At 46.2% G+C, this 144,179-nt stretch overlaps 1 pseudogene; it reads left to right on the top strand.

The window, feature by feature from the left end:
* Positions 1-51,229: 51,229 nt before the first annotated feature.
* On the top strand, positions 51,230-130,291 carry LOC115099483 (annotated as a pseudogene).
* Positions 130,292-144,179: the final 13,888 nt, after the last annotated feature.

Genomic DNA, 144,179 nt, shown 5'->3' with positions numbered 1-144,179 from the left:
AGAGAGTGGTGGATGCCTGGAATGCCCTTCTGGAGGAAGTGGTGAAGACTAAAACTGTGAAGTATTTCAAAGGGGCATGGGATAAACACTGTGGATCCCTAAAAGGCAAGAGGATGGGAATAAATAAAAAAGCTTAACCGGCACGGAGCAGCAGTTATTACCCTTAAGAGAAACATGGGGGTAACCTGCACAGACTGAGCAGCAGTTACTACCTTGGGAAGCTTGCTGGGCAGACTAGATGGACCATTTTGGTCTTTTTCTTCCATCATTACTATGTTACTATGTTATAGAAAGTCCAACATGGCCAATGTTTCGCAAAACATGCTTCATCAGGGGCATAGTGAAGAATATGGAAAGAGACTGTTATCTGTAAGCATAAGCAAAAACCTCAAAATAACTTCTCTCCAACCAGAACAAACAAGCCTCCTCCCACTTAATGATACTTTCTGGACTTGAAATGTTTAACCTCTGTTTAATATGCACATTGTTATACTTTTGCACAATTGTTAAAAGAGTTACAATTTAAATTTTGTAAACCATTATGATGGCTTTACCGAATGACAGTATATAAAACTCAACAAACAAACAAACGAATACATAAATAAATGGAAACATTAAGAAAAGGCTACTGTTCAAAGCATCCAACTTAGCATCTCAAAGTTGTCAAATAGTGGAAGTACTGAAAAAGACATAAATGATTTTTAAACATCAAATTATAACAGTACTCATGACATAATCAGGGATGCCACTATAGAAAAAAGAGAAACAAGAAAAATAAAATCAATAACAAAGTTAAAAATGATTAACCAAGGAAAATGCTTAAAACTAACTATGCATTAAGTCCATAAGGGGTCACAGTCTTTAATCTATATATCCACCGTTGTTTGAGATGAAAAAATGTAAATCCAGATTGCCACTATGCCAGTTATTAAATAGTTGATTTATCACACAAAAACAGAGTTCATCAAAGGAGTGATTGTACAGGTGAACCTAGAAGATGTGGTAGACCTGATTGACAAACTGAAGAATAGTAAATCACCTGGACCAGATGGTATACACCCCAGAGTTCTGAAGGAACTAAAAAATGAAATTTCAGACCTATTAGTAAAAATTTGTAACCTATCATTAAAATCATCCATTGTACCTGAAGACTGGAGGATAGCAAATGTAACTCCAATATTTAAAAAGGGCTCCAGGGGCGATCCGGGAAACTACAGACCGGTTAGCCTGACTTCAGTGCCAGAAAAAATAATGGAAAATGTTCTAAACATCAAAATCACAGAACATATAGAAAGACGTGGTTTAATGGAACAAAGTCAGCATGGCTTTACGCAAGGCAAGTCTTGCCTCACAAATCTGCTTCACTTTTTTAAGGAGTTAATAAACATGTGGATAAAGGTGAACCGGTAGATGTAGTATACTTGGATTTTCAGAAGGCGTTTGACAAAGTTCCTCATGAGAGGCTTCTAGGAAAAGTAAAAAGTCATGGGATAGATGGCGATGTCCTTTCGTGGATTGCAAACTGGCTAAAAGACAGGAAACAGAGAGTAGGATTAAATGGACAATTTTCTCAGTGGAAGGGAGTGGTCAGTGGAGTGCCTCAGTTAGTATTAAATACAAACACTCAGCTCTTTAAAAGTCTGGAGAACACTCAGTTCTGCAGACTTTTAAAAATAAACACACTACCTTATTGACTGACTAAAAATACAAACAGTCTAACTTGTTTATTCACTGCCTACCAACTGCTACCTTATTGACTGACTATTTAAAAATGCAAACAGTCTAACTTGTTTATTCACTGCCTTTCTGACTATTAAAGGCACAAACACACTAAATAATATTCCCAAATAGTTAACTTTGCCCCAATACTTTTAAAAAAGACAATGTCCCAAGCAAAACTTACTATTCCTTTCAGCCACCAGCAAGGTGATCCTCTCCTCTCAGTGTTCCCCCCTCATTTCTCAACACCTACCCCCCAAACCCGCCCTTGCAAACGACCCAGCATATAGCGCCTTTACCGCACAACATTGTGTTCGAAACCTTGGAGTTCAGATGACCAGCAATTGAACCTGAAAAAACACATCAACACAATCCTCAAGGAAGGTTTCTATAAGCTCAATGTGATGAAAAAATTAAAACCATTACTCCATGTCAGTGATTTCCGCTCCGTCATCCAGGTCACCCTCTCATCTAAAATGGACTATTGTAACTCCCTCTTCCTAGGCCTCCCCACTCCACTATAAAATCACTTCAAATGCTGCAGAATGCGGTAGTTAGGACCATATCCAACGCCCGAAAATATGACCATATCACTCCCATCCTTAAAGACCTTCACTGGCTCCCGATCCCCTCTCATATCCTCTATAAAACTTTCACTATGATCCACAAAGCCATTTACACTCACAATTCGAACTGGCTTGATGAGACACTCCGTCACACACCAGAGCTTCTAATAAAGGGACCCGCCATGTGCCTTCCCTAAAGAAGGCACACTTTGCATCCATGAGGGGCCGAGCCCTTTCTATTGCTGGGCCTACACACTGGAATTCACTACCTTCGAACCTCGGCTTGAGCCGTGCGCTATTAAATTCAGAACTAACTTAAAGAGCTGGCTCTTCAAACAAGCATACTCTCCATAGCTCCTCTACACTCCCGCACCCCTTGCTGCGCCAGCATGCAACCTGAACCTATGTATAAAGTTATGTTACATTGTTTCACTGTTTTCTGGTTTTGCGTATTCCTGCAACCAGCCTGTTGCGCTTGTATCTCCAATTCCTTGCTGCATCTCTGTTCCTATGTAATCCCTTCCCTGATACCTGTTTATTGTAACTTCCAACCTGTAGTTCTGCTGTAAACCGATATGATGTCGCTACTAATATCGGTATAAAAAAAGGTCTTAAATAAATAAATAAATAAATAAATAATTTTTTGTTTTACTACTTGCATGTTCTCCATAGAAGAAGTAAAGTCACACTGAGGGGACCTCAGCACACACTTGTGCACCTAAGTATTTCCGTGCCTATTTCAAGTTAAAATTCAGGAACGCCCATGCCCATGGCCTGCCCTAAACATGTCCACACCCACCGCCATTTTTGGAAACTTTTCATTTGTGCATGTAGCAGGAGATATGTACATAGGTGGCTTTTAAAATCTACTTGGCGCGTACTGGACCATTATATTTGTGTATATCCTGATTTTGGCACGTGTTGGGCTTTAAAAATTCACCATACTAGTTGGAAATAGTGTGCACTATTTTACAAAACAAATTAAAATGAAAAAAGTTAACAAAATAAATTAAACAAAAATTGATCCAAATTAAAAAAAAAAAGAACCAAAACAAAAAATATTTCCCTGCACATTCCTTTGTATATTTACCTCAAAATGAACAGTGTAGTATCTCAAGTCTCAGGGCTAGAATGTTTTCCAATATTACAAATGGAATGAGAGAGAAATATGCTAGCTTGCACATCACTCAAAAACCTGAAATAGTGGGAAGAAAAAAAACAAAACGCAACTTGAAAAAGAAAATGTTCTTGTTCTCCCTCCCTCCTGATGCTCTAAATTTGAAAAAGTTTGTTGAGCTTACCACTGCCTTCATTCCTTATTGCTAGAGGCCATACTTTCTAGATACCTTGTATAGTATAATGAATTTCTCCAGTTTTTGATTGCTTTCTCTGGGTTGCCCTGTCTGAATAATTGTAAAGTTAGAAGCTGGGACACTTTTTCTTCTTTAATTTTGTCGGAAGGGCTGGGAATTTGGATGCTTTTATTTATGAGTCATACTTTATTATCTGGTGCTGGTGATGTGTATAATGCATTTAAAGTAGTTATCACTGTGGGCCAAATTTTAAAAACCTTCGCGTGTAAAAACCCGGGGTTTACGCGCTTGGCCATGTATTAAGCCCGCCAGGCCAATTTTCAAAGGGCCCGGCTACGCACATAAATCCCCAGGACACGTGTAAGTCCCGGGGATACCCAAAGGGGTGGTCCGGGGGCGGGGCTAGAGGTGCCCAGCACAGCGGCCATTTTCTGCTGTGCCGAGGGATCGCACATCGGAAGGATACCAGCACGCGCAACTTGCTCCTGCTCAGAAGCAGGAACAAAAGGTAAGATAAATTTGGGGGTATTTAGGATAAGGATAGGGGGAGGACAGGATAGGGGAAGGGGAAGGGGAAGGGGAAGGGAGGTTAGGCTAGGGGGTTGGGAAATTTTCTCCCAGTCTGCTCCTTAATTAGAGCGGACTGGGAGGGAACTGGGGAAGGCCTCGATATGTCACCGTGCATAATTGTAATAGTCTAACCCCCTTGCATGCGCTGATCTGAAATTTTATAACATGCACGTGCCAGTGCGTGCATGTTATACAATTGCGCGTCCAAGTGTTTGTGCCGGGTAGGGCACGCACCTTTTGAAAATCTACCCCTGTGTATAGTTAAATTCTTTTATCCTATGTTTTGTAGGGTGACCAAGGAGGCAAGCCAATCCAGTCCTGGTTTTACCCCATTTTATTCAGAGAAATGTAGTTCTGATTTCTCTATTGATTTCCATAAGAAAAGCAGAACTATATCTCATTGCATGCATTGGGGGTAAACCAGGCACTGGTTCAGTTTTTTTTTCCCTTGACAAGGAGCTTTGCATGTAGAGTGACCAAGTAGCTGCTTGTCAAGGTCACCCTATATGTTTTGTGATAACAATGATGTTGGTTTATTTTTTAAAGAGAGATGGCTCTGATATTTTGTTGTCACAATGGTGATGGCCTTGGTTTATTTTTAGGAATGATTGGGTTTAATGGATTCCTGAATATGTTACTTCAGGTTGGAAAAAGAAAAGATCTTTCTGGAGCATTGTGTAGTATGAGGTATAAAACCAGCCTTTGAGGAACAAAAGATTTAAATTTAAAAGATGGAAGAATTATTAAAGGTTTATAAACTTTTCTTACGTGCAAAATAAGTGTAAAATTATGCACTGGGGCATAAAAATCCATAAACCACTTTGTTATGAGGATAAAAACTGGAAACTGCCAAACAGGAAAGAGACCTATGAATAATCTTCTTAGATCACCTGAAGGTTACCATTCATTGTAATACAACAGTAGGAAAGGGCTAAAAGTGCACATAGATGTAGCAGGAAATTCATAATCAGTAGGAAAAATAAATAATATGTCCTTCGTACAGGTCAGTAGTGAGACCACAATTCAATTGCTATATTTATTTATTTATTTATTTATTTATTTAAAGTTTTTCTATACCGGCATTCGCGATGAGTATCGCATCATGTCGGTTTACAATTAACAAGTGAAGAGGTAACAAGAGGTCATAAATAACAATAAATAACATAAATTAAAAAGGTAGTAGTAATAGTAACAATATACAAGTGAAAGTTAAGGGTTGCAGTTACAATAAAACAAGGTAGTAATATAACTTGGAACAGAGAAAGAAGCTGGGGTTTTTAACTAGATACATATGATACATATATGCCTATATATGGAGTTAATTGCTATGTTAAGGTAAAGTCAGAGTGATTAGTCAAAGACTGATTAAGGTTCAGTTTAGGTCAGGAAATGCTTTCATAAAAAGCCATGTTTTGAGTCTTTTCCTGAAAGTGGGGAGGCAGGGTTCTTGTCGCAAATCTGGTGGGATGGAGTTCCACAGTGATGGTCCTGCGGTGGAGAAAGCCCTGTCTCTGGCTGTTATGTGTCGCATGGTTTTGGAATGTGGTATTTGTAAGGATTCTTTGTAGGACTCTCTGATTGGTCTATTGGAAGTAAATTTTTTGAGAGGAATTTGAAGGTTGAGCTGAGAGTGTTGATGTATAGCTTTGTAAATAATGGTTATGGACTTATAAATAATTCTGTAGTGAATTGGCAGCCAATGTAAGTCTTTCAGAATTGGTGATATGTGATCTCTTCTCCGGGTGTTTGTTAGTATTCTTGCAGCCGTATTTTGAACCATCTGAAGGGGTTTAGTGTGAGAAGAGGGAAGACCTAATAGTAAGGAGTTGCAGTAATCTAGTTTAGCGAATATTATTGATTGAAGAATTGATCTGTAGTCTTGAAAGTGAAACAGTGGTCTTATTCTTTTTAAGACTTGGAGTTTATAGAAACAGTCCTTAGTAGTTTGATTTATGAATGATTTAAGGTTTAGCTTATTATCAAAGATAGCTCCTAGGTTTCTTACTTGTGGGGTGTATATTTAGTAGAAGTATTGTAGAATGAAATTTACTGTATTTGTTTTTTTACTTGATTTATATCCTTCCTTTTAACCCCTTCAAAGTGGATTACATTCAGATACTGTAGATATTTCCCTGTCCCCAGAAAGCTCACAATCTAAGGCTTAGATTTACTAAGCCGTGACAATGCTATAACATGTGTTAAACATTTTCCAAAATGTTGTCAACCAGACTGGAGGAAGGGGGTGCTCCAGGCTGCCACTGAACCACCAATGATTCTTCTATGATTCTTCAATGATGGAGTGGAGGGGCCTTTTTGAAATTAAGAGGGAGGGGGGGTACCATCATTTAACTCTAAGGACAATTTTTTTTTAAATTTTGGATCTGCTCCTCTTCGAGAGGCACTGGGGAGTAGACGGGGTTCTCAAAAGACCTTTGGGTCTTGCCTTCCCAGACATAAAGTGCCATCCTGCCACCAAGTTGCTCCTCTTTATTATTGCAATATAATTTGAACATGGGATCCACCTCTGTGTCAGACCCCAGCATTGGTCCTGGGTCTGGGCGAAGTCCACTTGTCAAGACTCAATCTCTGTGGCCTGGCATTGTGCCTCTGCACAGGTCTTGGCCGAGGTCAAGGCCCAAGTGTCAGGACCTGGCCTCCAGGTGGGGCCTCAGCATCGGGCCTGTGTCTGGGTTGAGGTTCAGGCATCGGGACCTGGTCTCTGGACCAAGCCCTGGCATCGGGCCTGGATCCAGGCCTTAGCCTAGGCCAATACACAGCCATTAGGACCTGGCCTCCAGATTTAGTCCTGGTGTTGGCCTCCAGTCTAGCCCAGGATATTGGATCAGGTAAGTGGGGTCCGAGAAATTTCACAGCCCTGACAAAATTTTTGGGGTTTGGGTCTTTGCTCAAGTCTCAGCCTAGGCCTCTGAATTGGTCCTGGGCCTAGGCTGAGAGCCCAAAATTGCAGTCATGTGTAGGCTGTAGCCACTTCATTGGACCATGTGCTATGTCTAAGCGAGGACCCAGCTTCAGACCTAGGCCTATGTAGAGGCACATCATCATGCTCAGGCATAGGCCAAAACCCTTGCTTTGGGCCTCAGCCTTTTTCCTAGGCAAGGCCCTGGCCTTGGACTTGAGCTTAGGCCTGACGGCTGACTTTTTTTTTTTTTTTTGCAGTTCTCAAAACGAAACTTGAAAAGCAATGAAATTTTGTTGGATTTTGAAGTCTTTCATTTTGAGAACAAAATGAAACAAAGTAGGAAATTTCATTATATCCTATTTTGTTTCTCTCCAATCCACATCTCTAATGCCTAGTGAACATGTTTTCTCAATTGCATGAACATTGTAAACCCTCATCATTTAATGCTGGTAGTAGCGTGATATAAAATCTGACCTTTTTGAAAATCAATCTACCTTTGCAGGACTTTCCATAATTTCCATGCTAGTGGCAAGAGAACTGAAACACCTTGGGTGTCTTGCTGCCACTCAGAAGGGCTGACATGCCTTAGATTTGAAAACATAACCACTCATCTTACAGGAGTTGTAATACTTATAATGCATCAGCAAGCCTGTTGGCGTGCCCTCTCAAACAATGGGACTGCCTGTACTACTACATCATTTGTAAAAAATTGTCTTTTTTCAATATTTTTTCTTTTTCTGCAGTTAAAATTTCACATCAGTAACTTATTAAATTTCAATAGTTGGTTTCTTCAGGAGCCTTGTGACCACTTGGAAACAGTAATTTCTTACAACTCAGTTCACCTCAAACAAATTCACATCCCTTAGCAAAATTTAAAATAGTTATCTTTTCTTCGACGAGTTACCCTTTAAATAGGACTGCTTCAGTCTCAACATCTTCTACATTATTGGAACAGAGGGAGCTATTTTGTCAACCCTTTATATAAGATGCTGAGCTGCACTCCGCACCTCGACGCCATCTTACATAACCAACTTAGGAACTCTCCATATTCCATCCCTCAAGAAGGCACACCTCACCTCCACGAGGGACCGAGCCCTCTCCATTGCCAATCCCACCCGCTGAAACTCACTACCCACAAACCTCCGACTTGAGCCTTGCACCATCAAATTCAAAAATAAATTAAAGACCTGGCTTTTCAAACAGGCTTACCCAGATTAGATATCTTGTGTCTTAACCCCCTGGTGCATCAATACGCTACTTGAACCTAGCCGATAAATTATGTTTCTTTGTTTAACATGTTATAGTTATAGTTCTGATCTCTTGTTTGCCATCTCCTGGCTAACTTTCTCTTTGTTCCTGTAGTCCCTTCCCCTGTCCCTATTTGATGTATTTTCTACCTCAGTTCGGATGTAAACCGGCATGATGTAACCACTAATACCGGTATAAAAAAAGAATTAAGTAAAAAAATAAATAAACAAATAAAGAAAGAAATATAACAGTAGAATAACCCGTACTTACTCCAGGCCTTCAAATGAGTTATACAGGTGCTTGAGGCAAGAATAAGGCAGGCATTAACTGGCACTGCACTGTTGTGAGTGTTGAAAGAAGCATTTAATACCAGCCAGCAAAGAGAAAAACCTTTATTAGGAAGATTTCTTATCAGAAATGCAGGAGATCACCATAGCAAAATAAGGCAAATGCAGAACTAGGAGATCTTGAGATTTAACAATGGGTTATAAACGTCACTTCCCCTAAACTCCACTAAGTTAGTTATTCTGTTTACATAAAAAATGTTTAGCTGGTGAGTACTATGTCTTATCTAAAATATAGTAAATCTATATTCTTGTAAGCTGATCCCTACAGCAGGGATAGCTATAGTTCTGATCAGTTCCAGTTTTTGTTACGCTGCTATTATCCTTCTGCCTCTTCACCGCCACAACAGGCCTGCCTCTACACAGATCCCTCAAGGTACTTTCACAGCATGGTACCAGCACTGGGAAAGGCAAATGGTGAATGGGCATGTGAATGAACACTTTGGGAAGCTGACTCTGAATCCTTAGTGGTTATGGAATTTCATATTCAGAACATGAAGAGTGGAAAAAAAGTATTTAAAAGCAGAGTATGTGGAAAGTGCAATAGAAAAGGGAAAACACGTAACAGCTAATAGAGTGCATATAGGTGCTGGAGTGCATTATTTGGACCCAAACCACTGACATCTATTTAAATCTATGCCTTATATTAGGATTGTGAATGGAAAAAACTTCTGATTTGGTTCTTTAATTCATTTTGTATCCTCAGTTGTTGTAGTTGTGGCTGAGGGGGAGTCCCACAGTTTCCCATCATCGGCAGGCAGAGCTGGCAGAAGCAGAGCTCTGCCAATACCAGCCTACACTCCCCTTAGTAGTGCCCTTGGGTGCTGGGGCCAGCTGGTCTTAGATGTGGGCCTCTGTCCAGATGAAGTAGTTTAAAGCCAGCAAGGAGAAGGAAGTGGCATCAGGGCATGCAGCAGTTTGGACAGGCAGCAGTCAAAATGATCAGGTTTAGGCTGTGGTCAAAGGCAGGCAGTGTTCTCATAGAGTCATGGTTCAGATAGTGGTCTAGGCAGCCACTGTTTGGTCAGAAGAGGAAGCAGGCAGTGATTAGGGGCAGGTGGAGGTCAACCAACATCAAGGTCCAATCTGAGGTCAAGCAAGAAGTCCAATCTGAAGAGATGAGGAATGAGGAGAGGAAAGGAGAATGAGGGATCACCGGGGCAAGATGAGACATTGAAGACAGATAAAGGAAGACTGACCATAAGAACACAAACTCAGGAGATAATCAGACTGCCAAGGAACCAAGAAGAGGAAACAGGAGAACAGGAACAAAACCCAGCGGAAACCAGGAAGCAGGAACCAGGAACGTAGGCAAAGTACTCTTACAGGAGGAGTCGACTTGTTGCCGAGGCAAGGAAGGCTTCTTATAGGCCTCTGTCAATTACATCATTTTTGTGCACCTTTGGTGTTCTCCCACAATGGGCCCTTTAAGAGAGAAATGGTGTCGGCACACATACACTTCTAGGAGGATCCTAAGGCAGGAACAGCATCGGTGGCAAGGCTGGTGCAGGGGCCTGCTGCACAACCAGTGTTACTAAGCCTGGCAGCGAGGAAAGCAGCAGAGAAGGCAGGCTGAGTGCTGCGATGTGCCATATACCCACGAAGAGGCCTTCCCCTGCAGCGGAGGTGGTATCTAACATCCAGGGCTGGAGGTAAGAGCAGTGGTCCACAGGACGGGCCCACAGACTGCCAATTGCAACTGCAAAAATTCATTTAATTTGTTTCAAACACAAATTTTGTCTGTTTATTCATGTCATTTATTCATTCATTTCCCTTTAAAATCAATGATGGATGCAGTGCATCCTATTTTGGACTCCCAAATTGAGGTTTTCTAATAAAGATTAGTGAAACCTGCAGGCATGCTTCAGTAGCAAAGGAAAGAGCTTTTCAACACAATATCAAAGTAGCACTATGAATAGCCCAAGGCACTGTGACAGGGCAAAGTATGGAATCAACATCCCATGGCACCATGAGTTGATCAAACACCCCAAGGTTCTAAAAGAGGGAGGAAATGCGCCAACCACAGTGATATAAAACCTCAATGCACCAAAAGAGGAGCAAATCAGCACTAAAAGTGAAATAAACATTCTGGTCAAGACTAGTTATATTATGTCCCTGCTCGACGGAAGCCCTTGATCTTGGGAGAGAAGGGACCCGGTGTTTGGAAATCTGGACCAGTTTCTGTCTGCCTTTCGACAGATTTTTGATGAGCCTGTCCGTAAACCTACTGCTGTTTCTGAATTACTCCGGTTGCGACAGGGTACTTGGACAGTGGCCGAGTACGCGACAGAATTCCATACCTTGGCCGCAGGGCTAAACTGTAGGGAGGATTGCCTCCATGGAATCTTCCTGGAGGGGCTAGCCCCACGCCTTCAGGATGGACTAGCAGCGAGGGAACTCCTGGACAATCTTGATGGCATGATAGACTTGGCCAATTGAGTGGATCGTCGCATGCGGTTTAGTCTTCCCGAAGGGGAGGCAGGAAGGAGGTCCTCACTGTCTCCCAAGAAGGAATCGGGAGCCCCCCAAACACCGGCCAAAGAACCCATGCAATTGGGCCGTGGGAAAATTTCCACACAAGAGCACCGGCCGGCAAATTAAGGAAGGACTTTGTTTGTACTGCGACGCGGCGGGCCATGAAATAGCTGCATGCCCGCCGTGGCCTAGGACCTGAAGGAGGGCTCTTCCTGGGCCTAACTTCACCTGCACCTCCACTAACCCTTCCAGTGGCGCTAATTCCACATGTTAGCTCTGGTAGACTCTGGCGCCGGCAGCAATTTCATTATGAAGAGCCTGGTGGAGCACTTGAAGATTCCACAGGCCCATGTTCCAGCTCCATTGGTCATCTCATCGATGTAAGGTAAACCCCTCCTGAGACATGTGACACACATCACGGAACTCGTCCAGTTGAGGGTTGGACTCCTCCACCGTGAGCAGATGCCCTTCCATATCTTGGAGCATTGCATGGGGAGTTGCGTGGGGATTACCTGCCCAAGATCACCCACGGTGACCTGCACTGGGCCCTGACGAGTAGAGCGGCCCCCCCAGAGCCACAGGCAGGGGTGGCAGAGTGGGATTCATGGGCCCTGTCATCTTGGGTCTCCCCTGGCTCCAGGAACACGGTCCCCAGTTTGACTGGAAAACCTTGCAGCTATCCCACTGGGGGCCGAATTGTCACGGCAATTGCCTCCAATCGGTGATTCCAGTCTCATGCTCCACCGCCCTCACCAGCCTTCAGGGCCTGCTGGCCTCCTATGCTTCGTACGTAGATGTCTTCTCCAAGCGAAAGGCTGAGATACTTCCGCCTCATCGGTCATTCGACTGTGCCATCAACCTCCTCCCTGGCACTGAGCCTCCTCGGGGATGCACCTATGCTCTTTCGCCTGCGGAGACGCAAGCCATGACTCAGTATATCAAAGAGAATCTGGAAAGGGGCTTCATTCGTAAGTCAACATCCCCAGCGGGGTCTGGGTTCTTCTTCGTTGGGAAGAAGGACGGAACCCTTCGCCCTTGCATCGACTACCGGGGCCTGAATGTAATAATGGTCAAGGACCGGTACCCCTTGCCCCTCATCTAAAAACTAAAAACGGCCTCTCTCAAACCCCTCCTAAAGAAACCTAACCTGGACACGAGAGATCCCGCCAATTTCCGCCCCATATCTAACCTTCCTTTTCTGGCCAAAATCATGGAGAAATTGGTAAATACGCAACTCTCAGAGTATCTGGAAGAACACAATATCCTCTATCCATCCCAATATGGTTTTCGTAAATCATTAAGCACAGAATCCCTCCTTATCTCACTCTCGGACCACATCATCATGGGCCTTGACAAAGGACTGTCATTCATCCTGATCCTTCTAGATATCTCCGCAGCCTTTGACACCGTGAACCACACCATCCTACTAAATTGGCTTTCAGAAATCGGATTATCAGGATCCGCACACAAATGGTTCTCCTCCTTCCTCAGCAACAGGAGTTTTAAGGTAAACATTAATAATAAAGAATCTTCAGACATCAAATCAACTTTAGGCGTACCGCAAGGATCTTCCCTGTCCCCCACTCTCTTCAATATCTACCTCCTCCCCCTCTGCCAGCTGCTTACAAAATTAAAATTAATCCACTACCTCTATGCAGACGACGTACAGATTCTGATCCCCATAACAGAATCACTCCCTTAAACGCTCTCATACTGGGAAAGCTGCTTTCAAGCTATTAACTGCCTACTCTCCAGTCTAAACCTAGTCCTCAATGCATCCAAGACAGAACTCCTTCTCATTTCCACAGACCACTCAACCCTAACCCATCTGACATCATCCAACACCCAGACCTCACAAGTAAGGGACCTAGGAGTCATCCTCGATAACCACCTGAATCTAAAGAAATCCATCAACAACACCTCCAAGGATGGTTTTTATAGACTCCAAGTTATGAAAAGGCTCAAACCTCTCCTCCATTTCCAGGATTTCAGAACCGTGCTCCAAACCACGCTCTTTTCCAAAACAGATTACTGCAACGCTCTCCTTCTCGGACTCCCTTTCTCCTCTATCAAACCATTACAGATGCTCCAGAATTCGGCAGCCAGAATCCTAACCAACACCAACAGAGGTTCGCACATCACTCCCATACTTCGGAACCTTCACTGGCTGCCAATAAAATATAGAATAATGCACAAGGCCCTCACCACAATTCATAAATCCATATACAATCAGCAACAACTAGACCTCCAGATTCCTCTCAAATTATATTCATCCTCAAGACCTACAAGAGAAGCGTACAAAGGTACCCTGCAAGTTCCCCCAACAAAAGCCACGCGACTATCATCCACCAAGGAACGAGCATTCTCTACAGCGGGTCCAACCCTCTGGAACAATATGCCTACGGACCTCAGACTAGAGCCTTGCCCTTGAACTTTCCGAAAGAAACTTAAGACCTGGCTCTTCCTCCAGGCCTTCCCCTAACTTTTTAATCTATTAATTGTCAACCGGACAGGACTCTGCTTTACCGGATAATGCCCCGCCATTTTTAGACATTATAATTAAGCCGCCGTTTCTTTTGTTTCACGGCCTTTTCTAGTTCTCTTCAGTTACACTGTCCTTTACCTCTGACTAGCCTAGCCCCAAGTTATCCACCCCTGTTATATGTAACTTCCGCTTCCAGTGAATTGTTTAAGTTACACCCTTTGTTACATGTAAACCGATCTGATATGAAATTTTTTCATGAAGGTCGGTATAGAAAAATGTTAAATAAATAAATAAATAAATACATCTCTGAGCTCTTTGATCGTCTGCAAGGTGCGAGGGTCTTCACCAAGTTGGATCTGCGAGGGACCTATAATCTGATTCGCATCAAGGAGGGTGACGAATGGAAGACGGCCTTCAACACCCGAGATGGCCACTATGAGTATCTAGTGATGCCGTTCGGGCTCTGTAATGCTCCATCGGTGTTTCAGAACACCATGAATGAGATACTCCGCAACGTTGTATCGGTGTGTGGTCATGTACCTGGACGACATTTTGATTTTCTCGGATTCCCTGACCACGCACCATCAGCACATCGTCCAGGTACTACAACGTTTAAGGGAAAAAAGACTGTATGCAAAACTAGAAGAGTGCCTTTTTGAGTGGGAATCCCCGCCCTTCCTGGGGTATATTGTCTCCAGTGAGGGATTCCGTATGGACCCCCAGAAGCTAAAAGCCATTCGGGAATGGCCACAACCATCCAGACTGAAGGTACTCCAAAGGTTTTTGGGTTTCACCAATTATTACCGATCCTTTATTCCCCACTATGCATCCATTGTTGCCCCAATGACAGCCTTCACCCGGAAAGGAGCGGACCCCAAGAATTGGCCTCTGGGAGCAGAGGCCGCCTTCCTCTGACTCAAAGAGGCGTTCCTGCAACAGCCGTGCCTTCGCCATCTGGATCCGCAATGGCCGTTCGTCATTGAAGTGGACGCATCCTCAGAAGGCATAGGGGCCATTCTGAACCAGACTTCGAAAAACCACAAGCTCAGTCCGTGTGCCTTCCTCTCTCACCAGTTCTCTCCAGGAGAGCAGAACTATGCCATTGGCGATAAGGAGCTCCTAGCCATTAAAGTGGCCCTAGAAGAATGGTGTCCATGGCTAGAGGGGGCACAACACCAGTTTACGGTATACATAGACCATAAAAATCTTGAGTACCTGCATCGGGCACAGTGACTCAATCCTCGACAGACACGTTGGGCATTATTCTTTACCCGCTTCAACTTCGTCTTACGTTATAGACCGGCCGGGAAGAATCTCAAGGCCAACGCCTTGTCCCGTGTCTTTGAGACTACAGAAACTTCTGATGATCCCCAGTTCATCATTGAGCCATCACGTGTCCTGCTGTCCACACCACAACCATCCCTCCTGGGAAAACTCTGGTTCTGCCGCACCTGCGGAAACAAGTCCTGGCGTGGGCTCATGACTCCCATTGCTCCAGCCATCCTGGACAATATCGAACCTTACAGACCCTTCGTTGATATTATTGGTGGCCTAAGGTCAAAAAGGAAGTCCAGTCCTTTGTAGAGTCCTTCCAGTCATGTGCCCATCATAAAAGGATCCCAGGTTTGACCCCAGGCTTGCTTCAGCCACTACCAGCTCCCTCGGAACCATTGACCCAACTTGCGATGGACTTTGTGGTCGATCTGCCGTCATCCAGTGGGAACACTGTCATATGAGTGGTCATCGACCGATTTAGTAAAATGGCACACTTCGTGCCACTCCCAAGGTTGCCATCCGCACCACAGCTGGCCCAGCTGTTCGTCCAGCACATTTTTAGACTACATGGTCTACCAAGAAGTATCCTCTCGGACCGAGGCCCCCAATTTACTGCCAGATTCTGGAAGGCCCTCTGCCAGAAGTTCGACATCACCCTGGACTATACTTCTGCTTACCACCTGCAGACCAACGGTCTAGCAGAGAGAACGAACCAAACTTTAAAGCAGTTCCTCCTCATCTACGTAAATGAGAAACAGGACGACTGGGCAAGTCTACTGCATTGGGCAGAATTTGAACTTAATTCACACCTTTCCACGGCTACCGGGTCCTCTCCATTCCAGATAGTCTATGGGAAGCAGCCACGCTCGCCGCTGCCGGTTCCCATTTCTGTCACGTCCCCGGTAGCCCAACTCTCAGTGGATGAACTGCACCGCCTGTGGATCTCCACACGGTGCGCACTGATTAAAGCTAGTCAGGTGGCAAAAAGGTATGCCGATCAGCGACGGAGACCGTACTCACCTCTGAGACCTGGTCAAAAGGTATGGATGAGCACTCAGTTTATTCACCTGAAGCTGCCATCAGCACGACTGGCTCCTTGATTTATTGGGCCATTTCCCATCCTTCGACGGATTGGTGCAGTATTGTATCACCTTCGACAACCGCCTTCACTCAAGATACACAACACGTTCCACGCCTCCCTTTTGAAGCCCCTGGTGTTATCTTGGCCTTTCAGTATGCCTCCGACTCCCCAACCCATTGCCTCCGAAGACGACCTCACCTATCAGGTCCGAGAGGTGTTGGACATGCAGAAGCATAAAAAGAAATGGGAGTATCTGCTAGCCTGGGAGGGGTTCAGCCCCGAAGAAAACACCTAGGAACCATTGGCCAACATACTAGACCGGGGTTTGCTTGAGCAGTTCCATAAAGACCATCCGTCTAAGCCCAGGCCTCCGGGGAGGCACCCTAAAGAGGGGGGTACTGTTGTGTTCCGCGGCTGCGGACGGCCACGTCCCCCTACCTGATCCGGACTGGCAGGCCACCGCAGCAGTGTCAGGTAAGTCGCGGGAAGCTGAGGCCAGTAGTTCCCGCTCGCTGGCGTGGGTGTCTGCAATGGTCGTCAGGCTTGGGAGTTGACCCTGCTCCCTCCTCGCGGCGTCGGGTGGCTTCCCCCATGGGCCGGGAATCCAAGATGGCCACCGCCATCCTTAGGTGCGAGGCCGTGCCTCCTTTCTGAATTTAAAGGGACCTCGTCCCTTTAAGTGCCTGCACCTGTTTCCAATGAGCCAGAGCAGAGGTCTGACCCAGCATGGCAATTTCTTATGTTCTTATGTTCTTAAGTATATAAGGAGACTTCCTCTGCTCATTCCTTGACTTGGCAACTTCCGTGGTTGGTCAGGTCTGCTTGCTTCGGTGAGTCTTCTTGTGCTTCAGATCCTTGCATCCTGGTTCCTGTCTCGTCTCATTGATTCCTTGGTTCCTGACTTCGGATTGACAAGTGGTGATTCCTGGTGTGTGACTTCGGACTGGCAAGCAGTGATTCCTGGTGTGTGACTTTGGACTGGCAAACAGTGATTCCTGGTGTGTGACTTCAGACTGGCAAGCGGCGATCCCTTGGTGTGTGATCTCGGACTGGTAAGCGACGACCCTCTGGCACTTGACCTTGGACTTCTCCTGGACCATCGTCTCTAAGGGCCCACCTAAGTCCCAGCGGCCCAGGTCCCTATGGGCTCCTCCCAGGGGGACCGCGGGCTTCCAGGGATGACGCTCCAGTTAGCCCTTGCACCATCCTCACGACTCCTTGACCTCTCTAAGGTCCACCTAAGTCCCAGCAGCTCGGGTCCCTACGGGCTCCTCCCGTGGGGACTGCGGGCTTCCAGTGGTGAAGACACAGTTGGCTTCTCCGACATCTCGACGCTTCGCCTTCACCACAGTTGCCTCAATCTCCAGTGCCGAGGGTCAGCCGGTCACTCTTCTGTCTTGCCTCACCATCCGAAGGGAGACCCTAAGGATCCTCCTAAGGTATACCATCCTCCCGTCGGCCCAAGGGTTCACAAGCCTGAGCATAAAAACCACTCCGCCTCCCAGGTACTCCTCTCTGTCATTGCGGTATAATTTGTTGCCCGGTATAGTGCTGTCCCATTGGTTGTCCTCCTTCCACCATGTCTCTGAGATGCCAATTAAGTCTATGTCATCATTCACTGCTAAAATACTAACAATGAGCAAATTGATTTGAGAAGGATTTCTACAACTCTATTGAAAAACCACCAATTAAATCCTTCGTGATCAATTTATCACATAAATGAGTGAATTCCAAATCTCAAAATGAGTAAAATGATTCAAACAATTATTAACTGATATATGTTGTAAAAAAAATGTTTAGGAAAGAGAGGAACGTTTCATATATAATTATCACAAATCCCCACCGGGGTGATATGATTGTAGTTATAATCATAAACGAACCTCCTCCATCCAGTGTTGAAACATAAACGTGTGGTAATACCAAGTGACAAAATTTTTCAAAAAAATTTTTTTGTGTGTATGTAAAAAATATCTTGTTGATAGTGGTGAATCAAATCACTCTAGCAATAATAAATTATAATGTAACAATCCCGGCAAACTTATAATAATCCCAACAAAGGGGTATAGATGGATATCTGGAGCGCTTGTAAAACAACCTAGGTAGGCATGATGGACTTTTTTCTGAAGGCTTGGAAACTAAGCTCATTCAACAACCCGACTTATCTGATGGTCATTTTGTCACTTGGTATTACCACACGTTCATCATTCACTGCTATACAATCTAATTCTCCCATCTTAGACTTCTGGCATTAGCATACAAACATTTCAAAGTTTGTTTTTTGTTTGTATTTTCATTCTGCTTTTTAATTGATAGGGATAAGTTAGAATTTTTTAGCTCAACTGAGTTTTTAGTTACAGGCACTTGAACTACTTTTTTTATAATTGAAACCTCACTGTCGGCATGCCCTAATTCTAATACATCATTAGTATCCTTTGAAGACACCTCTCTCTGAACCATGTGCTGCTGAGCGACTGTTGGCTTTCCCCTTTGTTCTAGTTTAAAAGCTGCTCTATCTCCTTTCTAAAAGTTAGTGCCAGCAGTCTGGTTCCACCCTGGTTAAGGTGGAGCCCATCCCTTTGGAAGAGACTCCCCCTCATCACTATACGCTTACCCAACACATATGGGATTTCAACCCATATAGATTCTACTGAACATTTAGTCTCTTGTATGATCTTTATCCTGTTGGACTCTATACCCTCCCGGACATAAAGTGCCACACCCCCACCAAGTTGATCCGCCATATCATTGCGATATAATTTGTACCCTGATATAGTACTGTCCCATTGGTTATCCTCCTTCCACCAAGTCTCTGTGATGCCAATTATGTCAATCTCATCATTTGCTGTTATACACGCTAACGCTCCCATCTTACTTCTTGGACTTCTGGCATTGGCATACAGACATTTCAAAGTGTGTTTTTTGTTTGTATTAACAACTTGATTTTCAGTTGTTAGGGATAATTTGGAAATCATTAGCTTCGGTGATTTTACATATAGGCACCTGGACTACGTTTGCTTTTATTGGAACCTCTCTGTTGGGTTGCCTTAACTCTTCTATTTCAATAATATCCTTCAAGGATACATTTCTACGAACCATGCACTGCTGAGTGACTGTCGGCTTTCCCCCTTATTCTAGTTTAAAGGCTGCTCTATCTCCTTTTTGAAAGTTATTGTCAGCAGCCTGGTTCCACTCTGGTTAAGGTGAAGCCCATTCTTTTGGAAAAGTATCCCCCTTTCCCAAAAGTTCCCCCAGTTCCTTACAAAACTGAATCCCTCTTCCCTGCACCATCGTCTCATCCACGCATTGAAACTCTGGAACTCTGCCTGCCTCTGGGGACCTACACATGGAACAGGAAGCATTTCAGAGAATGACACCCTGGAGGTTCTGGATTTCAGCTTCCTACCTAAAATCCTAAATTTGGCTTCCAGAACCTCTCGCCCACATTTTCCTATGTCGTTGGTGCCCACATGTACCACGACAGCCGGCTCCTCCCCAGGACTGTCTATAATCCAATCTGGGTGATGCGTGAGGTCTGCCACCTTCGCAGGCAGGCAAGTTACCAGGCGGTCCTCACGTCCATCAGCCACCCTGCTATTTACATTTCTAATAATTGAATCACCAGCTATAATGGCTGGCCTAACCCTTACCTCAGTGCGAGAGGACAATACATCACCTGGAGAGCAGGTCCTTGCTACAGAATCACTTCCTGCTACACCAGCTTGATGTTCTCCTACTGGGAGACCTTTCAGATCCAAGGCAGCACTGGGCCTGCCAGACTGGATTTGGGACTTGGCTGCAATGTCCCTGAAGGTCTCATCAATGTACCTCTCTGTCTGCCTCAGCCCCTCCGAGTCTGCTACTGTAGCCTCCAGAGATCGGACGCGTTCCCTGAGAGCCAGTAGCTCTTTGCACTGAGTGCACATGTACAGTCTCTCACCGGTGGGTAAAAAATCATACATGTGACACTCAATGCAAAAGACTAGAAAGCCCCCCACACTGGAAATATTTTTTGATGGTAATGACTCTGAGAGCTAGATAGTATTACTGTGAAAATGGAGGAAGTAATAACTCAGATTGACAGACTCAAGATTAACAAATCACCAGGACCAGATAGTATTCACCCCAGAGTTCTGAAGGAACTAAAACATGGAAATACAGACCTGTTTCTTGTGAATTACACTCTATCATTTAAATTAGCCACTGTATCAGAAGATTGGAGAGTAGCAGAATACTGGACAATTTTAAAAATGGTTTTCAGAGGTGGTCTGGGAAACTATAGACAGGTGAACCTTACTTTCATGCTGAGCAAAATGAATGAAACTATTCTTTAAAAAAATAACTGACCACATATTTTGACATGGTGTTATGACCCTCGGTCGCAGACTGCTGCGACCGATTCAGCTCATGTCATGTGCTGCCCTGTTAAGAACATAAGAACATAAGAAATTGCCATGCTGGGTCAGACCAAGGGTCCATCAAGCCCAGCATCCTGTTTCCAACAGAGGCCAAAACCAGGCCAAAAGAACCTGGCAATTACCCAAACACTAAGAAGAACCCATGCTACTGATGCAATTAATAGCAGTGGCTATTCCCTAAGTATAATTGATTAATAGCCATTAATGGACTTCTCCTCCAAGAACTTATCCAAACCTTTTTTGAACCCAGCTACACTAACTGCACTAACCACCTCCTCTGGCAACAAATTCCAGAGCTTTATTGTGCGTTGAGTGAAAAATAATTTTCTCTGATTAGTCTTAAATGTGTTACTTGCTAACTTCTTGGAATGCCCCCTAGTCCTTCTATTATTCGAAAGTGTAAATAACCGAGTCACATCTACTCGTTCAAGACCTCTCATGATCTTAAAGACCTCTATCATATCCCCCCTCAGCCGTCTCTTCTCCAAGCTGAACAGCCCTAACCTCTTTAGCCTTTCCTCATAGGGGAGCTGTTCCATCCCCTTTATCATTTTGGTTGCCCTTCTCTGTACCTTCTTCATCGCAACTATATCTTTTTTGAGATGCGGCGACCAGAATTGTACACAGTATTCAAGGTCCGTTCTTACCATGGAACGATACAGAGGCATTATGACATTTTCTGTTCTATTAACCATTCCCTTCCTAATAATTCCTAACATTCTATTTGCTTTTTTGACTGCTGCAGCACACTGAGCCGACGATTTTAAAGTATTATCCACTATGATGCCTAGATCTTTTTCCTGGGTGGTAGGTCCTAATATGGAACCTAACATCGTGTAACTACAGCAAGGGTTATTTTTCCCTATATGCAACACCTTGCACTTGTCCACATTAAATTTCATCTGCCATTTGGATGCCCAATCTTCCAGTCTTCTCCTCTCCGGGCCTACTCGCGGCTGGGGCCAGCCGCTACTGTCAAATTCCTCCGGGTTCTCAGGGCTTCTCATGGCGGCCGGGACGCCACTATCATCCATGCTGACTTCGGGCCTTCCTAGGTGCACATGAGCGCCACCAGGCCTCCGTTTGAAGGCCCAATGGCGGGTACCTCAGAGGTGTCCCCGACTGATGATATCACAAGGTTGGGATTATTAAGCACCACCTTCGCCCCTTGCTTGCTAACTTGGCAACGAGTTCCATCACTACTGGTGCTTGTTCCTATCTCCTCAGACCCGTGGTTCTTGTATCGGATCTACCAGCGACTTTGGACTCTGGCTTGGGTACCCAGTCCTCGGGGTCCTGCTTGAACTCCAGTTGGAGACCTTGTCTCCAGGCTTCCCCTGCTCTCCGGCTATCCCTGCACCTTCCAGAGGTTCTGCCTGCTGGCTACCCGCTCCTCGTGGTTGACCCTCGGAACTGCCTTACTGCTTTGGAGACTCGACTCTGTGCTTCCTCGCTCCTTGGGGCAGTGCCTACGTTCTATACCAATGACTGTGCCTGCGATTCCCCGCTCCTTGGTGCAGTCCCTACGTTCTACACCAAGTGACTGTATTCGGCACCTCCCCGCTTCTCTGGATAGTGTCTCTGTGCCTCTACCGGAGATTCCAACGTGTGCACCCCACTCCTCAGGGTTGCTTACGTCATTACTTGAGAGATTCGACTCGGGCTTCCCCGCTCCATGGGACAGCCTACGTCATCACACCAGAGCCTCTTTCGCTTCGCAGCTCCGTCCCTCGGGCAGTCTCATCTGCGTACCTCCAGAAGTTGCTGACTCGTGCTCCCCACTCCTCAGGGTCTGCCTAGCACCTCTCTCTCAGAGGATCCTGCTCTGGCACTTGCATCTCCAGTTCTGTCGGTAATCTGTAGGTTCCCTCCGAACTGTGTCTCTTACCCCGCTTCTCGGGATCCCCCACAGTACTCTCTCTACTAGCTCCTGTGATCATGTGCCTGTGACAGAGGACACTCTGTTCCTCTACTCAATACTGTATCTCCTACTACAGCTGACCCTCGCCTTCCAACGGTGAGGACCTGTGGGGCTCCTTCCCACAAATGGTATCGACCCTCACCTAAAGCCAAGGTTCCATGAAACCCACGAAGCCTAACAGATTGCAAAGTCTATGGACCCGGCAGAGGTCTCAGCTATCCAAGCCATCTCTGGCCTGGGACAAAGAATCAGTGAGCAGCAAAAGTTCCTGGAGACACTGCCAGCATCCATTGATAACTTGAGCACTCGTTTAGATGCTACCATGACTGCCGCCACGACATCTACCAAGCTCAATTCTTCCACCTCTATGCTGGCCCTTGGCCTACCATGCCCTTGCAGGCACCCCTAAGCTTTTCTGGGATCCCTCTTATGTGCAGTGGTTTCTTGAATCAGTTTAATATGCACTTCTGCTTGCAACCGGCTTACTTCCCAGATGTGATCACCAAGAAATCCTACATACTTTCCCTTCTGGATGGAAAGGCCTTGGTTTGGGTGTCCCCTCTCTGGGAGTGTGCTGACCCAGTTCTCTGAGACCTGCCCAGATTCCTCACCCTATTTCATTCTGACTTCAACGATCCAGGCCTAAGTTCCATTTCTGTGTCATCTCCATTTTCAACAAGGCTCTCAACCATTAACTGATTATGTCATAGAATTCATGACCCTTTCCTCGGAGCTTCACTGGGACTCAGACTGCTTACAATCCATCTTCCTTGACAGACTGAGTTCCCGGATTAAAGATGAGTTGGTGACTCGTGAACTTCCTGCATCCCTGAACACAGCCCAGAGCAAAGCTGAGGATGAGCCAATGCAGATGGGCCAGAGCAGACTTTCTCCCAAGGAACAACGCTGTCGCCAGCAATCCAGCCTCTGCCTGTACTGCGGCAAATCCGGACATGCCATTGCCTCGTGTCCAGTCTGTCCAGGAAACTCCCAGGCCTAGGTTCAACAGGATGACTGCTCCTAGGCCTGACTTTTAATTCCTTCAGTACCCTAGGTTGCATACAATCTGGTCCAGGTGATTTGCTACTCTTTAGTTTGTCAATCTGTCCTACTACATCTTCCAGGTTCACAGTGATTTGGTTCAGTTCGTCTGACTCATCACCCTTGAAAACCATCTCCAGAACTTGTAGCTCCCCAACATCATCATTAGTAAAACACGGAAGCAAAGAATTCATTTAGTCTTTCTGCAATTGCCTTATCTTCCAAAAGAGCCCCTTTAACCCTTCCGTCATCTAACAGTCCAACCAACTCCCTCATAGGTTTCTTGCTTCTGATATATTTTTAAAACTTTTTATTATGAGTTTTTGCTTCTATGGCCAACTTCATTTCAAATTCTCTCTTCGCCTGTCTTATCAATGTTTTACACTTAACTTGATAATGCTTATGCTTTATCCTATTTTCTTCAGATGGATCCTTCTAATTTTTGAAGGATGATTTTTTGGCTAAAATAGCTTCTTTCACCTCACCTTTTAACCATGCTGGTAATCATTTTGCCTTCCTTCCACCTTTCTTAATGTGTGGAATACATCTGGACTGCGTGTCTAAGATTGTATTTTTAAACAATGTCCATGCCTGTTGAACATTTTTAACCTTTGCAGCTGCATCTTTCAGTTTTTTCTATTTTCCTCATTTTATCAAAGTTTCCCTTTTGAAAATTTAGTGTAGAGTTGTAGATTGACTTATTGTCCCCCTTCCAGTTATTAGTTTAAAATTGATCATGTTATGATGATCACTATTGCCAAAGTGGCCCCACCACCACTACCTCTCTCACCAAATCCTGCATTCCACTAAGAATTAAATCTAAAATAGCTCCCTCTCTTGTTGGTTCCTGAACCAATTTCTCCATGAAGCAGTCATTTATTACATCCAGGAACTTTATGTCTCTAGCAAGTCCTGATGTTAAATTACCAAGTCAATATTGGGGAAATTGAAATCTAATACAAAAAATATCTCTTAATCTATAGACCCACGATTAATCTAACATTGAAGTAAATAACATGGTTCAATGTATTTTAAATTTGCAATGCTGTGTTGCGGTCCTGCCCACGCTCCTCGCGAGCAGGCTCCTTACCTCGTGCGGCCAGTCGGGCCGCTGACGCTGCCGCCGTTGCGGCGGTCCTGCCGCGGACTCCGGGCTCCTCCCCGGCCGCCTCCTGCTCCGTGCAGCAGGGCCGACCCGCCGCGAGCTCTCCCTCGCGGTCGGGACCCCCGCTGTCTTTCCTGGTACCCCCAACGTGTCTCTGCCTTCCCGGGGTCCTCAGCCGGCAGGGAGGGCGCCCTGCCGGTGCCCGTGCTGTAGTCCGGGTCCTCCCCGGTCAGGGAGGCCGTCCCTGCCGGTGTCTGCAGCTCTCTACACTGCCTGCAGCTCTCTACTCTGCCTGCAGCCAGCCCTTCGTTTCTCTTGCCTCTCTGCCTCTTATCTGTTGCTTCGTGGCTGGGAGCCGCTCCTTCAGCCTGCCATCGCTCCTTACCTTCAGCCCTGGATTTTCTTCGCCAAAGGAATTTTTTTTTAAGGAAAAAAAGACCTTCAGTCCCAGTTTTTTTTCGCTGTGCTTTACCGACCTGCTGGAGACGCCAGCTTACTTGAACTTTTGTTTTCCATACCGCTAGAGGCCTAGCACCCGATTTCACCAAGTGCCTTCTTGAGACTTTTTGCTTAGCCTGGGTACACTTGCTGTACAACCTGCAGGAGGCGCCTGCACCCAGGTACACCACCATCTTCCATGCAGCAGCATCTGGTTCCTGTGCTGCATGACTATCTAGTCCAGAATTTTTACTTTTTCCCTCCGAGAATGCTTGTTCACCAGCAAGAGGTACCTGCTCAGAAGAGCTTAATCTGCTGGAATTACTGCGCATCTCGCTCACTGTGTCCACCATCCTACAAGAGATGCCTACTACATGCCAGCTTGTGGTATACCTCTCCGGATGACCTGCAGGAGGCGCCTGCACCCCATCTGTGGTCATCTGTCCAATGGGGCCTGGAGTGTCAGTCATCTCTTCCAGCTGAACCAGCAGATGTCTTTGCTCTTCCCGCTCAGCCTCTACAGTACTTCTGTTACCACATGCTTGTCTCGCTCACCACCCCGAGCGCGAGTCCAGCAGTCTCTTCGGGGATCCGCTGCAAGCGTCACCATCCAAGCAAAGGTACTGGTCCAAGTGTGCCTTTCCAAATAACCTACTGCCAGCTTGCTCTCAAGCCATCCTAAGGATGTTCATCTCTACCACCAGCTTAGGGTCACTCGAGTGTGAGTGTCAGTTAACCAAGCAACATCAAGATTCTGCCCAGTCTTAGGGTTCGCTCCTAGATAGGAGTTACTGAACTTTTGTGCCTTTGATCCTCTGCACTACTCTACCCTGATCCTCACCACCGGTCACTCGAGCTGCCAGTTTTACTAACCTGAACATCAGCAGTATGTCTTCACTAAGGAGTCTATTACCAATCAAGAACCTCTGCTTCCTTGCTCTGCCAAACGTAATTCCAGCCATGACCGCCAGCAGGGAATAGCAGTTTACCTGCCATAGTGTTGAGACTTCTACACCTCTACTCGCCGCAGCTCAAACAGCTACCTTGACTCCTTGCATCTATCGTGAGTCACTAAACTACCAAGTTCCTGGAACCATTAACTCAACGGCTAGCCTTCACCTAGTACTCCAGCCTGCACCACAGCTTCATCCTTAAGAAGTATTAAGGACTTCCGTTCAAAGCCAAGTCTTGGATGGACCCTTACCTCTGCCTTGATCCTAGAACCAAGATGCCATCTTGTGGTTCTGTACTCTACGCCCTGCCTGACCTACGCCTTCAGCACTCCGTGTTCTATGTTTGTCTTGCCTGGACCTTGACCACTTCTGCCTTGTCTTCTGCTCCAGTATTCTTCTCGCTACAGTTACTCGCCAAGAAGTTCCAGCCTTGACCTTGGATCCTTGATTGCCCCTGACGGTATTGGAGTACTGCCTTCTTCTCAAGCTGTTGCAAGAAGCTTGAGAGGGGGCTTTGAGGAGGGGGTACTGTTGCGGTCCTGCCCGCGCTCCTCGCGGGCAGGCTCCTTACCTCATGCGGCCAGTCGGGCCGCTGACGCTGCCATCGTTGCGGCGGTCCTGCCGCGGACTCTGGGTTCCTCCCCGGCCGCCTCCTGCTCCGTGCAGCAGGGCCGACCTGCCGCGAGCTCTCCCTCACGGTTGGGACCCCCACTGTCTTTCCTGGTCCCCCCGACGTGTCTCTGCATTCCCGCGGTCCTCAGCCGGCAGGGAGGGTGTCCCTGCCGGTTCCCGTGCTGCAGTCCGGGTCCTCCCCCGGCAGGGAGGAATGTCCCTGCCGTTGCCTGCAGCTCTCTACACTGCCTGCAGCTCTCTACTCTGCCTGCATCCAGCCCTTCGTTTCTCCTGCCTCTCTGCCTCTTACCTGTTGCTTCGCGGCTGGAGCCGCTCCTGCAGCCTGCCATCGCTCCTTACCTTCAGCCCATGGCAGGGCTGCTCCCGCTGCCTGCCTGCTTTTCCTTGGGCCTTCCATGTGGCTGGGAATGCCACCAACGACCCAGCTCTCTTCGCTCCAGCTCCCTAGGGCGCGGGCGCGCGCCTCTCTACTCCTCTTCAAGGGCTAGCCAGGTGTGGCCCCCTGCTGACCCCTCCTTGGGCGTTGTCCACCTCAGCTCTACAAAAGGACTCAACGTCCAGTCCGTCTTTGCCTTCGCAAGAAGTTGGTCACTCCTGAGATCCTTCGCTCCAGGAGTCGTCTGTGTTCCAGCACTTCTGCAAGGTCCTGTGTTCTTTGTTCTCTGTCGGAGCTCCTCATCCAGTCCTGATGTCTGCCCGCTGTTCCAGTCCTGATGTCTGCCTGCTGTACCAGCCCTGATGTTTGCCTGTTCATGTTCCTGCCCTAAGGTCTGTCTTCCAATCCGGTATCCGTGTTGCAGTCCAGATGATGCAAGCCTTGTACCTTGTTCCTGAATTCGCCTGAAAGCTAATACCTTGTTCCTGTGTCGGTTAATGTCCTGGTACCTCGCGGCAAACCATGTCGTGGTCCGTGACCAGCCCAACGGGCGGGCTGAGTAGGGCGCTTCGTGATGCAAGCCATGTACCTCATTTTTGAGTCTCCAAGAAGTCCTTACCTTGTTCCTGAACCTTCTGAAAGCCTGGTATCCTGCGGCAACCCATGTCATGGTCCGTGACCAGCCCCACGGGCGGGCTGAGTAGGGCGCTTCATGTTGCCCGTCTTGTACCTCGCCCTTGAGTCTCCTGTATGCCTTATACCTTGTTCCTAGACCTTCTGAAAGCCTGGTATCCTGTGGCAACCCATGTCGAGGTCCGCGACCAGCCCCACGGGTGGGCTGAGTAGGGCGCTTCATGTTGCCAGTCTCGTACCTCTCCCTTGAGTCTCCTGCATGTCCTTTGCCTCGTTCCCGAGTCCTCGTCTGTGCCTGAGTCCACGTCTACGATTCCAGTACCTCGTTCCCGAGTCCATGTCTGTGCCTGAGTCTACGTCTGTGCTTCCAGTACCTCGTTCCTGAGTCCACGTCTCTACTTCCAGTACCTCGTTCCTGAGTCTATGCCTGCACACCCAGTACCTCATTCCTGAGTCTACGTCTGTACTTCCAGTACCTCGTTCCTGAGTCCACGTCTGTGCCTGAGTCTACCTCGTTTCTGAGTCTCGTTTGCATCCATGTTCCAGTCTTCGCTGCCCTGGCCTCCATCCGGCTTGCCGCTTCGTGCCGTACCCTGCGGCAGGTCCGAAAGGGCTTGGAATGGTCGGAGGACTGTTCACAAGACCAATATTGCGTTGTTGGTTCTTCCGAAGCGTGCAGGTCCGAAGGAGGGCCTGTCTTCCCAGTCATCACCCCAGCCTTGCTCCCGTCCAACCCATGCTCGGGCATGCCACGCCTCCCGCAGCACCTCTTCAGAGTTCCTCTGGGGTCGAGCCGTGGCCCAAGGACACACATCTCTCAGGGAGTGGTATCACTCTCCTAGCGCTCCACAACATAATGTATGTTATTTCTAGTAAATTTAAAGAGATACACAATTATATGAAATTAGGGACCATCATACCACCCACTGTGCTTGGAAGTTAAAACTTGTGTTTTAAACAAAGTGCATAAAACACAAGTTTTAACTTGCAAGCACAGTGGGTAATTGAAATATCCCATTATTATTGCACTGCCAAATTGATTAGCTTCCCTGATTTCTCTTAGCATTTCATCATCGGTCTGATCATTTTTTCCAGGTGGACGGTAGTATACTCCTATCACTATACTTTTACCCAACATACATGGGATTTCTACTCATATAGATTCTACTGAGCATTTAGTCTCTTGTATGATCTTTATCCTGTTGGACTCTATACCCTCCTTCACATAAAGAGCCACACCCTCACCAAGTTGATCCTCCTTATCATTGCGATATAATTTGTACCCTGATATAGCACTGTCCCATTGGTTATCCTCCTTCCACCAGGTCTCTGTGATGCCAATTATGTCAATCTCATCATTTGCTGTTATACACGCTAACGCTCCCATCTTACTTCTTGGACTTCTGGCATTGGCATACAGACATTTCAAAGTGTGTTTTTTGTTTGTATTAACAACTTGATTTTCAGTTGTTAGGGATAATTTGGAAATCATTAGCTTCGGTGATTTTACATATAGGCACCTGGACTACGTTTGCTTTTATTGGAACCTCTCTGTTGGGTTGCCTTAACTCTTCTATTTCAATAATATCCTTCAAGGATACATTTCTACGAACCATGCACTGCTGAGTGACTGTCGGCTTTCCCCCTTATTCTAGTTTAAAGGCTGCTCTATCTCCTTTTTGAAAGTTAGTGTCAGCAGCCTGGTTCCATTCTGGTTAAGGTGGAGCCCATCCTTTTGGAAAAGTCTCCCCCTTTCCCAAACGTTTCCCCAGTTCCTTACAAAACTGAATCCCTCTTCCCTGCACCATCGTCTCATCCACACATTGAAACTCTGGAGCTCTACCTGCCTCTGGGGACCTGCATGTGGAACAGGAAGCATTTCAGAGAATGCCACCCTGGAGGTTCTGGATTTCAGCTTCCTACCTAAAATCCTAAATTTGGCTTCCAAATCCTCTCTCCCACATTTTCCTATGTAGTTGGTGCCCACATGTACCATGACAGCCGGCTCCTCCCCAGCACTATAATCCTATCTAGGTGACGTGTGAGGTCTGCCACCTTCACACCAGACAGGCAAGTTACCAGGTGGTCCTCACTTCTACCAGCCACTCTGCTATCTACATTTCTAATAATTGAATCACCAACTATGATGGCTGGCCTAACCCTTCCCTCCTTGTCCTCAGTGCAAGGACAATACATCACCTGGAGAGCAGGTCCTTGCAACAGGATCATGTCCTGCTACACCAGGGTGATGTTCTCCTACTGGGAGACCTTTCTGATCCAAGGCAGCACTGGGGCTGCCGACTGGATTTGGGACTTGGCTACTATGTCCCTGAAGGTCTCATCAATGTATCTCTGTGTCTGCCTCAGCTCCTCCAAATCTGCTACTCTTGCCTCCAGAGATCGGACTCATTCCCTGAGAGCCAGGAGCTCTTTGCACTGGGTGCACACTTTCAATCTCTAACTGGCGGCTAAAAAATCATACATGTAACACTCAGTGCAAAAATCTGGAATGCCCCCCCCTCTTGCTGCTGGACTGCTGCCTTCATCTTAATTTTATTGAGTTCCTAGTTAAGTTTAGGATACTAAAGGAGTTGGAATTAGAGTATAAATACTTTAAAAAATCAACACCTTAGATATTTCTTCAAGCCTATGTTTTCTCTGAACCATAGAATTCTTAATGGCGGAAATAAAATATGTACTTTTTCTTCAAGAACCAACTAGTCCAATAAGTTTCCTGCCTTATTACCAAATCTGTAGAATTACATTTTTTTTTAAAATAGAATGGTTATTTTCTCTCTGAGACAAAAAAGTATTAAAATATTTATTCGCTTCTTGCAACTTTGTATGTGAGTCTTGTAGGGAAAGTGCATCCTGCTGTTTAAGTTTCTGAATATCTTTTGTCAATTTAAGGTATACTCATCACGTTTCCTTTGCTTACCCATTACATATCATATGAACAGCTTTTCCGGCTTCCCAGAAAATGAGTCTAGGACTCTTGAGTCTAAATTATCCTTATAATAATTAGACCAACCCATAAACAAAAATTCCATAAACTCCTCATTATATAACAGATTTGCTTCATTCTCCAGGAATGTAGTGGACCACTCGTTCCCCTATTCAACAAAGAGATATGAAAGAACATTATCAAGAATAGATGTTTCTTAGATCTTCCCAAAGAGGTCAGTAGAAACAAGAAAGGAGTCTAAATGTTAATAAACCCTATCTGGAGCCAAATAAAACATAAAGCCCCTCTTGTCAGGATTCAGTATGTCAAAAACTAACAAAGCCCAAATGGTCCTCTCTTAATAATATCACAGAAGCCAACAGTCAGAGGACACTAAATTTTGTCATGAACACAAATGTTCGGTATAGCTAAATAGGTTATTCCATGGATTATTTCATGGAAAATTAAAAACGGTATCAATAAACATAAGGTTATCACCAACAAATGGAATAACCTTTTTAGCTATACCGGACATTTGTATACATGACAAAATTTAGTGTCCTCTGACTGTTGGCATTAGGGTTCAGTATGTGTCAAATATGCAACAAATGAAGCTCAAAGGCTTAAAATTAATACTTACATGTTCCTAATTTCTGCAAAGTGGCTTAAGCTGTTTACAATTGCTACACCCTGCCAAAATTGTAGCCTAGACTGAGTACTGAGTCAGCTTAATGAGCACATTTGAAAAAAATTGATCATTTCAAGTATTGAGTGTATAGAAATTGCACAACACATACTTATGATTAGCTATAGGGCCTCATTTTCTAAAGTATCGCTAGCTATCGCAGGCTTGAGCTAACAGCGCAAGCCTGCGATAGCTTTGGAAAATGAGGCCCATAGTGTCCAAGAAAATGAGATATCGTTCCTGAGGGTTTTCAATCCATTTTTGTAGCTGAAAAGGAAGACATGCCTTAATCAAATTAGCTACACCATAATGTCTAGAACAGAAGAAAGCTGCATAGCAGTGATCCATCCAGTCTTTATATAGATTAGTATGATCTTCTTTATCTAAATGTGATTCCTATAATAAACAATGTCTGTATTTAATCTTTCAAACATACAGTACTCAGTATATTTTACTTTTGATAGTAGAATGAATTCCATGTAAGATGTAAGAGAGATACCCATGCCAGAAATATTAAAAGGTGATCATTCAGAGGAAATGAAACAAATCTCACTGGTGAATTTCCAAAGGATTTATATATGTAAAAGTAACTAATATCATAGCATTTTTTAAAGCCCTTTACTTGCATAAAGTGCACTTATATCAGTAAATCCTATTGACGATTCAATGGCATATATAATAACAATTTTCAAAAGCTGACTTTACTCAAGTAAAGTGGAGATACATTTGTAAAACCCAATTTTAAGCTAGCAAATGACTTTTAAAATCAGGCCCTCAGTGAATCTCAAAGATGTATTAAGGCAAATTGACAAACTAAAGAGTAGCAAATCACCTTGTTATCAATCTGTTAGCATTTCTGATAGGAGTAGCAATCTGTTAGTGATCTGATGCCTGATGGGAGGAGATCTGTTACTAGTTAGACTGTAGGGTAGCAATCTGTAATATTGGCTCCTAAAGAAGGAGGAGTCAGCAATCTTGTAGTGTCTCAGATATGGTCTTGCTACGTAGTTAGCAATCTGTTCAGGATCCGATATAGTTGTGGGTGGATCCCTGGGCCGATGGCAGATGACCACGCCCCTGGGAGGATATCCTGAGAGGGACCACTGGCTAGGCTTGAGTATGGAGACAGACACACATAGTTCTTTTATTAAACAGGTTTTTGAAACCACCAGATGTGGCAGTAGTGAGCTGATATGCCTGTCAGGGCTGTAGTCCCTCAGGTACTGGAACAGTGATCCAGGATGGCTGAGCTGTTGAGAAACTGTATAAAGTGAATAGGCAGAGTAGACAGAGTTCATGAACCGAACTAGATGACAAAACTCACATAAGGTCTCAAGGAAGCTCAGGAGCTGGAAAGGTTTAGGCTCTCGAGGATCGAGTACCTGGTTCAAGGGAAAGCTCTGAGAGAGCGATGGTAACTCACAATTGTTTGTAGCAGCGATAGCTTCCAGGCAGTAGAGAATCTTCAGAGTGTCCAGGAACATGGGTCATCGAGGAGCGAGTACCGGTTCCTATCTGTAATCTGAAAATAAAGAAAAGAGCGAGGCACCCAAGGAGCAGGTACCTCTGGTAAGTCCGAGGAGGCAGAGTAGCTTAGGAAAGCGAAACCCTTCCCTTGCTAACTCAATTAGATAGCAAAATAGAGACCTTTAAATATTGGAAGCGGATGTCGTCATCTCAGGGGGACGCTCCTGAGGTTCGCGCCCTTGCTGGTACTTCAATCAGAGCACGCGCGCACGCCCTAGGTCTTCAGGCAACATGGCGGATCTGCAATGTCAAGCCGGTCTGGAGACGCCGGAGGGAGATGGCAAGGAGACACTGCAGCAGCCAGCCGTCCATCAGACCCGGAGGAAGTCGCCACAGAGGTAAAGAGGGCGGAGTGAGGGCATCGAGCAGCGACGGTCGCAACACACCTTGACCAGATGGTATACATCCCAGAGAGCTGAAAGAACTGAGAAATGAAATTTCGGACCTGCTATTGGAAATTTGTAAACTATCATTAACATCATTTATAGTACTTGAAGACTGGAGGGTTGCCAATGTTAACAACAAAATAGGTATCAAGGGGTGATCCAGTAAACTACAGACCCAATAAGACTGATGTATGTCCGGACAGGCAAAATGGTGGAATCTATCATAAAGAACAAAATTGCTGAACATATAGATAAACACCAAGGAGTTTATTAATATGTCGTAGTAAAAAGCTCTCCTTGGTGTTTCCCGATCTTCTTCTTCATGTGGTCGCTACTTGCAATATTGGATCGGTTTCCGGTTTGTTTCTTTGAACATATAGATAGGCATAGTTTAATGGGACAAAGCCAACATGGATTTAGCCAAGGAAAATCTTGCCTCATCAATTTGCTACATTTTTTGAGAGCATAAATAAACATGTTGTAATGCCTGTCATTCGCAGACAGCTGCGACCGCGAGTACTCACGTCCTGCACTACTCTCCTGCCCTCCCCAGGGCTGCACGGGCTTGTCTGCATCACCACGTTTCGGGAGACTCTCCTTACCTGCTCCAATGCTGGGCCTTCCTAGGCATGCACGCACGTGACAGGCCCCACCTTTGAAGCCTCTTCGGCGTGAACCTCGGGGGCATCCCGCTGTGATAACGTCATTGGTCTCTCATTCATAAGCTCCACCATCTCCACCAGCAAACTGCCTTGGCAACAAGTTCCATCCTGCACTGAGCTCCTGCAGATCCCTGAGACATTGTCTGCTGCCGCTCCTTGAACCCTGTCTGGCACCTGCTCCTCAGGGGTCAGTGTGCGCTTCCTTGGAGGTCTTGCTCCCCTGGCCGCTCCTCGGGCTGGCTCTGTGCCTCTTGGGTCCAACCCTGCCATGGATCCAGCTACTTGTGTCTCTTCTGGATCATTGCAGTATCAGTGTGTTCTTTGCCTGGCCTCCTCACTCCTTGGGGCTGTGCCTGTATCCTTGTCTGAGACTAACAGCGCTTGTCCGCTCCTAGGGTCGCACCTTTGCTTCAGAGATCTACCTTGTCCTGCCCTGCTCCTTGGGGCCGGACCCCAGCTTGTCCTTGTCTGGCAACTGTCCCGCTCCTCGGGTCAGCTACTGCTTCATCTCTGGCATCACCTCCGCTCTCTAGGTTCCTATCTACACCAAGCAGCTGAGGCTGAGACTGGACTCTCCACCTGTGGGTGGTCTACGTTCCCTCCTATGTCCATCACGTTGCAGCTGTGCCGCTTTGGGGTTGACCTCCCTGAAAACCTCCTTCGGTCTACCATCCTGTGGGGGTTAGCTACTCGTCCCTGGGGCCTCTCCATCACTGTGCCTACAGCACCCCGCTGTGCTGATAACCCGCCTCCTGATGGCGCGGATCTGTGGGGCTTCTCCCCACTGGCTGTAACAACTCGCGCCTCGGGCCAAAGGTTCACAAACCCACAAATCATAACAGATTGCCAAGTCCAAGGAGCCGGCAGAGGTATCGGCTCTCCAGGCCATTCCTGGCCTGGTGTTATGCTCTACTCCTCAAGAAGGGAGGAGTTAGCAATCTGTTGTCTTTTCTGCTAGGAATTAGCAATCTGTAGATGGAGCCGCTAGGAATTAGCAGTCTGTTAGCGTTTGCTCCTCCCAAGGGGAAGAGTCAGCAATCCTGTAGAGCTTTGCTCCCCCAGAGGGGAGGAGTTAGCAATCTGTTAGCGACTCTGCTAGGGTTATCAATCTGTTGGCAAACTGTTATGGAGTTGCTCCCCAGAGGGGAGAGGTCAACAACCATATATGATCTGTTCTTCCAGAGAGGAGGAGTTAGTATCTGTTATGGATCTCCGCACAGAGTGGCAACCTGATATACGAGAGTTCTCCTGAAGGGAGATGTTGGCCATCTGTATGGTACCTTCTAAGAAGTAGCAATTGGTTATGACACAGTTCCTGAGGAAGGTGATGTTAGCAACAGTTGAGTGTAGACTGCAAGGTAGAAGTTTGTTGTACTCAGCTCTTGAAGTGTGAGAGATGAGCACTCTAATGTGGAATGGTGAATCCTTGGGCCGATGGCACATGACTGCGCCCTCAGGAGGATATCATGAGAGGGACCACCGACTAGGCTGGAGTATGGAGACAAACACAGATAGTTCTTTATTAGACAGGTAGTAGAACCACCAGAGGTGGCAGTAGTGAGCTGATGTGCCCGGCAGGGCTGAAGTCCCTCAGATCCTGGAACTGCTATCTCCAGGTTTGCTGAGCTGTAGAGAGAGGCTCATAGATAGTGAGTAGACAGGGTATGCTGGATACATAACCAGAAGTAGATGATACACTCACATAGATGAATAAGAAGGCTCAGTAGCTGGAGAGATTTAGGCTCTCGAGGAGCGAGTACCGGTTCCAGGGACAGCTCTGAGAGAACGATGGTAACTCACAGTTATCTATCTCTGTAATGGTTTCTAAGCAATAGATAATAGTATATTCAGAAACAGGAGCCTCTAGGTGAGTACTGGTGGCTATATGCAAACTGAAATAAGAACTCACAATATCTGTATATGAAATAACTTCTAAAATAGAAGAGAGTCTTCGGAGGGTTCTAGGAACATGGGCCCTCGAGGAGCAAGTACTGGTTCCTATCGCAATCTGTAATAATAACTCACGATCTCCGTGACTGTGATAGCGTCTTAGACAGAAGAGAATCTTCAGAATTCTAGGAACATGGGCCCTCAAGGAGCGAGTACCAGTTCCTATATACAACTGGAATAGAAACTCACAATGTTCACGTCTGCGATCGCTTCCAGGCAATAGGGAGTCTTCTGAGTGTTCAGGGACATACGCCCTCGAGGAGCGAGTACCGGATCCCATCTTAGCAATCTGAAAACAAGAGGAGAGAGCGGGGCCCCCGAGGAGCGGGTACCCCTAATAAGTTCAAAGAGGCAGAGCAGCGGAGAATGAAGCGGGTCGAGATGATCCCCGCAATCAATCCCTTGCAACTCGATTCGCAAGCATAAGCAAAGACCCTTTATGTTGGAAGCGGATGACGTCACTACGGGGGAAAGCACCCAAGATTCGCGCCCTTGCTGGTACATCAATCGGAGCACGCGCGCGCACCATACGTCATCAGGAAGATGGTGGATCCGCAGCGTCAGGCCAGCCAGGGGACTCCGGGAAGAAATGGCAAGGAGAAGCAGCGGCAGCAACTGTCCATCAGACCCGAAGGGAGTCGCCTCAGAGGTAGAGAGGGTGGAGCGAGGGCAAGAGCAGGCACGAATGCAACACCTGGCACAATGGATCAGTGAACAACAGAAATTCTTGGAGTCCCTGGCCACCACCATAGACTACCTGAGCTCTTGTATAGATGCCACTGTGAACGCCACATCCACGTCTATCAAGCTCAATGCCTCTTCCTCTTCACCGGCTCCTTGGCTGACTGTGCCATTGCCGGCACATCCATGCTTCTCAGGAAACCCTCTCATGTGTCGGGGCTTCCTAAATCTCACATGCATTTCTGCTTGCAGCCCACATACTTCCCAGATGTGACCACCAACACCACGTACATTCTGGACCTCCTGGATAGCAAGGCTCTGGCATGGGCTTCCTGTCCTTCAGGATCTCCCAGGGTTCCTCGCCCTGTTTCTATCCATCTTTGAAGACCCCGGCCAGCATGCCATCTCTGGGTCAACGCTGCTCCACCTTCAACAGGGCTCCAGCCCTTTAATAGACTGTGTCATAGAGTTTCGAACTCTCGTGTCAGAGTTGCATTGGGACTCCGTCTGTGCTCCATCTTCTTGGAGGGGTTGAGTCCTCACATAAAGGACGAATTAGCTGCTCGTGAGCTACCCACCTCCTTGGACTTCCTCATTGACCTTACTGGGTGCATCGACCGTCGAATACAAGAACACTCTCAGGAGTCCAAAGCATCCCATAAACTGGCTTCCGGACCACCTCAAGCTCGTTGTTCCTCCTCCCCGAGACCGACCAGTCCACCTATCTCCACAGAGGAAGAGCCCATGCAAATGGGTAAAAGTAGACTCTCTCCCAAGGAACATCATCATTGACAGCAGTCTGGCCTTTGCTTGTACTGTGGCCAGTCCGGGCATGCCATTGCCTCGTGTCCCATCTGTCCAGGAAACTGCTAGGCCTAGGTTCTGCTGGAGGAATCCTCCTAGGTCTGACTTCACCATCTTCTCCGCTGACTGTTCCCGTGTCTATCCGGATGAACAATCAGGAATTCCACACCTTAGCCCTGGTGGATTCTGGGGCTGGAGAGAACTTCATCCTGAAACAATGGTTCCTCTATTACTCTCGTCCATCCACGGGGAACCTCTGCCTGGTGAGGTCACCCATACTACTGCACCCATTCAGTTACGCACTGGAGCCCTACATGTGGAGAACATCTCATTCCACATCTTGGATAAGGCCATCCACCCGGTTGTTCTGGGGTTACCCTAGCTTCAGCAGCACACCCCACAGTTTGACTGGACTACCCTACAGCTTTCCCAGTAGGGCCCAGCCTGTCACCAGAACTGTTTGGAGCTTGTTACACCTTTGCCCTGCAGAACAACCATACCCAGTCTGCCCGGTCTATCATGCAGTACGCATCCTTTGCCGACGTTTTCTCAAATAAAGTTGCAGACACCTTCCCACCTCATCGCTCCTACGATTGTGCGATTAACCTACTGTCCAAAACTGAGCCTCCATGGGGTAGGACCTACCCTCTCTCTCAGCCAAAGACCCAAGCCATGACAGAATACATTCAGGAAAATCTGGCTAAAGGGTTCATCTGGCCCTCCAAGTCTCCGGTTGGGGCAGGCTTCTTCTTCGTAGGAAAGAAAGATGGCTCATTGCACCCCTGATATACTACCAAGGTCTAAATGAGATTACTGTCAAGGATAGCTACCCTCTGCTACTTATCTCTGAGCTTTTTGATCGTCTTCAAGGAGCCAAGATCTTTTCTAAATTGGACCTTCATGGTGCGTATAATTTGGTCTGGATCGGGGAGGGCGATGAGTGGAAAACTGCTTTTAACACACGTGACAGCCACTTTGAATATCTAGTAATGCAGTTCGGCTTGTGCAACGCACCCGCAATGTTTCAAAACCTGATGAATGAAGTGTTCAGAGATACGTTGTACCAGTGTGTAGTCATATATCTTGATGACATCTTAGTCTTCTCTCAAGACATTCAAAGTGATCGCCAAGATGTCTCCCAAGTTCCACAATGCCTACGAGACCATCAACTCTTCGCCAAGCTCAAGAAGTGCTCTTTTGAGCAAGATTCTGTTCCTTTTTTGGGATACGTGGTGTCCAGTCAGGGATTTAGGATGGATCCCCAGAAACTAAAGTGCATCCGTGATTGGCCACATCCCACGGGCTTCAAAGACCTCCAGAGATTACTTAGCTTTGCCAATTACTACCACTCATTTATTCACCATTATTCCACTCTGACTGCTCCACTCATGGCCATGACCCGCAAGGGTGCCAACCATTCTCAATGGTCACCAGAAGTCATGACCGCCTTCCAGGATCTCAGGTCAGCCTTCTTAAAGGAACTATGTCTCAGACACCTGGACCCCACAAATTTGTTCATGGTAGAACTCAACATCTCCAGCGTCAAAGTTGGGGTGGTGCTGAGTCAGTTCTCCACTACCTATAAGCTCCAACCCTGCTCATTCTTTTATCGACGCTTTACACCGGCCGAACAAAACTACGGCATTGGTGATAAAGAAGTATTGGCGATCAAATTGGCATTTGAAGAATGAAGGGCTTGGCTTGAGGGGGCACAACACCAGATTACGATATACACGGACCATAAGAATCTCCAATACCTGCACCAGGCCCAGTGTCTGAACAGCTGCCAGGCTCGCTGGTCTCTCTTCTTTACGAGGTTCAACTTTGTTCTACGATACCGCCCTGGTGATAAGAATGGTCGCGCTGATGCCCTCTCTCGATTGTTTGTAACTGAGGATTTGCTGGATACCCTGTGACACATTATTGACCCCGCAAGGGTCATTCTGTCTGCCACCTTTCCTGTGCCTCCGGGTAAGACAGTGGTTCCTCGCCTGCTGCGGCCCAAGGTTCTACAATGGGCCCACGACTCGTTGATCTCGGGGCACCCAGGTCAGTCCAGGACTCTCTCCACCCTGCAGTGCTACTACTGGTGGCCCACCATGCGAAAAGACACCCAAGCATATGTAGAGTCCTGTCCTACGTGCGCCCAGCACAAACCTCCGGTAGTGAAACCATGGGAACTTCTACAGCCACTCCCCATTCTCATTGAATCCTGGACCCATATAGCCACCGATTTTATCATGGATCTGCCCATCTCCAATGGAAATAACACCATTTGGGTCACTGTCAATTGCTTCTCTAAGATGGCACATTTTGGGTCTCTATCTGGCCTTCCTATGGCACCTCAATTGGCCAAATTGTTTTTTAAACACGTGTTTCGGCTCCACAGCCTACCCAGACATATCCTCTCGGACCATGGGGTTCAATTTACCGCTCACTTTTGGAAATTACTGTCTAAGAAGTTTGACATTTCCTTGGATTTTACCTCGGCTTACCATCCTCAAGCTAATGGTCAAACCGAGAGGACTAACAGAACCCTTAAACAGTTCCTGCGAGCCTACGTGAGTCTTCGGCAAGACAATTGGTCTAGCCTATTGCCCTGGGCAGAGTTCGCGCTGAATTCCCATGTATACTCCTCTACGGGGTCGTCGACTTTTCAACTGGTCTAAGGATGCCAACCTTTGCCACCTCTTCCACACCCACTGTCTGTCACTTCTCCGGCAGCACAGGCAACTGCCCATGAACTACATCAACTGTGGCAAAGTACCCAATGGATGCTAAAAAAGGCTACCCAGAGGTGAAAGAAGGCTTTCAACGCCCATCACTGTGCTGCACCCCAGTTTCAACCTGGAGATAAGGTATGGCTCAGCACTAAGTTCATTCACCTTAAACTGTCCTCAGCTCAGTTTGCCTCAAGATAGATTGGACCCTTTCCAGTGTTACATCACCTGGGTCCTGTTACATATCGACTTCAACTGCCTTCATCACTCAAGATCCACAATGCATTTCATGTTTCTCTACTCAAGCCTGTAATTCTCTCTGGATTCTCCAAGAAGCCACCCAACCCAGTTCCACTGTCTTCTGAAGCTGACATCACCTACCAAGTCCGGGAGGTCTTGGATATCCAGAAGCATGGGAGAAAATGGGAGTACCTCCTGTCGTGGGAAGGGTTTGGTCCTGAGGAGAACAGCTGGGAACCCATGGCTAACATCTTGGACAAGGACCTTCTGCTACAGTTCCATATTGACCATCCTCACAAGCCCAAATCCCTGGGGAGGGGCCTTAAGAGGGGGGGTACTGTTATGCCTGTCAGTTGCAGATGGCTCTGACCGCAAGAACTCACATTCCGCGGGACTCTCCTTGGTGGCATGGATGCTGCCACTCCCTGCTCTGACGCTGGGCCTTCCTAGGCGCTCGCACGAGTCACAGGCCCCGACTTTGAAGCCTCTTCACAGCAACCTCGGGGGTGTCCCTCTGTGATGACATCATCAGCCTCTCATGTATAAGCTCCACCGTCGCCCCCAGAAAACTGACTTGGCAAAAAGTTCCATCCTGCACTGAGCTCCTGCAGATCCCTGAGACGTCTCCTACTGCCGCACCTTGGACCCTGTCTGGCACCCTTTCCTTGGGGGTCAGTGTGTGCTTCATTGTGGTCTTGCTCCCCTGGCCTACCCCACTCCTCAGGCTGGTTCTGTGCCTCTTGGGTCCAACTCTGTCATGGCTCCAGCTACTTGTGTCTTTTCTGGATCATCGCAGTATCAGTGAGTTCTTCGCCTGGCCTCCTCTCTCCTCAGGGCTGTGCCTGTATCCTTGTCTGAGACTGACAGCGCTTGCCCGCTACTCGAGCTGCACTGTTACTCCAGAGATCTACCTTGTCCTGCCCTGCTCCTCGGGGCTGGACGCCAGCTTGTCCTTGTCTGGCAACTGTCCCGCTTCTCGGGTCAGCTACTGTTTTACCTCTGGCATCACCTCCGCACTCCGGGTTCCTATCTACACCAAGCAGCTGAGGCCAAGACCGGACTCTCCACCTGTGGGTGGTCTATGTTTCCTCTTACGTCCATCACATTGCAACTGCTCCCCCTTGGGGTTGTCCTCCCTGAGAACCTCCTTCGATCTACCATCCTGCGGGGGTTAGCTACTGATCCCTGGGGCCTCTCCATCGCTGTGCCTATAGCTCCTCGCTGTGCTGATAACCCACCTCCTGACAGCATGAACCTCTACTGCCAATCTGGAAGAGCACAGAAACTGGAGTAACTTGAAGATTAGGATGCAAGTCTCTTGCGGGGTAGAACCCGGACATATTGAAGAAGGCAAGCAGGCAAACATTTTTTCATGGAAACAGAGTATTTAATAAGGGATGTGAATCGTTTTAGGACGATTAAAATTATCGTCCGATAATTTTAATATCGTCTTAAACCGTTATGGAACACAATACAATACAGATTCTAACGATTTATCGTTATAAATCGTTAGAATCGTGAGCCGGCACACTAAAACCCCCTAAAACCCACCCCCGACCCTTTAAATTAAATCCCCCACCCTCCCGAACCCCCCCCAAATAACTTAAATAACCTGCAGGTCCAGCGGCGGTCCGGAACGGCAGCGGTCCGGAACGGGCTCCTGCTCCTGCATCTTGTCGTCTTCGGCCGGCGCCATTTTCCAAAATGGCGCCGAAAAATGGCGGCGGCCATAGACGAAAAAGATTGGACGGCAGGAGGTCCTTCCGGACCCCCGCTGGACTTTTGGCAAGTCTCGTGGGGGTCAGGAGGCCCCCCACAAGCTGGCCAAAAGTTCCTGGAGGTCCAGCGGGGGTCAGGGAGCGATTTCCCGCCGCGAATCGTTTTCGTACGGAAAATGGCGCCGGCAGGAGATCGACTGCAGGAGGTCGTTCAGCGAGGGTTCCGGCGCCTCGCTGAACGACCTCCTGCAGTCGATCTCCTGCCGGCGCCATTTTCCGTACGAAAACGATTTGCGGCGGGAAATCGCTCCCTGACCCCCGCTGGACCTCCAGGAACTTTTGGCCAGCTTGTGGGGGGCCTCCTGACCCCCACGAGACTTGCCAAAAGTCCAGCGGGGGTCCGGAAGGACCTCCTGCCGTCCAATCTTTTTCGTCTATGGCCTGCCGCCATTTTTCGGCGCCATTTTGGAAAATGGCGCCGGCCGAAGACGACAAGATGCAGGAGCAGGAGCCCGTTCCGGACCGCTGCCGTTCCGGACCGCCGCTGGACCCGCAGGTTATTTAAGTTATTTGGGGGTGGGGGATTTAATTTAAAGGGTCGGGGGTGGGTTTTAGGGGGTTTTAATGTGCCGGTTTTTCGATTTTTCGATTTTTTAACGATTTTTCACGATTTTTCACGATATTTTACCCCCCCAAACGGCAACAATACGATTCCCTCCCCCTCCCAGCCGAAATCGATCGTTAAGACGATCGAGGACACGATTCACATCCCTAGTATTTAACAACAAGACAGTCCATAGAAATTCCAGGGACTAAAGACAGGAAACATAAACTTTGAAACATCCATGGAATTGGAAATATTTTAGGCCAGACTTCTAGATAGTCACAAAAATGTCCAACACTCTGAGCCCAGCACAGCACACTGAGCTCTGGTCTTCACATTCTGTTGCGACCGTAGCCTTCAAGAGCCAATGGCATAGGCTCAGCGCGCATCACTTAGCTCATAGAAGAGTGCAGCCCTTGGTGCAGTGTATGTGCATGAATGGGCGGCACTGGAACAGAGCTGGACGAAGCTTGGAAGACATGGCTTATGACATAAACCTCAGGTGAAGACTTGGAGATAAGAAGCTTGGGACTTGGAAGAATTGAAGCTTGGGACATGGAGCTTGGAAAAAGAGATGTTAAGCTTAGAGCTTGAAGCTTGGAAGATGTGGAGCTCGGAGACATAGAGCTTGGAGACGTGGAGCTTGGAGATGCGGAGCTTGGAACCTGGATGAGAAGACAAAGACTTGGAACTTGGGCGAGACACAAGAGGATACAGCAAGACCCTTCAGGTGCCCTACACAGCCTGTAGGCTGGTCACAGACCACCTTGCCCCCTATGCGCCTCACGTGGGCTGGTCATGGACCATGAGGGGAGTGGGGCGAACTAGGAATGTCTCATAGTGCAGATGCGACATGACCCCATGGGTCCTCCATGGTTGAAAGGTAAAAGTCTTAGGAGTATGAGCTTGGGAACTTGAGGACCGGAACCTCGGCTTAAAAACAAGAACTTGGCACTGGATAGACAGGACCTGGAGCATTAGGACCAGGAAGAAATATCAGGACTGGAACATCTAAGGAAAGCTGGACAAGGAACATCAGAGGAACAGCTGGATATGGCTGTAATGGAATCATGGGCATCACTGTCATGGAGTCATGTACATCACTGGCATGGAGTTACGGATGTCACTGGCATGGAGTCACGGACATCTCTCTGGAATGGACTCACGGACATCTCTCTGGAATGGACTCATGGACATCTCTCTGAAATGGATTCATGGATGTCTCTCTGGAAGGATTCACGGACTCAAGGACATCAGGACTTTGATCAAACATCAGGACTCGGACTCATGGACATCAGGACTTGGATCAGACATCAGGAATTGGATTAGACATCAGTACTCGGACTCACGGAGATCAGGACTTGGATCAGACATCAGGACTTGGATCAGACATCAGGACTCAGACTCATGGACATCAGGACTTAGATAAGACATCAGGACTTGGATCAAACATCAGGACTCCGACTAACGGAGATCAGGACTTGGATCAGACATCAGAACTTGGATCAGACATCAAGACTGAAGAGAACTCTTCAGGAGCATCTAGGTAGATACGAAGACATCGGAGGAAAGAAGCAAGGCCCTTTTATAGGGCAGACCCAGGAAGATGGCAGAGATTAGCTGTCGGCGGGGCTGCGGCCACTTCCTGTTGCAAGCCCTTTAAAAGGAGGAAGGAGGCACGGCCATGTGACTAAGGGAAGGCTGGGGGCAGACTGCAGAACCTCAGACAGTGACTTGTGCAGTAAGAGGCAGGCTGAGGAGGCAGCGTTCCAGCCGCATAGGAGGGCCCTGAGGCAGGCAACGTCAGCGGCATTCTTACCGAGTCGAGGGGCAGGGCCAGATGGCAGGACCCGGCAGTGAGGCCGAGCTTCAGCGGCGGCCTCACAGGACCGCAAGGGAATCACCATCCAGCAGCAGCTCCAGTTGCAAGAAGAGGGGGAATGCCCCGACGTCCTCCCCATCGTGAAGGCCCCCTCTTCAGCTCCTTCATGCTTGCTAGAGGAGGAAGGCAATTGGTGTGTTGGAAAATTCGAGGGTTCAACACACTTCCTAGGCTGGAGAGCTGAAATTATAAGAAGAAATAGCTTGCCATTAACATGTCATAGGTACAATTCGAAAGGAGACAAGACCCTGATGGAATAGAGTACACTGAGGAACTAGTGAAAGTTCAGTTCAGTTCTAATTAATCTTGGAAACAGCAATGAGTAATACTAGATGGAAGCAAGAATTTCAAGCATCAAATAGGATGGAAGTGTCCATATGAAGGTAAAGTCAAAGATGGAACAGGCCAGGGTCTCTCAATCCACTGTTGGACCAGTTGATTTCTTTACTTGAGGGTCCTCAGTAATAACGCTAGAGGACAGAGCCAGGTCTGGGGTGCAGGCGTCTCCTGCTGGTCATTAGACCCAGAACTGGATGCTGGAAGACACTCAAAATTCAGTCTCAGAATCTGAAGGTCATTTGGTCAAATAGTGATAAGAAAAGAACCTGGGCGCAGGTGCCTCCTGCAGGTCGATAGAACCCAGGGATGATATCACTTCTCTACGGAAGAGTAGGGGAGATCTTGGATTAATGCAGGCACCTTCTCACCTTCTGTTGGTGGGATGAAACTCCAAGACTTGCACTGGCTGGTAATAACAGATTGCAGGCGCCTCCTACTGGGTCGAAGGAGCTGTGAAACTGGGACTGGTAGAAAAATGGATTGCAGGCGCCTCCTGCAGGTCATTGGAAACTGTGGGACTGGAACTGACTGATGGAGAATCAGATTGCAGGTGCCTCCTCCTGGTCGTGGAAGACTCTGGGACTGAAGATGGCTGGTAGAGGATCAGATTTCAGGCACCTCCTGCAGGTCGTTGGAACATCTGAACCTCTACTGCCAATCCAGAAGAGCACAGAAACTGGAGTAACTTGAAGATTAGGATGCAAGTCTCTTGCGCGGTAGACCCTGGACATACTGAATAAGGCAATTGAGCAAAACGTTTTTCATGGAAACAGTATATTTAACATCAAGACAGTCCATAGAAAGTCCAGGGACTAAAGACAGGAAACAGAAACTTTGAAACATCCAGGGAATTGGAAATATTTTAGGCCAGACTTCTAGATATTTAAAAAAAATGTCCAACACTCTGAGCCCAGGACACCACATCGAGCTCTGGTCTTCGTATTCTGTTGTGAGCGCAGCCTTCAGGAGCCGATGGCATGGGCTTGGCACATGTCACAGCTCATAGAAGAGTGGAGCCTTTGGGCCATGGGGCAGCTCAGGTCGGGACACGAGTTGCGCCCATGGTGAGGTGTGTGTGCAGAAATGGGCGGCACTGGAACAGAACTGGATGAAGCATGGAAGACATGGCTTATGACGTAAGCCTCAGGTGAGGACTTGGAGACAAGAAGCTTGGGACTTGGAATATGTGAAGCTTGGGATGTGGAGCTTGGAAACGGAGACGTGAAGCTTAGAGCTTGAATACATGGAGCTGTGAAGCTTGGAAGACATGGACCTGTGAGGCTTGGGAGACGTGAAGCTGTGAAGCTTGGAAGACATGAAGCTTGAAAGACTTGGAGATGTGGAACTTGGAGACATGGAGCTGTGAAGCTTGGAAGACGTGAGCTGTGAAGCTTGGAAGACGTAGAGCTGTGAAGCTTGGAAGACGTGAAGCTGGGAGACATGGAGACATGGAGCTTGGAGATGTGGAGCTTGAAGCTTGGAAGACGTGCAAATGTGGAGCTTGGAGCTTAGAGATGTGGAGCTTGAAGACGTGGAGCTTGGAGATGCGGAGCTTGGAACTTGGACGAGGATACAAAGACTTGGAACTTGGGTGAGATACAAGAGGATAAAGCAAGCCCCCTCAGGTGCCCTACACAGCCCATAGGCTGGTCATGGACCCCCTTGCCTTCTACGTGCCCTACACAGCCTGGGCTGGTTGCGGACCATGAGGGGACCGGGGTGAGCAAGGAAGGTCTCATAGCACAGAAGCGACTTGACCCCATTGGTCCTCCAAGGTCAAAAGGGAAAAGTCTTGGGAGTTTGAGCTTGGGAACTTAAGGACCGTAACCTTGGCTTAAAAACAAGAACTCCTGGAGGCATGGGACAGACAGGACCTGGAGCATTAGGACCGGGAAGAAACATCAGGACTAGAACATCTAAGGAAAGCTGGACAAGGAACATCAGAGGAACAGTTGGACATGGCTAGACTGGAATCATCGGCGTCACTGTCATGGAGTCACGGACGTCACTGGCATGGAGTCACGAACATCACTGGCATGGATTCATGGACATCTCTCTAGAATGGACTCACGGACAACTCTTTGGAATAGACTCACGGACATCTCTCTGGAATGGATTCACGGACGTCTCTCTGAAAAGGATTCACGGACTCAAGGACATCAGGACTTGGATCAGACATCAGAGCTTGGACAAGACATCAGGATGCAGACTCATGGACATCAGGACTTGATCAGACATCAGGAATTGGATCAGACATCAGGACTCCGACTCATGGGGTTCAGGACTTGGATCAGACATCATGACTTGGATTAGACATCAGGAATTGGATCAAACATCAGGACTGAAGAGAACTCTTCAGGAGCATCTAGGTAGATGTGAAGATAACGAAGGAATGAAGCAAGGCCCTTTTGTAGGGCAGACCCAGGAAGATGGCGGAGATTAGCAGTCGGCGGGACTGCGGCCACTTCCTGTTGTAAGCCCTTTAAAAGGAGGAAGGAGGCGTGGCCACGTGCCTAAGGGAAGGCTGGGGGCAGACTGCATGACCTCGGACAGCGGCCTGTGAAGTAAGAGGCAGGCCGAGGAGGCGGCGTTCCAGCCGCATAGGAGGGCCCTGAGGCAGGCAACGTCAGCGGCGTTCCTGCTGAGTCGAGGGGTTGGGCCAGAAGGCAGGACCCGGCCGCGAGGCCGAGCTTCATTGGTGGCATCACAGGACCGCGAGGGGAGCGGTGTCCAGCAGCGGCTCCAGCCACAAGAAGAGGGAGAAGGCTCCGACGTCCTCCCCATCATGAAGGCAAGGCAGCAACGGCTCCAAGCCACAAGGGGCAGCGGACGTAAGGCGCTGTCCTCGGGTACCGAGGGCAGGGGCGTAACAATTAAGCTCTGGAATTCATTGCCAGAGGATGTGGTGAAAGCTATTAGTATAGCTATGTTTAAAAGTGGTTGACCAGTTCCTGTAGGAAAAGACCATAAACCATTATTAAGGTAAAGTTGCAGCTATCCACTGCTTATTCTTGGGATAAGCAGGTTGAACTCTATCCACTCCTTTGAGATCCTGCCAGGTACTAGTGACCTGGATTGGCCACTTTTGGAAACAGGATACTGGCTTTGATGGACCCTTGTTCTAACCCAGTATGGCAAATCATATGTAAATAAAGCAAACTGTTGGAATTCCCCTATTTGTGGCAGACACAAGTAGGGACGATGTATAGGTTATTACTCCTATATGAATGTCAGTAGAAATAGAACACATCCTAAACAATCTAATACAATTCTGAATGATAAATTTGGAACCAGAAGAAAATATCTTTGATTCTAATATCTCAATGGAATGTTATTTTTAAGTCAACTTTTAAAATAAAATAAAATTATTTTCAATTAAATGAATTAATTAAATGATTGTTTAAAATATCTTGGATCTATTAATGGATTATTGATCTATTAAAGCAAAATTCAGCTAATTATACTAAGAAAGCTTTATATGGATATTCTCTATTCTCAGAAGGCCTTCATCCTAGATATTCTTTAGTTGTATCCCTGAAGGATCAGGCAATTTTATGAATACTTTTATGAAATCAGCTATAGAGCTAAACATGGACATGCAGGACTCTCAGCATTCCTCCTAGTCACCCTTAACGAAATACACAGACATGTACATGGAATTAACAAAGGTCGCAGTTTAATTATTGCTTTCACACCTCATAACCTGAGCTAACAATAATACACCAACCACTTAAACTTAAACACAACTCCAAGCCCCTATTATCACCCCTCCTTCTGCTGACATCCCTGCAGGTAAAGCCTAATCCTGACCCTGGAAGACCATTATTTAAAACACAACTCCCATGAGCACCCGGGCCTACCCATGAAGGAAAAAAAAGGGGGTAGGGGCAGGTAAACCAACCACATGGCCCGCTCCTGCCTCAGAATGTCTGCCCTGCTATCATGTTCACTTAAACAACTTCAGACCGATCGCAAACCTACCATTCTTAGCTAAGATAATGGAAAAACTAGTCAACTCGCAAATTTCAGACTACCTAGAAGACAACAAACTTCTCTACCCCTCACAATACGGGTTTCGCAAAGCATCCAGCACAGAATCCCTCCTGGTATCACTAACGGACCACCTGATCATGGGTATGGACAAAGGCCATTCATTCCTTCTGATCCTGTTGGACCTTTCAGCTGCCTTTGACACGGTCAACCACTCCAGCCTCATAAAACAACTCTCATCCATTGGAATTGCAGGTACTGCTGTAGCATGGTTCAAAACTTTCCTTAACAACAGAGGATACAAAGTGAAAATACACAATAAGGAATCCTCCTGTTTCAAGGCCCCCATACGAGTACCACAGGGATCCTCCCTATCTCCTACCTTGATCAACATATACTTATGCCCACTGGGGCGGATTTTAAGAGCCCTGCTCGCGTAAATTTACGCGAGCAGGGCCCTGCGCGCCGGTGCGCCTATTTTACATAGGCCTACCGGCGTGTGCAGAGCCCCGGGACTCGCGTAAGTCCCGGGGTTTTCCGAGGGGGGCGTGCCGGGGGCGTGTCGGGGGGCGGGCCCGATCCGCACGACGTTTTAGGGGCGGGATGTAACGTTTCGGGGGCGGGCCCGGGGGCGTGGTTACAGCCCGGGCGGTCCGGGGGCATGGCCGCGCCCTCCGGACCCGCCCCCAGGTTGTGTCCTGGTGCGCTAGCGGCCCGCTGGCGCGTGGGGATTTACGCCTCCCTCTGGGAGGCGTAAATCCCCCGACAAAGGTAAGGGGGGGGGGTTAGACAGGGCCGGGGGGTGGGGTAGGTAGGGGAAGGGAGGGGAAGGTGAGGGGAGGGCAAAAGAAAGTTCCCTCCGAGGCCGCTCCGATTTCGGAGCGGCCTCGGAGGGAACGGAGGTAGGCTGCGCGGCTCGGCGCGCGCCGGCTATACGGAATCGGTAGCCTTGCGCGCGCCGATCCAGGATTTTAGCGGATACGCACGGCTACGAGCGTATCTACTAAAATCCAGCGTACTTTTGTTTGTGCCTGATGCGCCAACAAAAGTACGCCAAATCGCGCTTTTTGAAAATCTACCCCCTGTGCCACCTTCTAACGGATCTCAATCTCAAACACCTTATTTATGCAGACGATGTTCAGATAGTGATTCCCCTTAAAGAATCACTAGGCAAAACACTTGAATACTGGGAATCTTGCCAATCAAAAATCAATGACCTCCTCTCCAGCTTAAATCTCATCCTAAACACCGCCAAAACCGAACTAATTCTCATTACTCCTGAAAACAATAATCACCACTCTCACACTTCAAACATCCCCCTATCTTCTCAAGTCAGAGATCTAGGAGCCATTATTGACAACAATCTGAACCTGAAAGCTTTTATAAACCGCACCACCAAGGATTGCTTTTATAAACTACAAGTATTAAAAAGAATTAAGCCTCTATTCCACTTTCAAGACTTCAGAACCATACTTCAAGCAATAATCTTCGCAAAATTAGATTATTGCAATGCCATACTTCTGGGACCTCCATCTTCATACACCAAACCGCTTCAGATGGTACAAAACACAGCGGCCAGAATCCTTACAAATTCCAAAAGAAGAGACCACATCTCACCCATCTTAAAAAATCTTCACTGGCTCCCCATCCAAACCAGAATCCTCTACAAAACTATCACCATCATCTACAAGTCAATCCATCACTACACCTCCCTGGACCTTCAATATCCGCTCAGCCTTCATATCTCTGAAAGACCAATCAGAGAAGTCCACCGAGGATCCCTTCAGGTACCGAACACAAAATCCACATGACACACAACAGCAAGAGATCGGGCTTTCTCAACAGCCGGACCCTCACTTTGGAACTCCATCCCCACTAATCTGCGCCTAGAATCCTGCCTACCAACTTTCTGCAAAAGATTGAAGACCTGGCTTTTTAAACAGGCCTTCCCGGACAACTCATAACCACCACCATCTCCTGTAACAATGTTACTGTAAATATTCATTGTTATTATTATTAAGTTATTAAGTTATTAAGTAATTATCCCCTTACAAATCTTTACTCCCCACCGATCCTCTTTCTTCTCTCTCCCAGTTATCTTACCCCTGGTTTTTTGTAACTGCTTCCCCTTGCACCAGTTTAGTTCTACTGTTCTATGCACCCCTTGTTTCTATGTAAACCAGCATGATGTGACTTGTTCTTGAATGCCAGTATATAAAAAACCTAAATAAATAAATAAATAAAAATGTTAATGGCAGCAAGGTGAAACTTCACTCCCTCTGGCCTTAAACTTACTTTCTTTTGTATTCTGGCATAAAATACATTCTATATAACACAAACACAGAAATTTCACTTGATATATCAGCTCTGTGCAGACATGCATGGTCAAATCATGACCAAAGTTTCTATTCCTTCCCAAGCTCACCCTTTATGAGAAATTACCTTGCAGAAGCTAATACACCTCTTTCTCATAATTGTCCATACCAATTAATAGCAGCTTCTTTTCAAAGGCAAATATGAATATAATAGGTTTTTAATTAGTATTTTATTTCTAATGCTAGACCACTTTCTTTTTTCTACAGGTTCTACAGTACTCAATCCAAGAAGCAGCCATGAAATTATTGATACTATTTTCACTTCTCTTTATGATATTCATGTGTTCTACTGTTTACTGGATGAACAAGAAACATTCATGGACATTATACAGATCCTTATACCATCCGTCAACAGTGAAAGTTGCTAGCATTGAACCTATTGAACCTAATCGTGGTATCTTTTTTGCTGAGACCACAGAAAATCTGGAAGTTTCCTCATTAGTGGTATGCGCTGTAGAATCAGCATCTCGGACCTATCCCAATCGTTCTATTTATTTCTTCATGAAAGGATTAACTGAAGGCATGACTATCGCCAAGAGCTCCTTCTACAAGGCCATTCCACTACTATCATCTATTAAAAATATCAAAATCCTACCCTTAAATTTTGAAAATGTTTTTAAAGACACTCCTCTCCTTCCATGGTACCAAAAGGTAACAGATTCTTTTGTCATATTTAAGTTAAAGTAGTAGAACAATGAAAATCTGAAGCATATTTTTTATTCATAATATGTTCACTTTAAATTCATCTTAGTTTCTGTTTAATTTCTTTCCAGATTTTCTTTTTCTCTATTTGCAATTTTCTTTATAAAAATAAAAATGGTCCCCTGTAATATTTATTTCTCATTAATATCTATCTCATTTATTTTTTAATATCTCATAATTGTAATGCCACCTTTGCTTCAATATGTAATCCTTTATAACTCCTAGGGGCGGATTTTAAAAGCCCTGCTCGCGTAAATCCGCTCGGATTTACGCGTGCAGGGCCTTGCGCTCCGGCGCGCCTATTTTCGATAGGCCGCCGGCGCGCGCAGATCCCCGGGACTCGCGTAAGTCCCAGGGTTTTCAGTCGGGGGTGTGTCGGGGGGCGGGTCCGATCGGCGCGGCGTTTTGGGGGCGGGACGCAGCGTTTCAGGGGCGGGCCCGGGGGCATGGTTTCAGGCCAGGGCGGTTCGGGGTGTGGCCGCGCCCTCCAGAACCGCCCCCGGATCGCGTCTCGGCGCGCCAGCAGCCCGCTGGCGCGCGTGGATTTACGTCTCCCTCCGGGAGGCGTAAATCCACGGATAAAGGTGGGGGGGGGTTAGATAGGGCCGGGGGGGTGGGTTAGGTAGAGGAAGGGAGGGGAAGGTGAGGGGAGGGCAAAAGAAAGTTCCCTCCGAGGCCGCTCCGATTTTGGAGCGGCCTCAGAGGGAACGGAGGAAGGCTGCGCGGCTCGGCGCGCACCAGCTGCCCAAAATCGGCAGCCTTGCGCGCGCCGATCCTGGATTTTAGAAGATACGCGCGGCTACGCGCGTATCTACTAAAATCCAGCGTACTTTTGTTTGCGCCTGGAGCGCGAACAAAAGTACGCGAATGCGCCGTTTTTAAAAATCTACCCCTTAATTTATAGGTTTTTTTTAGGCCGGTCCTGGCTTTTTTACTGCTAATTTGTAGCAGTTTTGTATGGTCAATTGCCAAATTCTGGTATTTCTAATGTGCAAATTTCCCACCCAAGCTGCTAGAGAGCTCAGATATTTAGTTTTACTCAGGCTTAATAAGTTCAGACAGATACATTCTGTTGATTGATAGATTTATGCAATTCCTGTTTTAGATATAGCTGAAGATATATCAGATGATTTAGTATTTGGTATCATGTGCAGTGAGAAGATGAACATATTATTAGGACAAACAGATACCCCACGTATCACACACCAGAAACCTCCAAACGTCTGTTCCCACATCATAACCTTTCCTAGCTCCATGCCTCTCCACCCTCATTCACTGATTTAAAAAATGCCACCTCAAGTCCATCTACAGTATTCCGCCCACTTCCGGCACCTTAGGCAGCCACCTAATCTGCCTAATGCTCCTGCTCCCAAAGGTGGATCTGTTCCACCACCCCCTCCCCCTTTTTTGAGTACTCTAGGGTAAAGAAATTTTTGAAAGCTGTGTATTTCCTTGCTTTTTCTCCTACAACCTTTATTAGTATTCCTTACTTTTTTTTCCTATCCATATGAGTATGTTGGTTGCACAGTAATAGATAGGGGTGTGCATTCGTTCCCTACGTATTGGCAATCCGCAACGGATGTGCCAATATTCATTGTATTCTTGGGGAAGCGAAACGTATCACGATTCCCCACGAATACAATGAATTTTCGCTGAATTATTCGGCCGCCAATTTAAACAACCTCCCCACCCTCCTGACCCCTCCAAGACTTACCAAAACTCCCTGGTGGTCCAGCGGGGGGTCCGGCACCCATCCCCTGCACTCTCACACCTTCGATACCACTTCAAAATGGCGCCAGATAGCCTTTGACCTACTATGTCACAGGGGCTACCGGTACCATTGGTCAGCCCCTGTCACATGGCCATCGGCGCCATCTTGTGCTCCTACCATGTGACAGGGGCTGACCAATGGCACCGGTAGCCCCTGTGACATAGTAGGTCAAAGGCTATCCAGCATCATTTTGAAGTGGTATTGAGGGTGTGAGAGTGCAGGGGATGGGTCCCGGACCCCCTGCTGGACCACCAGGGAGTTTTGGTAAGTCTTGGGCGGGTCAGGAGGGTGGGGGGTTGTAGTAAATTTTAATTTTAGCCGGGTAACGAATAGGATTAGACGTATAACCGTATCGGGGCGCCATACGGACGTATGCAACGTATCTGCCCCCGAAGAATACGTATCCCGAATGCAACGTATGGTGTCCCTCTGCACATCCCTAGTAATAGACCATTCCCAATGTTATTTTTGCATTGCTTGATTTAAAATAAGAAAACTACAAGTTTATATTTTAATTCACTACTGTACTTTTCTCATTTAATGATCTGGTTGGATTTACTGTCTACTTGCATACTAGTAAAAAGGTTAATTCCTGTTTTATTCTGGTGTGATGATTTTATCTGATCTGTGGTGCCACAAGGGAGAGGTTGTTTGGGAAGAGCACAGAAATGTGGTATCGGGGTAGCCAGGACCCTGTCTCATCCCCCACTCAAGCTATGAACTAGGGGTGTGCATTCGTTTTGAACGCATTTGCAATCCGCAACTTATTTTTTTTCCAACTTAAAAAAAGTGATGATGTGCAACGCATTGCGACTTCCAACTTATTCAACATAGCTATGTTGAATACGTTGAACCGCGAGGCGCGCGCTTTTCTCGCCGCCATTAGCTGCGAGCTCGGAGGCCCGGATTACCACAAAATGGCGGCGCCCCTGCGGTAACCATGCCAACCTGTCTGACCCTTTCCTGTGAGTCGCAGTGACTCACAGGAAAGGGTCGGACAGGTCGGCATGGATACCGGAACGCAGCGAATCTGCGTTCACATTTTCAGAGAAGCACTGAATGCAGCGAATCGCGCTGTCATTCAGTGCTCTCTGAGGATTTTACTGACGAGCCAGCAGTATATAAGCAGCAGCATGAGGACTCACGCACATTTCCAGTGATTCTGTAGTGAGGTGGGCTGGGTGGCAGGCTGAGGCAGGCAGGCAGGCAAGCAGACATAGAAGCAGAAGCAGAAGCAGAACCAGAAGCAGAACCAGAACCAGATTTGATAGACAACACAGAACAGATTCTGTGTTAGGCTAGCAAAGGAAAGAAAAATATTCCTGGTCTTGCATTAGTGGCAGGGGTCAGCTACAGTCACTAGTATTCCTATTCCTGTTTCTTTCAAGCAGTCTAGTGGTCTGGTCAGCTAGCACTGACCAGTGACACAATTTACAATTGAGGGTGTTCGGCTGGCTTGGAGAGAGATATTAATATTTTCAATGTCATCCATGTTTCTGGAGTGAAAAAAATTCCTGCTTTATTAAATTCCAATTACTTAGTCTGTCAGTGCAGTGGGCATTTTTAACAGACTGAACATTGTTCTTGAGTGGATCTGTTCATTTGGGAATTTTAAACAGACTGAACATTGTTATTGAGTGAGTCTGTTCATTTTGGTATTTTTAAACAGACTGAACATTGTTCTTCTTCAGTGGGTCTGTGCTGGGAAGTGCCCGAGCCGGAGTACTCAGCCTCTTTTCTGCTTACAAGCAAGCTACTTCTGTGTGCACTGCACACACATGAGTGCACTGGCAGGCAGGCAGTGAGACAGTGGGCAGTGGGCATTCTTAACAGACTGAACATTGTTATTGAGTGAGTCTGTTCATTTTGGTATTTTAAACAGACTGAACATTGTTATTGAGTCAGTCTGTTCATTTTGGTATTTTTAAACAGACTGAACATTGTTCTTCAGTGGGTCTGTGCTGGGAAGTGCCCGGGCCGGAGTACTCACCCTCTTTTCTGCTTACAAGCAAGCTACTTCTGTGTGCACTGCACACACATGAGTGCACTGGCAGGCAGGCAGTGAGACAGTGGGCAGTGGGCATTCTTAACAGATCCGAACATTGTTATTGAGTGAGTCTGTTCATTTTGGTATTTTAAACAGACTGTTATTTTAAACAGACTGGTATTTTAAACAGACTGTTATTGAGTGAGTAAGTTCATTTTGGTATTTTAAACAGACTGAACATTGTTATTGAGTGAGTCTGTTCATTTTGGTATTTTAAACAGACTGAACATTGTTCTTCAGTGGGTCTGTGCTGGGAAGTGCCCGGGCCGGAGTACTCAGCCTGTTTTCTGCTTACAAGCAAGCTACTTCTGTGTGCACTGCACACACATGAGTGCACTGGCAGGCAGGCAGTGAGACAGTGGGCAGTGGGCATTCTTAACAGACTGAACATTGTTATTGAGTGAGTCTGTTCATTTTGGTATTTTAAATAGACTGAACATTGTTATTGAGTGAGTCTGTTCATTTTGGTATTTTAAACAGACTGAACATTGTTATTGAGTGATTCTGTTCATTTTGGTATTTTAAACAGACTGAACATTGTCCTTGAGTGAGTCTGTTCATCTGGGCATTTTAAACAGACTGAACATTACTATTGTGGGACAGTGGGCAGTGTTACCACATAAAATCATCCATAATGTCAGAGAAAGAGAGATGCAAACGACTTATTGGGACTGGCAGCGGAGGCACCGCAAAAGACACAAGTGCAACACCACCAGTACAGCTAAAAAGGCAACTGTCGCAATCTAAACTCTTTGTAGGGGATGGCAGTTCCATGGCAAAAAAAACGAAATCGTCTCATGATACTTCGCCCTCGCCACCACTTGTTTCTGGCCCTGTAGTTTTGGAGGAGAGGGAAGGGGAGGCAGAGTCAAGCCCGACAAAATTTAGACACCCAAGAGCAGCCGGGGGACAGAAGTCTCAACTAAGACTTAGCGGTCACAAGGTAGCGCTGGCACTGTTAGCTTCTGATTCAGAAGAAGAATCTTCTTGGGTGGGATTCTCATCAGAAACGGAAGAAGTAGTAGCTGACGAATCTTTGGTAGAATCAGTTAGTCCTGTCTTAGCCTCCACCCTCCAGAATTGTGCAGCAGGGGAGAGATTACAGTGATATCGAGGAGGAGGAAGAATTGTCAGAAGGGAGACAGAGGGTGACTGGTGCCCCCGCTGGTATTGCTTCTCAGGGTGCACCACCCACTAGTACCTCAACTCCAGTGCCAGCATCCACCCCCAAGGTGGTAAAGAGAGGAGGATCACAAAAGAAATCTCCGATCTGGAAACATTTAAAGTGACAGAAGACCTGCGTTATGCTCGGTGTAATTACTGTGCCAGGGATATTAGCAGAGGCAAGCAAATGGGAAATCTATCAAAGTTTGGCATGACCCATCATATTAAGAGGCAACACCCAACAAGATTACTGCCATCTGGGGATGGTGGCAGTTTCAGTCGGGGGACCCCTTCCGACCACTGTGCAGTGGTAGGAAAGCAGCAGAGTCAGCCCACGCCCTCATACCCTTCTAGCAGTCAGGCAGCAGGCCAGCAACCCAGTGAAATGTGGCAGAAGTGACAATCCACCATGGAGGAAATGGGGTGGAGTGCGGTAACGCTATCCCGGGGTAGGAGGCAGGCAGCCTCAAAAGTTGTAACCAGGAGCATTGGGGAAATGATTGCCCTTGATGACCAGCCCTTGCAGTTAGTGGAGAATGTGGGTTTCAAGCGTTTTTTTGAAGGTCGTACTTCCAAATTACAAAGTCCCCTCCAGAACCACATTTAGTAGAAAGGTCATCCCCAGCCTGTACAAGCAGTGTCGCAGTCGCTTGCAAGCACTGCTAGGTAAGGCAGACGGAAGAGTGCATTTCACCCTGCGATATCTGGACTGCCATGAATGCAGCACACTCTTACCTCTCTCTGAAAGCACACTGGTGGGACATGGCAGAGGCAGGGGCAGCCAGCAGCTCTATTAATGAAGAAGTATCAGGGTGGAGGTGGGCTTTACTGCACACCCACCTGATGGACCAGGCCCATAACGCTGCCAATATTCTAGCATGCATCAGAAAGATGCTGGAGGGCTGGCAACTGCACCAGCGAGACAGGAAAATGCGGGCAGGGTTTTTTGTCACAGACAACGGTGCAAACATGGTTAAGGCAATAAGCGATGGGCGGTTTAAGAACATCCGATGTTTTGCACACACTCTGCATCTGGTAGTGAAGTCAGCTCTGGGCTTGGAGTCCAATGACAAGGAGAATGAATACCTTCATAGGTTAATACACAAGTGCAGGAACATAGCAGCACACTTCCACAGAAGTGTCAAGGCGGGGCAGGTTCTCCGACAAAAGCAGACTGATTTGGATATGTCTCAGAAGCGTCTCATTCAAGACATTGCCCCGGTGGAATTCCACCTTTATGATGCTGGAGAGGTTACTGGAGCTGCAGACACCCCTTCATGAACTTTCTGGTAGAATGGACATAAGTGTGCAGAATCCCCTAGGGCATCGCGATTGGTTAGTCATGAGTCAGCTGGTAAAAATTCTGCAGCCCTTCAAGGATGTCACGGAGGAGCTGAGTTCCAGAAGTGCCACCTTGGCTGACATCATCCCTATAGATAAATTCCTGGATGACCATTTGGAGGCCTTTAAATGGCAAGAGGGACTGACTGCTGAGGTGCTGCAGTGTGTGGACGTTTTGCAGCAGCAGGTGAAAGACAGATTAAGGCCTTTAACAGAGGACAGCACATACATTCTCGCCTCTGTCTGTGATCCCCGTGTGAAAGGTAAACTCGCCCTACAGACCAATTGTCTGTCATATGTGAAGGATCTGATGTTAGGTAAGGTCCGTTAACAGGAGCGCCATAGGCGGAAACAGAGTCAGATTAGGCTTGAAGCAGAGGTGGATACAGCAGGCACATCACAGAGTTGTGCTGCTAGCCCAGGCTGGAGGAGCACTCTGTCAGTGACAGGTAGTACCTCCTCCTCCACGTCAGAACGCCCAAGGCATGTTGGCCATAAATATTCATCAGTTGTGCAATGGGCGAGAGAGAAAGTAAGTGGATTGAGTGACTCTGAGCCCTCCCAAGCACAGGAGGAAACAGCAGCACAGCTGTTAGTGACACGGTATCTCTCAGAGCCGATAGAGAACATGCAGACAGATCCGCTGGCAAATTGGGCACACAAGTCCACTGTCTGGCCACACCTAGCCAAAGTGGCCGAACGATATCTGTCATGTCCACCAACCAGTGTGCCCAGTGAACGTGTCTTTTCAATGACAGGGGATATCATGAGCCCTCACCGCTCAAGGCTGGCAGCAGAGTTGATGGAAATGCTAGTGTTTTTGAAAGTAAACCTGCCTTTGCTTGGCTTTCCAAATTTTCCCTGTGAATGGCAAGACGAATAAAAGCTATTCAAAGCCTTGCAGCAGCTCCAATTGCCTCCTATGCTCCAGATAATAAGCACTGCAGCACATGTTCCTGACATGAATTGCTGTGCCTGACCGTTCTACTGTGCAGGCTTGTGTTCCTACCGGTGTTTGACCTCGATTGCTGCGCCTGTTCATCCAGGCCTTGTGTTCCTACTGGTGTTTTAACTCAATTGCTGTGCCTGTTCATCCAGGCCTTGTGTTCCTACTGATGTTTAAACTCGATTGCTGTGCCTGTTCATCCAGGCCTTGTGTCCCTAGGTGGGATTGACCTCTGTCCTCGAATGATGTGCCTGTTCATCCAGGCCTTGTGTTCCCACAAGTGTTTTAACTCAATTGCTGTGCCTGTTCATCCAGGCCTTGTGTGCCTAGGTGGGATTGACCTCTGTCCTCGAATGATGTGCCTGTTCATACAGGCCTTGTGTTCCCACAAGTGTTTTAACTCAATTGCTGTGCCTGTTCATCCAGGCCTTGTGTCCCTAGGTGGGATTGACCTCTGTCCTCGAATGATGTGCCTGTTCATCCAGGCCTTGTGTTCCTACTGGTGTTTGACCTCCATTGCTGCGCCTGTTCATCCAGGCCTTGTGTTCCCACAAGTGTTTTAACTCAATTGCTGCACCTGTTCATCCAGGCCTTGTGTTCCCACAAGTGTTTTAACTCAATTGCTGTGCCTGTTCATCCAGGCCTTGTGTCCCTAGGTGGGATTGACCTCTGTCCTCGAATGATGTGCCTGTTCATCCAGGCCTTGTGTTCCCACAAGTGCTTTAACTCAATTGCTGTGCCTGTTCATCCAGGTCTTGTGTCCCTAGGTGGGATTGGCCTCTGTCCTCGAATGATTTGCCTGTTCATCCAGGCCTTGTGTTCCTACTGGTGTTTGACCTCCATTGCTGCGCCTGTTCATCCAGGCCTTGTGTTCCCACAAGTGTTTTAACTCAATTGCTGTGCCTGTTCATCCAGGCCTTGTGTCCCTAGGTGGGATTGACCTCTGTCCTCGAATGATGTGCCTGTTCATCCAGGCCTTGTGTTCCTAGAAGTGTTTGACCTCTACGGTACAAAGTCAACATAGGTTGATATTGCAGATTTTGACTGGAGTAGCAGTATTCTTATTTCTGAGAGATCTTCCAATTCCTTTGTCATTAGCTGAAGGGCGTGACTATAGTCGGAATTCACTAGACGCCAACGGAATTCACTAGACGCCAACGATATTCACTGGACGCCAATGTAAACACCGGGTACACCAAACTCTAGGGGTGGACCCGTTCCAGGGAGTCCTTCCCTGCACAAAGGAAAGGGAACTCTCTCCTGGGCCATCCTGTCTTTCCTCTATCAAAACCACAGGGACCAGAACAGACTACCTCCACTCTGCCAGCCTGTCTTGCCCCTATCAGCTTTCTGCCACTCTGCTTTGCTGCATTACACCAGATGACTCACTTAACTCCTTGTGGTGTTCTTGCCACTCTCATGGTTCCTCAGTGTGTTGGTGCTAGTCTATCTGCTTGGTATGTTCCCCCTTCATTGTGCTGTTGGATGTCAATGCCACTTGTCTTGCCGCTTTGCCTGTCGTGCTGCCTTTGATGGTTCATGCATCTGCTATCGGTGCTCTGTTTTGAAGCCGTGGTGTGTTTTTGACATTCCCACTGCTACTTTGTGCCTCTGTTAAAGCACTCTTGCCACTTCTGGTACCCCTTTGCACCTTTCCAGTGCCTTAGGCTATTCATGCCACTTAGGTGCTACTTTGCCACAGTCTAAGTACCTTGGAGCTCTTTTGTTGTTCTGATGATTGCTCCCCAGAAGTTTCATGACAATTGATAATAAAACCCCTATTCTGCAGCCAAAAATAGGCTGGAAATCCTTCCCCCATTGACTTTAATGGGAACCGGGCAACGTATGGACAGATCGGCAACTAATGGAATTCTCCATACGTCCATATTGAACGAAATCGACACCCCACGAAAACGTATCAACGATTCAATGAAAACATTTTGCCTGCACATCCCTACTATGAACCCAAATATATTTATTTATTTATTTATTTATTTATAGTTTTTATATACCGGGAGTTCCTGTATACAATACATATCACTCCGGTTCACAATTAACAGAAGAACTACTGCCGGGGGGCAGTTTACATGGAACAAATCTTGGAACAAGTAAGAACAGTTGATCTAAATAAATAGGAAAAAAACAAAACTAAGCTCACTTTAAGTAAATAAATAGGCAATAGATAGTCTTGATTAAATAAGAAAGAAAAACCGTACATTAAAACCAAAGGACAGGGTTGTTAAATCTTCTAGTTCTTAGCTCTCAGGGAATGCTTGCAGGAAGAGCCAAGTCTTGAGTTTTGCCTTAAAGGTAATATGGCACGGCTCAGGCGGAGGTCTGGTGGTAGAGAATTCCAGAGAGATGGGCCCGCAGTTGATAGAGCGCGTTTTCTCAGGGAGGATTTTGCAGGCTGGGTAATCAATCTGTTTTGGTATGCTCTTCTAGTCGGCTTATCCGAAGTATGAATTTGTAGCTTGAAGGTTAAGTTGAGTGGGGATATGTTATGTAGGGCCTTATGAATCATCATGCTGCTTTTGAACTGTATCCTGTATTTAATGGGGAGCCAGTGGAGGTGCTGGAGGATTGGGGTGATGTGGTCTTTTTTTTTAGCGTTGGTGAGAATTCTTGCTGTGGCATTTAGGACCATCTGGAGAGGTTTGGTAGAGCATGCGGGGAGTCCCAGCAGAAGTGAATTGCAATAATCCAGTTTCGGGAGAATGATGGCCTGGAGCACTGTGCGGAAATCTCTGTAGCGTAGAAGTGGCTTTATTTTCTTTAAAACTTGTAATTTAAAGAAGCATTCTTTGGTGGTGTTGTTATTGTTATATATAAATCATATTGTTATATATAAATCATATTAGTAAATATAATTTCTCATGTGGTGCCCCCCCCACCACAAACATATTGGTAATTCATGGTCCAGACCAAGGGGGAGCCACACATTTTAAATTATGACAAATTAATACTTAACAAAATGAAAATGGTCTCATTCTTTACATTTTACACAATTGTTGCAAACACATGCACATCCCTAATAGCCTCTATCTTTATAATAGGAAGAACATGGCATATGTTGTTATTAGCAAACAGTGTAGTTTTCTTAGAAAATATTTTCCTGAGAAATATGAGAAAGAAAGAAAAAAAAGAAAGAGGGCCTTATTTAAAAAAGCATTTTCCTCATTTTGTGCCTAAGGACATTGTTTATTGAATAATCCCATAGATAAAGACAAGAAGGAGAAAGAGGAGAACCAGGGTCTTATCAAAATAACGATTGTTTCCATATGTAACAGGTTCCCCGTGTTGGTGTTTTGTCCTCTACTAGGGGTGCTACTACAGGTCTGAGTTCAAGTCTGGACAGGAAGGACGACTTCTCTTCCAGGGCCCTTGATGCTGTTTATCACTACTCTCCGTGATCACGTCACACTCTCTATCAAACCATTCCAGGAGGTGCCAGATAGTAAAAAACAGGAGCAGGGAAGTCAAAATTTGCAAAATGGGAGAAACCAGGAATCACAAAAGGTTCCATCCATTCCCTTGGAAATCCACATTTGGGTAAAACTCAATTAAAACACTGGTGTAGTTGGTATTCAAATAAAAGATAGCTTTTACTAGGGATGTGCACATTTTCAACGAATCTGTAATCCGCTATAAATAGGTCCCTGTTCGTTTGATTCATGGGTCCACGAAATGCATGGCAATCCCCCATAAATGAAACATATCATATTAGTTTCTTTCTTTGTTCGCAGTGCTTTCTTAGCAGCCGTTTGAAATAGGAGAAGGCCATGTAGGAGTATCCATAGCAACAACCAGCCCTTTCCTGTGAGTCATAATTGACTTCACAGCCCTGTCATAGAGTGGGTCAGACAGGTTGGCAAGGAGACCAGAATGCCAACGTATCAGAGCGAAGCATTTTTCTAATTCAGCCAATCGCTTCTCTCAGTGCTCTGTGATGCTCTTCCTGCTATATTTCTACCTTAAGCAAGCATAGCATGCGGCGCACCATACACTTTCTTATTCGCTTTTTTCTGAGGAGGTTGCTGACTCAGAGCTAATCTCTAGGGATGTGAATCGGTGCCCGATCATCTTAACGATCGGGTTCGGCTAGAGGGAGAAAAAAAATCTGATCGGTGGTGATGTGAATCGGAATCGGTTCCGATTCACATCGCTAATTTTTTTTTAGTGAGGCCCGACCCTTTAAAATTGACCCCTTACCTTCCCCCACCCTCCCGAACCCCCCCCCCAAAAAAACTTTTTACAACTACCTGGTGTTCCAGTGGGGCGCGGGGACCGATCTCCCGCTCTCGGGCCATCGGCGCCATTTTGGCTGCCACTCAAAAATGGCGCTGATGGCCTGATTAAAAAAAAAAACACCTGACCCTTTAAAAATGACCCTTAGCTTCCCCCACCCTCCCGAGCCCCCAAAACATTTTAAAATTACCTGGTGGTCTAGTGGTGGTCCCGGGAGCGATCTTCCCATTCTCGGGCCGTCGGCTGCCACTCATAAAGATGGCGCCGATGGCCCTTTGCCCTTACCATGTGACAGGGTATCCGTGTCATTGGCGGCCTCTGTCACATGGTAGGAGCACTGGATGGCTGGGCGCCATCTTTACGATGGCCGCCTTCGGCTCGAGAACAGGAGATCACTCCCGGGACCACCACTAGACCACCAGGTAATTTTAAAAGTTTTGGGGGCTCGGGAGGGTGGGGAAGCTAAGGGGTCATTTTTAAAGGGTCGGGTGGGTTGTTTTTTTTATCGGGCCATCGAACGTAGATCATTGTTTAACATTCTTTTCCACATTTAATTTCTTGTTGGTAATTTTAGGGATTTGTTTCTTAATGTTTCAATTTTGTCACTAAAGAACTATGCTATTCGTTGCATCTCTTCTCTGGCAGGTTCTGTGGAGACTCCGTTTTGTCGTTGGTGAGATCTTTAAACTATAGTGAATAAAAGCTCTTGGGTTATTTGTAAATTTATCTATTTTGAGCTGAAGTATTGTTTCTTTGCTTCAAGAATTATTTGTTTGTAGTAAGCTAAATATTTTCTGAATTTAGTTAAATTTTCAGTTGTTTTGGATTTTTCTCCATTCTTTTTCTTTTTTCCTGAGACTTCTCTTGACCTCCTTTATCTTTTCATTATGCCAGGGATTTATTTGTTTTGGGTCTTTGATACATATGTGTTTTATGGGATTTATTTCATCTGTAATCTAGTAGTGTTTCTAACCATGGTTTTGCAGAGCTGCAATCTTTATAATCATTTCTGCTAGGTGCTGCAATCTTCGTTATCATTTCTCATTTCTGCTTTTCTTCTAATTTGTTTTTTAGTATTTCTATGTTGTAAAGCGAATGGTATGTTACATTCTGTTGGATCTTTTATTTGTTTTACTTGTGGTCCCAGATATTTAAAAGTAGATTGGATAAGAAAGTGATCAGACAATGGGATTTGTGTGTAGTCCGTTTTTATTTGTTCTTTTTTGTTGATAAATGACAAATGTATTGCTTCACAAATGGCAGTCTCCAATGCTCTAAAAGCATCATCTGTTGAATTATCTTTCACAAATGAAAAAGATGCCATTTTCTTCTGGCAGTGAACCAGTATAGGAAGAATTGACAGATCGAACCACAACATACCTGCACAAAGGAAAGGAAAATCTCCCCATGTGTCGCCTATCTCTTCACACCCCCTGACCCACGTTGAACCGCTGTTCACATGGAAACCTCCTCCACTTGGCTACACTATGAAGGCTCGTGCCCCACTCTCGGGGCTAACCCATTTCAGGGAGCACTTTCCTGTGCAAAGGAAAGGGAACTCTCCCGGGGTGTAGCCTACCTCTTAACACCCCCTGACACATGTTGAACCGCTGTTCACATGGAAACATTCTCCACATCGCAACACTTTCTGAGTCTCATAAGAACATAAGAACATGCCATACTGGGTCAGACCAAGGGTCCATCAAGCCCAGCATCCTGTTTCCAACAGTGGCCAATCCAGGTCATAAGAACCTGGTAAGTACCCAAAAACTAAGTCTATTCCATGTTACTGTTGGATATGAAAGTGATCAGACCATGGGATTTGTGAGTAGTCTGTTTTTATTTATTCTAGGTAGTTTTTGTTGATAAATGTCAAATTTATTGCTTCACAAATTGCAGTCTCTAATGCTCTAAAAGCATCCTCTGTTGAATTATCTTTCACAAATGAAAAAGATGCCATTTTCTTCTGGCAGTGAACCAGTTTAGGAAGAATTGATGGATCAAACCATAACAAACCTGCACAAAGGAAAGGGAAATCTCCCCAGGTGTCGCCTCTCTCTTAACACCCGCTGACCCATGTTGAACCGCTGTTCACATGAAAACCTCCTCCACTTGGCTACACTATGAAGGCTCATGCACCTCTCTGGGGCAAACCCATTCCAGGGAGCCCTTTCTTGCACAAAGAAAAGGGAACTCTCCCCAGGTGTCGCCTATCTCTTAACACCCACTGACCCATGTTGAACCGCTGTTCACTTGGAAACCTCCTCCATTTCGCAACACTTTCCAAGTCTCGTGCCCCACTCTGGGGCAAACCCATTCCAGGGAGCCCTTTCCTGCACAAAGGAAAGGGAACTGTCCCCAGGTGTCACCTATCTCTTAACAGCTGCTGACACATGTTGAACTGCTGTTCAATTGGAAACCTCCTCCACATCGCAACACTTTCCGAGTCTCGTGCCCCACTCTGGGATGAACCCATTCCAGGGAGCCCTTTCTTGCACAAAGGAAAGGGTACTCTCCCCGAGTGTCGCCTATCTCTTAACACCCACTGACCCATGTTGAACCGCTGTTCATATGGAAACTTCCTCTACTTCACCACACTTTGAAGGCTCGTGCCCCAGTCTTGGGGTGAACCCATTTCAGGGAGCCCTTTCCTGCTCAAAGTAAAGGGAACTGTCCCCTGGTGTAGCCTATCTCTTAGTACCCGCTGACACATGTTAAACCACTGTTCATATGGAAACCTCCTTCGCCTTGGCCTTCAAAATTCTCGTTTGTATATCTGCTACATCCACCAGATTTTAAAATACCAGCGAGAGCTCACTAGATGCCAACAGATCCACCACACTCTAGGGGCGAACCCATTCCAGGGAGCCCTTTCCTGCACAAAGGAAAGGGAACTCTCCCCAGGGCTGTTGTTTGAATATTTGTTTCTACCACCAAGATCTGCACCCGTAGCAGCTCCACCCCACCCAGGCATAGCTCATCATGTTTCAGGTCCTAACATGAATGTTAGACTCCTTGGTCCGTGTTTCAAGAAGGATCGTGAGGACAGTATGTCCCGGTTGACAGTTAGAAAAATAGAAGCATAGAAATGATGGCAGAAAAAGACCAAATGGCCCATCCAGTCTGCCCAGCAAGTTTTCACACTTTTTTGTTCTCTATCATACTTATCTGTTATTCTTGGCATTTATTAACATTATGGTTCTATTTCCCATCCACCCCTGCCAATAATGTAACCTTTTGGCGCTATTTCCCTTCCATCCCCGCCATTAATGTAGAGAGCAGAGCTGGAACTGCTTCTAAGTGAAGTATCTAGCTTAATTGGTTTGGGGTAGTAACCGCCACAATAAGCAAGCTACTCCCACACTTATTTGTTTACCCAGCCTGTGCAATTTAGTCCATGTTGGTTGTTATCTGAATATAAATCCACCTTTCTTCATTCCCCCCTGCCGATGAAGCAGAGAGCTACTCTGGATATGTATTGAAAATGAAGTATCAGGCTTAATTGATTCGGGGTAGTAACCGCCATAGAAAGCAAGCTACACCCATGCTTATTTGTTTACCCAGACTGTGTAATTCAGTCCTTTTTGGTTGTTGTCTGAATATAAAATCATCTTTTCTTCATTCACCCTTGCCGTTGAAGCAGAGAGCTTACCTGGATATGCATTGAAAGTGAAGTATCAGGCTTGTTTGGTTTGGGGTAGTAACCACCATAACAAGCAAGCTACTCCCCGCTTTTTTGTGAATGCAAATCCTTTTATCCACATTTCCTCTTGCCGTTGAAACATAGAGCACTGTCGGAGTTGCATTAACCATGTGTATGTCTATTGAATTAGGGTATTATCTCCAGGTATTAGCTGTCTTTCCCGTAAGCCACTCTCTCTTCATTCACATCCTCTAGACTTTATGGATCCACAGTGTTTATCCCACGCCCCTTTGAAGTCCTTCACAGTTTTGGTCTTCACCACTTCTTCTGGAAGGGCGTTCCAGACATCCATCACCCTCTCCGTGAAGAAATACTTCCTGACATTGGTTCTGAGTCTTCCTCCTTGGAGCTTCAAATCGTGACCCCTGCTGATTTTTTTCCAAGGGAAAAGGTTTGTCGTTGTCTTTGGATCATTAAAACCTTTCAAGTATCTGAAAGTTTGAATCATATCACCCCTGCTCCTCCTTTCCTCCAGGGTGTACTTATTTAGATTCTTCAATCTCTCCTCATAAGTCATTCGATGAAGACCCTCCACCTTTTTGGTTGCCCTTCTCTGGACCGCCTCCATCCTGTCTCTGTCCCTTCGGAGATACGGTCTCCAGAACTGAACACAGTACTCCAGGTGAGGCCTCACCAAGGACCTGTACAAGGGGATAATCACTTCCCTTTTCTTACTCGATATGCCTCTCTTTATGAAGCCCAGCATTCTTCTGGCTTTAGCTATCACCTTGTCACATTGTTTCCCAGACTTCAGATTGTTTGACACTATCACCCCAAGGTTTCTCTCCTGCTCCGTGCACATCAGCCCTTCACCCCCCATCGAATACAGTTCTTTTGGATTCCCCCCGCCCCATATGCATGACTTTGCACTTCTTGGCATTGAATCTCAGCTGCCATATCTTCGACCACTCTTCCAACTTCCTTAAAATCCCGTCTCATTCTCTCCACTCCTTTCGGCGTGTTCACTCTTTGCAGATCTTAGTGTCATCCGCAAAAAATAAACCTTACCTTCTATCTCGTCCGCTATGTTGCTCACATAGATATGAACAGGATCAGTTTCACCACATGCAAGGGGCCCCGTCCCCCTTCACCCCACTCCCTCTTCTTGGTTTCTATCTGAGAAGCTTGTTTGCTGTTTGAGCTCTCTCAGAGTGTCTCAAATCTTTTATTCAATTGCTACTGATAGTTTTTCTACAATTAATTTTCTATTGCTGAAAAAGATATTTTGTTCTTTCTTGCTGCTGTGCCTGCCAGGCACCCAGGCTTTTTTTTACTGCACTTTTTTAATTGAACTATTTTGTTGACTATCGGTCTCATGCTGTATTTAGCCTTAGATGGAGTTTACCCACCCACTTTCAGCTGCATTCACAAACAACCCAACTGAGAAGACCTGGTCCCAGTGCCCGGGGCCACTACTACCCCGGCCTAACACCATCCACGGGCTGAGCCTCATCTTGTCTGCCTCCTGACTTTCCCCTATCAATGCCACAGCGACCTGATTACCCAGCTCTGCCAGCGTGTCTTGCCCCTATCAAACCACAGGGACCTGACTACCTCAGCTATGCCAGCCTATCTTGCCCCTATCAAAACCACAGGGACCTGACTACCTCAGCTCTGCCAGCCTGTCTTGCCCCTATCAATTTTCTGCCACTCTGCCTTGCTGCCATACACCAGATGACTCACTCAACTCCTTGTGGTGTTATTGCCACTATCATGGTTCCTCAGTGTATGGTTGATGCTAGTCCTTTCTGCTGCTTTGTCCCTTTATCGGTGCCTTCTGTTTTTTTCTGACACTCTTTCTGCTTGCTATATTCCCCCTTCATTGTGCTGTAGGATGTTGATGCCTCTTGTCTTGTCACTTTGCCTGTCGTGCTGCCTTCAAGGGTTCATGCAACTGTTATGAGTGCTCTCTTTTGAAGCTGTGGTGTGTTTTTTTTTTGACACTCTCGCTGCTTCTTTGCACCTCTGTTAAAGCACTCTTGCCACTCCTGGTACCCCTTTGCCCCTTTACAATGCTTTAGGCTATTCATGCCACTTTAGTGCCACTTTGCCACAGTATAAGTACCTTGGAGCTCTTTTCTTATTCTGATGAGTGCTCCCCAGAAGTTTCATCAGAATTGATAAGAAAACACCAATTCTACTGCCAAAAATATACTGCAAATACTTCCCCCATTGACTTTAATGCAAACGAAAAAGAATGAAACAAATGAACAAATTGTTTTTTTCCCCTAATGAAACTAATGAAATGAATTGTGGTCCCCATGAAATGAAAATACCAAACAAAAGACATTTTTTCCTTCTGCACATCCCTAGCTTTTAATGTAACTTAAAGAAGAGGATCCAGGTCAAGATGACAAAAATAATACTCAAAATAGATCCAATGATCAATAAAAAACATTTGGTTTCTTTATCCATCCTTGGTCAGTTCACTTCCCTTCTTATTTATTTATTTATTTTGTTGATTTATTTACTTAACACATTTATAGCCTGTTAATCTTGCTCTTGCACCTTCACTCTGATTGACAATATCTTCACCAATAAGAGTGGGATAACTAGAATGTTTTTCCAGTTCTGGCATGAACTGGTCTGGAAAAATATCTCAAGGCCTTGAAGGAATCTTCATTTTTCTTTCTTCAGTCTTCTTTTTCCAAATGATGATGTCTACTGGCGGCACACTGGAATAAATTAACTCCTATGAATCCTCCTCAGTAGAGGGCGCCATTTTGCTGTATGGCAGTGCCAATTCAGTATAGCTCTAATGTAATCAAAGTGAGGATACAATAATTTTGTTTCAAACTGTATCGGAAAACCCAACGTATCTCTTAAAGCCAATACCAGTTTACCTTCACCTCAAATAATCTGACGCAGTGGTAGAAAATCAATGAACACTCATATTGTATTGACCTTCATAATAGGCATCGTCGTGGTTGCTTTCGCATATTTCAACTCTGCCTTATATTTAATCATTTGGTCATTTCAGTCCTGTTTTCGACTGGATTCACTTTAACATTTTTTCAAGAATTTTTTGTTTGCACTTAAAAATTTAAATATCTAATATATTAGATATTAAATATATGCACCAGAGTTAATTTACTCCAACATATCCCCAGTAGATGGCATCATTTGAAGAAATAAGACTGAAGAAAGAAGAACAAAGATTGAAGACTCCTATGAAGCCTGAGTTCCAACCTCCAGGCTGGAGCTTGACCCTTGGCCAAGACCCTGGTATTGGGACCTGGCCTCTGTCAGGCCTGCTTCTCATCCAAGGCCCAAGCATCGAGACCCAGGCTTCAGGCTGGCCCCAGCATTGGTCCTGGATCAAAACTCTGGTCTAGACTAAAACACAGGTATTGGGAATTAGCCTCTGGACTCTGCCCCAGCATCCATCCTGAGAAGGAATGCTGAAAGTGAAAGTGAAGGGACATTTGTGAGTCAGCGCGGGCCCGTATGGGAGACCGGCACCCATGGACGCGGCTAGGGCAGGTGAGCAGGGGCTGGGGGAAAGTTTGCCCGTGAAATTTCACGGGCAAACTTTACCGCCTACCCTCTAATGCAGGGGTAAGGGTAGGCGGTAATTTAGCAGGTTAAAGACGTGGCTAAACTGCAGGTTAAAAAGGCGATAGTCAGGGCGCACGTTACTGTATGGAGGGAATAGCTAATCGGAGCGTTTAATCAAATAAGCCTGATACTTCACTTTCAATGCATATACAGCATAGTTCTCTGATTCAACGGCAGGGGAGAAGAAAAACTGATACTTCACACATCCAGCAGAGCTCTCTGCTTCAACGGCAGGGGAGAAGAAAAGAGGGTTCGCACTCACAAAGCGGGGAGTAGCTGGCTTGTTACGGCGGTTACTACCCCAAACCAAATGTGCCTGATACTTCACTTTCGATGCACATCCAGCATGGCTCTCTGCTTCAACGGCATGGGAGAAGACTTATACTTCACGCATATCCAGCATAGCTCCCTGCTTCAACGGCAGGGGAGAAGGAAAAACAACCAATAAGGGCTGTATAACATAGTCTGGGTAAAACAAATAAGCATGGGTGCAGCTTGCTTATTGCGGCGGCTTCTACCCCTAACTAATCAAGCTAGATATTTCACTTGGATACAGCTCCATCACTGCTCTCTACATTAAAGGTGGGGGTGGAAGGGAAATAGAACCAAGAACTAAGAGAAACAGATAAGTATGAGAGAAAAAATGTGTGAAGCTTGCTGGGCAGACTAGATGGGCCATTTGGTCTTCTTCTGCTGTCATTTCTATGTTTCTATGTTTCTATGTTTCTATATACATGCCACGGGCGGAAAGGGTTACCCGTTGATTTAAAGAAGAGGTAAGGATGGGTTAAAAGGGATAGTGAATCGCGGGTTGGACTTACACGGCCAAATTGCAGGTTCAAAGCGGGTTAGAAACGGGGTAATCGCGGCCGCGCTTTACTGTAAAGGCCTGTTAGATTGGGGATAGAAAAATACCACCAGTACCTGAATGTAATCCACTTTGAAGCACTGAAAAAAGTGTGAAAAAGCAGAATATAAATAAAAAAATATTGGGAGTGAGTCAGTGTTATTTAGCTATTATAGATAGCTGCTATAGGCTAGCTAAAAAGATGAAACACTATTCTTTGTCCTCTGTGCGGGTTTTCTTATCCTGTTCTGGCTGTGACAATCCTCTGGTAAGGTAGTGAGATCACACAGACAAGAGCTAGTTGCCCTGTTTACCATTTGTTGTTTTTCTCTGTAGTACATAGCCATAGACTTTAATGGGCAATTGAAATGAATGGAAAACTAAACAAATGGGATGCAGAATATTTGTTTCATTTCTATGACCCATTCATTCATTTCAAGATTGCCAAAAACGAAACAAATACGGGCATATTCATTATGTTTTACCCATTTGTTTCAAACAAATGCAAATCCCTATGTGTTAGAACATCACTGGGACCCAACCCTAAAAAAAATGAAGAGAACAAAGAAGTTGTGATCTCCTGGGATATTCCAACTGATAAGAAAATCAATGCTAGATTACCAGACCTTGTGGGAAAGGAGGAAAACATAAGAATTGCATTATAGATAGAGGCATCAGCACCAAAGGGAGTGGAGGAGTAGCCTAGTAGTTAGAGCAGCAGGGACCAGCATTCAAATCTCACTGCTTCTTCTAGTGACCTTGCACAAGTCACTTTACCCTCTTTTGCCTCAGGTACAAACTTAAAGGGTCATTCATCAAATTGCATTAGGGCCTTATCGCACGTGTTACAGCATTAACTTGTGCAAGCTGTAGCTTTTGGGCACCCCCACCCCTCCCACCCCTCCCACCCTTGACCACACAGAGGCACAGTAAGGTGAATCATGTTCCTTTATTGAGTGGAAGAAACGGCCACAGCCAATTAACATTGCTTTAAACATTAACCATCAGCAATACTTGAACAAGCTTAACATTTGGCAATACCTATATCCTATGCCCCCACCGGTAAATTTACATGCTTTTTCCCACCTTTCAACTTGTTGGCCTTCCACTCCGTGAAGGTGGTATGCCATTGGCATCCCGCTCCGTGAATGCCACTCCAGCCTTCCGCGCCGTGAAGGTGGTATGCCATTGGCATCCCGCTCTGTGAATGCCACTCCAGCCTTCCGCTCCGTGAAGATGGAAAACCCACCACTGGCATCCCGCTCCGTGAATGCCTCTGTGGCTTTATGCCAGGCCTTCATTGTGCCACCCCTAGACCGGCTATCATCTCAGTCTGCGCCATGCTTTGCGTACAGCCATCCCCACGCTTTCCCCCTATGCAAAGTCATTGGTGCTCTGCTCCTCCCCTTCCCCCTCCCCCGACACCAAAAACTTCCCCTTATGCAGCGACAAATCTCCGTATGCACCGGTGAGGGCCCTGCCAAAGTAGGAAACAGTAACACCTTATTTGTTTCCTACCCCCACTACTCAACGAGCGCTGCTGTGGCCGTTTGAAGGGAGAAGATGAAGATATCTATGCCCACATCGGATAGGTGAACCCCATCCAGCCTACACATGCCCGCACAGGTAGGTGAAATATCATCATGTCTGATGACGTGACCCCCCTATTGCCCTCACCCAGGTACCCACTTCCTTATTTAATTTTTGCCTGCATTTCTCGATGCCTTTATGTGACTTCGCACTTCTCCATACCAATCGAGGGATAATGTGCGACCACACCAATACCACGGATGGCCAAAAAGCCTTAACTGCAGTCAAGTCCTTCTTGATAGCAATTATTAGGTCAATGTTTTTGACTGAGACCAAATCATTACCTCCTAAATGAAGGATGATAATGTCTGGCTGTGGAAGTTGCGTGGTGTATTGCAGGATGGATGGCATTAGTTGGACCCACTTCATCCCTCGGTTGCCTAGCCAGAATATGCTGGCCTTGCTGTGAGGTATGCCCATCTGATCACTGGAGGTCTTTTTTCTGGCTCTAAATTGAGCCCAATAAATGTACGAGTGCCCCAGGATTCATATCACCTTCGCGACTGCCGCTGAAGATTCTATGATAGATAAGAATAAAAACGGTTATGGGGAACTGGATAGTTGGTGAAGTGCCCTGTTACGTTTTCCTAGGAGACCTGTTTCGTGGGCCGTATGTATGCCTTGTATTTACCGGATTTCCATCGCCCTACAGCTTTTATTTTCTCCTCGCTGAAACCACTGATGCTGGCCAATGATGCTGCGCCTATTCTGAAGGAAAGGGTGTGAAAATCTCCCGTGTCCTCCCCTATCCTAGCTAATCCTTTGCGCAATATACTAATAAACTGGTATCGCGATAAAGCTGTTCCATCTTGGTGTTTTAATAAGGGCCCCCCCCCGAGGGCGTACTGTTAGATATTCCTTTGTGGCCCTAACTGGGCATATGTCCTCTATATGAGCAGGATATAATGTAACCCATCGACCTAATGCCCTTTGGTCATTTTTTGCTCGTCGGATAAAAATCTGCACCACCTCCCTAACCATCCTTATATTCTCTATCGGGAGACCTCCATCAGAGGGCCTGGTGGTCACTTTTGCCCTTGGGATCAGCTCGCTGCTCCGAAAGGCTCCGAAGAACATTAATGAAAAGGCCAGTGTCCACAGCTTTATCTCTAAAGCATCCCAAACTAACCTAGGGAGCTCCCCTACCAGGGCTTGTAACACCATAGGTGTGATAGGCCTTCTACTGTCTGTTCTCGCTGGTTCTTGTCTCCGCCAACCCTCCAACATCTTTTTAATCAAAAAGGAGCTGCTAATGCCGCCGATGCCCCACAATTTGGTAACAAATCCAATGGCAGCTAAGTGCTGCCCTGCCTGCGCTCTAGAGACACCCGAGTTCTTGAGGTGGATTAAGAATTCAGTAACTGTTCTTTCTGTAATTCACCCCGGATACTGTGTGTCCTGCGATTGCCTAAAATTTTGGAATAGGCTCCATCCCCGTGAATATACTTTCCAGGTACTCTCTGCCAGAGCCAGTCTCAGCATGGAGTCAATCCCGGGCACCCCAATTCCCAAATCCAAGGTGGAATGCGAGATGGTTGATCCTCTGCCTTCGGGGCCAGGAATCTGAAACGAGACCACTGAAAATGGGAAAGTGCATCAGCAATGCTGTTATCCTCCCCAGGTACATGTTTAGCCTTAAAGACCAGGTTAATGCGCAGGCAGAGCAATACTAAGTCCCGCAGTAGCCTAACGACCCTGAGAGAGTGAGCAGTGAGCGAGTTTATGGCCTGTACCACCGCCATGTTGTCGGACCAGAAAACAACTCTCCTATTCTGGAAACATGAGCTCCACATGTGTATGGCCGCAACAATGGGGAATAACTCGAGAAAGGTGATATCTCTGAGCATGCCCACATTTTCCCACTGTGTCGGCCACCGCTCCGCACACCATCTCCCGGCCAGGTAGGCCCCAAAGCCTATGCTGCCCGCCGCGTCGGTGTAGAGCTGTAAATCCCGATTGGTCACTAACGGGTCCCTCCATACCGTCCGTCCATTATAGTCCCCCAAGAATGTCTGCCATACTCTCAGGTCCTCCCTGAGCTCCTGGGTGATTCTAATGAAGTGATGGTGCTTCCGGATACCCGATGTCGATTGGGACAGTCATCTTAGGAATGGGCGACCCATGGGCATGATTTTGCACGCGAAATTAAGATGACCGATGAGCGACTGCATTTGTTTTAAAGTGACCTTCCTTGAGTTTTCAGTGACCAAGATGGTGGCACGTAATGCTTCTAGTTTTGGGGGCAGGAGGCGTGTGACCATTTGTTGGGTATCAATTTCGATTCCGAGAAAGGACAATATTTGAGCTGACCCTTCTGTTTTTTGATGGGCTAGCGGAATACCTAACTCCTCAGCCTTATAGATGAATACCTTAAGGGCTTGGGCGCAGGCCTGTGTGTCCCTATGGCCTGTGAACAAAAAATCATCCAAATAGTGTATTATTTTTCCTCTCCCGATGTCCTGCTCTACTGCCCATTGCACAAATGTGCTGAACTTCTCAAAGTAGGCGCAAGATATGGAGCAGCCCATTGGGAGGCATTTATCAAAGTAATATTTTCCCTGAAATTGAAACCCCAACAGATGAAAACAGCTTGGGTGTATTGGTAGCAAACGGAAGGCTGACTCGATGTCCGCCTTGGCCAACCATGCTCCTTGTCCCCAATGCCTCACCATGTCCAATGCTTGGTCGAATGATGCGTAGGCTACTGAGCATGCTTCGGGGTCCAGATAATCGTTAAGTGACCCACCGTCCGGGAAAGACAAATGATCAATCATTCTGAATTCACCTGGCTCTTTTTTGGGTACCACCCCTAGTGGGGAAATCCTAAAGTTGGGTAACGGTTTTTCATCAAATGGGCCTTCCACCCTACCCATAGTGCATTCTTTTCTAATTTTTTGATTTATGACCTCTTCCTTACTCCTTGCTGATAGTAGATTATTAGACTCTGTAGCGGTTTTGGGATCCAAGAACGGTATGTGGAAACCTTGAGAAAATCCTTCATAAAGCCACCTTGCCTCTTCGGGCTGATAACCCTTTAGTATGCTATGAAACTATATATGTTAATAGGCGTCAGAGCCCTCCTAAATCTATTGCTGCTCTGAATGTTGGCTGTTACCGCCCCTTGCGCATTTTGTTTGAGGGTGGCCTGCCCCGCATACCATGCAGGAGTGTCTGAATTTACAGGCTCCTGCATATCTGCAAAAACCGGCATTGAACAGCCAGCAGATGGGAGCACCACCCCTAACTCTCGCGGGTGGCATGAACCGTTTCCCTTGACGAAAGGGCTGTCCCTGCCGAAACGGGGGCCTTCCGGGAAAAGTCTGGTGGCGAGGTACCGACCATGTACTAGGCTGGTACGCATTTTCTGAGAAGCCAGGGATGGCTTCCTGCACAGGTCTGTACGGGGTGATTTTAGAGAGCCAGAGATCAATATCCTTGCAATCCCAGTCCAAGCTAGGGTTCACAGCCATATTTCTTCTGAACTGTTCATCGTATTCTAACCAAGCGGTATCTCCATATGTGCGGGTCAGGAGGCCCCCCCAAGCTGGCCAAAACTTCCGGTTGGGTCCAGTGGGGGTCCAGGAGCGGAGGCGCGGAGGAGCACGTGACGTCCACGTCACTCCGACGTGACACCGACGTCACGTGCTCCTCGCAAAGGAATACAGGGATGGCTTCCTGACTCCCCGCTGGACCACCAGGGAGTTTTGGTAAGTCTTGGGGAGGGATTAAGGAGGGTGAGGGGTTTAAATTTTTATTTAGGGAACCGGTGAACGTATGGACAGACCCTCAACTTATGGAATTCTCCATATGTACATATTGAATGAAATCGACCCTCAACTTCAACTTATCAACTTATCAACACAAACTTTTTGTCTGCACATCCCTACTGGTTTGTGTTGTTGGGAAGGCCTCCCCCTGGCTTGGCCTGAAGGCCCCGGTTCCCATATATCGACTTGTTTGGATGGTACAGCGCCCCCAAGACCCTGACCAGTAAAGTTATCGAACAATGCTTTCATGGCAGAGAAAATATCAATTGGACCCCCTTGTGTCCCCCGCCACACTTTGCTGCCATTACCGCTCAGGGCATTAAGCGTTTGTGACGGGTAACTGGAGTGTTTTTGTGGAACCTGTGCATTAGCCTGGCCCCCCATTTAAAACAGAGTACTCACAGTTCTGTCCATCTGGAGGGTGCCGGTTTATTTCGTTACTCGAGTGATGCGCAGGAATATGGGTGCTGACAGCTGCACTTGGATGTGAGCCGACCGGTACTTCGTTGCACTGCGGGGGGAATGGGCTGCCAGTTTGAGTTAACCCGCAGTGACTTCACCCTTTCTTCGGTGCCATGGATCGCTGCCGCCAGTGCTTGATGTTGTGGTCTCCACTGCTTCCCCTCGCTCAGGGCTCAACCCTGCTTACCTCAGCTACAGGAATCGCCGCTGTTTGCTCACTCTGGGCCCCGGGGGCTTCTCTCACTCCACGTGGCAGCCGCCATTACGTGCCTGCTTCTCCTCCGTCTCGCACACGCGCGAGGACGCCCGTCTTGAACGCTCGTCTCCCGGAAGTCTGGCTCCGCCTGTGCCGCTGACGTCACGCCCAAGTCCCGATATAACCGGCGCCCAGATTTCCAATCATTGCCTTGCAACGAGGTTCACAACTGTTTAGTTGGTCTTAGTTGCGTTCCTGGTGATCCACGTATCCTGCTTCTGACTTTGGTTTGCCTTCGACTCTGCTTCAGCCTGCCGCCTGCCTCCGACCTTGGTTTGCTTCCGACTCTGCTTCAGCCTGCCGCCTGCCTCTGACCCCGGTTTGCTACAGACTTGGCTTTAGCTTACAAGCCTGCTTCAGCTCCGGTTTGCTACAGACTCCGCTTCAGCTTACAAGCCTGCTTCAGTTCCAGTTTGCTACAGACTCTGCTTCAGCCTACAGCCTGCTTCAGCTCCGGTTTGCCACAGTTCCGCTGCCGCCCGCTGCCCTGTCTTCAGCTGGCTCTCGGCCTGTACAGCCGGTTCCCTGCCTCCAGAGTACTTTGGACTTCCTATCATTGCTCTTACTCTGGTCCAGGCCTAAAGCCACTTCTGCCTCTGGACTCTCTGACTGTTTGCCTAGCCCCGTGGTCCCAGTGCCCTACGGGCTCCTCCTGGGGGGTTCCTGGGCCTCGGGTGAACACCCTCTACCTGTGGCTCCACCTCCCGGCCTACCCTATTCCATCTACCAGGCCGGTCCAAGGGTCCACCACCTCGCCTGCAGTGTCCGACTGCAACACTTGATCCATAACCTGTCGTAGATCATTTTCTGTTCTTGTGTCATACACTTGTTGTGGCGATGCTGCAGGGGCTATGTTATTTAACGGGTGTTGCGCAGGGACATAGCAGCCCAAGTGGCTGATGCTGTGCGGTTGCCGCCTGGATGCCACTTTGCGTTTTTTGTTCTTCTGCATCGTGGCCTTGCTTCTTGCCCTCTTGTCGTCATCTGGGGTAGCCGCGAAGTTTTCTTGTAGTTTGTTTGGCTTCTTCCTCGCTCGTTTGCCAGCTGGAGCCTGATCTCGCATAGCGAGTTGTGGTGCGGCCAAGCTGGTGGCCATGGAAGAATCAGTGCTGTGTGAACATGGAAGAATGACATGCTGTGTGAACATATAAATAGGTTAGATCATAATCGGGTGGCGGGGGAGTCAGTAACCTGGTGAAGGTTATGAATGGCGGCCGAGGGGGGAGGGGTGGGGGCGGATTGGGGGTGGGTGGAAGTTTGTTGCCAATGATCGAACCTATATGGATTGGGTTGGTGGGGTGGGGGGGCGGCCAAACTGTGTAAAGGGAGGGGTGGGGGGGGGGGCCGAGCCAAGCCAGGCTCGCTCTGGCCCTGCTATAAGTGCATTAAAATTTTAACTTTTTGAGGCTGGGGGGGGGGGGGGGAGGTGGTGGTGTGGTTGATGTTTATGTAGTTAACGGCAGGGGGGGCGCGGGGGGGATAAATGGGGATGGCGAAATATGTGGGAGCTATTGCAGTGATATGTAGTGGACGGGGGGAGGGTTCATGGGGTTGGCCACCAAATGTGGGAGCTATTGGAGTTATAGGGGCTGGGGGCAGCATGTACCTCTAATAAACAGGAGGAGCTAGTGAAGAAGTAGGAGTTGGGACCAGCCAGACTATATAATAATCAGGGGGGGGGGGCGGCTGACTAAGCGGGCGGGAAACGCAGGGGACGGGCAAAAAAGAGGGGGGGGCCAGGTCAAGTGGCGAGGGGCAGGAATCGGCTGTTAGGAAGGGGGGGGCAGAAGGGGCAGGTGATGATCAGGGTGGGGACCTCTATTAATCACTTACAGCTACAGATGTATAGGGGCTGAGGGGGACCTGCAGTCAGGAAAAAAAAAAAAAAAGCCGCCTCTCACTATGGGCATGATTTCCCTTCATCTTCTCTAGTTAGTGTTCCACCTTCACGGAGCGGAAGGATGGAGGGCTGCTATCTCCAAAAAAAAAAATAAAAAAACAAACAAAAAAATAAAAACATGGGTGGGTAAGAGTATGGGGCAAGGGGGTGGCCTGCTTGTTACAGCGGTTGCTACCCCTAATTGAGCTGGATGTCACTTGGATGCAGATCCGGAGCTGCTCTCTAAATTGGTGGTAGGGTGGAGGGGAATTAGGGCTGGAGGGTACTGGAAGCCAATAGTAACAGGTGGGAGAGAGAAAAAGAGAAAAAAAATGGATAAAGTGCGTAGCTTGCTGGGCAGACGATGGGCCGTTTGGTCTTCTGCCGTCATTTCTATGTTTCTATGTTTCTATGTAAAGGAACAGATGGCAAAAACATATAGATGGAGGGGGACATGTGGGGCGCCGGGGAAGGTGGGGGGGGGGCCGGCGAAAAGGCACGGGGGGGCGAGTCTGGGAGGCATTGGATTGATGCTGCGGGGTCACGGGGGCGGGCGGCGCCTAATGGCCACGTGGGCTGGGGGGGGGGAGGCGGTGGCACGTGGCCACGTGGGCTGAAGGCAAAACTGGGCGGCGAGGGGCATGCAGATCAGGGAGGGTGCCACGTGGCCCGGAGACCTGACACGGGGGGGGGGGGGGCAAGGCGGAAGGCGATGGGAGGGGCCCGGCGGCAGCGCCAAATATCCAGGGTAGTGCGGGGCCGTGCGAGATCCCGGGGGGGGGGGGGGGGAGCCGGAGTAGCGGCGTGGACAGCGGCGCAAAATCTCGCGGGAGGGGGCGGGCCTGGACCACGTGGGTCGCAGTGGCAGTGACGGCGGAGGAGAGGGGAGTATGGCCGCCGGGGGGGCGACCTTAGGCCGGAAACAATGCCGGGGGCGGGGCGTGGCAAAAGGCTCGGAGGCCCAGGGCGGAAGCAATATAGCTGGGTGGGGGGGTTTTGCATTGCCAGCGACGCGGACGGCCGCATGGTGGGCAGGGGAGGGGCCAGCCAGAATTTAGGCCGCATGGTGGGCAGGGGAGCGGCCAGCCGGAACATTTGGTCCACAGGGGGGTGCTGGAAAACAGGCAAGGGCACGCGGGGGGGGGGGCGAGCTATGGAGGGGACATGGCTGGGCACGCTTGGGGGGGGGGAGAAACTAATAGTTTTTTCTTGGGGGCTTGGGGCGCGGCCGAATGGGTCAGGCAGGGGAATGCGAGGGAGGCAGGCAGGGGCATGCTGGGGGGGGACAAATTCCTGGGCAGGGGAGGGCAGGGCAATCCGGGGGTGCTTGGGGGCAGCGGGCGGTGGATGGGGATGATGATGGGGGGCGGGGCGCCAGGAGCTGGCTCAGGGGACCGTGGGAGTTTTTAAAAGCTGGCGGTCGGCAGTTGGGATGCTGTGAGGGAGCAGCGGAGGCGGGGGGGATGACCTAGTCGGCAGCGGGCTGCTGCCCAGCGGGGGATCCGAGGTGGCTGGGACCAGCGAAGGGGGGGGGGGGGGGGGGGCGGCGGAGGGAGAAGGGCAGGAGGGGAGGGTTGATTAAAGGGTGAAGCAGGGCAGATCAACTGCGGCGCTGGAAAAAACTTACCTGGTGGTACAGCTAGGTAGGACTGTAGTGCCCGGGGCTGCTGCTTTCAGGTGCTTCTTCGGGTCAGCTCCTACGGCAGCTTCTCCCTTGCTGGAAGGTTGGATGGTCTTGTGATTGTTTGCTGCACTGGAGTTGGAACCGCTGGTTGGAATCAACACGTGGAGGTCTGCTTCTTCCGAGCTGGAGGTCAGTGCTTGCTCTCCTTGCTTGCGATTCCGGTCTGCAAATGTGCCGTCCCACCCTGATCCCTTCCCTAATGTACCCGAGCTCTGAGATGCCGCCTTCCTTGTCTCGTTGGCTCCTGCTCAGGATTTGAACCGGCCAGGCTACCCCATTAGCTGCCTCGTCCCCCCCCGGCACTGGATGCAGCACGTCTGCCCAGTTATGCGGCCCTTGTCTCGAGAGGCAGGGCTTCCTTAAACAGTGCATCACTAAATGTGTAAGCAAATTTGGAATTAGAGGTCAAGTTTAGGCAGGGTTAATGTAAATTAGGGTCCTTTAGCATTACATGCAATAGAGTATTGCACATTATCACAGAAAATAACTACACCTTTTCTTTTTTGCATAAGGGTGAAAAAAGTAATTATCGCAGCCAATGTCACTGATTGCGCTATTATCATGGCAAATATTGCATGCGATAAAAACAGCAATGATAACGGACAAACCTACCAGGCCTTCCTAGCCCAATAAAAACACCAATTTTTACCTGCTCTACTTTTCTAAAGGTGTTTCTTGAAAGCATAATTGTCACGGCATACTAGATGCCTCAGCAGGATCTCTGTAGACGACATCATGTGGAATAAGAACAACCTCAAAAATAGCCAAGGCCTGTTCCAAGCCCTTCTAGGGAACTAACAGCATTGCAGGCAGAGCCATGGGTCCCGTGAGCTCAAGGCCCGGGCCACCACCAGCACGCATGCGGCCACAGTACTGGACATTGAATGGGTGTATCTTTCCTCCATGAACATCCTTGCTGGGCATGCCAGAGGTCTTTGTGCTAAGCAGGATTTGGTTCATCTTTCAAAAAATCCTGGAATTATATGAAGAAATCTGAGGGGATGTGGATGCAGTCACCGAAAGGACCCTCACCAAACTGTTGGCCACCCTGCATGTCATAGCAAGCAATTCCTTTCAAAACACAGTAGGGGTGGTGGGGTGAATGTCCCAAACCACTTTCTCATGCTGTCTCAACCAGGTCATCGAAGCCGTAACTGTCCATATTCCTCACTAGATAACGTTTCCTCGTGACAGGCAGGACTTGATGGATTTAAGGAAAGGTTTTTATGCCTTCGCACAATTTCCCAATGTTGTTAGAGCAATTGACTGCACTCACTTGGCCATCATTTGACCCCATCAAAGGGAAGAGACATACTGCAATAGAAAGCTTTTTCACTTCATCAATGTTCAATTGGTCTGCGCCGCTTGAATGCGCATATTCAACGTCATGGTCAAGTTCCCAGGAAATGCACATGATTTCTTTATACTTAGGCAATGAGGCATCTTTGAAAATCTTGAGGCTGGCCTGTATGGTGATGCTTGGCTCATAGGTAAGACATCTCTGCCTATGTGTTTGTGGCTAATGGCACCCAAATGGGGGATGAATGCAGAGAGAAAAGGATCGTGGCATGACAAGTGGCTTGTACAGTCATGTATGCAGCCCATGGCTTTTCTCCACATGCTTCAGAGCATGGCAAATTTTGTGACAGCAAGCAATGCACGGTACCTAAAGCTTGCTGAGTGAGCAAATAGTATACATTTTGAATGTCTTCATAAGCAAAATGGCCCTGTTCCTATCCTCCCCTTGTGAGATATTTCAATGTCATTGGTGAATCACATCCTTCAACTGTCCACACTGCCAGCACAGCATCATCACAGGTGGACCATTACTGAGGCATAAGGATGATTGTCGCAAACTGTTTCTGTACAGCCTCACATACCTCTACTACAAGCAGTGTGCTGTGAATATGGTGGCCTGCCATATTCCCAGTGTGCACTCTCAGAAATGGTGTTCTATGCAGGACAGACTGCACAGTTGCCACGGACATTTGCATTCATATCATGAGGTGCAACTTTTGCAGATAACACAGGTGTGGCTCCTCTTATGTATCTCCTCAAGGTTGTCAAGCTGCTACACACCAGTAGCCTTTGCTGGGTTGTGATGGCCTGGCATGCAATAGTTGCAATACCCTCATCTAATTTTGTAGTCCTCAACAACTGACTTCCTTCACGCTACAGTTAGACTGCGCATATACTGGCCTACAACAAAGTGATAGGCAGTTAGGCTATGCAATTTACTCTTTAAGGCTCATCAAACATACAGGTTACCTTATACAGTCTTACTGGATGCTGTGGTTTGGCACTCACATCTGCAAGTGACAATATTATGATTGATGCATTTCATCTGTCATTGTCGCAGGAGATTCCAGGTATGGTTGCAGGACCTGGCTTCTCACTCCCGTTGTCATTCCCAACATGCTGGCAGAGATGAGGTACAATGAGGCCTCATGTGCTACCTGTTGCGGTCTCTGCCACTTCCCCTCCGCTAGGACTGAACTGTGCCTACCTCCGCCACTGGAAACGCCGCGTTCTGCGTGGCTGGGACCCCGGCGGCGCTGCCGGCTCCACGTGGCGGCCGCCATTCCTTGACCGTCTCTCCGCTGCCTCGCGCGCGCGCGAGGACGCCCACTTTGTGCGCACAGCTCCCGGAAGTCTGGCCCCGCCTGCGCTGATGACGTCACGCCCTAAGGCCGATATAACCGGCGCCCGGACTCCTTCTCTTTGCCTTGCAACGAGGTTCACTACTGCCTAGTAGTTCTGAGTTGCGCATCGTCTGTTCGTTGTTCCTGCCTTTGACCCTTGGACTGCTTTTGACTCGCTTCAGCCTGCCGCCTGCCTCTGACCTTGGTTCGTTCCCGACTTCACTTCTGTCTGCTGCCTGCCTCCGACCCCGGCTTGTTCTCGACCTTGTTCCAGCCTACAGCCTGCTACAGACTCCGTTCCAGTCTACAGCCTGCTTCAGTTCCAGCCTGCTACAGACTTTGTTCCAGTCCACAGCCTGCTTCAGTTCCAGCCTGCTACAGACTTTGTTCCAGTCCACAGCCTGCTTCAGTTCCAGCCTGCTACAGACTCCGTTCCAGTCTACAGCCTGCTTCAGTTCCAGCTTACTACAGACTCTGCCTCAGTATCCGGTTAGCTACAGACTCCGCTGCCGCCCGCTGTCCTGCCATCAGCTGGCCCTCGGCCTGTACAGCCGATTCTCGGACTACCAAATATCTTTGGACTTCCTTTGCTACAGTTCCGGCCTAAGGCCATCCCTGCCACTGGACATTCAGCCTATTTCTCAAGTCCCAAGGTTCTAGGACCCTACGGGCTCCTCCTGGGGGGTTCCTGGTTCCCGGGTGAACACCGCTAGCCTGTGGGTCCGCCTCCCGGCCTACCCTGTCATCCTAGGTGGGCCGGCCCAAGGGTCCACTACCTCGCCTGCAGTGTCAGACTGCAACACTACCTGCTGTGTTATTGAATGCACCTTCAGACTTCTCAAAAGTTGCTTTCACTGTTTGGACAAGATGGGTGGAGCTTTAATGTATGCGCCACCCAAAGTTGCAAAGATAATGCTTCTCTGCAGCATATTCCATAATCTCACTCTTCGCCACGGAGTATCAATGGAGATATATCTAGATCTCCCCTGGATCCACCATGTCCCCCTGCAGGAGCCCAGGAGACCATGCTGAGTGGCAGCCAGATTCGCCAAAACCTTATTAAACACTACTTTGCCTGATAGATCTCACATACTTCTTCCCCTTCCAGGGGAGGGAGGCCAGAAGCCTGTTAGGTGCTCCTCTCTGTGCTATCCTCTTTCTTTCTCTCGCTGGTTCTCTATGTAGGTCAGTGTGTAACAGAATGCCTACTCAGGCTTCGTCTTCACAATGCAGCAGTAGACTGTACTTGAAAAACTGTAGGGAAAGTAAAGATTACATCAAAGACAAATTGCTGCCACCGTGTGTTCTGCCTGATAGTCACACTAAAAGAGGCACTTCTGGCACAATACTTGCTAGCCCTCCTGAGCGGACCCCGTCCTCATGCTCACAAGTGTGTGACGTAAGGCCACAAGTATGATGCCACACCAGCTCCTCCTGGAGCATGGAGAGCTAGAACTGTAGAAAAGCTATAAATGGAAAACAACTCAGAAGCTTAAAAAAGCTCAAGTGAAAGGTACAGGTAGACAGGTAAAGGTTTCAGTGACAGATTTTCCATGTTATAGCCTCATTCTGAAGTGCAAAAACATAAGCATGTGAAGTGATACCCCATTAATGGGTCTGCTTACTGTCACATGGCCATGGGTACACAGAGCTGACATCACAGCCTCACCACTTAAAGAGCCACTGCAGACTAGGAATTCCAACTGCATACACATTGACAGCATATGTAGATGCAGTCCTGGTCTTAATGCTATGCAGGCAGGTATTGACAGTCTTGGTTTGGCTTGCAAAACCTATAGAGAAATCAGAGGAAATGCCTGCAAGTAATGGCTAACAAAGCAGAACAGGATTTACCAGTCCCAAAAATTGGACCTAGTTAGCAACAGTAATGCACATATCACACTGCTGTAGTTGGACACCTTCCATTACAGCCTTGCTGAAAGCACCTGTGCTACCTGGTGCCATTTCCACTATGCACACAGCTCCTTCCAAGCTGGCCTTCCTCTTCGTGGTTCCATGACCCCCAACACACATGCACCCTACTACACCTACTGATGCTAGTTAGAAATAATAATGTGCAAAACATGAGGGCCTTGGCCATCGTGATGTCACGTAGGTAGCATACGCTTTTCAGGGAGCCTACAGCAGGATGCACATCATGGACAGTGAAGGCAGCATTAGGAATCAGATACTGTCCTGCCTTCACTTGCATTTTCCAATTACTGATGACGTCACTGTCACAGTATAGTTTCAAATCACTCTTGCAGCACACACATCTAACATAAACAAAGGTTGACATCATACAGGCCAATGGTATGGTGTGTTTGAACCTCCTGCCTTCAGCTCTCCCCTGACATGTAGCCTTACTCAGATATGGAGATGTCCGGTAGCTGCAAGGTCATTGTGCGTTATTCGTCACTGATAGTCATGTGGTGCAGCTGTATGCACATATGTATGAAACATAAACATATGAAAGGGAGGAGAAGCCTAGTGGTTAGAGCAGCTGGCTTTAAATCAGAGAAAATTGAGAAAAGAGAAGATTGAAAGAATTATATTAGTTTAACAGAAGATTGGAAGGATTGTATTACCTGTTCTTTGAAGGAACAAAAAAAGCATTGTATGTTCAATATAGTGCTCCATGAAACTATGATGTAATTTATTCATGTGTGTTAAATTGCAATTTTGGAAATTTTGTAATGAAATTTTGAAATTTTGTAATGATATTTATGTGTATGGATGAGTGGATGAGTGATAATTTGATGTGATATATGTAATGCATGTTTTTTTAATATAGTTTTGATAAAATAAAAGTTTTGATATAATACAATTTGAAATATCTATACAGGCATATGATGTATTATCTTTAAATCAGACAGGCAAAAACTCATAATAAAAACTTTTAAAAATATGTCTGAAGCAAGAAACCTGTGAGGGAGTTGGTTGGACCATTAGATGACCGAGGGGTTAAAGGGGCTCTTAGGGAAGATAAGGCCATTGCAGAAAGACTAAATGAATTCTTTTCTTCCGTGTTTACTAATGAGGATGTTGGGGAGATACCAGTTCTGGAGATGGTTTTCAGGGGTGATGAATCAGAAGAAGTGAACGAAATCATTGTGAGCCTGGAAGATGTAGTAGGCCAGATTGACAATCTAAAGAGTAGCAAATCACCTGGACCAGACGGTATGCATCCTAGGGTACTGAAGGAACTAAAAAATTAAATTTCTGATCTATTAGTTAAAATTTGTAACCTATCTTTAAAATCATCCATTGTACCTGATGACTGGAAGGTGCTCAATGTAACCCCAATATTTAAAAAAGGCTCCAGGAGTGATCCGGGTAACTATAGACCAGTGAGCCTGACTTCAGTGCCGGGAAAAATAATGGAAACTATTCTCAAGATCAAAATCATAAAGCATATAGAAAGACATGGTTTAATGGAACACAGTCAACATGGATTTATCCAAGGGAAGTCTTGCCTAACAAATTGCTTCATTTTTTTGAAGGGGATAAAGGTGAACAGGTAGATGTGGATAAAGGTGAACAGGTAGATGTAGTGTATTTTGATTTTCAGAAGGTATTTGATAAAGTCCCTCATGAGAGGCTTCTAAGAAAACTAAAAAGTCATGAGCTAGGAGGCAATGTCCTTTCATGGATTACAAACTGGTTAAAAGACAGAAAACAGAGAGTAGGATTAAATGATCAATTTTCTCAGTAGAAAAGGGTAAACACTGGAGTGCCTCAGGGATCTTTACTTGGACCCTTGCTTTTCAATATATTTATAAATGATCTGGAAAGGAAAACAACGAGTGAGGTAATCAAATTTGCGGATGATACAAAATTATTCAGAGTAGTTAAATCACAAGCGGATTGTGATACATTACAGGAGAACCTTCCAAAACTGGAAGATTGGGCATCCAAATGGCAGATGAAATTTAATGTGGACAAGTGCAAGGTATTGCATATAGGGAAAAATAACCCTTGCTGTAGTTACACAATGTTAGGTTCCATATTAGGAGCTACCACCCAGGAAAAAGATCTAGGCATCATAGTGGATACTACTTTAAAATTGTCAGCTCAGTGTGCTGCAGCAGTCAAAAAAGCAAACAGAATGTTAGGAATTATTAGGAAGGGAATGGTTAATAAAATGGAAAATGTCACAATGCTTCTATATCGCTCCATGGTGAGACCGCACCTTGAATTCTGTGTACAATTCTGGTCGCCGCATCTCAAAAAAGATATAGTTGTGATGGAGAAGGTACAGAGAAGGGCAACCAAAATGATAAAGGGGATGGAACAGCTCCCCTATGAAGAAATGCTGAAGAGGTTAGGGCTGTTCAGCTTGGAGAAGAGATGGCTGAGGGGGGATATGATAGAGGTCTTTAAGATCATGAGAGGTCTTGAACGAGTAGATGTGAATCGGTTATATACACTTTCAAATAAAGAAGAACTAGGGAGCATTCCATGAAGTAAGCAAGTAGCACATTTAAGACTAATCAGAGAAAATTCTTTTTCACTCAACATAAAATAAAGCTCTGGAATTTGTTGCCAGAGAATGTGGTTAGTGCAGTTAGTGTAGCTGGGTTCAAAAAAGGTTTGGATAAGTTCTTGGAGAAGTCCATTAACTGCTATTAATCAAGTTTACTTAGGGAATAGCCAGCCACTGCTATTAATTGCATCAATAGCATGGGATCTTCTTAATGTTTGGGTAATTGTCAGGTTCTTGTGGCCTGGTTTGGCATCTGTTGGAAACAGGATGCTGGGCTTGATGGACCCTTGGTCTGACCTAGCATGGCAATTTCTTATGTTCTTATGAGACCAGCATTCAAATCCCACTGCTGCTCCTTGTTACCATGAATGCATCACTTTATTCTCATCTACAAACATAGATTACAAGCCCTCTGGGGACAGAGAAATAACTACAGTACCTGAATACAATCTGCTTCGAAGTGCCACAAAGTGAAATTTAAAAATCAAATAAAAAATATGCAGCTCATGTGGTGTCCAGCCATTCAGCCATGCCTTTAAAAACATCTGGCCCAAGCCTTTCTATGAGTGGCCTACTGCCCAAGAGGGAAGGGTTAGGTCGGCCGTCATAGTTGGTGATTCGATTATTAGGAATGTAGATAGCTGGGTGGCTGGTGGGCGTGAGGATCGCCTGGTAACATGCCTACCTGGTGCGAAGGTGGCGGACCTCACACATCACCTAGATAGGATTTTAGACAGTGCTGGGGAGGAGCTGGCTGCCGTGGTACATGTGGGCACCAACGATATAGGAAAATGTGGGAGGGAGGTTCTGGAAGTCAAATTTAGGCTCTTAGGTAGAAAGCTTAAATCCAGAACCTCCAGGGTAGCATTCTCTGAAATGCTCCCTGTTCCACGCGCAGATCCCCAGAGGCAGGTAGAGCTCCAGAGTGCGTTGATGAAATGATTTATTTATTTATTTAAAATCTTTGTATACCGTCATTTAGTAATACACCATCACAACGGTTTACATATAGGCACATATATTTGGTTTGGTTATAGATGAATTTACAAAAGTGCCATTACAATGTCGGTACATGCTCATATAAAATAATGTATAAGAAAAGTGGCATGGATCTAGTCCATGTATATGATTAATATGGTAATCATACAAGGGTTATGCTTAAGCTGGAGGCTTTTTTTTAACAATTATTGAGTATAAAGTAAAAGTTGTGGGCCAATTATCTAGGTAACCTTGTTCTAAGTTTTTTTCATTCTCTGTTCTCATTGTGAAATGCTTTTCTGAATAGCCAGGTTTTTAAACTTTTTTTGAAGATTTTTGGATCACTCTGTAATCTTGTCTCTAGTGGCAATGTGTTCCATAACGTTGGACCGGCCAAGGATAGCGCTCTCTCTCTAACTTGTGTTAGTTTCGCTGTTTTTACTGATGGTATTGTTAGTAGTGCTTTATTGGCTGACCTCAGATTTCTTTGGAGTACATGTAATCGTAGTGCTGTGTTTAACCAGTCAGCTTTATCTTCATTGATTAGTTTGTGAATTATGCAAAGTGTTTTAAATTGCACTCTCTGTTCTATTGGTAGCCAGTGTAGTTCGGCCAGTGTTTGGGTAATGTGGTCTCTTTTGCTTTTGCCGGTGAGTATTCTGGCGGCAGAGTTTTGAAGGACTTGTAGAGGTCTTATTGTGAGTACAGTAATCCAGAAATAGTGTTTACAGTAATCAGTACTTGTGAAGATAAGTGCTTGGAGGACTGTCCTGAAATGTTTCTGGGTTAGTACGGTTTCAGCCTCCTTAGGATCATGAGTTTGGTGTAGCCTTCTCTGACTTTCAGTTGATATGTGGTGTTTAAGGCTAAGTTCTGTGTCAATTATTACTCCTAGGTTTCGAGCTTTCTCGGCTATATTCACTTCCTGACCGTTTTTAAGTTTGATAGGATTTTGTATTAGTTCCATGTTTTTTCGTTCTAGGTGTATAAATTCTGTTTTTTCAATGTTTATCACTAGCTCCATTTTGCTTAGTAATTGCCTAATTATGTCTAGGTACATCATTGCTAAGTTTAGTGTTTTTTCAATTGTTTCATCTAAGGGCAAGATTAGTTGAATGTCATCTGCGTAGATGTAGTGTGTTATAATGAGTCCAGCTACGAGGTGGCACAGCAGTAACATGTAGATGTTAAATAGTGTTGCTGATAGTGCAGAGCCCTGAGGTACTCCTGTCATTAACTTTATTTTATCTGATGTTGTGTTTTTTATCTGTACTTGAAAAAATCTATTGTTTAGGTAGGATCTGAACCAGTCTAGTGTTTTGTTTTGTAGACCTATTTCTTCGAGCCTGTAAGTATGGAGTGGTTATAAGTATGGAGTGGTTTACTGTGTCGAATGCTGCTGATAAATCCAATAGTATCATTATGTAATGTTTGCCACTATCAAAATCTCATAGTACATTATCTGTGAGAGAGATTAGCAGTGTCTCAGTGCTGTAGTGTTTTCTAAAGCTGTGTTGTGAGTGATAAAGTATGTTATTGTTTTCCAGCTGTTCAGCTAGTTGTTTCTATACCGTTTTTTCTATTAATTTAGCAAGGAGGGGTAGGTTTGAAACTGGTCTGTAGTTATTTAAGATATTTGGGTCACAGTTCTTTTTCTTTAGTAGTGGTTTGATTATTGCCCCTTTTAGAATATCTGGCATTACTCTGTCGTTAATTGATAGGTTGATTATTTTGCCTATTGTATGGGAGGTTATGTCGGCAAGTTTTTATATCTTTAGTAGGTATGGTATCTAGTTATGTGGGGCAGGATTGATGTTTTTTAACATGGATTGAACTTCGATGTCGGATACTTCGTTCAAAGGTGGGACCATTGTGTCACATCTCTTTTGATCATTTTTATTTCCTGTTTTGCTGAATTAGGGATCTTATTTCTAAGGTTTATGATTTTGTCTGAGAAAAATTTTGCTATTTCATTGCTTTTGCTCTCTAGAGGGGTTTGGGGTGCCTCAGTTTTGTCGTTCGTCAGGTTTTTTACAATATTAAATAAAGATCTTGGGTTGTTAGCAAGTTTTTAAATTTTTGTGCTGAAGAATACTTTTTTTGCATCAAGAATTACTTTCCTGTAATAGGCTAGTTGCTTCCTGAATTTAGTCAGACTTTCTGAAGATTTACATTTAATCCATTCTTTTTCTCTTTTTCTTAGAGTTCGTTTGACTTCCTTTATCTTTTCGTTTTACCATGGGTTTGATTGTCTAGGCTCAGTAATCTGTGTTAGGGATGTGAATCGGGGCTTCAGACAATTGACCATGTGACATGGGCCGGCCAATGGCACGGATACCCTGCCACATGGTAAGGGCAAAGGGCCATCGGCACCATTTTGATTAGTGGCAGCCGATGGCCCGAGAGTGGGAGATCGCTCCCGGGACCCCCACTGGACCACCAGGTACCTGTAAAACGTTTTTTTGGGGGGTTGGGAGGGTGGGGAAGCTAAGGGATTAGTTTTAAAGGGTTGGGGTGGGGGTTTTTTGTTTATCGGCTCGGGCGCAGCCGATAAACAAAACCGCGATCGGGCCGGACAAAAAAAAAAACACGATGTGAATCGGAACCGGAATCCGAACCAATTCCAGTTCCGATTCACATCTCTAATCTGTGTTAGCTTTGTGGGATTTATATCATCCACAAATTTATTTGTTATTGGACAGCCATGCTAATGTTGCGGTTTCACAGTCTTTGTGCTCGAAGTGTATTAATGTTTCTTCTAGTTTATTTCTTAGTAAGTCAGTGTTGAATGGTGGGCAATACTCTATTTTGCTTGGGACATTTTTCTGTATTTCTTTAGGTTCTAGGCATGTAATATTGGATTCGATTAGAAAATGATCAGACCATAGAATTTGGTTGTATGTTGTATTCATGTGTTCAAGGAAGCTGTGGTTGATATATGTTAGATCAAGTGAGTGTCCTAGTTTGTGTGTGGGTTTATCTGTAATTAGTGTGAATCCTAATGCTGACATTATATTGTTTAGAGTCTTGCATGTGTTTGTTAATGGGGAGACATCCATGTGAAGGTTTAAAATCTCCCAGTACGATGGTTGGTTTGGAGGTGTCTAGGTTAATGTGAAGAACTCAATTAGTGGGGAATGTTTAACTCAAGTAGGCTGGGGGGCAGTAAATAAGGCAAATTTGCATGTATTCTGTATTAAAGATAGCAATTTCATGGTTTCTAGGGGGTGTTGTAGGTACCAGTTATATTTAAATTTCTTTTCAATTATTAGTGCTAGGCCACCTCCTCATTTCTTTATTCTTGGAATTGAGAATACATCATAGTTTTTGTGCGCTATTTGTTTTTTTAGGATGATGTCAGATTTTTTTAGCCATGATTCAGTTATTGCAATCAATCTTGGTTTAGAGTCATACAGTACATCACTGATTATCGGGAATTTTTTTGTTATTGATTGGCATTTACTAGTAGAAAAGTCAGTGTCAGTAATTTATTCATATTGAGATGTGAGGTGTTGGTTCCACAGTCTTTTTAACTGGAATTAGGTTGCTAAATGTAGTGTTCCTGTTATTTCTGGTTTTGTGTTTATTTGTTTTTCTAATGTAGTAGTTTCTATACTTACCTTTGTTTAGGCAGGTTTGGATTCCATGAATTGTTTCGCCATCTCTGCTGTTTATCACTTCCCTCATGTCCATTTTGGTGTGTTGTTCATTGGAGTTTTGATCTTCGGATGGCCTCAGGGTGGTACGAACAGGCGTACAAAGGGGCATGCCCCTTTGTTGCACCCCTTCGGTGGGTGACACTGGCGCACAGTGCCTCCGGTCCTGGGCCCTCTGGTGCAAGGAAGAGGGATTCAGTTTTGTAAGGAATTGGGGAACCTTTTGGGGAAGGGACTGTCTCTTCTGAAGGGATGGGCTCTACCTTAACCAAGGTGGAACCAGACTGCTGACACTAACCTTTCAAAAGGAGATAGAACAACTTTTAAACTAGAACAAAGGGGAAACACGACAGTCACTCAGCAGCGCATCGTTAGGAGGGAGGTATCTTCAAAGGATACTAATGATGCATTAGAATTAGGCATTCTGACAGTTGAGGTTCCAATAATAAGGAAAGTAGTCCAAGTCCCTGTAACTAAAAACTCACCTGAGCTAAAAAATTCTAACATCCCTATCAATTAAAAAGCAGAATGAAATACAAACAAAAAACAAACTTTGAAATGTTTGTATGCTAATGCCAGAAGTCTAAGAAGTAAGATGGGAGAATTAGAATGTATAGCACTGAATGATGACATAGACTTAATTGGCATCTCAGAGACATGGTGGATGGAGGACAACCAATAGGACAGTGCTGTACGGGGTACAAATTTATATCACAATGACAGAAAGGAGAACCCGGAAGGCGGTGTTGTAGCGCTTTATGTCCGGGATGGCATAGAGTCCAACAGGATAAACATCCTGCATGAGACTAAATGCACAACTGAATCTTTATGGGTAGAAATCCTTGTGTGTCAGGGAAGACTACAGTGATAGGAGTATACTACCATTCACCTTGCCAAGTTGATGAGTCGGAAAGTGAAATGCTAAGAGAAATTAGGGAAGCTAACCAAATTGGTAGTGTGGTAATAATGGGAGATTTCAATTACCCCAATATTGACAGGGTAAATGTATCATCGGTACATGCTAGAGAAATAAAGTTCCTGGATGGATTAAATGACAGTTTTATGGAGCAATTGGTTCAGGAACTGACAAGAGAGGAAGCAATTTTAGATCTAATTCTCAGTGGAGTACAGGATTTGGTGAGAGAGGTAATGGTGGTGTGGCTGCTTGGCAATAGTGATCATAATATGATCAAATTCAAATTAATGACTGGAAGGGGGACAATAAGCAAATCCACGGCTCTCGTGCTAAACTTTCAAAAGGGAAATTTTGATAAAATGAGAAAAATAGATAGAAAAAAACTGAAATGAGCAGCTACAAAGGTAAAAAGTGTGGAAGAGGTGTGGTCAATGTTAAAAATACCATCCTAGAAGCACAGTCCAGATATATTCCACACAAAGAAAGCAAAACGATTACCGGCATGGTTAAAAGGGGAGGTGAAAGAAGTTATTTTAGCCAAAAGATCTTCATTCAAAAATTGGAAGAAGGATCCAACAGAAGAAAATATGATAATGAATAATTGTTGGCAAGTAAATGTAAAACATTGATAAGACAGGCTAAGAGAGAATTAGAAAGAAGTTGGCTGTAGGGGCAAAAACTCACAGTAAAAACTTTAAAAAATATATTCGAAGCAGAAAGTCTGTGGGGGAGACATTTGGACCGATGTGTGATCGAGGGGTTAAGGGGCACTTAGAGAAGGTAAGGCCATCGCAGAAAGATTAAATGATTTCTTTGCTTCGGTGTTTACTGAAGAGGATGTTGGGGAGGTACCCCTACCGGAGAAGGTTTTCATGGGTAATGATTCAGATGGACTGAACCAAATCACGGTGAACCTAGAAGATGTGGTAGGCCCAATTGACAACTGAAGAGTAGCAAATCACCTGGACAGATGGTATAAACCCCAGGGTTCTGAAAGAACTCAAAAGTGAAATTTCAACCCTATTAGTAAAAATATGCAACCTATCATTAAAATCATCCATTGGACCTGAAGACTGGAGGATAGCTAATGTAACCCTAATATTTAAAAAGGGCTCCAGGGGCGATCCAGGAAACTACAGACTGGTTAGCCTGACATCAGTGCCAGGAAAAATAGTGGAAATTGTTCTAAATATCAAAATCACAGAACATATAGAAAGACATGATTTAATGGAACAAAGTCAGAATGGCTTTACCCAAGGCAAGTCTTGCCTCACAAATCTGCTTCACTTTTTTGAAGGAGTTAATAAACATGTAGATAAAGGTGAACCAGTAGTTGTAGTATATTTGGATTTTCAGAAGGCATTTGACAAAGTTCCTCATGGGATGCTTCTAGGAAAAGTAAAAAATCATGGGATAGGTGGCGATGTCCTTTCGTGGATTGCAAACTGGCTAAAAGACAGGAAACAGAGAGTGGGATTAAATGGACAATTTTCTCAGTGGAAGGGACTGGGCAGTGGAGTGCCTCAGAGATCTGTATTGGGACCCGTACATTTCAATATATTTATAAATGATCTGGAAAGAAATACGTCGAGTGAGGTAATCAAATTTGCAGATGATGCAAAATTATTCAGAGTAGTTAAATCACAAGCAGATTGTGATACATTGTGAGACTGGAAAATTGGGTTTCCAAATGGCAGATGAAATTTAATGTGGATAAGTGCAAGGTGATGCATATAGGGAAAAATAACCCATGCTATAGTTACACAATGTTAGCTTCCATATTAGGAGCTAGCACCCAAGAAAGAGATCTAGGCGTCATAGTGGATAACACATTGAAATCATTGGTTTAGTGTGCTGCGGCAGTCAAAAAAGCAAACAGAATGTTGGGAGTTATTAGAAATGGAATGGTGAATAAAACGGAAAATGTCATAATGCCTCTGTATCGCTCCATGGTGAGACCACACCTTGAATACTGTGTACAATTCTGATCGCAGCATCTCAAAAAAGATATAGTAGCGATGGAAAAGGTACAGAGAAGGGCAACCAAAATGATAAATGGAATGGAACAGCTCCCCTATGAGGAAAGACTAAAGAGGTTAGGACTTTTCAGCTTGGAGAAGAGACGGCTGAGGGGGGATATGATAGAGCTGTTTAAAATCATGAGAGGTCTAGAATGGGTAGATGTGAATCAGTTATTTACTCTTTCAGATTATGGAAGACTAGGGGGCACTCCATGAAGTTAGCATGTGGCACATTTAAAGCTAATCGGAGAAAGTTCTTTTTCACTCAACACACAATTAAACTCTGGAATTTATTGCCAGAGGATGTGGTTAATGCAGTTAGTGTAGCTGTGTTTAAACAGGATTGCATAAGTTCTTGGAGAAGTCCATTACCTGCTATTAATTAAGTTGAATTAGAAAATAGCCACTGCTATTACTAGCAACAGTAGCAATGGATAGACTTAGTTTTTGGGTACTTGCCAGGGTCTTATGGCCTGGATTTGCCACTGTCGGAAACAGGATACTGTTATAAATCTGCTGCTCGGAGTTAGCAATCTGTTATAAATCTGCTGCTCGGAGTTAGCAATCTGTTATCGAGCTACTCCTGTAGAGGGAGGAGTTGGCAATCTGATATGGATCTCCTCTTGAAGAAAAGTTAGCAATCTGTTGTCAATCCCTGCTGCTAGGAGTAGCAATCTATAGTAACTGCTCCCCAGGGGCGGAGTTAGAATCTGTAATACCTTATCCCGCCACGGGGAGACGTTGGCAATCTGTTATAAGTCCACCAGGGAGTTAGCAATTGGTTATGGATCACTCTGCCAAGGGGAAGAGCTAACAATTGTAATACTCCATAGGTGGAGTTAGTGTTCTGTAGGGATGTGAATCATTTTTTAACGATTAAAATTATCGTCCGATAATTTTAATATCATCTTAAATCGTTATAGAACACAATACAATAGAAATTCTAACGATTTATCATTAAAAATCGTTAAATCGTATTAGTGCGCACTAACGGGAGTTAGTGCGCACTAAGAGAAAATGATACAATTTGACACTTTCCAGGTCAGTAAAGGTCAGTTAGGAATGAATATGTATTCCTATTGGCTGGCTGCCCTCTTATCTATTGATGTTACCAAGGTTCCAACTGAGGTGATGGTTGGGGGGATGGGAAATGGAAACTGTTGGTAGTTGACAAAAAAAGTAATGTGATCAGTCAATATGACTAGAACTTGTGCCCTATTCCTGATACCAGGGGTGTTGTGATCTTCCTGCACTCAGTGCCCTATCCCTGATACCAGGGGTGTTGTGATATTCCTGCACACAGTGCCCTAACCCTGACACCAGGGGTGTTGTGATCTTCCTGCACACAGTGCCCTAACCCTGATACCAGGGGTGTTGTGATCTTCCTGCATGCAGTGCCCTATCCCGCCTGCATTACTAGTGAGAAGCTGGCTTCACAGACAGGGGGGAGCTACCTGACCCTCACTCCTGACTTTCCCCATGTCCCAGCCAGTGAATGGTGTGTGGGTGAGGGGGGGGGGGAGGATGGTGAAGTCTGAGACAGCTCCCTCCCTGCATTACTACTGAGAGGCTGGCTTCACAGACAGGGGGGAGCTGCCTGACCCTCACTCCTGACTTCCCCCATGTCCCAGCCAGTGAATGGTGTGTGGGTGAGGGGGGGGGGAGGATGGTGAAGTCTGAGACAGCTCCCTCCCTGCATTACTAGTGAGAGGCTGGCTTCACAGACAGGGGGGAGCTGCCTGACCCTCACTCCTGACTTCCCCCATGTCCCAGCCAGTGAATGGTGTGTGGGGGAGGGGGGGAGGGAGGATGGTGAAGTCTGAGACTGCTCCCTCCCTGCATTACTAGTGAGAGGCTGGCTTCATAGACAGGGGGGAGCTTCCTGACCCTCACTCCTCCCCTCCCCCATGCCCCAGCCAGTGAATGGGGGGGGGGGGAGGATGGTGAGGCTGAAACAGCTCCTTCCCTGCATTACTAGTGAGAGGCTGGCTTCACAGACAAGGGGGAGCTGCCTGACCCTCACTCCTGACTTCCCCCATGTCCCAGCCAGTGAATGGTGTGTGGGTGAGGAGGGGGGGGGGGGTAGGATGGTGGAGGCTGAGACAGCTCCCTCCCTGCATTACTAGTGAGAGGCTGGCTTCACAGACAGGGGGAGCTTCCTGACCCTCACTCCTCCCCTCCCCATGCCCCAGCCAGTGAATGGTGTGTGGGTGAGGGGGGGGGGGGGGGTAGGATGGTGAAGGCTGAGACATCTCCCTCCCTGCATTACTAGTGAGAGGCTGGCTTCACAGACAGGGGGGAGCTGCCTGACCCTCACTCCTGACTTCCCCCATGTCCCAGCCAGTGAATGGTGTGTGGGTGAGGGGGGGGGAGGATGGTGAAGCCTGAGACAGCTCCCTCCCTGCATTGCTAGTGAGAGGCTGGCTTCACAGACAGGGGGGAGCTGCCTGACCCTCACTCCTGACTTCCCCCATGTCCCAGCCAGTGAATGGTGTGTGGGTGAGGGGGAGGGGAGGATGGTGAAGTCTGAGACAGCTCCCTCCCTGCATTACTAGTGAGAGGCTGGCTTCACAGACAGGGGGGAGCTGCCTGACCCTCACTCCTGACTTCCCCCATGTCCCAGCCAGTGAATGGTGTGTGGGTGAGGGGGGGGGGGAGGATGGTGAAGTCTGAGACAGCTCCCTCCCTGCATTACTAGTGAGAGGCAGGATTCACAGACAGGGGGGAGCTTCCTGATCCTCACTCCTCCCCTCCCCCATGCCCCAGCCAGTGAATGGTGTGTGGGTGAGGGGGGGGGGGGAGGATGGTGAGGCTGAAACAGCTCCTTCCCTGCATTACTAGTGAGAGGCTGGCTTCACAGACAGGGGGGAGCTGCCTGACCCTCACTCCTCCCCTCCCCTATGTCCCAGCCAGTGAATGGTGTGTGGGTGAGGGGGGGGTAGGATGGTGAAGGGTGAGACAGCTCCCTCCCTGCATTACTAGTGAGAGGCTGGCTTCACAGACAGGGGGGAGCTACCTGACCCTCACTCCTGACTTTCCCCATGTCCCAGCCAGTGAATGGTGTGTGGGTGAGGGGGGGGGGGAGGATGGTGAAGTCTGAGACAGCTCCCTCCCTGCATTACTACTGAGAGGCTGGCTTCACAGACAGGGGGGAGCTGCCTGACCCTCACTCCTGACTTCCCCCATGTCCCAGCCAGTGAATGGTGTGTGGGTGAGGGGGGGGGGAGGATGGTGAAGTCTGAGACAGCTCCCTCCCTGCATTACTAGTGAGAGGCTGGCTTCACAGACAGGGGGGAGCTGCCTGACCCTCACTCCTGACTTCCCCCATGTCCCAGCCAGTGAATGGTGTGTGGGGGAGGGGGGGGGGGAGGATGGTGAAGTCTGAGACTGCTCCCTCCCTGCATTACTAGTGAGAGGCTGGCTTCATAGACAGGGGGGAGCTTCCTGACCCTCACTCCTCCCCTCCCCCATGCCCCAGCCAGTGAATGGGGGGGGGGGGGGGAGGATGGTGAGGCTGAAACAGCTCCCTCCCTGCATTACTAGTGAGAGGCTGGCTTCACAGACAAGGGGGAGCTGCCTGACCCTCACTCCTGACTTCCCCCATGTCCCAGCCAGTGAATGGTGTGTGGGTGAGGAGGGGGGGGGGGTAGGATGGTGGAGGCTGAGACAGCTCCCTCCCTGCATTACTAGTGAGAGGCTGGCTTCACAGACAGGGGGAGCTTCCTGACCCTCACTCCTCCCCTCCCCATGCCCCAGCCAGTGAATGGTGTGTGGGTGAGGGGGGGGGGGGTAGGATGGTGAAGGCTGAGACATCTCCCTCCCTGCATTACTAGTGAGAGGCTGGCTTCACAGACAGGGGGGAGCTGCCTGACCCTCACTCCTGACTTCCCCCATGTCCCAGCCAGTGAATGGTGTGTGGGTGAGGGGGGGGGAGGATGGTGAAGTCTGAGACAGCTCCCTCCCTGCATTGCTAGTGAGAGGCTGGCTTCACAGACAGGGGGGAGCTGCCTGACCCTCACTCCTGACTTCCCCCATGTCCCAGCCAGTGAATGGTGTGTGGGTGAGGGGGAGGGGAGGATGGTGAAGTCTGAGACAGCTCCCTCCCTGCATTACTAGTGAGAGGCTGGCTTCACAGACAGGGGGGAGCTGCCTGACCCTCACTCCTGACTTCCCCCATGTCCCAGCCAGTGAATGGTGTGTGGGTGAGGGGGGGGGGAGGATGGTGAAGTCTGAGACAGCTCCCTCCCTGCATTACTAGTGAGAGGCAGGATTCACAGACAGGGGGGAGCTTCCTGATCCTCACTCCTCCCCTCCCCCATGCCCCAGCCAGTGAATGGTGTGTGGGTGAGGGGGGGGGGGGGAGGATGGTGAGGCTGAAACAGCTCCTTCCCTGCATTACTAGTGAGAGGCTGGCTTCACAGACAGGGGGGAGCTGCCTGACCCTCACTCCTCCCCTCCCCTATGTCCCAGCCAGTGAATGGTGTGTGGGTGAGGGGGGGGGGTAGGATGGTGAAGGGTGAGACAGCTCCCTCCCTGCATTACTAGTGAGAGGCTGGCTTCACAGACAGGGGGGAGCTGCCTGACCCTCACTTCTCCGGGGTATTGTGATCTTCCTGCACACAGTGCCCTATCCCTGATACCAGGGGTGTTGTGATCTTCCTGCACACAGTGCCCTATCCCTAATACCAGGGGTGTTGTGATCTTCCTGCACAGTGTGCCCTATTCCTGATACCAGGAGTGTTGTGATCTTCCTGCATGCAGTGCCCTATCCCTGATACCGGGATGTGTGCAAGAAGATCACAACACCCCTGGTATCAGGAATAGGGCACTGTGTGCAGGAAGATCACAACACCCCTGGTATTAGGGATAGGGCACTGTGTGCAGGAAGATACAACACTCCTGGTATTAATAGGGATAGGGCACTGTGTACATGAAGATCACAACACCCCTGGTGGCAGGGTTAGGGCACTGTGTGCAAGAAGATCACAACACTCCTGGTATTAATAGGGATAGGGCACTGTGTGCAGGAAGATCACAACACCCCTGGTATCAGGGTTAGGGCACTGTGTGCAGGAAGATCACAACACTCCTGGTATTAATAGGGATAGGGCACTGTGTGCAGGAAGATCACAACACCCTCGGTATCAGGAATAGGGCACTATGTGCAGGAAGATCCCAACACCCCTGGTATTAGTGTTAGGGCACTGTGTGCAGGAAGATCACAACACTCCTGGTATTAATAGGGATAGGGCACTGTGTACATGAAGATCACAACACCCTGGTGCCAGGGTTAGGGCATTGTGTGCAGGAAGATCACAACACCCCTGGTATCAGGGTTAGGGCACAAGTTCTAGTCACATTGACTGATCACATTACTTTTTTTGTCAGGCTACCAACTGTTTCCATTTCCCATCCCCCATATATTGTCAGTGGGAACCTTGGTAACATGAATAAATAAGAGGGCAGCCAATAGGAATACATATTCATTCCTAAACTGACCTTAACTGGCCTGAAAAGTGTCAAATTGTATCATTTTCTGTTAGTGCGCACTAACGGGAGTTAGTGCGCACTAATCGGAAAAAATGATTTTTAACAATTTTTTAACTAAAAAATCCTGCCTAACACGATTTTCTTCTCCTGCCAGACGATTTCTATCGTTAAGACGATATGGAACACGATTCACATCCCTAGTGTTCTGTAGTGGGTTGGCTTCCCACAGAGTGGCAGTCGTATAATACTGCTCTAGTAGTGTAAGGAATGAACACTTGAGGTAAATTGGTGAATCCCTTGGCCAATGGCAGATGACAGCGCCCTCAAGACGATGTCCTGAGAGGGACCACCGGCTATGCTGGAATATGGAGACAGCTATGGTGCAGCCTCCCACCATGCTCCTTCCAGATTCCTACTAGGGTGCAAGCGCATGCACCACCCATGTCTTTATTTCAACCTTGGCGAGAACCTCGGGGGCATTCCCCCTTGCTGACATCATGCCATCCGGGTATATCAGCTACTCTAATTTTCTAGCTCATTGAGTTAGCAAGGACTCTATTCCTTCCTGTCTACACTATTCTGCTGCTTCCGTGATGCCGCTGAAAGCTCTCTCTCTGCCCTTCGGGGTAACTGCTAACCTGGGTACCCACTTCTCAGGGGCACTCTGCTTTATTTCAGGTGCCTTACAGGGTACAGGTACTCGCTCCTCGAGGGCCTGCTCTCACTGCCTCGGTGCCTCGGTGCCTGCTTCTACCTGGTGGAATTGCATATCTACAGCAAACACCTAGTGAGTACTCTCAGTCTATCTCATCCACAGTACTTCCTTGCTGGGAAACCTGCTTCAGAACCATCCTATACCAACAGAGTGAGAAGGGCTCCCTCTGCCGAGGTCCCTGATACTGCAACTACCAGACTTCCTCACTACTGCCACCTCTGGTGGCTCTCTTCAAGCTGTACAATAAAGAACTAACTGTGTTTGTGCGTTCTGAGTCTAGCCTAGTACTATGGCTCCTCATGGGGCTCCTCCCCATGGGCGAGGTAATCTCCCACAGTACCCAAGGATCCACCCAAACACTACTTAACCATAACACATATATATCACAATTTGATGTTGGGTTCCCTCCAGCCACTGACGCCATTCTTAAAAGGCAAATTTTATGGCTAAGAGTTCCTTATCACCTATACTGTAATTCCTCTCGGCAGCTGAGAACTTCCGGGAAAAGTAGGAGCAAGGAAGTAACTTTCCTTTGTTAGAAACTTAGCTGAGGACAGCTCCCACAGCCAGGTAAGAAGCATCCACTACCACAACAAAGGGCATTGAGGGTGCAGGTGATGCAGGCAAGAGTCTAAAAGGAAAGCTTGTTTTAATTCTTCAAAGGCTTGGAAGGCCGCTGGCAACCAATCCTTGGCATTTGCTCCCTTTCTTGTGAAGGCCGTGAGAGGAGAAACCTTTTTCGAGTATGTATCCCAAGTTTGTATCCCAAGAATGGTAGAGATTCTTGTTCAAACAGACATTTCTCCAACTTGGCAAACAAGCGGTTGTCCTGAAGTCATTGCAATACTTGCTTCACTTGCCGTCGATGAGTATTGAGGTCTTTGGAGTATACAAAGACGTCATCGATATAGATGATTACTGAAGAGTGAAGCATATCACGAAAGACCTCATTCATAAGGTTTGGAAAAACCTCTGGGGCATTACACAACCCGAAGGGCATGACAAGGTACTCGTAATGCCCATCACGAGTACTGAATACGGTTTTCCACTCATCACCTGGGCGGATTCGTACCAGGTTGTAGGCACCATGGAGATTGAGCTTGGTAAAGACGTGTAGGCGATCTAAGAGTTCCGGGATGAGTGGTAGTAGATATCTGTCCCAGTGGATAATGGCATTGAAACCACGATAATCTATGCAGGATCTGAGAGAACCATCCCTCTTAGCGACAAAAAAGAAGTCAGCTCCCGCCGGAGAGGTCAAGGGTCGGATAAAGCCATGATCCAAATTCTCCTGGATATAGTGGGACATGGCTTGTGTCTCTGGAAGGGACAGAGGGTAGACCCACCCTCTGGGAGGCATAGTGCCCGGTAGCAAATCAATGGCACAATCAAAGGGGTGATGTTCCGGAAGACGTTCTGCCATCTCCTTGGAGAAGACATCCATGTATTCTGAGTACTGTGGTGGCAGAGACAGCGGAGTGGCGGGCAGAGGGATACACGGCCTAGGTAAAACTGGCAGACAAGAAGAAAAGCAGGTCGGACTCCAGGCAGCAATTTGAAGGGTGTCCCAGTTGATGATTGGAGAGTGCTTCTGGATCCAGGGTAAGCCCAAGACAATGGGGTGGATGGCCTTTCCCAGAACAAAAAAGGAGATCTCCTCAGTATGAAGAACCCCAGTGCAGAGGGTCACCAGAACCGTTGTGGACGAGACACAGCCTTGAAGTGGTGTACAGTGAATGGAAGATATCCATAGGGGTGGTGTGTGTGAGCAGTACCAGAAGCCACAGCTGTTGCACAAAGTCCACAAGGATGAAGTTTCCTCCTACCCCAGAGTCAATAATGGCCAAGGTGGAAAATGTCCTGCCAGGATACTCTAAGGAGACCGGAACAGTGCATTGAGTAGCAGGGTTCATGCAGCCTAGGGTCAGCTCCCTGATGGCGCCTAGGCTCTGGAGTTTTCCGGCCACTCGCTGCACTGGGCCAACAAGAGACCCTTGCCTCCACAGTAAAGGCAGAAGCCTAGCGAATGGTGGCGCTTTCTCTCCTCTGGAATGAGTGGGCTGCGACCGAGCTGCATGGGTTCCTCCTATCGGTTGGCCTGCGATTCAGGAGAGGGAACGAGCGGATGAGAGAAGGAGAGAGACAGTGGGCCCGGTCTCCGAGCAGGCTTGACTTCTCGGGCCGTTGCTGAAGCCGGCAGTCTATCCGCCCTGTGAGGTCTATTAAAGCCTTGAGATACTCTGGAAGATCCCGAGCGGCGAGTTCACCTTTTATTCGGGGAGACAAACCCTCAAGGTAAATACTTCTCAAGCTGTCCTCTCGCCAACCCAGCTCCGATGCCAGGGTGCAAAATTCGACTGCGTAGTCGACTAGAGTTCGCGCCCCCTGACGAAGATGAAGAAGTTCTGTAGCTGCAGTGGACTGCCAGGCCGGTTCGTTGAATACTAGCTTGAAAGTGTAACATACCTCTAGGAACTAGGGCAGAGAAATGTTGAATCATCATTGTGACATGAAAAGACTGACAATAGAGTGCTGTCTCTTTAAGAGCTGGGGGGGGGAAAGGAGATTCAAAATTGGATTGTCTGAGCATGTGCAAACAGATCACTGCTCAGCTTGAACAGAGTTCCTGCCCTGCTCTGAATTAATAAATATTATCTGTACTGATTAAGGTGAGCAGCCCTCTATAATTGTATTCATGTGTAATGTATTTATGTTAGTTAACATTGTTTTGAGATGTATTGAAGTTGTTTTTACTTTACCTAAAGAGATTTATAAAAATTGGATTGTCTGAGCATGTGCAAACAGATCACTGCTCAGCTTGAACAGAGTTCCTGCCCTGCTCTGAATTAATAAATATTATCTGTACTGATTAAGGTTCTCTTTCTGGAACCCTGCTGTGGACGACTTGGGAGTAATTGAAACTGTGCCCTGTCAGGATTTGAAGCTCTTCTTTTGGATAGAGGCTGCTGTATTGTGGATTTGGCAGTTGAAGCAAAGAGCAGTACTGACGCCCTCTTCAGCTCTAAATTCAAATGGACACACAGTAGGATACAATCTGGGACTTTGCTTGTTCAGAGACTGCTTAAGGTCGGGTGCTATATCACATGCTGATTCTGGTTGAAATACTTAACATGAGTTTATGACAAAGTTGAGTTTTCTCTTGTACTATATACATGTGTTTATATGACAAATGCAGATGCTTAGGAAGTGAACAGATTTATTTCAGTCATTCATTCAGTAAAGATAAAACTGTTACTCACTAAAGAGCATGTGGATTCATTTCTGATACTGGGTTGGGAATCAAAGTGCAGGTTTCAGACACAAGGAGTCATAAAGAAAATTGAACTTCAAGGGTTACAACAAATTCTGGCGCATCAACGTGGGGCGGTGTTTCTTTTTTTTTTTTTTTCTCTCTGTCTGACCTGCTACTGAGCGACCCAGCATCATTAGTGAAGTGAGCACAGTATTCTCTTTGTTTCTTTCTCATACAAAATGGAGTATTGCAAGTACTATGATTGTATTCCTGATAGATCTGTTATTCTGAGTTCTGTAAATCCTGAAATATCTTTAGCAAGTGTAGAAGATGCATTAAGCCCAGCGGGTGTAGTTACAAAATTGAAACGTTTAAGAGCTGAGTCATCTGATCAAGTTTTGTGTGAGTTTGAAGAACCGCTTTCTATAATTATTTAGAAAGAATGAGCTTAAAGGGGAACTGGACAGTCAGTGGATAATTTTACCTGTCTTAGATGAGACAGTATCAGAACAGGATGTTGAGTCAATGTCCCCTGAAGCATGCACTGACCCACTAGTGAGTGACATACTTTTAGATATGACAGATTGACTTCAAGAAGAATTAGCATATATAGCTGACAGTCATAAAATCAATATTCAAGATCTGAGAAAAAGAACATCTGCTCTCATGATTGAGAGTTTGGGGTCACAAGAAAAAGAAACACGAGATATAGATCAATCACCCCAGAGTATATTGCAGACTCCAGTTAAAAGCCGAAAAGGAGTCCCCAAGTGCTTGGATGCTATGCTAACCCAACATCCTGTGGCAGTCAATTCTTCTCAATATTCCATTCCACCAATTTCTATTCCTGCGGATGTTTCAAAGGTTATAGTGGAGCATGTGATCAAAACTCCTAAGGAAAAGGGCGCAGAGTTGAATCATACGTAATACAAAATTAAAGTTTTCTCTGGAAATGTCCCTAAACCTAGTAATGAAGGAGACTATGAAACTTGGCATATTCAAATTAAGCAATTACTGCAGGATCCAGATCTCACCGCAGGTGCAAAAAAAAGGAAATTAATTGAAAGTCTCCTTCCTCCAGCTTTAAATATTGTCTCTTACATAGATAAAAGCGCCACAGCAGAGCAGTGTTTAGAGGAACTGGAGAAGGCATATGGCAGTGTAACTAATGGAGAGGAATTATTTTTTCAATTTATTGAAACTTTCCAGAATGGCAAAGAAAAATCTTCAGACTATTTGAGAAGGCTTCAGGTCCTGTTACAGAAAGTTGTGGAGCGGGGAATTTTCTTTGGGCTCGCCCCAGACAGGCAGTTACTACAACAGTTTGTATGTGGGTGCTGGGAGGAGACCCTGATTACCCGACTGCAATTGAGGGACTTATTAGAGAGCCAGTCGAAGAAACTGCCACAGTACTCGGAGCTGCTATTTAAAATCAGAACGATTGAGGAAGAAAGAAACATGAAAGAATCTAGGAGGATACGTCAATTGGGAGTTACCCAGATTAAACCTGTAAGCAGGACTTACCTAGCAAATGACATAAGCATTGCTCAACATATGACACCAGAGGCAAGTGAGTTTAAGGTGGGATCTGAGTTGGGAACATTTTCAGGAGAAGATAATGTTTTGCTCGCCCCATTGATCACTCATTGTAGAGCTGCCAATTCAGAAATAGTAAATAGCCCTGTTGCAAACAGCATGATGCGAAGAAACTCTTGGGTAGAGAAGATGCCTCAAAAAGGGAGGCATCATCCCAAGATACTTTCATTTTGCTATAACTGTGGAGAGAATGGACACATGATGGGAGAATGCATCAATCCTGTAAATGCTGCTCTATTCCAACAGAAATTGCGGGAAAAATTTGAAAAAAAAAAAAAATACCCAGCATTAGGCAGGTTTCAAATACTCCTTTAAACTAAAAAGGTGCTTTTGCGAGGGGCAGACAAAGGCACCAAATGCAATTCAGATAAGTCCCAAAAGAAAAATATCCAGTGATCATATCCCACCATGTCCTCTACCAGATGATGTTTTGAAACGCCTCGTGGGAAAGGTTTGTTCTGCAACCGCTTATTTGGATGGTGTGCAGTGCCCTTGCTTAGTGGACACTGGCTCTCAAGTGACGTGCATAACACAAACCTTCTATGAAGACTATTTATCACATCGGAAGCTATACCCGCTAGAAGACTTACTTTGTGTTACGGGTGCTGGAGGTCAACCTGTTCCTTATCTGGGGTATATTGAAGTTGAAGTACAGTTTCCCAAGGAGGCCTGTGGAAGTGGGAACAAATATTCTGTCCTTGCTCTAGTCTGTCCCGATCAAAAGAACAAACCCCTGCCTTTAATAGTGGGAACAAATATTCTCAGACATCTAATACATGACTGTAAAGAACTGGCTGGCCCAAATTACCTTAAGGAGTTAGCCATGGACAAAAATTGGGTAACTACATATCAGACCTATGTTTCTCATCAAAGTTCCAATCAAAGAGTTACTAGGCCAATGATGGCTAGATTGACCAGCACCAGACCAATAGTGTTCGAAAGGGATGAAGCGAAGGAAGTGGAATGCATTCTGAGAATGCCCAGACATGGTCAGAGTTTGTCCATATTGCTTGAGGCTTCAGAAAATTATCCTCTACCCGGAGGCTTACTAGTACAACCTCAACTCATCCGAATTGGCAGTAAGTCGCACACAAAGGCTAGGGTGCTATTGAAGAATATATCGGATTGTAGCATCAGTTTGCCTCCTAGAAGGACATTGGGTGTAGGTGAGCCAGTCGATATAGTGAGGACCATGAACGTTACAGGCTCGACCTATAAGGATGGTGCTAAACTAGAATCTATTGGAGAGGGTAACATGGAGTCTGAGAAGGTGTCGCTAGACTTCGGAGATTCTCCAATATCTGAAGAGTTTAAACAGCATATAGAAAAGAGAATTAATCAAGAGGCAAAAGGAGCATTTTCCTGTCATGACCTTGATATTGGATGTATTCCAGGAATAATGCATAAAATCACCTTGTTGGATCCAACTCCATTTAAAGAGCGCACACGTCATGTATCCCCAGCTGACTTTGAGGATCTCAGGCAGCACCTGAAGGAGCTATTAGCCACAGGAGTGATTGAGGAGTCTGATAGCCCTTATGCTTCACCTGTGGTATTGGTTAGAAAGAAGAATGGTACCTTGAGGATGGTTGTTGATTATCGTAAATTGAACAACATAACCAGAAAAGACTCCTATCCATTGCCTCGAATTGAGGAGACATTCACTCTCCTATCAGGTAGCAAGTGGTTCTCAGTACTAGATCTCAAGAGTGGGTACTATCAGATTGAGGTAGAAGAAATGGATAGGCCTAAAACTGCATTCACCACGCCCTTTGGAAATTGGCAGTTTAAGAGAATGGCTCAAGGACTGACAAATGCTCCAGCAAGTTTCAAAGAATGATAGAGAAAGTAATGACTGATATTAATCTACATGAAGTTGTGGCCTTCTTGGATGATCTTATAATATTCTCGGACACACTGGAAGAGCATGAGGACCGATTGATGAGGGTGTTACAACGACTGTTGAAATGTGGATTGAAGCTCTCTCCATCTAAATGTAAATTCTTTCAGAAGTCAGTGAAATATTTGGGTCATCATATCTCAGAGAAGGGGGGTGCTCCCCGATGAAGAGAAAATTTCAGCCATTACTAAGTGGCCACAACCTAAAACATTAGAGAGCTGCGATCTTTTCTAGGATTTGCGGGCTATTACCGAAGATTCGTGAATCAATACTCACGCTTGGTGAAGCCGCTCAGTAATCTGTTGGTGGGACTAACAAACAGTCGAAAGGATAGGAAAGAAGCCCGGATTCAAAGTCAGCAGCTATTGGGTACGCGGTGGACCTCAGAATGTCAGAAAGCATTCGAAATTATAAAGGAAAAACTCACGGTTTGCCCCTGTGTTGGCTTTCGCAAATTGGAAGCTACCTTATGTATTACACACTGATGCCAGCACTACAGGGCTAGGCGCTGCACTTTACCAAATTCAAGAAGGAAAACTGCGAGTGATTTCATATGCCAGTCGTGGGCTCACTAAAAGTGAACGGAATTACCCTATCCACAAATTGGAATTTTTAGCCCTTAAATGGGCAGTTTGTGAAAAATTTCATGATTATCTATATGGTGCAGAGTTTAAAGTAGTGACAGATAATAACCCTCTGACGTACGTCCTGACGACTGCTAAACTGGATGCCACAGGTCATCGATGGTTAGCATCCCTCTCCCTGTACAACTTTGACATCGGATACAAATCTGGTAAAGCCAATATAGATGCTGACGGGTTGTCTAGGAGACCACATGATCCTGAAGAAGATGATGAAGAATTTTTGAAATATGAGGAGAGGGTTGCCAAGATGCTATCTCGTGTGAAGACAGATCAAGAAGGAATGGACACTCTATCTAAGGTAATATGTAAGGCGGCATTCCAGAAGCATGATGTCTCTATTTTGACACATATTTCAGAAGATTCGGGAGACTACGACACTCCCATTACACCTCATTCTACTTCCAAGTTTGAGTGCAGCCCTGGTGCCTTGGTGGAAATCTTACCTGCAGGAGGAGATGCTGTTCCAGATGATTTTGATGACCCGGACCTGTGGCCTGGACAACCCACCCTACCTGGGTTTACCTTGGGTGACTGGAGAGTGTTCCAGAGGGAAGATCCATGTTTATCCCAAGTCATAATGATGCTGGAGAGAGGTGAGAAATTTGAAAATCGAGACAGGAATCGGGGAGCATCCAAAATTGCGATTATTCTTCAGAGAATGGCAAAAACTATGTCTTCAAGAGGGAGTACTTTTCAGAAAAGTGATGAGGAGTGGAGGACCACACCAACAACTTGTGATTCCAAGAAAATATCGTCAGAGAGCTCTGGAGGGGGTACATGATGAAACTGGCCATCTGGGTTGTGAACGGACCTTGGACTTAGCACGTGCACGTTTTTATTGGCCGAGAATGGCACATGGGGTAGAGCAATGGGTGAAGACATGCGAAAGATGTGTGCGGAGAAAAGCTAGAGCAGAAAAAGCAGCCCCCTTGGTAAATATAAAAGCTTACGCCCCCATGGAGCTAGTTTGCATTGACTTCCTTACCTTAGAGCCTGACGACAAGGATACACGAAATGTTTTGGTAGTCACGGATCACTTTACTAAGTATGCTCAGGCATATCCCACTAGAGATCAGACTGCAAGAACTGTTGCTGTTACCCTGTGGGAGAATTTCATCTGCCACTATGGATTTCCAAAACGAATCCATAGTGACCAAGGAGCCAATTTTGAATCTGAACTCATTTCAGAGCTATGTAGAATAGCAGGCACTAAATCCAGAACCACTCCATATCACCCTCGAGGAAATCCAGTAGAACGCTTCAATAGAACCTTAATAGAAATGTTGGGTACATTAGAGGATAAGCGTAAGGAACATTGGAGAAAATATGTTCGGCCACTAGTACATGCCTATAATTGTACTCGGAATGACAGTACTGGAATTTCTCCGTTTTTTCTCATGTTTGGAAGAGAACCTCGACTTCCAATAGACTTATGCTTCGGCATCAGTCCAGTGGGTCATAACGCTAAAACTCATCACCAATATGTACGAGAGTTACGTCAGAGGTTGAAGTATGCATACGAGCTGGCTACTCAGGAAGCTGAGAAACATCAACTAGCCAACAAACGCAGATGGGATGCGAAAGTAATGCCATCCTCAGTGGAAGAGGGTGATAGAGTATTGGTCAAGAATGTGAAGTTGAGGGGCAAGCATAAATTGGCTGATCGGTGGGAGTCTTCAGTGTATATTGTGGTAAAACAAATTGAAGGTATACCAGTCTATGTGGTGAAGCCAGAAACAGGGGATGGACCCGAAAGGACGTTACACAGGGATCTACTGCGCCCCTGTGGATTTATTTCTGGAAGAGAAGAGGCTGATATTCACTGTGAACCATTCAATAGTACCAAGCAATTGATGAAAAGCAGAAGGAGGACGCTGAGGATAGTATGGATGGCTCTATCATGGAGAGCGGAAGTTCAGATCCAGCTGAACTGGAAGAGAGTCCAATTACTGGTGAAATTCAGTCAAATGGAACATTAAATCCTAATGCGGAGGAGTTTCATCCAGAGTCATGGGAAGAGGATCCTGTGGAAGTTAGTATACCAGTAAATCATAACAATTCATGCGATTTGAACAGCTCAGTCAATGAAGAACAGCGTGCATCCTCCTCGGGGAAGAGGAAAACTCTTGATGAATCAATGACCAAAATAGGACTTCTACCGTTACCTCAAAGATCGCAGAGACCAAGGAGACTGCCTAGTAAATTTGATGACTTTGAAGTGCAATTGCCCAAGGGGTTGCACAGCCACAACATATTGAGACAGTCATATTCAAGGAATCCATTGGAGACGTGTATATCCATGCAGCAACTAAGTAGTATGATGCAAGAGATATTGAGCAAACAAACAGAGTTAATATATAAGCTGTGGACATAAATACCTGCCGGGGACGTCAGGTTTTAGGAGGGGACCATGTAACATACCTCTAGGAACTAGGGCAGAGAAATGTTGAATCATCATTGTGACATGAAAAGACTGACAATAGAGTGCTGTCTCTTTAAGAGCTGGGGGGGGGGAAAGGAGATTCAAAATTGGATTGTCTGAGCATGTGCAAACAGATCACTGCTCAGCTTGAACAGAGTTCCTGCCCTGCTCTGAATTAATAAATATTATCTGTACTGATTAAGGTGAGCAGCCCTCTATAATTGTATTCATGTGTAATGTATTTATGTTAGTTAACATTGTTTTGAGATGTATTGAAGTTGTTTTTACTTTACCTAAAGAGATTTATAAAAATTGGATTGTCTGAGCATGTGCAAACAGATCACTGCTCAGCTTGAACAGAGTTCCTGCCCTGCTCTGAATTAATAAATATTATCTGTACTGATTAAGGTTCTCTTTTCTGGAACCCTGCTGTGGACGACTTGGGAGTAATTGAACTGTGCCCTGTCAGGATTTGAAGCTCTTCTTTTGGATAGAGGCTGCTGTATTGTGGATTTGGCAGTTTGAAGCAAAGAGCAGTACTGACGCCCTCTTCAGCTCTAAATTCAAATGGACACACAGTAGGATACAATCTGGGACTTTGCTTGTTCAGAGACTGCTTAAGGTCGGGTGCTATATCACATGCTGATTCTGGTTGAAATACTTAACATGAGTTTATGACAAAGTTGAGTTTTCTCTTGTACTATATACATGTGTTTATATGACAAATGCAGATGCTTAGGAAGTGAACAGATTTATTTCAGTCATTCATTCCAGTAAAGATAAAACTGTTACTCACTAAAGAGCATGTGGATTCATTTCTGATACTGGGTTGGGAATCAAAGTGCAGGTTTCAGACACAAGGAGTCATAAAGAAAATTGAACTTCAAGGGTTACAAAAGCATGAACAAACTGCTGCATATCCCCAAGCAAGGGATCGCCTCGCTTTCATAGTGGTGAAACCCAGGCTAGAGCTTGACCATCCAAAAGAGACAATATGTATGTTGTCTTTATCTAGTCCAACGGGAACTGTGCCGGCTGTAGGGAAAACCATATAAACCAGTGGTTCAAGAAGTCACAGCACTGCTTCAGATCCCCTGTGTAGCATGGCGGCGCAGGTAAGTGTAGTGATACGGCAGGTCCTGGAGCAGGAACCTAAGCTGGATGTAGATTTTCAGCAGAAGGGGTAGCGTTCAGGCAGTTAGCTAACCTCTCAATGGTAGCCGCCAAGATGTCTAGACAGTTTTGCTGCTGTTGCAGGCACTGGGCCATGCCTGGGATAGCCTGGAGGGCAGAGATGTCCGCCAGATCCATGGCATTGGCAAATTGTTATGAACGTGGACCCTTGGAGTGGCTAGAGTGCTGGATGGGATCTGCTGGAGGAAGGCCTACGGCGGGACTCATAGCCAGAAGGCAGTACTGGACCAGGAGACGGGGCAGGACCTTCACTTATACCAGCCCTCATTCCCCGCAGATTGAGCCCTTGGGTACCGGGGTCGGCAGGACTTAGGCGTGGGTCTCCTGGCAAGGAAGAATCCAAAGAACAGTCCGGGTTGAGGCAGGCAGAAGCGTGGGAGAGGCGGAGACCGTCCAGAAGTCGTGGCAGGCGGCAGCGGTGCGAAACAGAGATCCAGGCCAAAAGTCGGGGCAGGCTAAAGACTAGCAAAATTATTGAAAAACCTGAAAAAAAATTTTTGGGGAAGAGTAGAAAGTTTCATATACAGTGTAGATGTCCCCGCACCAATATGTTATTGGTTATAATCATCAACCTCCTACTATCTCGTTGATATAGTGCGGAGAATAACAGGCATGACGCAGTGAAAAGGAAATAATTACGGCTATCCAATGCGAAGTAAAATTCTCTAGCGAGGCAAGAATCCTGCAAGGTTGGTAATTTCCAACATGAGACTCCCCTGAAGAAAGACGCAAGTCTGAAACACGAACGTGTTTGTGTCGGGATTTCATTTTATCAACCAAAGAAACCAACAGATTAGGAAGTCGCAAGGCATCCGCTTTAAATTGAACACTATCTTTGAAGATTACATTTGTCCTTTTCTGCAAATAGGTTAACATCTATTATACAACGGATGTCATTGAAACTACCGGGACTTTATTGCTAATACATTGCAACAATTTTTTTTTTTTTTAAATCGCTGTCGGAGGTGGTAGGAGGTTGATGATTATAACCAATAACATATTGGTGCAGGGACACCTACACTGTATATGAAACCTTCTACTCTTCCCAAAAATTTTTTTCAGGTTTTTTCAATAATTTTGAAAATCAACAGATCCACAGGGTGTAGGTATACTAAGTAATAATTGAAGTTTATAAAGAACATTTCCTTAGTAATTTATTTTAAAAACACTTCTCATACAGCGATAGAGCAGTCTTTCTGCTTTTGATTCGATTTGGATTTCAGTAGATCGCTGTCTTCAGTGGTGGTCACTTTGAATTTTTGTAAAGACTAGCAAAGTCAGAGGACGAGCCAAAGATCAGGACAGGCAGCAGATAGAGAGACCAGAAGCCAAAGCTGAAGTCAAACAAGGAAAACAAACCGAAGTAGAAACAGGAGCAGGACCAGGAACTCGGGAGCGGAGCAAGGCAGGAGCACAGAGTCAGGAGCGGAGCTGGAACAGGAACATGAACTGGAGAATGCAGGAACAGCAACTAGAAACTCAGAGAGTCGGCCTGTTGCCAAGGCAGGGAACAAAGATCCAAGCTGGGCTTAAATAGCCGTGGCGTCTGATGTCATATTCGGGGGCCGGGCCGAGTTTTCCAACCATGGCCCCTTTAAATTCTGGCCCGATGCACGCGCGCAGCGCATGCCTAAGGGGCAGAACCTGGAGCAGGAAGTCGGCGGTGTCTCCCTCATGGGGAGAACGCTGTGGGAAGGCCCTGCTGCGGGCCCGAAGCTGTATGGAGAATGCTGTGGAGAGAATGCAAGCGGAGCAGAAGGTAAGAGGGGACCCGGCTGTGGCTCACAACAATAACCTGTTGTAACTTTTTGGAGTAACATCTACATGGGGGTATCCTGCACAGAGCGGAGTCAAAACGCTAAACAAAAGGGATGGGATAAATGCATGAAACAGCAATTACAATCCTAAACAAAATTCATGGGGATAACCGGCATGGAGCAGCAGTTACAAACCTAAATGCCTTGATGGGCAGACTGGGTGAACCATTTTGACCTTTATCTACTGTCATTTTACTATGTTACTCTGATAAAAAGAGTAAATAATCAGGACCTGATTGTATTGTTATTAGTAGTATTTATTTTCCAACTTTTGAATATGAAAACCCCCAAGACAGTGTACAACAATAAATAAACATAACAGCTTAACTAAACAATAAGGGACAGATTTTTCAAAGGCTCGGCGGTGAAGTCCAAGCCCCGGGATGCGCGTAAGTCCCGGGGCTTTCCTATGGGTGGGTTGTGTCGGGGGCGTGTTGCGGCGGCGCATCATTTGGAAGCGGGGTCATGGGCGTGATTCTGGCCCGGGGGAGTTTCGGGGGCGTGGCCGAGGCCTCCAAAAATGGCTCCCGGGCCTGGGAATCGCGCGCCGGGTGGCCGGCCCGGTGCACGCAAGTTATGCCTGCTTCGGGCAGGCGTAGCTTGTACAACAAGAGGTAGGGGGGTTTTAGATAGGGCGTGGTGGGGGGTGGGTTAGGTAGGGGAAGGGAGGGGAAGGTGGGAGGAGGCGGAAGGAAAGTTTCCTCCAAGGCCGCTCCGATTCCAGAGCGGCCTCAGAGGGAAGGGAGGAAGGCTGCGCAGCTCAGCGCACGCAGGCTGATGATTTTGGGCAGGCTTGGCGCGCCGACCCAGGATTTTAATGGATATGCGCGGGTGCAGATTTATAAAATCTACCCCTAAGCATAAGAGCATAACAAAGGTCTAATATCTAAACTAGGCACATAGTAGGATGTGAATCGTTTATCTGACGATTGAAAATATCGTCCGATATTTTCAATATCGTCAGATATCGGGGGATCCCCGATAGCGATAGGAAACCCCACGATTAATTTAGTGGGTTTTCTTATCGTTATGGGGGGGTGGGGGTGGGAAGAAAGGACACAACCTAAAAACTCAACCTGACCTTTAAAATGAGTTTGTTAGTATTCCCCACCCTCCGGACCCCCCCCCCAAAAAAATTTTTTTTAAATACCTGGTGGTCTAGCGGGGGTCCCGGGAGTATTCTCCCGCGCTCGGGCTGTCGGCTGCCACTAATCATAATGGCGCCGATGGCCCTTTGCTCTTACCGTGTGACAGGGGCTATCGGTGCCATTGGTCAGCCGCCTGTCACATGTAGGTGCACTGGATGGCCCGCACCATTTTTAAAGATGGTTCCTATGTTTCATGATGTCCTGATGTTCCGTGTTCCAGTCCTGGTCTGATGTCCTCATCTCCGGCTCTTTTGTCCTGCTTCCAGGTTCCTTGCTTGTCCACCTTCCTGGTGTGCACTGTCGTGGTCCATGAGGGCTGTGTAGGCTCTTCGTGGCACAAGCCCTGTCTTCATGTCTGCAGCACAAGTCTCTGGTAGGCTCCTTGTTTTTAATTCTGAGGTCTATTCCTGAATCCAAGTTATGAGTCTTGAATCCTGAGTCTTGAATCCTGAGTCTTGAATCCTGGGTCTTGAATCCTGTTCCAGTCTTTGAAGTAACTTGTGCCTGCTTCCATCCATGCCCAAGACTCAAGCCAGAACCTGTTCTGTTTCAGCGTGGTCCGTGACCAGTCACGGATGGCTGTGTAGGGCAACGCCTCAATGCAGGCCTCTCCTAAATCTTCAACATGCTTCTAGTTCCAAGTCTTCACTTCTCGCCTGGAATCTGCTTCGTTTTCGGCGTGGTCCATGACCAGCCATGGGTGGCTGTGTAGGGCGCGCTTGCGGTGCAGTACTCACCTTGTACTAGTGCCTGAACTCTGAATCGCCTGAGTCTTCCAAGTATCCTGGATCCTTGTCCGAGTCTTCCAAGGATCCTGAAACCTCGTCTGACTCTTCCAAATTCCTTGAGTCCTTGCCCGAGACTTCCAAGTATCCTGAAAACCTTGTCTGAGTCTACCAAGTTCCACGTATCCTCATCTGAGTCTTCCGAGTCTGAGTTCAAAGTCTTGTCTTGTTCCTGCCCTCAGCCTCCGACTGGCCTCACACACTCATTGTTTCCTAAGTGGGCAGGTCCAGAAGGCCTAACCGAGTGCCGGAGGGCTACTCTTGAGACCAGCATTGCGTGCTGGGTCTCAACAGTGCGTGCAGGTCCAGTGAAGGCTGAGCTGCCCTTGTTCCAGTTCCTGATGTTCCATGCCTGGATCCTGGTCCAGTCTTGTTCCAGCTCCAACCTGTGCCTGAACACGTTCACCTCCCACTGGGAGTGTCTTGGGGCTCCTCCCTGAGCCGCGCCGTGGCCCAAGGGCTCACATCTCTCTGAGCAAGTGACCGCCCCTCCACGCACGCAATGCTATTATCAGATCTTTTGAATTATTTTGTCAAAATTTGATAATGGAGGCATCAAAAGAGAACCTTATCCAGCCTGGAAATGTGTAGAAGTACACCTGTCTTGCAGTAGCAAGGTCGATTTTCACTTAAGGCCTTGAAGATCAGATTCCAGGTTTTGAATTTGGTCCTATAGGGGATTGGTAGCCAATGCTGAGTTCAAAAAAAGGTTTGGATAAGTTCTTGGAGAGGAAGTCCATTAATGGCTATTAATCAAATTTACTTAGGGAATAGCCACTGCTATTAATTGCATCAGTGGCATGGGATCTTCTTAGTGTTTGGGTAATTGCCAGGTTTTTGTGGCCTGGTTTGGCCTCTGTTGGAAACAGGATGCTGGGCTTGATGGACCCTTGGTCTGACCCAGCATGGCAATTTCTTATGTTCTTATGTTCTAATGCTGTTTTTGTAGATCAATGTATATGGTCTTACCACCTCTGTCATTCATGCTGTGGTATTGTGAATTAGCTTGACTTGATGCAGACCCTTTGCTGTCAATGTTTTAAAGAGCATTATAGTAATCCAACTTGGAGATATTATGCATGGACCTACTATGACTAGGTTTCGTCTTCTAAGTGAAAGCTTGAGTATTCTTAGTTGGCGTAGCTGAAAAAAGAGCTTTAAAATATTGTCTGGATTTGGTAAGCACGGTTATTCTGAATTTAGGATGACTTTGAAGTTCCTGACCTGTAATTTTAGGGGTAGCTCACAGTTTATGAATGGAATTTTTCAGGTCTTGGACCTACCTATTTATATTTTGGGTTTAGAAGGAATTGGTTGCTATTTATTCAATCTGGATCTCTGTGAAACACGTAGCTAATTTTCTTATGGGTATTTATGTGGCTGGGTTAATTGATAATGCTAACTAAGCATTATTCATGTAAATACAGAGGTTGATATTCAAAAGCTTTCTCCAACTATTTTTAGAGTTAGCCAGACCAAACCAGAAATATGAATATTTACCACACTGACTGACTAAATATTCTCTGGGAAACTCATTACTCACACACAATTTAGCAAAATAAAGAAAAATAGTGCTGAGTACATGGTTGAATTTTAGCCAGTGTGGGCTGATATTCATTATCATCCAGATAAAGTTAGCCAGGCAAGCCTGGTTAGAAATTTGATATAACTCATCTGATAAATTGATGAGGATTATTCAGAGCAACATTTAGAGAGAGTACACCTTTAAAACAAGTGCGCGCCCATATGCATGCTCAGAAGGACACAAACTCATATGCGTTTGTATTTTAAAAAGAGCACCAAATTATGTGCACTTCATGGAAAATGCAGAATCATTTACACATATACTATCCATGTATAGTCATGCACATAACAAAGGTCTTGCACTCATGTGCATGAGCACTTTATGTAATGGCTTCAGGGACATGCAACTTCCAGATGCTCAGTGGTGTGACTTCAAAAAATGCCTTCTTCAGCCTAGTAGCCAATTTCACCACCAGGGATATCCAATGCCTAGTGTCACACTGGGGCGTAGGTCACAGCCCCTGTTTTGGGCCGTGGCTAGGTGAGGCCCTGCCCTTGGGTCTATGCCTAGGCCCGATGCATTCATTTAAAATGAATGCAACAAATAGGTTCTTTTTATTTGTGAGAGCCCTTAATTGTTTCAGCCCCCCCCCCCCCCCCTTGAATGAAATAAATTCCCCTTTTCCTTCGCTTTTTACGCATTTATTTTACACAAATGCACATCACTACTCACCATGACGGTGCAGATTATAGTCCTTAGGCTGCAATTATACTAAGCAGACTCCTAAATCTGAGTTCCCACCCTCCCTACTTCCCTGACATTTTTTATTTTTTGGTTACATTGTTTGCTCCCTAGCTTGCTCCTCACATGTCCTTTTATGTTCTAAATTGTTGTAAATATTTAAAAATAATTATCTTTGTTTTTATCAGTTAATTAACATTTTTTAATATTTGGAATATTTTGTATGTGTGTACCTATGTTCTGATAACTTCCATGGCTTTTCTGGTTTGGGAATGTCTATGATGGCAGTTCATCCACTTTCTTTTCTGGCTTAAAAGGTTGAGCAGCAGCCCCTTCCCTCAGGTTCCTCCCTCTCCCCAATTTCTCATCTTGCCTTGCTGGGACCAGAAGGGGAATAGGGTTATATTGTGGCACAAACTAGAAATGGTAGACCATACACACCAGTGAAAGCTTTCACATTAGTCAGAAACTTTGGAGGAAGTGAATAGCTGTCAGTGGCCACAAATTCAGCTATATTGGGTGTGCTGGCTACATGTTTTATTCGGCTAGCATAACGTCCCTGCTCCCTGTCAGTGACCGCAATGTTGAGGGTGAGTGAGGAAGGAGAGTAAATCTGGGGAAGGGGGTGCAGAATGCGATAAGGAATCAGAGGGAAATGAGAAAAAGAAGAGCAGGTCATGGTCATTCAGTGATTTTAGTCATGGGAGAGAGTAGAAGAAATTGGATTGGGAAGGGTGGTGAAATGACCGAGAAGACAAAGTGAAAACAGAAGGGAGAGCAGGGAATTGCAGATCTGGAATATGGGTAAACACTTAGGGGCAGATTTTAAAGGGTATACCAGGGCTTTGTGTGAAAGGGGTGGGGCGGGGGCTCCGGCAGCAGTGGCCAGGCCAGGGGATCACGAGCCAGCAGCCAGAGGCAAGCGTAACTTACAAAATAAAGGTAGGGGGAGGATTTAGGTAGGGCTGGGGGGGCGGGTTAGATAGGGGAGCGAGGGGAAGGTGGGGGTGGCCTCGGAGGGAATGGGGAAAGCCATCGGGCTCCCCTAGGGCTCGGCGCACGCAAGGTGCACTAGTGTGCACCCCCCTTGCGCGCGCTGACCCTGGATTTATAACAAAGCTGTGTCCCATCAAACCATGTATATCTAAATGTTTTGAGATTTTATTGTTTTATAACAGTTTCCATGATTTTTCACGGCACTGAAGTCAGGCTCACCAGTCTATAGTTTCTTGGATCACACCTGGATCCCTTTCTAAATATAGGGGTTACACTGGTCATCTTCCATTCTTCCGGTACATCGGATTATTTTAATGATAGGTTACAAATTAACTGAAAAAGGTCTGAAATTTAATTTTTTAGTTCTTTCAGAACTCTGAGGTGTATACCATGTGATCCAGGTGATTTACCACTCTTCAGTTTGTCAATCAGGTCTACCACATCTTCCATGTTTACCATAGTTTGGTTCAGTTGATCTGAATCATCAGCCATGAAAACCTTCTCTGGAATGGGGCATCTCTCCAACACTCCTCTTCAGTGAACACTGAAGCAAAGAAATCATTTAATCTTTCCACAATGGCCTTATATTCTCTAACTGCCCCTTTAACCACTTGATCATCCAAGGGTCCAACCAACTCCCTCACAGGCTTTCTGCTTTGGATATTTTTTTAAATAGTTTTATTGTGAGTTTTTGATTTTATGGCCAACTTTTTTCAAATTCTCTCTTAGCCTGTCTTATCAATATCTTACATTTAACTTGCCACTGCTTATGCTTTATTCTATTGTCTTCTGATGGATACTTCTTCCAATTTTTTCAATACGATCTTTTGGCTAAAATAGCCTGTTTCACTTCACCTTTTTCCCATGCCAGTAATCATTGTGCCTTCCTTCCACCTTTCTTAATGAGTAGAATACATCTGGACTGTGCTTTAGGATGGTATTTTTTAACAATGTCTACGCCTGTTGTACACGTTTTACTTTTTAGATGCACCTTTCAGTTTTTTTCTATTTTTCCCATTTTATCAAAGCTCTCCTTTTGAAAGTTTAGCACTAGAGTCATGGATTTACTATTATCGCTCCCTGTGACTGCCATACTGGCAGTCACAGGGAGCGATCGTCGCTCCCTGTGACATAGTGAGGGCAAAGGCGATCGACTGCCAGTATGGCGCCGGTCGCCTTTGCCCTCACTCTGTCACAGGGAGCGACGATCGCTCCCTGTGACATAGTGAGGGCAAAGGCAATCGGCGCCATTTTGAAACCAGTCCAGCAAGCACCGGGCACCGAGGGTATGATTAAAGGGATGGCTCCCAGACCCCCCGCTAGACCACCAGGTACATGTAAAAGGTTTTTGGGGGGGTCGGGAGGGTGGAAGAAGCAAAGGGGTAATTTGTAAAGGGTCGGGGTGGGTTTTTTTTTATCGGGCCATCGGCGCCATTTTATCAGTGGTAGCCAAAATGGCGCCGATGGCCCGAGAGCGGGAGATCGCGCCGGGACCCCCCCCCCCCCTCCACTGGACCACCAGGTAATTTAACATTTTGGGGGGGTGTTCGGGAGGGTGGGAGAGCAAAGGGGTCATTTGTAAAGGGTCGGGGTGGGGGGTTTTTTATCTGCTCAGGCCTCACTAAAAAATTAACGATGTGAATTGTAATCGGAACCGATTCCAATTCACATCTCTAACGATCCAATTTTTTTCTCCCTCCATCCGAACATGATCGTTAAAACGATCGGGCACACAATTCACATCTCTAGTTAGTATAGCTGTGTTTAAAAAAGGATTGGATAAGTTCTTGGAGGAGAAGTCCATTACCTGCTATTAAGTTCACATAGGGGCGGATTTTAAAAGGAGCGCGAATAGCCTACTTTTGTTTGCGCTCCAGGCGCAAACAAAAGTATGCTGGATTTTAGTAGATACGCGCGGAGCCGCGCGTATCTGCTAAAAACCTGGATCGGCGCGCGCAAGGCTATGGATTTTGTATAGCCGGCGCGCGCCGAGCCGCGCAGCCTACCCCCATTCCCTCCAAGGCCGCTCCGAAATCGGAGCGGCCTTGGAGGGAATCCTCTAACGCCCTCCCCTCACCTTCCCCTCCCTTCCCCTACCTAACCCACCCGCCCGGCCCTGTCTAAACCCCCCCCTTACCTTTGTCGGGGGATTTACGCCTCCCAGAGGGAGGCGTTAAATCCCCCGCGCGCCAGCGGGCCTCTTGCGCGCCGCTGGCCGCGACCTGGGGGCGGGTACGGAGGGCGTGGCCACGCCCCCGGACCCGCCCCGGGCCGTAGCCACGCCCCCGTACCCGCCCCCAAAACGCTGCCAACATGCCCCCGAAACGCCGCGACGACCGGGCCCGCCCCGACACGCCCCCAACACGCCCCCCTCGGAGAACCCCGGGACTTACGCGAGTCCCGGGGCTCTCGCGCGCGCCGGTAGGCCTATGTAAAATAGGCTTCCCGGCGCGCAGGGCCCTGCTCGCCTAAATCCGCCCGGTTTTGGGCGGATTTAGGCGAGCAGGGCTCTGAAAATCCGCCCCTTAGAGAATAGCCACTGCCATTAGCAACGGTAACATGGAATAGACTTAGTTTTTGGGTACTTGCCAAGTTCTTATGGCCTGGATTGGCCACTGTTGGAAACAGGATGCTGGGCTTGATGGACCCTTGGTCTGACCCAGTATGGCATTTTCTTATGTTCTTATGTTCTTATGATCATATTATGATAACTATTGCCAAGTGGCCCCACTACTGTTACCTTTGTCACCAAATCCTGCACTCCACTGAGAATTAGATCTAAAATTGTTCCTTCTCTCATTGGTTCCTGAACCAATTGCTGCATAAAACTGTCATTTATTCCATTCAGCAACTTTACCTCTCTAGCATGCCCTGATGTTTCACTTACCCAGTCTATATTAACATAGAAACATAGAAATGATGGCAGAAAAAGACCAATCGGCCCATCTAGTCTGCCCAGCAAGTTTCTACACTTATTTTCCCATACTTATCTGTTTCACCAACCACCAACTTCAGGGCTCTTGTTGGTAACTGTTTGATTCAAATTTCCAGCCATCCCCTGTCATTGGTGCAGAGAGTAATGTTGGAGTTGCATCAAAGGTGAGCATAAGGCTTAAGGTTAAGGGTTGTGTAACCTCTGCATCAAGTTACCCCTATGCTTGTTTACCCCCAAAAAATAAAACATTTTTTCCCAAGATGGGGTATGAAGCCATGACCTAGAGATTAAAGATCTCAGGCTTTACAATTTGAGCTACTCAGGCTCAATTGAAATCACTATAACTGCACTACCAGTTTGGTTAGCTTCCCTAATTTCTCTAAGAATTTCACTGTCTGTCTCACCATTTTTGCCAGGTGGATGGTAGTATACTCCTATCACTATTCTCCAACACACAAGGGATTTCTACCCATAAAGATTAGATTGTGCATTTAGTCCCATGCAGGATGTTTATCCTGTTGGACTCTATGCCATCCCGGACATAAAGTGCCACCCAACCTCCAAGACGCTCTTCTCTGTCATAGCGATATAATTTGTACCCCAGTATAGCACTATCCCATTGGTTATCCTCTTTCCACCATGTATCTGAGATGCCAATTAAGTCTACTACATCATTTACTGCTATACACTCTAATTCTCCCATCTTACTTCTTAGATGTCTTGCATTAGCATACAAATATTTCAAAATGTGTTTCTGTTTATATTTACATTCTGCTTTTCAGTTGACAGGGATAAATTGGAATCTTTTAGCTCAGGTGAGTTTTTAATTATAGGCACTTGGACTACTTATCTTGTTATTGGAAACTCTCTGTTGGGATTCCCTTACTCTAAGACTTTATTAGTATCCTTTAAAGATACCTCCCTCCAAACCATGTGCTGCTGAACAACTGTCGGCTTTCCCTTTTTTTTAGTTTAAAAGCTGCTCTATCACTTTTTAAAGGTTAGCACCAGCAGCCTGGTTCCATCCTGGTTAAGGTGGAGCCCATCCCTTTGGAAAAGACTCCCCCTTACCCAAAAGGGTCCTCAGTTACTTACAAAACTGAATCCGTCTTCCTTGCAGCATCATCTCATCCACGCTTTGAGACTTCAGAGCTCTGCCTGCCTCTAGGGACCTGCACATGGAACAAGGTGCAATTCAGAGAATGTTACCCTGGAGGTTCTGGATTTCAGATTTCTACCTAAGAACCTAAATTTGGCTTCCAGAACCTCCCTCCCACATTTTCCTATGTTGTTGGTGCCCACATGTACCATGACAACCAGCTCCTCCCCAGCACTCTCTAAAATCCTATCTAGGTGACTCATGAGGTCCGCCACTATTACTAGCTGCAAAAAAACACCTTAAGCTTAAACAAATCCCAGTCATCCTCCCTCCCAAGTAGAAAGTGGGCTTATTCAAGTCTCCTACCCTTCAAATGGTATGAGCACAAGATGGCGCCGATGGCCATGTGACAGGGGCTGACCAATGGCGCCGGACTATTACTAGCTGCAAAAAAACACCTTAAGCTTAAACAAATCCCAGTCATCCTCCCTCCCAAGTAGAAAGTGGGCTTATTCAAGTCTCCTACCCTTCAAATGGTATGAGCACAAGATGGCGCCGATGGCCATGTGACAGGGGCTGACCAATGGCGTCGGTAGCCCCTGTGACATAGTAGTTCAGAGGCTATTCGGCACCATTTTGAGCATGGCTTGCAGTAGCACACTGGGCACGGAGGGAAAAATGGAACCCGGGACCCCGCTGGACCCCCAGGGATGTTAGTAAGTCTTGGGGAGGGATCGGGATGGGGGGAGGGTGGTTGTATTATACTTAATCTTAATGTTTGGGATGGTTTTTGTTTTAATTTAAAAAAAAAAATTTGCCCCTCTCCCCACACAAACCCGAAAAACGAAGTTTCCCCGAAGTTCGGGGAAAATCCTTTTTGGGTTTCGGGGCCCCCGAACCACTACGAATTAGGCAATTTCGTTGTAATTGCCTAATTCGTGATAAACGATTGCACATCTCTAACGGAGGCGCGTCACTGGGGGCGTTCCAGGGGTGGGGCCGTGGGCATGGTTCCGGCCCAGGGGCATTCCAGGGGGCGTGGCCGTGGCCTCCGGATCAGCCCCCAGACCAGAACATGGTGTGCCGGCAGCCGGCCCGTGCACGTGAATTACACCTACCTTGAGCAGGCGTAACTTCTGGAATAAAGGTAGGGGGGTTTAGGTAGGGCTGGGGGGGATGGGTTAGGTAGGTGAAGGGAGGGGAAGGTGGGGGGAGGTGGAAGGAAAGTTCCCTCCGAGGCCGCATCCGATTTCCGAGCAGCCTCAGAGGGAACGGAGGCCGGCTGCATGGCTCGGCTGCCGATTTTGGTCAGCCTTTCGAGCACCGATCCCGGATTTCAACAGATACACGTGGCTATGCGCTGCCAACCGCGAGGTGCCAGCGCCGTCCGCCCGACCATGTCCCGACGTTCGAGCTGCCCAAGAGCCTGCCCTCCGAGACCAGCTAATCGCAGCGGTCTCCCGCCCGGCTAGCCTATCACACGAGGCCCTAGTGGGGCTTTAAATCCAAGAGCTGCCTCGGCGCCGTGCGCCGAAGGAGCGCAACAAAGGGGCCCGCCCCTTTGTGCGCCCCTTCGTGCATCCCCAAAGGGCTCACCAAGGACTCTTTATATTAGGACTCAAATATTGTTATCCTCCCTCCCCAAGTAGAAAGTGGGCTTATTCAAGTCTCCTACCCTTCAAATATGCCTAATATACACACCACCTGGCATACTAGACTCTGACATTTCACCCATCATTGAATGCATTGAATGCATTGCAGCAAATATCACCAGAGACATACCTACCATAATCCTTGGAGACTTCAACCTCCATATCGACTCACTCCCCCTCTCTCACAGCTGCATCAAATCATAACCAGCCCTACACACAAAGCTGGCCACTCCCTCGACCTCATCTTCATGAACTCCCTCCTCCTCCCACAACGCACCACCTACACTCCCATTCCCTGGTCGGACCACTTCCTTATTAAAACCTCATGCACAATCAAGAACATCCCCAAGCAACCCAATACAAAAACCACCATACAATTCAGGAAATCCTGTCCCAGAGATGACCTTATTGACACCCTCACTGACAACCTCTAAAATCTAGACCTCTCAGATTCCCAAACAGCCATCACCTCATGGAACCACATCACTAAAGACACAGCCGACAAACTTTGCCCTCTAATAACTAAAGAAATCCAACCCCCCACAAAAACAAAGCAACATTGGTACACCCCTGAACTAAAACTACAAAAACACAATCTCAGAACTCAAGAAAAATATGGCGCAAAGATTCTTCTACTAAGCAACTTGCCATATACAAAACTCTACTGCATGGCTACAGAGCCAACACTCTCAAAGCCAAACGTGACCACTATGCCACCAAAAATTCACAACTATCAATTCAACCCGAGGGCTCTCTTTTCTATAATCTCTAACCTCACCAAAACAGCGCCCAAGACATCCACATGCGACCACCAAATGCAACCAGCTTGCTCAATATTTCCACAACAAGATCGCTACCATTGCCTCCTGCTTTCCCTTTGCTCCTTCACCCCAACAAATTTACCCTGCAAGAGATGCATTCGAAAGTACCTCCCCCTCTGAAATATCTGCTATACTTAAGAAAATGCGACCCGCTACTCACCCCTCTGACATGATCCCTTCCAAAATGCTGCTGACAATCCCAGATAGTATTTCCCAACCGCTAGCTGATATTATCAACACCTCCATGTCCACTGGAGATGTTCCCACCTAGCTCAAATTAGCCATAGTAAAACCCATCCTTAAGAAACCGAAACTTGACCCTACTGATTTATCCAACTACCGACCCATCTCCAACCTCCCCTTCATCGCTAAAGTCCTTGAAAAAACAGTTAACACTCAACTGTCAAACTACTTAGACCAGCACCAGATTCTCTTTCCATCACAACACGGCTTCAGAAAGCGCTTCAGTACCGAAACTTTACTACTCTCCCTCACTGACCTCGTCATCAGAGGCTTTGACAAAGGTCACACATTCATTCTGGCCCTATTGGACATCTCCGCAGCCTTCGACACTATTAACTACTCTATCTTACTCGACAGGCTAGCTGACATTGGCATCTCTGGGACCTCTCTTCGCTGGTTTAATTCATATATAAGGGACAGACACTACAAAGTAAAAATTGAAAACCATGAATCCGAGCCAATCAACATCACAAGGGGCATACCCCAGGGCTCCTCCTTATCATCCACACTCTTCAACATATCCCTCCTCCCCCTCTGCCAGCTCCTCTCAAATCTCGGCCTCCCGCATTTCGTCTACGCTGACGATGTGCAAGTGCTCATCCCCATCACCGACTCCATCTCCAACGCCCTTAAAAGATGAGACAGTGCCCTCTCATCCATCAACTGTCTACTCACCCAACTCAATCTAGCCCTAAATCCTAACAAGACTGAACTCATAATCATTTCACCTCAACCCATCAACCACGTACCCACACCCTCAGCCAACTCCCCTCTTGCTCCTCCAGTCCTCTCGCAATCTGTAAGAGACCTAGGTGTCACACTTGACCCGCAATTCAACCTACAGAAATTTATCACCTCCACTATCAAAGACTGTTACTTCAAATTACACACCCTCAAAAAACTCAAAACCTATTCTGCACCTCAATGGCTTCAGAACTGCCCTACAAGCCCTCATTTTATCTAAAATAGACTACGCAAATGCTCTACACCTAGGTCTCCCGAAAAGCAGCCTTGCCCCCCTGCAGCTACTTCAAAATGCTGCTGCAAGAATATTAACAGGCACCCGCAGAAAAGAACACATCACACCTATCCTCAAACAACTTAATTGGCTCCCCATCACAGCCAGAATTCAATTTAAAAACCCTCACACTTATTCACAAAGCCATCCACAATCCAGACATGCTCTGGTTTTCAGACTATTTATACATCCGATCCTCTTCCAGACCCACCAGAGCACCCTACACAGCAAACATTAACACACCTTCTCCCAAACTCCTTCCATCTAACAGTCACCAAACAATGTGCGCTATCCCTAGCTGGACCCTCCCTATGGAATTCTATGCCCACCCACCTTCGCCTTCAAACCTGCACTAAGAAATTCAGACAGAACCTCAAGACTTGGTTGTTCACCCGATCCTACGCATGAGCCCCCCATTCCTAACGCACCTTCTCTCCTTCACCCCTCCCCACCCCCCTAGGCCCTTCACCGAATACCCCTTTCTTAATTCTCCCCTCCTAGTTTTTAATGTACATTATCTATACTTGTATTTAACTATATATTTTCATGTACGCTATCTATAATTATATTTAACTATGTTTTTGTGTTTACCTACTTGTACAGCATAACTTTGGTTTCCCGCCACCCTCTAACCCCTCTCCCCCTTCCTTACCGCCCCCCCCCCCCCCCTCTACCACCCCCTCCCCAGTTTATATTATCAGTTTCATTGTAAAGCCCTGTTGGCTACTTATTGTTCTATGGAAACCGATATGATGTTTCCTAACGAATGTCAGTATACAAAAATTTTCAAATAAATAAATAAATAAATAAAATCACGCGAACTCTTGTTGTGCCTGGTGCGCGAACAAATGTAAGCATGTGCGTAATTTTGTAAAATCTACCCCACAATGTACTTGGATTTCAGTAATGCTTTTGACACAGTTCCACATAGAAGTCATATAAATAAATTGAAACACCCTTGGTATGGAACCTAGAGACACAGACTGGGTTTAGAAACTGGCTGGGTGGGAGGCGACAAGTAGAAGTGGTAAATTGAGTTTTCTCTGAGGAGGGCAGTGTTACTAGCAGTGTGCTTCAGGGATTGGTCCTTGAGGAAGAAGGTATCCTTGTCGGAAAGCATCAACCTGGTGCAGCAGGAAGTGATCCTGTAGCAAGGACCTGCTCTCCAGTTGGTGCATTGTTTCTTACACCAAGAATGTATCTCCCAGGGCTACTGCCCAGGAGGGAAGGGTTAGCTTACAGTCATAACTGGTGATTTTGATTATTAGGAATGTAGATTACGGGGTGGCTGCTGGGCATGAGGATTGCCTATAATATGCCTGCCTGGTGCAAAGGTGGTGGACCTCACATGTCCACCTAGATAAGATTTTAGACAGTGCTGGGGAGGAGCATGTCCTGACATAGATGTTTCAAATAATTCTTCCTCAGGAGACCAGCAGTCTTGCTTTTTGAAGAATTCCAGTTTTTGGTTTAAAATTTTCATTAGAGAAATTAAGTATTCTCTTCTCTTGACTAACATTGTGGGTATCATTGGGTTTTAAAATTATTAAAGAGAATTCATTCCTTTGGATATGTTTTTGCACTACACTAGGCATATTTTCTTTGTACACTTTTTCAAAAAAAGAAAAATAGAAGGATTACTTTGGGCAAATGATGACATGGGAGGGCGTCTTCATTTTTAAAAATTGTTAGTGAAGCTCCATGTTTGTTGCCTTTCTAAAATGTTTCTAAAATTGTTTTATTTTTGTTTAATATATATTCAAATTTTCCTATGTTTACTAATCTTTTTTGTATGCATAATACATAGGTTCTAATGCCTTTTATTATAATCTTCAGGAAATATTTCTTTACAGAGATGGTGGTGTATGCACGAAACAGCCTCTAAGTGGAGATAGTGGAGACCAGGACAGTATCTGAATTCAGAAAAGCATGGGACAAGCACAGGGAATCTCTGAGGAAGTAGTAGAAATTGTAGCGATGAGCAGTTGTTTTAATTATTACTTTCCTCTTCATTTTACAGGTAAATCCAGTCAAGGAAATCTACTGGGACACATATCAGTGCCGATGGCTTCAGGTTAGCAATGATTTGGAAGCATGGTGGGATTTACATGGACACAGATATCATATCCATGAGGCCTATCCAAGAAGTAGATTTCCTGGCAGCTGAGGGATCACGAGATTGTAGCAATGGGATCTTTGGTTTCCAAAGGCACTATCAGTATCTATTGGAATGCATGGAGGACTTTGTGAAGAACTACAATGGAGCCATATGGGGACAAACAAGGCCCTCGACTGCTTACCCCGAATTTTAGCAAGGAGATGTGAGCTGCCAATTTTCAAGCATGTAGAAGATACCACATGTGGGAATATTTCCATTTTGCACCCACAACGATTCTATCCAATTCCCTATTCTGCATGGAGACGGTATTTTGAGGTCTGGGACCCCCTTGGCACCTTTAATAATTCATATGCCTTGCATTTGTGGAATTTCATGAATAAGGATATGAAGAAGGTTACTGCAGGAAGCAATACAGTGGCTGAAAATCTCTTTATCAAATACTGTCCACTTACTTATGAATTCATTGTGAAAGCTACACCAAGGAAGTAAACATAAGATGATAACATTATTAAAGTAAATCGCTTTTACTCAATATTCTCCTCAAAATCAGAAATTGCCAATGAACACTGTGTAACAATATTCAGACCAACTCTACAGATGTCCCATGGAAAATTTCAATTCAATTCTCTTGTTCAGCTCCTCAGAGTTATTTACCCAATTTGGACAGGCCTTTTATAAAACTCATGAAAGCCTCCAAGGCTAATATATTTCTTTGTGCAGTATCCAACTTAATCAACTATCACCATAAAGCAAGCTACTATTATTTGTATGTGAACTGTTACGCTCTTTTAAATTTCTTGACATATTTTTCACCTCACCTTTATTTTACTGTAATATCCTTTTTTCTCACATTCAGTGTATTCTAAATGATTGTGTTTTGAATTTTACCAACAAACATTATTTCTTATTCTTCAGGCTTTCTAGCTTCTCTCCATTGTTTTTCCCCCACTGTTATAATTGCATATGTGTTTATTTTTCTTTTTTATATCCTTCAACACCCTGCCCTCAGCATGCTATATAAGTACACAGATTCTCCACATACGCCTTTCAAAGCTAATTGCGTAAATTAACCTGTCTGACAATTGCCCTCCCCCAATGTGGCTGAAAGTCTGTGTGTTCTACAATGCACAGACTTCTAGCCACATTCGGGCCGATACAGTAAAGTCTGCGGGAGAGTGGGCGAATGCCCACTCTCCCGACGCACGCACAGGCCACTCTCCTGTGCGCGCGATTCAGTATGCAAATTAGGCCTGGCGGTAAAAATAGGTAAAAGAGGCACTAGGGACACTAGCGCGTCCCTAGCACCTCTTTTTGGACCGGAGCGGCGGCTGTCAGCGGGTTTGACAGCCGACGCTCAATTTTGCCGGCGTCGGTTCTCGAGCCCGCTGACAGCCATGGGTTCGGAAACTGGACATCGGCAAAATTGAGCATGCGGTTTTCGACCCGCAAGCAACGGGCCGACTTCAAATTTTTTTTTTCTGTGCACTTCCCCGGTGCCCAAAGAAATTAGCGCCTACCTTTGGGAGGGCGCTAATTTCTGAAAGTAAAATGTGCGGCTTGGCTGCACATTTTCCTTTCTGAATCACGCAGGAATACCTAATAACCGCCCGCAACATGCATTTGCATGTTGCGGGCGCTATTAGGTTCAGGGGGGTTGGACGCGCGTTTTTGACCCCTTACTGAATAAGGGGTAACGCTAGCATGTCGAAAACGCGCGTCCAATCGAGGGTTAACAGTGCGCTCCGTCGGAGAGCACTGTACTGTATTGGCCCGATTGAGAGGAGGCATTCCAGGAGGCATGTTTAGGTTAGGAGAGGAATGCACATGCAGAGATTATATTTCAACTCTATGCCTGGACTTTTCCAGCAAAATTGTACCCATATAAAAAAATAGGTACAAATATCTGCAGGTACTTTACCAGTGTCAATTCTCAAAGCAAAAGTATATGCCAATTTTCTCTTTGAAAATTGATACAAAGTTCTCAGTATAAAAGTACCTGAAAGTTTTGTCCAAATGCGGACAAATTTCAAATGTCCCACAATATGTGTAAGGGATATTGATAGAATGACCACTCCTCTTATGCCTAGGTACTTTTGATTATCTGCTTGAATTTTTGAGGTATCCGTGCAGCAATGCTCAGCATGATATATGTACAATAGGGTAAACGTGGCTCTAAAAAAGAGAGCAATTACGTAGGAAAATAGAGGACCATAGTCTGGCTAAGTTTTATATTTTGCCAGATAAAACCCTGAGTTTTTGAATTTTACACCCTGCCTCCTGGTTACAACTTACTAATATATTCACATTGCTCTAATGTAACTTGGTCAGATCACTGAGAGTCAACCAATCCCTGTTTGAAACCTGTGGGGATGGTGGGATTTGTGCTGCTGTGGCCCCAGCATTTATCTTTAAAATATTGCAGGGGTGGTGAGGGCATCGGCATTTCAGGCTAACATTTGTGTAACTTGAGGGTATTCAGGGAGAATAAAGTTTCTGCTATGGCCTGTAAAGTTTCCCCCCCCCCCCCAAACAAAAAAATTAATTAAACTGATAATGGCAAAGTTACCCAAATAACTTTATCTGGTAATTTAGCAGAGTAAATTCAGCAGAAAACAATATTCAGCTGAATATTCAGCTAAATTTATCTTGGTAATTTACCTGGATATCTTTGCAATTCATTGGCTTTTGAATACTTATTTATTTGAATTTATAGACTGCTCATCTAATATTCTTAACAGTTTACAAATAAACATTCACAATTGAGAAAAACATAAAACATTAAATCTGTACAAAGGCAACTTATCAATATATAAAAACATAACAAACCATAAAACAAGAATTAAAACCAATAAAATAAAATGATAAGATGACATGAATATCAGGCTGCATATTTTTACTAAAATAATTATGAAAATGATACTTCCAGTCTGCCTAGCCAGGTGTTTAGAGTGGCAATTGTCGCTTCTTGCAAGTAGAGTTGACAACTCACCCCAGGTTGACTAAACTGGATGATACAGTCCTGGATTTTCACTGTTGCATGCATAGAGGTATAGTTCTGATTATCCATTGATTTTCTTAGATAGTCAAAACTACAACCCTAGGCATGCAATGGGGCAAAACCAAGCCTGGATCAATCTGTTCAGTTGACCTTGGATGAGCTGGAAACCCTATATGCAGGTTACACCCATGCATTATGTTTGTTGTAGCTGCCACTCCATGCAGTTAACCCCATACCTTCTGTTTAGGGTTTATATCTGCTACTGTCCAATGTAGGTTATCCCAATGTTTTATATAGGGCTGCAACTGTTGAACTGTTTTCTAAAAGAAAGAACTCTAATTATAAGCCGTGGGGGTAACTTGCACAGTTCAAACAGTGTGTGTGTGTGTCTGAGATAATAAGCAAGCTAGAGGGAGTTAATTCTAGAGTGTCTTTCCCCTCCCTCCCACCCACGCCTGGCTCATCCTTTGATTTATAGGAAAGAGGCACTTTTGTCAATAAAAATCAATCAGGCTCTTTTTTAAATCACACTATTGCACCAGCCCTTATTGAGAGTTTAGCCATTCCCTTGTAGATCACGCCCAGATTAATAGTGAATATACCAATAAATTTAAAGGTCTCTAATTGTACACATTCCTACTTCCATAGCAACCTAAACTTAACTAGGAACTCAACAAAATTAAGATGAAGTGTGTGTGTGTGTGTGTGGGGGGGGGGGGGGGGGGGGACGACGACTTCCAGTTTTTTGCCTTTGAATCATCACATGTAAGATTTTTTACTTGCTGGTGAGAGGTTCTATGTATGTACCTGGTGAAAAGAGCTCCTAGCTCTAAGAGAGTAAGCCAATATCTGGAGGCTAGAGTGGCAGAACTGGAGGAGCTGAGGTAGACATGAATATAGATGAAACCTTCAGGTACATAGTAGAGATGTGAATCGGAACCGGAAATCGGTTCGGTTCTGGTTCCGATTCAAATCTTACAATTTTATAGTCGGCACGATTGGTTTTTTGTTTATCGCTGCGCCTGAGCCGATAAACAAAAAACCCACCCCGACCCTTTAAATATGACCCCTTTGGCTTCCCGAACCCCCCCCAAAACTGTTTTAAAATTACATGGTGGTCCAGTGGGGGCACGGGGAGCGATCTCCCGCTCTCAGGCCATCGCTGCCACTAATAAAAATGGCGGCCGATGGCCCTTTGCCCTTACCATGTGGACAGGGTATCCGTGCCATTGGCCGGCCCCTGTCACATGGTAGGAGCACTGGATGGCCTGCGCCATCTTTAAAAATGGCGCCGGCCATTTTAAAGATGGTCGGTGGCCATCTTTAAAAATGGTGCTGGGCCATCCAGTGCTCCTACCATGTTGACAGGGGCCAGCCAATGGCACGGATACCCTGTCACATGGTACTGGGCAAAGGGCCATCGGCGCCATTTTTAATTAGTGGCAGCCGATGGCCTGAGAGCGGGAGATTGCTCCCCGTGCCCCCACTGGACCACCAGTAATTTTAAAAACAGTTTTGGGGGGGTTCGGGAGGGTGGGGAAAGCAATGGGGTCATTTTTAAAGGGTCAGTGGGTTTTTTTTATATCGGGCCAATCGCGCCATTTTATTAGTGGCAGCCAACATGGCGCCGATGGCCCGAGAGCAGAGAGATCAGTCCCGGGGCTTCCACTGGACAGCACCAGGTACTCGTAAAAAGTTTTGGGGGGTTCGTGAGGGTGGGGGAAGATAAGGGTTTAGCTTTAAAAGCGTAGAGTTGGTTTAGGGGTTGTTTTGGGTGTGCCAGTTTTCCCGCCCTCCCCCCAGATACTCCCGTTAGTGGACACTAACCCATATAAATCGGGGGAATTTCTATTGTATCATGCACTCTAACGATTTTTGACGATTTAAAAAATATTGAGACGAGTTTTTTAAATTGTCAAAAAACGATTCAACATCCCTAGTACATAGTAGCCAAGTTTCACTCCAGTCTGGCAGCCTTGTTGCTACCTTAGATCATGAAATCCTCCTGGTCGAGAGCATGACCCTGGTGTGGTAGGAAGTGATCCTTAGCAAGGACCTGCTCTACAGGTGATGCATTGTCCTCTCCCACTGAGGATGGTCTCCCAGGGCTACTGCCCAGGAGCAAAAGGTTAGGCTGACCATCATAGTTGGTGATTTGATCATTGGAATGTAGATAGCTTGGTAGCTGGTGGACATGAGACTGCCTGATATGAAGGTGTTGGACCTCATGCATCACCTAGATTGATTTAGACAGTGCTGGGAAGGAGTCAGATTCCATGGTACATGTGGGCACCAGCCGACATACAAGAATGTGTGAGGAGGTTCAGGAGAGCCAATTTAGGATTTTAGGTAGAAAGCTAAAATCCAGAACCTCCTGGGAACATTCTCTGAAATGGTTCCTGTTCCATGTGCAGGTCTACAATGGTATACATAGATGAGGTGGCTGGTTTCATATCATTCAGCATTATCACTCGGTAAAGATTTTGGTCATTTTTAATCATCAACCATCCAACCACTATCCACAATACTGAATATATTTGAGCGTGTTTAATGACTAATTTTTGTGAACTTTTTAAAGTTTTCTGTGAAAGCACTAAAAATATGGACATAATTTTTTCACGCTGAATATTATATTTGGAGCTATGCGAGACATTTTGAGAACAAGTTTTACAATTACAATTATAATACATTTTTGACAAATGTTTCCAAAAATCTATATTTTTAAATTATGTGCGCCAATATTGAACTGATACCTGTGTCCATTATGCATTTAAATAGAGAAAATGTGTCAATAACATCAAATCATAATGGTTTTTTAAGGACAAGACTAACCATTGTAACAGTTTTGTAGCAATTAGTGACCTCTCGAGGCATAGGGGCTGTGAAACTGTGGAAATGTGTTCTATTCTTGTACCATTGTAGCAACATAGGGAAACTTGGTATCTGGCAGAGGACATGTGCATGTGCCTGTGAATCACCATGAGCCAAAAAGGTGAACCCAAAGTTCACAACGGAAATTGTGCATTAGAACACCAGAGAGGAAACAGATGTGGGGAAATGGGAAATTAAGCTATTGTAGATAAAGGAATATGTGTGTACTGATGTCAGAAGCTGACTACTGTCTGCATGCAGAATGTCAGAGCTGAGACAGAAAAAAACTGTATATATGAAGTGGTTTGAAATCTGGCTAGGACTCTATCAGGGTATACATTGCTAGCCTTCTCCCCAGGAGGACATTATTAAAATACTTATGACCTAATTACATATAATGAAACATGTGCTTGCTGTTATGATTCAATACTAATAAAAGATGAATTATCTGTAAAATTCCAAAAAAGTCTTTCTGTGTGTTTCTGAAATATATATTACAGAAAAGGGATCTGGGAGAGAATCTCCCCTTCCTGAAAGTTTAGCCACAGCAAGCAGTCCAATCTAAAAATAAAGATAACTAATTAAGGACTGAAACCCTTGTAATAAGGAACAGCAAGGCTGAGGCTAAACAGTTTACTGCCCTCCCAAGGAGGCCACCTATCCGAAAGAATCCTTCATCAGGGGGAATTTCTTCTTTTCTTCTGTGTAGATTATATGCTGCTTTATAAAATATCTCCTTTGCGTTGAACGGTAAATACACAGGATTTATTGGAGTTTTCATATTTTTTAAGAAAAGAATTCACTTCACTAAATGAATTTTTTCAAAAAAAAAAAAAATATGAACAATATAGAGAGGAAGGTGGTTGGCGGTTTATTATTATACAAACAGCGTGGTACTGATTACTAGAGATGTACATCATTTTTAGGTATCGGGTCAGGCTTGGGTCGGCTGCTTAGTTTAAAAATTTAGTTTTCCCACATGTCTTTTTTTTTTTTTTTGACGAACGGAGTTAGTGCGCACTAACGGGCATACTGCGCACTAGAGGGGGGCGTTAGTGCGCACTAGCGGGGGGCGTTAGTGCGCACTAACAAAAAACTGCAACTTAAAAGTTAAAACATATCAATTTATAAGGAGTTCTTTAGCTAGAGGTATGGTTATGGGTTCCCACTGGTTCGCTTCACCTTGAAGACAGCCAATGGGAATGTAGAACCATTAATTTAACTCTTCTGGCCTAGTGCACACTAAACTGCATTAGTGCGCACAAATGCATAATGTGGGCGCACTAACTAAATGTTAGTGCGCACTACATTGAGCATGCTCTATGGGGTCCCAGGGGCCATTTTGCTTCAAATACATGCACTTATAAATTAGCTAGAAACTCAGAGGAGAGATTGAGACAGTGACACACAGTGCAGCAGACTCAACTGATCAATCATCATTAGTGAAGTGAATAGCTCACAACATTCTACCACTGTAAGTATATATATAAGGTTTTGTTTTAGTTTTTCTACAGTATTACTTTACTAGTTACTTAGTTGGTTAAGTTAAATAGTTAGGGGCGGATTTTTAAAACCCCTGCGCGCCGGCGCACCTATTTGCATAGGCCGCCGGCGCGCGCAGAGCCCCGGGATGCGCATAAGTCCCGGGGCTTCCTGTCGGGGGCGGGGCGGGATGACGCGGCGTTTAGGGGGCGGGGCGCGGAATTTCGGGGGCGGCGATGTGGGCGTGGTTTCGGCCCGGGGGTGTTCCAGGGGCGTGGCCGCGGCCTCCTGAACAGCACCCCGGGACCGGACCACGGAGTGGGGCAGCCGGCCAACGCACGCAAAGTTAAGGGGGGTTTAGATAGGGCCAGGGTGGTGGGTTAGGTAGGGGAAGGGAGGGGAAGGTGGGGGGAGGGCCAAAGGAAAGTTCCCTTCGAGGCCGCTCCAAAATCGGAGCGGCCATGGAGGGAACAAGCAGCGCGCGCTGGGCTCGGCGCGCGCAGGTTGCACAAACGTGCACCCCCTTGCGCGCGCCGACCCCGGATTTTATAAGATACGCGCGGCTACGCGCATATCTTATAAAATCCAGCGTACTTTTGTTCGCGGCCTGCTGCGCAAACAAAAGTACGCGCTCGCGCAAGTATTTAAATCTGCCCCTGAGTTAATGTACTTTATTTCGGTAAAGTAGCATAAAATAATATAAAAATAATATTAAATGAAGTTACATTAGGGGGAAATTAAAAGTTTAACACACAAAGTACTTCATTTTATTTTATGCTAGTTTAGTGAAAAAAAAAAGTTTAACACAGAGATTGTCAGTGTCACCAGTGGGGGGGGGGGGGGGGGGATGGTGAAGGGTGAGACAGCCCCCTCCCTGCATTACTAGTGAGAGACTGGCTTCACAAATGGGGGGGAGTTGCCTGACCCTCACTCCTCCCCTCCCCCATGTCCCAGCCAGTGAATGGTGTGTGGGTGAGGGGGGGGGGAGGATGGTGAAGGGTGAGACAGCTCCCTCCCTGCATTACTAGTGAGAGGCTGGCTTCACAGACAGGGGGGGAGCTGTCTGACCCTCACTCCTTCCCTCCCCCATGTCCCAGCCAGTGAATGGTGTGTGGGTGAGGGGGGGAGGATGGTGAAGGGTGAGACAGCTCCCTCCCTGCATTACTAGTGAGAGTTGGCTTCACAGACGGGGGAGCTGCCTGACCCTCACTCCTCCCCTCCCCCATGTCCCAGCCAGTGAATGGTATGTGGGTGAGGGGGGAGGATGGTGAAGGGTGAGACAGCTCCCTCCCTGCATTACTAGTACTGATACTGAGAGGCTGGCTTCACAGACGGGAGGGGGGGGGGAGAGCTGCCTAGCCCCTCCCTGCATTAGTGTGTGAGCTTCTGAACAAACAGCTGTCCTATAGCACATACTTTTTTTCATCTTCTTTTTTATTTTCTCATGGTAGGATGGAACGTGAAAGGGAGTCCGGTGAGGACAGGGAGAGGGAGTCTGACTCCTTCCCACCGTCCTCCTCCAAGGTGGCAGCTTCTACAAAAGACAGATCCAGGAAGCCCCGCTTTACCCGGGATGACATGGACCTCCTGGCTCGGCTCATCCTCCTGGATGAGAGGAACCTCTACACCCCCCTAGGCAGCAGGCCTAACTTGGAAAGGGAGACTGCTGCCTGGGCCTCTCTCCAGGAGGAGTTTTGCCGGCGGGCCTCCTACCTTGTGAGTTGAAGACCTCAAGAAGAACGGTGAGAAATAATAATGTTGGTCATATTATTTAATTATAAATTATGTATATTATTTTGTCATTGAAAATTGAATAGAGTATGATAGTAATACTAGCTACAGTAGCTAGTAGAATAGAGTGAGTTATATAATTATAAAGTAATAACTACTATAAGTAATAACAGTTATAATTTTAAGTAAATTTATTTTAAAAGAACAGAAATACTAGTAGCTAGCTAGCTACTAGTGTACCACCCTTACCCTATACTATACTATTATTAATACTTAATAACTAGACTACAAAGGAAATAAAATTATCTGTGGTATATTATTGATATTTATATTTATTGTTTTAAAATGGTGGTATTTGGATTTTGAATGCCACATTGAAATATAAATTAAATAGTATTTTGTATTACTACTTTTCTATGTTGCATAAAAAATAATCTAGTAGGTCAAGGCAAAACATGGGCATGTTGTAATAATTAATCAATGTTATTCTTTTTCCTGTATATTCCTATAATTTTCAGGGTCGCCATTTGCGACTGCACGAGGGTAGGTGGCTTGATGAGGTCCGCCGAACCTTGACCCCGTCCCTTGCTTGGTAGGTTGTTTCAGAATACTACACAAGAACACATTACACAAATATTATTCAATTAATTGTAATGGAATTTGTGTTTAATTATGTTTGTTTACTATAACAGTGAATGAATCATTGTGTCTGATCTCATTCTTGTTTTTTAAAATTTACTGTTGTTCTCTGAATTTTGATCTGTCTTGTATAGAACCACACCCAGGCAGGGATGAGGCGGGGCTTCCTGGGCCTAGCAGGAGGCAGAGCTGCCACCAGAGGAGGACGGAGGTACCAGCGAGGGCTAGTGGTCTAGGTAGTAATATATCTTGGCCAGTACAGTAGTATATTATCTGAGGCTGAAAAACAAAATATTTTTTTTATATTAGTCAGTTATAGTGGCTGGGGAATGTGGGGATGTGTGTATTTATTTATTTGTATATATTAAATGACACTGAGTGGCTATGAGAGTAAACTAAAGAATGGAAGGAGAAAGAAAAGAAGAGGTTTGTAGTGTACCTCCTACCATCATATTCTGTCTAACCTGAGAGCGACTCTATTATTTCTCCTTCCAATCCTTCAAATTATGTACTATCTCTAATCTATGTTGATTGATTTGATATCCCTCCGCTCTCCCCCTCCCTCCTTCTCCCCTGCAATGGACTCCTCATTTTTCTATAACCCTCAAGGTTAATTAACTAAGTAAGGGGTAGATTATTTTATAAACTTGCTCGCACGCAACCAGTATTTGCTTATTTATTTGCCATATATGACTATGTAAGTATGTATGTAATGTATTGTTCTGTGTCTCATGTTGAATTTATTTTTTTTTTTACATTTCTTTACAGGACAAGAGGAACATCCGGCAGCAGCAGCCCAGAGGCCAAGCACCAGCACCAGCACCACTACTGCCGTACTTCCTGCAGGATCTCCTCCAGTACACCCACCAGCTATGAAAGATCCTCTCTTGAATCATTATACGACCTTATACCCTCAGGACCTTAATCTGGACAATCCATTCACCTGCTAGGAAAGATCCTCTCTTGTAGCATTAGCTCACTAGCTTATGCTTTTCCCTTAGTTATGTCTTTCAACATAGAACACTGCCATCTGTATACCCCACCGATACATCTCAACCTTACTTACCTATTACCTGCAGTTATCTTATCATCTCATTCATGTTATTTGACAAATTTTTACTGTCTATTTTATATATCTTTCACATTTATTTTAATATTTATTGATTTATATATTTAATATTTATTGATTTACGTTCTTTTGTTCAATAATATGTTGATTGTTTAATGTAACACCGCACGTTATCTGTTTAATACTCTGTCTATTGTTTAATGTAACGCCTTACCGGCGACAGTTTGTTCTATGGAAACCGACTTGATTTGATATGTATATCGAGAATGTCGGTATATAAAAACTCTAAATAAATAAAATAAATAAATAAATAGCTGTAAATGCTGTGCACAGTTTTCAAAGCTGGAGGAGATCCTGCAGGAAGTACGGCAGTTCAAGGCGAAATATGATTCTGACTTCATGATGTTGCAGCAGAAGGTCACAGAAGTGCAGGAGAGTGTCAGCAATGTGGAGAGGAGGTTGTCAGCCCTGAAGGAGGCCCCTCAGGAGCAGAGGGAAATGGCTTTTCCTCCTCACGAGATGCCTCATGATGAGGAGATGCCAGTTCCCTCTGCTCCAGAGCAGGCTCCTCCGGGGTCGGCACCCTCCTCTCCACATGAGTCTGACCCTGCTGCAACATCATGAAGTCAAGGCATCATATTTTGCCTTGGCCTGGGCTCCTCCACAGATTTTTTTTTTAATAGAAAATAAAAAAATATATATATTTTTTATTTTAGTTAAATATTTTAAAATAAATTTTATACTATATACATTATTGAAAATGTTTGTTTGTTCTTTTTTATATATTATTTCTGAGTTATTTAACTAATAATAATTAATTATTCCAAAATTAAATAGTATGGTACTACTAAAGTACAGAGAGCAGACATGTACGGATGTACATCTATTATAATCCAACAAATTTCAGTGTTTTTGTACTAGTAACTAAGTATGGCACTCAGTCAGTAATACACTTCCATAAAACATTGAGTCTGGCTGAATTAGCACAAGTTGTATACTTGTGAGCAGTAGCACCAACGTCAAGGCTTCAACCATGGCTACTGACCATTCACACATCTTTCAACCTGGCCAATGCAATATTGTGCAGTGTGCACTGTGCAGCACTCAAGCTACTGCAATGACTCACACGTCGATGCCAAAAATTGCTGCATGACCAAGACAGCCATTTGAAGCAGAAAATGTAATGCTTGTGATACTAAAGTAGGAGTAAGAAGGAAGCAGAATCATGAAAAAAAAAATCCTTCAGAAATGTACAACTTCTGGGTGCTCAGTTTTCTCTTTTTATTAGGATTTCTTAAGGTCTTTTGTTTGTTCCACATGATTCTGATTTCTTAGTCCTAGTACTAGTAGTAGTTAGTTAGTTACTGTAGTCTGTTAGTACTTTACTATTACTTAGTATTGCTATGAACAACATTACTGGGACTGGCAGAATTACAGGCATTAAAATATATTCTCTGCTTTAAATGGGCTCCTAGGACACATGGAAAATTTTGGTATCAAAGTGTATCTATTCTATTCTGCAATCTCTGCATACATTACCAGTACACAGCTACACACACACTCAAGGGTGTTTGTATATATTTTTTTAATCAATATATTGTTACAGTAGTGGGATATAACAGTAACAGGTATAGCTAGCTACTACTAGTAGTAGCTATTAATAATGTATTTATTTATTTATTTATTTAGAATTTTTATATACCAAATTTCTGTTAGGAAACAAATCAATCCGGTTTACAGGTAACAGCAAAAATGCCTCGGGACGGGAAACAGTGCCCTTGGCTTTACAAGAAACATATTAAACAAGGTTTTACATATTAAACAAGGCTATACAAGAAACATATTAAACAAGGCTTTACATGTAACATAATGAAACAGTACCTATTCGAAGAATCAACAAAAGGCTTTGCATGTAACATAATGAAACAGTGACTATTCGAAGAATCAACAAAAGGTAGCTTCTCTGGGTTAACTACTGGGTTGACAACTTAAATGATGTCACAATACAATAAACATGTATAGAATAATAATATCAAATTAGTAGGTAGCCACTAGCTACTTAGCTAGCAACCTCTCTATGCACTGTAAGTGCAATTTAATATTGTATTGGCCTGAAATTCTTTCATACTTCATTCACACAATCATGCTGTCGGAGATGGATGCTGAGGCAGAGGAACCCAGCGAGGACTTGCCTGCCTCAGAGGTGGACACTGGGGGAAAGGAGCCTGGGAGTGAGAAGCCTGTGTCGGGGATACAGCAGGACAGAGTGTTCATGTCTTGTGACTCCCGGACTGGCTTCTCCTGGGGGCCACAAGAGGCAGCAGCGGCAGTGTAGTGGTAGCGGCACTGCCGGGTGCCCCAGCGAGCGATGCGGGGAGCACAGCTGCATAGAGCCAAGCCTCTCTTCCAGCCCTTGACCTTGGATCTCGGGCCTCGACAAGAGGCTCACTCCTCCCAGTCACAGGGAAAGTCCGGATACCCAAGCAGTGGAAAGTTCGTTTTGATGAAAACCAATTGCTCAACTAAGTCTGGACACAAACGCGCACGGTGTGGACTCAATATGTTCCCTGTCATTGAAAATACTCTTTCACTTTGCACACTGGTTGGCGGGTAGGAAAGAAAGTGCTGTGCTAGTATTGCAAGATCAGGCCACATTGAAGCTTTCTGTGCCCAATATCTCAAGGGCTCTGAGTCCATGCTCTGAATTGGCTCAGACAGAAAACTCTTAACATGCACTTCTGAAACATTCTCCTGCAGGTAGGACTCAGTAGTCACTCTTCTGCCAACAGCTGATGCGATTGCTTGTGACATGGCAGCCAGTTCATTAAACTTGGAATGACTAATAATTTGATGTGTCATGGAAGGGGTAGGGGAGCAGCTGATGATACTAGTACTTGAGCAGGATGGAGTTGGAGACTGAGAGGATGATACTAATTCTTTTTCATCATTACCAGTGGAACAGACCCTGTTTGAAATTATGTTTTCAACCATTGTAATCAACTTTTTTTTCCAATGTATAAGAGCATTGTTCTTGAGAGCAATACTGCCTTTCACACGTGGGTCACACATCGTGGCTAACATATAGAAATCCCTTTGCATGAGAGGTTTCAATCTTTTTTCAACTTGCTCTTTTAAGCATTTAACAAGCAATAACACTTCCTTAAAGAAATCTGGCTGATGCAGAAATTCCTCTAATACCGCCTCCAGATAGTTTATTACAGGGATGACACCACCCAAAGTGGCAGTAGCTGAACTCAATGCATCAGTATATACTTTGAAAGGCTTGAGGACAAGCACCATCAGTGCAATGTTTGTCCAGTCCTGACATCCAAGAGGATTTTCCAATCCAATTTCAGTTGCCATTGCCAAATCATGAAGAGGTGTCTGCTGTTCAGACAACCTCTCCAACATAAGATAGGTGGAATTCCATCTGTAGGCACATCCTGAAGAAGGTTGTGCAAAGGTGCGTCAACTGCTATTTGCCTCTTTCTGAGTTGCTTCCCACTTTTTACACTGCGGTTGAAATGCCCAGCTATTTTGCGACACTTTTCAATCAACCGCTTCAGGAGTTGACTACTACAACTAGTACCACCT

This window comes from Rhinatrema bivittatum, chromosome 9 (genome assembly GCF_901001135.1).
Source record: "Rhinatrema bivittatum chromosome 9, aRhiBiv1.1, whole genome shotgun sequence".
NCBI lineage: Eukaryota > Metazoa > Chordata > Amphibia > Gymnophiona > Rhinatrematidae > Rhinatrema > Rhinatrema bivittatum.
Note: the sequence above shows the minus strand (reverse complement) of the source record. Positions and strands in the feature narration are given on the sequence as shown.